The 144,179-nt window shown below is 36.2% G+C and overlaps 3 protein-coding genes and 1 pseudogene across 5 annotated transcripts; 2 read left to right on the forward strand and 2 right to left on the reverse strand.

Annotated features, from left to right (window-relative positions):
• Window positions 1-22,495: 22,495 nt before the first annotated feature.
• On the reverse strand, window positions 22,496-62,277 carry TNFSF13B (TNF superfamily member 13b). Its single transcript, XM_069466936.1, has 7 exons — window positions 62,194-62,277; window positions 61,491-61,913; window positions 61,300-61,387; window positions 46,086-46,142; window positions 25,909-26,021; window positions 25,670-25,820; window positions 22,496-22,636 (listed from the first exon to the last, which is right to left on the reverse strand). The coding sequence occupies exons 1-7, from the start codon at window positions 62,275-62,277 to the stop codon at window positions 22,524-22,526; spliced, it is 1,029 nt and encodes a 342-aa protein (XP_069323037.1). The 3' UTR covers window positions 22,496-22,523.
• Window positions 62,278-75,734: 13,457 nt separating this feature from the next.
• Window positions 75,735-93,110, reverse strand: ABHD13 (abhydrolase domain containing 13). 2 transcript variants are annotated; one of them, XM_069467033.1, is made up of 2 exons: window positions 92,839-93,110; window positions 75,735-80,772 (listed from the first exon to the last, which is right to left on the reverse strand). In XM_069467033.1, the coding sequence occupies exon 2, from the start codon at window positions 80,750-80,752 to the stop codon at window positions 79,739-79,741; it is 1,014 nt and encodes a 337-aa protein (XP_069323134.1). In that variant the 5' UTR covers window positions 80,753-80,772; window positions 92,839-93,110; the 3' UTR covers window positions 75,735-79,738. The 2 variants fall into 2 exon arrangements, with proteins under 2 accessions (XP_069323134.1, XP_069323135.1); XM_069467034.1 differs by lacking the exon at window positions 92,839-93,110 and having other exon boundaries at window positions 79,528-80,547; window positions 80,637-80,698.
• A 2,888-nt stretch (window positions 93,111-95,998) lies between these two features.
• LIG4 (DNA ligase 4) lies at window positions 95,999-103,384 on the forward strand. 2 transcript variants are annotated; one of them, XM_069467035.1, is made up of 2 exons: window positions 95,999-96,021; window positions 99,514-103,384. In XM_069467035.1, the coding sequence occupies exon 2, from the start codon at window positions 99,542-99,544 to the stop codon at window positions 102,275-102,277; it is 2,736 nt and encodes a 911-aa protein (XP_069323136.1). In that variant the 5' UTR covers window positions 95,999-96,021; window positions 99,514-99,541; the 3' UTR covers window positions 102,278-103,384. The 2 variants fall into 2 exon arrangements, with proteins under 2 accessions (XP_069323136.1, XP_069323138.1); XM_069467037.1 differs by lacking the exon at window positions 95,999-96,021 and adding an exon at window positions 96,118-96,337.
• Window positions 103,385-116,506: 13,122 nt separating this feature from the next.
• Window positions 116,507-117,066, forward strand: LOC138382577 (bcl-2-like protein 2 pseudogene; annotated as a pseudogene).
• The last annotated feature ends 27,113 nt before the right edge of the window (window positions 117,067-144,179 follow it).

Consider the following 144,179-nt stretch of genomic DNA (forward strand, 5'->3'; position numbering starts at 1 on the left):
GTCCTGGAACACGAAAAGGACAACAGGTAGAAACTAAGGAAATCTGAATAAAGTATGGAATATAGTTCATAATAATGTATCCATACTGGTTCAGTCATTGTAACACATTGTGCAGAGTTATCTCAAAACTCTGTACTCTTTTCTCATGTTTTTCTGTAAATCTAAAACTGTTCTGAAAAACAAAGTCTACTAAAACGAAAAAACAACACAATAAGTTTGAACGACTCCAGGGTAGTCCAACCTTTCATGAAGGGTTCGGATTCCAAAATGGTGTTTCCCAGTTCCCACTAAGGTATTTTTCAAGATTTGTTGCTGGCAAAGCATGCTCAGGTTATCATTTGGGGAGGAGCTTTCAGTGCACAAGAAACAAGGTTGGAGGAATATTTTGAAACATTTCCATAAGAGCAAAGCAGGTAATTCTTCACTTACTTAGAAAGTCTGGCCTCATGTGAGGTCGTGTCCTAAGTAAACATTTTCTTATTGTTGGTGTTTGCAGATTTATTATTACTGATAGCCAGGGAGTAATCTGATTTTAAAAATAACAGGATGGTAAGTCATTTTTATTGGCATTTCATACTTAATTGTGCAATCAATGGCTTTTATAGCAAAGCATTAAAATAAAGTGCCATCGATCTAACTGAACATAGAGAACACTTCAATTGACAGAATGAGGAGACACATTTTCACTGTACTGCTGCTTTTCTCTCTCCTTCTTTTCATAGACAAGCTTACTGAATGAAGAGAAATCCACGCAATGTCCCCAGTGCCTTATCTTCCACACACTTCTTGATCCACAGCAATCAGCCTTATTCTCCTGCAGGATTATACCTGTTCTCACCAAGGGCAATCATGACCTCCTAATTGCTGAAATGTATTGAGAATGTTATTTTTATCTTGTTCAATCTTGTAACATGGTAGCACATGTGACCAAACCACAAGAGCTAGTCGGGGCTCAAAGAGGATGGAAGTGACAATTGGGACATGGAATAAGGTCATTTCCACTCTAATTTATCATAGAGCCAGTAAACAGGCTATGCAGAAGATGGAAACAAGGCCAAGAATTCAGGTGGACACAACCCCCAGGTCCTCAAGGAGGCATGTGGTTAGATCCATGGCCAGGGCAGCCTGCCTGAGCCAGAAAGGCCTGGAACTGCAGACATACTACCTTCATCCAGTTGCAGGTTGGGAGAGGGAATAGCATGACCCTCACCAAGTCTATTCTCATTCTGGGAGTTACACACCTCCCCTTGCTATCAATATTTCTTTCTGAGACACTGGGCCTGCAGCACCTGACCAAGGGCTGCCATTGCTATCAGCTCTACCTTGCCATCCACTCTTCCCTTTCCTCTCCATGAATGCCAAAGTTCAGGCCCTCTTAACTAACTTTCTTGTTGCCTCTCTCACCCTGACAACCCATCTATTGCAGTGATTCCAATGTAATCTCACAAGTAAAAGTAATGATATCACTTTCTCATTCAAAATTAATCACTCATTTAATTCTCATTGCCTCCAAAATGAACATTAAATTCCTTAATGTATCATCTGAGGGTACCATGTGTAAAACCGTCCTTATCTTCTGCAGGCAGATTTAAGCCCCCCTGATACTCCACGCCTCCCCTTCCCCATCCCAACACTTAATTCCTTTTATAAAGTCTCCCAGCATTGTACTGTAAATCTCTTTGCATATAGGAATGTAAAAATGCCAGAATTTAGGTGTTCAAGAGAATGTTAGAAGTTTTAATCTCAAAATTATTGAAAGAATGGTTGGTTGAATTAATTTAAAACCTCTTGAAGACTTTTAAAATTTTAGATATCATTTGACAAGAACAACTTCAATGATAGTATTTCTCAAGTACCAACTACATGTTACATATTGTGCTATTCACTAGAGTAAGATAAAAAACATAAGACTCCTGACCTTAAAGGAGCTCACAACAGTCTTACTGGAGAGACTAATACATAAGTAACTAATTTCAACTCAAAATGATGAAGTAAGTAACAGCAATAATACAAATATATAATACTCACTGAACACTTAGGATGGAACACTGAAAGTTACTGTACATATTTTACAGCATTTAATCCTCATAATTATTTTACATATGTATAACTATACATATATAGTTATTATCCCCATTTTACAGATATGGTAACAGACTTAGCCTAAGTAAATTTCCCAAGTCATACAGTTAGGAAATGGAGGATCTAGGTTCAATCTCAAGTTTGGTTGATTACAAAGCTTGCTTTTGCAACAGAAGAATTTGCAGCATACTTTTGCAATTGACTTCATAGTTACACTTTGTGAATACTGCCAAAGGGATGCATGGTGGAAAAGGGGACACCCATTTTTTTAGTGGATATAAAATGTGTACTAAGTTTGATCCGTTTTAGTTGTAATGGAAACTGTGCTACATTTTATATTTCCGTCACAGGAATGGTATTGCCCATTTCCACATTCTCCCTTGTATTTACAGGGGCTAGAAGTCTGAAAACTACATTTCCTAGCTTGCCAGCAGGGTTTTAACTTAGAGTCTGCCGCTGAGAGGCACTCAGTCAAGTATTAGAAGCAGGAAGACAAGTAGCAACCTGTATTGTTTTATCAGTAGCAGGCAGATGTGTGAGCTCCAGCAGCCAGTGGATGGAGGGTTTGGGGAGCCAACGCTTCCAAGGGTGTTTCTGCAGTAAACTGAGTTGATCCTGCAGGCAGCTGAACTCATCAGCCATGTGTTCCTGCAATTCCTGCAATTCTTGACCTCCGAAGCTAGCAGACAGTTTCTTTTATATTCACTCTCCCAGGCGTGCTAACAGTTTTCATAATCTCAATTTACTGTATTAGATCTTTTCAACTTGAAACACTTTGAGCAATTTCTGTTTTCCTGGAAAAACTCTTCATTGATACTCAGACCTCGTATTAGTTTGCTAGGGTTGCATAACAAAGAACAGACTGGGCTGCTTAAACAACAGAATTGTGATTATCTCAAAGTTCTAGAGGCTAGAAATCCAAGACTCATGTGTCAAGGTTCCTTCTGAGGACTGTAAGAAAGGATCTGTCCCATGCCTTTCTCTGGCTTGTAGAGAGCTGCCTTCGTGTTCACGTGACATTCTCCCTGTATGTACATCTGTGTCCAAGTTCTCCCTTTTTATAAGGACAGCAGTCAAATTGTATTAGGACCCATGCCGATGATATCGTGTTAATCTTATTACTTCTGTAAAGACCCCATTCCCAAATAAGATCATGTTGTTAGGTACTGGGGTATGGACTCGATCATATCTTTTTTTGGAGGGACAAAATTCAACCCATAAAAGACCTAAAAGAGCAGTGACTTATACAAGATAGAGATTAATTCTTTCTCACGTAATCTACAGATAGTATTTCCACAGCTGGTTTACTGTTCAGCAATACTCCCTAGGAGGCAAGCTCTTGTTTTTTCTGCTGGGCATGGTTGTCCTTCCCAAATTCACCTTCTGGGCCAAAATAATTGCGACAGCACCTGCCATGACTGTATTCCAGCTACCAGCAAGTGGAAAAGAGCAAAGAAGAAAATAAAACAGAATATAAGCAAGCTAGCTCTTAAGGAAATATCCCCCAAACTGTTTACACATTTCTTATTACATTCTATTGCCCATAACTGCATCAAATAGCCAAGTCTAGCTTTTGGGTGGGATGCTGAGCAATGTAATCTCCTGAGAAGCAATTAACCTAGTGAAAACTTCTGATATGATGAACGAGGAGAACAGATATTAGAGGTTGGCTAGCAACATATGCCATTCTGAAAATACTACAAAATTATCTGCTGTAGTTTCTGCTTTTTGATTGGAAGTAATAACGAAAAGACTTGAGATGTTACTTAAATAGGTCAATGGAAAAACTGCCTAACCTGTGCATTACATCAAAATCCGATAGTTATTTCTGAAAGCAAAATTTCTTCTTTATCAAACATCTTCACATGCAGTGTATGGGTTGAAAATGTCATCAAAGAAGATTCAGAGGCAGGATCACTTAGAAAAGGAAAGAAAAGGTTTTATTCACTAAGAGCTCTAGGAGAGTCAGACTTCAGAAAGACTGCCTCAGCAAGCCTAAAACACCACAGATATTTTTTACAGTTGCAAATTACTGTGCTCAGTAAGTTGATAGTGGCCTGCTCTCTGTGGAAAAAGCAGTTTTGATTTTGCAAAGTTCGTGATGTATACTCAGACAAAAATACTTAAAAAATCAAGAATAACGTTTTTGGTTATGAAGTCCATATTTATGCAAAATAGTCAAGGTTTTATTATTTTGGGTTCAAGAGCCAGTAAGGGCAATCTGTTATTTTTTACTTACCTCAAGGTACATGATATTTTTTTCCCATAAATATTGTGATGCTTGAAGTTCTTAGTCATCTCCAAAGCCAGGCAAAGTCAGGTTTTCTTTCTACGATGTTAACCAAAACTCTAAGTTCCTTCCTATATGCTTCCATTTTTCCTTTTCTTTCCTTGGCAACAAGGACAAGATATAAAACACTGATCTTTGCTTTACAGATTTGAAAGCTCTGCCTTTTTTGGCCTTTAAGATAAAATATTAAGATACTAATATTATATGCCCTCCTGCTCTTCCTGGTTTCCAAAATTGTCAGCACTCACATGTTATCCCTGTCCTGCCATAATTCATCACTTCACACCATAGTCCTTTCCTGCTGCTCCTTAGAAGGAACAGACACATCAGGAAAGAGAAGGATCCAGGACCTAGCCGAGGGCTGTACAAAAACACAGAGGACAGATAAAACACAAGGTTAGACTTAATCGTAATTAAATTATCAACTTCTAATTTTAAAGAGAGAATTTATAAATTGTACGAGTGCTTGAGATGACAATGTTTGCAGTTCCCAAGAAGAAAACCTTTCTATTCTGGGCCATGTAGGAGGAGGAGCAGGCATTGTTGCTGTGCCCCACCTAGTGGAGATCCTTACCAAGAAATAAAACAGCCTTTTGTGTTCAAGATTAAGGATCGGGATGGGATTGAAGCCAAATTTTTTCATACCTTCAACTGATCTGTTATAAATTAAGCCATCTGGAAAAGTATATTAATTTTTAATCAATGACAATATGAGTCAGTGAACCTTAAGAGTGACGCTTAACAAAAAGTATTTTTTCTAATATCAAAACTAGTTGAGAGATAATTTTAAAAGGTCACTATAGCTCACAATTAGCTTAAATGTTATGAATAACTATGTCCCTTTTGCTGTGCCCCTTCCCTCTACTCGGAGGAAGGTAAGCTTGGTATGATTTTCTAATGCTGGAAGTTAGATTTGGGATCAGTAACATTTTATTATCACTGATGTGTGTACTAAGTGGCCCTTTGTTTGTTTAGGTGTCACCAAAGGCTTGTGCTTTTTCAACAAGCAACAAAATATGGAGGATGTCTTGCAATTTGGAAATTGTTTTTCAATCCTGAATTTTTTCCCTTAAAATCTCTGAATTAATGATTGATTTATCCCTAAAGAAAATCACTCTAATGAAAAAGAACCCTTTAAAATTATTTCAATTAATTGGTAGTAGTTACATGAAGTAACTGTGTTCAGAAATGGCATATGATCAGGCTGAAAGCAATTTAGCCAAAGCAATTTGGCTTTACTGCAATTGAAAGTAAGATGTTCAACATAAAAACCTAATTGAAAATAAATATTCTTCAAATGGCATTTTCTTTTAAGGCATGGTGGTTGTTAAAATGATTTCTTAAAATATCTAGGTGCTAGTAAAAATTTGGAGGGAGAGATTTCTACTTTATTTTTCCTTAATTTTTTAAAATACATATTCATTTATTACTACTTTGTTCTCTTTCCAATAACAAAAATGTGGAAAAACTCAGATGCCCAAATACTGGGAATTATAAATCACTGGGTGTTCTTTTGAGGGAGGAAAATTTTATTTTTCTACTTTATTAAGAATATAGTTAAATCAATTTTGTAAAGCATGAAAAAGACATTGAAGATACTGACAAAGATATGAAAATTTGATGACATTATTCAAAGAAGGAAAGAGTTTCAAACTCCAGTGATGCACCAAACGTTATTATTCAAAGCGTATATACGTGTGTTATGATTTTGACTAAATTGTCCTGGGGCCCAGTTTACACTCAGCTAAACAGTATCGATCAAACCGCCTGTGGGTTCATCGAGAGGCACTGGCAGCCCCCAGGCCCCTGCTCCAGAGACCAATTTGATCGACTGGGGATGTGAACCGTGGCTGGGAGGGTCAACTAAGTTACAATATTCAACCAGAGGTGAGAGGGTTAATTTGTTCACCTGCTATAAAATAAATTACATTTCTGTAAACAAATAAAAATTTTCTCAAAGCAAATCTTGTCAACTTCATGATAGAGTAAAAAATAACATAAAAAATCATAAAGAAGCTCCTCAAGGTTTAGGGTTTGTTGGGGAAATATAATTTCAAACCTAGTCCAACCCAGAAGTCCTCTCCACAGAGTTAACAGAGGACAAAAAAAAAAAAAAAACAAAAAACAATTTTATCTTGCACTAAGCATTAAACAAATGAGAATGTGATGTAGATGACAGGTGATCCACTAAGAGATCACAAAGAGGGAACGAAATCTCACCCTTCTGTATAGGCTTCAAAGAGATGGCTCCCAGGCCCTCCAAAGAACATCCTGGGTTGGGAAACTGCGAAGTTTAGCTTTAAAAAAAAATAATAACATACTTGTCTAAAAGACAGAGAAAGTGCTTGCAAATTTTCTAAAGAAAATGCTCTAAGAAAAATAGAGAGGGGAAGGGAGGGAGCTGTCTTCTCTTCCCTTATTTTTTAACAGAATGAAGACTTTTATTTTTACTTTGTATTTATTTGCTCTTTCACCTTCCACTTTGCCTTGTCTTCAAGGCAGGGCCACTGCTGCCCCCGAGACTATGGACTGTCTTCCTGAGCATGGACAAGGGGTCCCCCTCTGAGAGCTGGCTTCCGGGAGGGCTCCTTCAACACCACGGTATTTTTGGCTGTCTCCTCTCTCCCCTCCCTCGGTAGCTCTGGAACCAAGTGCCAGCGGGTTACAAAATAGGAAGTGTTTTAAAATCACTATTTTCAAATAATTTCACTTGATAATGCCTTTATGTTATCTGTAATTTCCTTTGTATGCTTCAGGGTAGACAGAAGGATGCATGTGTGTATAATTTACCTTCAGTTCATGACCAAGGTGTTTTGGGAAAACCCCAGGACATTATAGAAAAACTGTCCCACTCAACTGAGATGGAGCCAAGAGACCAAAGAATGACTCAGACAAGTCCACCTTGGCGAGTTAGAATTTATCAGAGGTTACTTACACAGGGCAGTCACTCACTCCTGGGAAGCACAGGAGTTCCTTCGAGAGTAAAATCTCACCACTTACCCGTGGTGCAAGCGGCACCTTAAATCTCTTCCCAGTGAGTGACTCAGAGCTCTACATTCTATCATCAAGTGTTCACATTGAAACAAATTGAGCACAGGCCTTCATGTGCCTTCAAAAAACCCATGTTATATTAACATTGATGATACAATTCTCCACTAGGCAGAGATTTTGGCATTGCAACTAGCTCAATTAGCTAAAGGGTATTATAGGTCAGTTCTAAAGTAGTCAGGGCTGGTTTGTACTGGGTGCCTCTGCCTCAAGAAAATGCTGAGGCACATCTCTGGTGCCTAGTAACTACTGTTTGGCATTTGCTTAATCCATTTTGTAACAATTTTGTTGAGCACTCCAAGCTAGCACAGCACAGTGCTCCTCTATGTGTGCTGGGGAACCTGCATTTTGCCCTCAAGGGATGGTAACTTAACATTGGACAAAATCAAGGAACAAATTCCAGGTGTGGGCAACTGAAAGACCTAGTCAGGATTTCACACTGCAGAGGGTTATGCACGTCCTTCAAATAACTCGATCTATTTCTGGACTGGAAGATTATTAATGAGCATAAGAGATATTGAAAATAGTATTGCATTGAAAAAATGAGCAGTGTTCAAGATACATGGATGCTAAAGATAGTTATGTATCTCCACTCTTATAACAGTATGCGTATCAAACCTGGTTAAGTGAGTAGGTTAACCTTCTAAAATAGTGCCAAAGGTCTAAACCTCTGGTTGACCTTGTAGCCAAAAGCTTAGACCTTAGATAATGCATAATGAGAGAGCCTCCAGCTGTTTACACACTGGTGTCACCTACAGAGAAAATTTGATACGGGGCAAGAGAATGGAAATATCACAGCTTTGTAGATTTCCTCAAGTCAGAGTTTATGAGGGGCTTCATTTCTTTAATAATTAATTTACTCAAACACGAAGCAAAAACTGATATGTTTTATGAGCAATGCCTGGTGCTCAACAACAGGGATAAAAAAGGGAATAAAATAGAAATAGCCTTTGCCCTAATCAGCACCCACATAGTGACAAAGGTGGATACTTTGTTAGGGGTAATTGCCAAACCACCTGAGCTGAACCATGTGAGTTCGTGTGTTATGAGCTCACATCAGTCCTGTTCTAGGCTAACATCCCTGCTTCACAGACCAGGAAACTGAGACGCAGGGAAGTTAAGAACTTGTTCAAGAACGCATATCTAAAATGAACACAGTTGGAATGCAAGCCAGCTTCCCTGGACTCCAGGTACCCTGTCAGGATTGGAGGCTGCTTTTCAAGGACTTGTAATAAGATACATCTAATATGTAACAGGGAAGTTCTGTGCCATTTCAGATGAAGGCTTAAGCGATTCCAATGGAGAGATCTGCAAAATTTGGATATCTTATACAAGCATAAATACTGGTATCCAATTGTAAGTAATCAAAACAAAACACAAGTGATCCTACCCCAGCTGCCATTTTCCATACAAATACATGCTCCTCCACAATTATAAATTCATAGCTTGTAAGTTCAAATGAAAGTGTGTGGGTGAAGATTTACAGGAGGCTTTTTCTAGTGAAAGAGTGAAAGTGTGTATGGTCCTTGAAATGCTAAATGTGCCCTGAATTGTCACAGTGTTTTGGTCTGGTGCATTAATTCAAAAGAAAATTGATGACTCGAAACTCCAAGATAAATAGGAATTACAGAATCATTAAAATTATAATATTTCTAGGTATTAGGAACATAATCATTAAAATTCTACTATTTCCACAGTATATTGTTATTACGACTCACAGTTTGGATGAATCCATTTACTCCTAGTCCAGTTCAAACAAAAGAAAGTGAAATTCAATGAGGCCACCTCTAGGGCTCAGGGCCTATTAAACTTAATTCATTATTAAACCCAAAAGCTAATTAGAAAGAAAAAGAAAAAGTGATGTCGGTGCATTCTCTACCATGAATTAAAGCAGTCGGTTTAGGAAACAATGTGAAGGTTATGATAATTTAAGCGTGAATGGAGCTTTGCACCCAAAAAACTTCAATGAGACTTGCAAGTATTCGATTTAAAGAAAATGTTTTGTCACCATTCAAAGGGCAGAAAATGAGACTCTGAGAGCTGCCTGCCTCCCCAGCCTGTCTGCTGGCTCACAGGCAGGGGAGGGCGGGTGCTCGGGAGCTGGGACGGGGGGCTTGGAGAAGGATGGGGAAGGACCAACCCACCATCCCACAACTTCTACCTCTCATTTTAAGGGTACTGCAAACAGCTCATTAAATCATTTATTAAGAGTAATCTCATTCACTGTTATCTTTAGTAAGCTGTTTGAAAAATAGAACGACTATGGCCTTCACCAAAGATGGCCTTTGGGGCTTGTTTCCACACTGACCTGGAGGGAAAGGAGGATGGAGGACAAGGCTAAGGAAGCCAAAGCTCCGCTCACTCGGCATAGCTTAGCTTGCACCCCGGTCTCCACGTACTATGGGCCAAAAGGGCAGTAATTGCATGCATATCCTTCACCAGTCTGAACCCGGCAACCAGAGTCGCCCTGACACACAGCAGACATTCAGTAACCGACAGGTGAGTGGGGGCTTCTCCACCGAGCCCCTGTCGGATCTCACGTTGTAGTGTAACTTACCGGTGTTTCCTGGAGGCCATGAGCCTCTCGCTTGTGACATGCAGCTTGAGGGCAGAGGATGGCTCAGGTAGGAGGTCCTGCCCGGCCCTGGCTGCCTGTGTTGCTGGAGGAAGGACGGAGAGTGAGCGAGGAGAAGGAACCCCCTGGCAGCAACAATCTGATGAGTGGTTAAAGAATTCAATGAACTGGTCCTAGGTTTTAAACTTCATTGCAAACCGTGAAACGTGGCGGAGCCACGAGGACCAAGAGTGGAGATGCCACGTGAGGACATTTACCAAAAGCTGACCTGTGGGAGCTGCTGTTTCCGTTTCCTCTCTCTGTGCCCAGTTACAATACGTGTTAGGCAAGTGTCTCTTTGCCTTCTGACCCAACACCCCCTGCCCATTGTCCAACATGAAAAGTACTTCCTATTTTAAATAAATCACAGCTGTAGCAGGACAAAACTTAGTAACGCTCCCCAACATGAGTGCCCCAGAGTGCTTTATGTGGTAGAATAGATGAAAATGGAAAGTTGAAAAGCACTTTTAGAATGAGGAGCTGTCTGCTTCATTAGAATAGGTTACATGATATTTATCTCTTATACTTCATTTATTTTGAGAACCAATATAAGAATTTACACTTGCCTAGCATTTAACAGTTTTTAAACACTCCACGGACATTGTTTTGGGATCTCTATACAGTTCTGCAAGGAAGAAGGACAGGGATTTCATGCAGATTTATTGGTGAGAAAACTGAGGTGTAAGGTCACCTAGTGTGCTCTGTGCCCGGAGGCTGGGGACAGATTCTTAGACAAGACCAGATGATTTATGTAAGGAGAGTGTAGTTTATATAGACCTTCTTTTACATGTTTGCTGATGTTCCTCCTGTGAGAGCGGTGATTAATATTCACAGTCCTCAGGATGCATAGCTGCCAGCTCAAGGCAGAATGGGGCAACCACAGGTGTTAAACTGTCTAATATATCAAATTCGTTGTATAAATGGCAGCCCTCCACATATAAAAGTGTCATTAATTATAACTGTTTCACTGGAGAATATGTGTGTGGGTGTGTGTTATATGAGTATTTTTTTTTTTTTTTTTGCCAGAATTACTGCTAGGAAGGCACAAATATTTTGGTGGGAAAAAATGTCAGTTAGTGTTGGATAGTGAGACCCAGAGGGGCCGAAATGTGGCGGAACTGCTCTGCCAAGCAGAAGGGCGGCGATCTCCGTGCTCCCTGGAGACCAGGCAGGCAACAGCAAAGAGTGAGAACGTGAGGAAAGAAGCCAGGGAGATGCGGGTCGCATGTCTGTAGATGTGGCTGTCATTTGTGATGCCAGGATTCCTCACAATCCTCCAAATTCTCAGGGGGAAAAAAAAAAAACTACAAAAAAAAAAAATCACAAAACGCTTAAGAAGAGTGGATTTGAAATAGAACTTGTGAATGGGACTAAGACCTGCACCCAGGGTGCTACGGGAGAAGGAGACGTAGCCTCATGACCAGAACAGGAGGAAAAGGAAGCCTGGTAGATAGAGGAGGTGCCGGAATGTCACAGACGAGGAGTCAGAGTCAGGAAAAGCAAGGCAATTTCTGAAAGGCAGGAAGGCTCCAGATGGCCTACAGATGGGTGGACGGATGGGTGGACAGATGGAAGGATAAGATGGATAGATGGCAGTGGGCAGATGAATAGATAAATGGTTATCACTCTATTAGTGATAGATGTAATTAAAATTAATGCATACCTAAAAATAGGAAGAAGATGCTGAACATTATTAAAGGCTTCAGAATTTAAATTAGTGGAGGCCTGAAAGAAGTCACTGGATTTGATAGTTTGATAGTTATGCTGGTAATCTCAGACAGAGCATTTTGTGGGAGATTGGCACAGCTGGTAGTGTACTCACCGCATTACCTATGCACCTTTTCTTCTGGAGATGTCCTTCCATGAAGTGCACTATAAAATACTACAGCTCACTCCTGGAACATTTCCAGGCCAAAGTGATTATGCATGAGAATAGTTGACCCTATGATCTCGCTCCTGAAGTTTCGTTTTTCTTTCCACAAAGGAAAAGGCTAAAATCTCTTTCTGTTTCAAAGTTACAACAGATGTTTTATGTGATCCTTTAAGAAACCATCCCATTATTCACTGACATGGAAAAATCACCTGCTGCTGGTCTGAATCAAACCTTTCAGAGGCTGGATTTTATCTTATGGTATTTAAAATCTACTCTTAAACATTTACTATTGCTACCTCATAGCCCTTTCTTTTCTTTCGCTTCTAAATAAGCATTAGTGCCCACAGTAGCACAAATGGGAAGCAGATCATCATCACTAGTCTCAACTGAGCACCAGTAGCCTGTGGTGTAGAGCCATTGAGTGTTTAACACAAGTGTGACAGAACAGAGAGCTTAACAAACTCAGCACACAGATTGCCAGGTTTCCCATTCCAGATGCACTACATACTAGCTTTTGACACCTTGAGCAAGATATATAACTTCTCTGTGGCGCTCTATCCTCATCTATAAAATAGAATAGCTCCTGTACCAAAGAGTTGCTGCCAAAATCAAATTAGATTTAAAAGAATAAAAAGACAAGTCACAGACAAGGAGAAAATATACACAAACTCAATCACATAAAGAACTTGTATCCAAAATATACAAAGAACTCTTAAAGCTCAACAATAAGAAAACAAATAACTCATTTAAAAAGTGGGCAGAAGATCTAAACAGACCCCTCACCAAAGAAAATATACAGATGGCAAAAAAGCATATGCAAGATGCTTGACATCATATGTCTTAGGGAATTGCAAATTAAAACAACAATAAAATACCTCTATTCACCTACTGAATGTCTGAAATCTGAAATACTAACAACACAAAATGCTGGGGTGGATGTGGAGCAACACGAACTCTCATTCATTGCTCTTGGGAATGCAAAACAGTACAGCGACTTTGGAAGACAGTTTGGCAGTTTTTTACAAAGCTAAACATAGTCTGACTATAGGATCCAGCAATTTTGATACTGTATGAGGTATTTGTCCAAATAAATAGAAAACTTAAATCCACACAAAAACCTACATATGAGTGTTTATAGCAGCTTTATTTATAATTGCTAAAAATTAGAAGCAACCAAGATGCCCTTTGATAGGTGAATAGATAAACTGTGGCTCCCCCACACCATGGAATGTTATTCGGCGATAAAAGGAAATGAGATCAAATTGTGACATGACACGGAGGAACATCAAATGTATGTTGTTAGTGAAAAGAAGTCAGTCTGAAAAGGCTACATATTGTATAATTCCAACTGTGTGACATTCTTTAAAAAGCAAAACCATAGATACAGTAAAATATCAGTGATTGCCAGGGGCTTAGGTGGGGGCAGAGGAAAGGAACGAATAGGTGCAGCTCGGTGGGTATTTAGAGAAGTGAAAATATTCTCTATTATACTGTGATGGTGGATTTTTGACTTTACACATTGGTCAACACTCAAAATTGTACAACATAGAATGAACCCTAATGCAAACCATGGACTCGAGTTAATAATAACAGACTAATGTTCATCAACGAACATCAAAAATTTCTATTAATTGTAGCAAATGTACCCCACTAAAACATGATGGTTTTAATAGGGAAAACTGTGTGGGTGCAAAATGGGAAGTGGATGGGAATTCTGTGCTTTTTCTACCAATTTTTCCATCAATTTTTCTATAAACCTAAAACTTCTCTTTAAAAAGCCTATTATTTTTTTTTAAATTAAATTAAATAACAGGTGAAATTGTTTTGGAGCAGTGCCTGATATACATATAGTTTAAAAACTTAAACAGAAGCAGGCAAATATGTGCTACGTATATGTGTCAGGATATGTAATTTAAAACATATTGTATTTGATCAAGGATATGGGATGTTTGGGGCTGAAGATAAGAAAGGGTTCATAATCTAGAAAGAGATTAGGAAGTTGAGATATTGAAGAACCAGAGAAAAGTTGGTCTGACCAAGAAAAAAAATCCCATTAACCATATTCTAGTAAATCCAGGCTGGTTTGAGAAGGAGCTATTTAAAGTCAGAGATGGGAAGAGAGTCTTAAAAAGACTGAACCAGTTTAGGGTGGAGCCTGTCCTCCAGTCTCCCTCTCTACTGCAGCTTCCTGCCAGCATTTCTCACCTTTGCTTCCAAGTTTTGGGGGCTGTAAGTGTATCAGAGTTCTCAGGTGTGTAGCTGATTTGGTATAGCTCAACAAGAACCAACGTTTCCACCAAACAAGAACGAAGGAGAAACTGTCACATCATAAACTTTCATTAGGCATGGTATATGGGTTAAAGAAACACTAAAAGTGGCTGTTTGTCTTTTAATGTTCATCCAGTTTATGGTTTTATGATTTTTAGTATTTCTCTATTTAATTGCATTTGAGAATAACCCCTACTGTACACATTAGTTGTTCAAGTGCTTCCCTCTAGTGGTCATACATGTGTACAACAAGGTAAGGGAAGGAAACCACTGCATTGCTCAACCCGGACATTTTGTGGGTTGCTTCCAAGTTAGTGTAGCATGTACAGTTACATAGTTTCACGACTAGAGAAAAAAATATGAATTTAAAAGTGATCTCTTGGGAGTTTGGAAAACACTTCTGGATTTGACAAACACTTCCCAGCCAGGTGATCACGTACCCTTATTTGAGGTGATGAGCCAGGCACTTCACCTGTAAGATATTCTTCCCCAAAAGGCCTATGACCCTGTTCTAACCAGGAGAAAAACAGCAGACAGACCCAAACTGAGGGGCTCTCTACACAACACCTAAACAACGCTCCTTAAGACTGTCAAGGTCATGTAAAACAACGAAAAACAGAAACGGCAGAGACCAGAGATGTAAAGGAGCCATGTAGACCAAAGCTGATATTTTTATATCCCTGAATTGTAAGACGTTTGTTACACTGCAGTGCTAGATTTATTAGGGAACCAAAAACAGCATTTATGAATGAAATGATTGCTTGTATTTTAGTCAGGGTTTATAAGTTTAGATGGTCAAATTTATATTGCCTAGTGATGGAAAGTTCAATTTTTTTTGATTTTTCAATATTAAAAAGGCTCTGTATGCAAAAAAAAAAAAAAAAAAAAAAACCCACACTGGATTACATTCTGGAACAGTAAAAGGATGTAAGTGGAAAAACTAATAAAATCCAAAGAAAGAGAAAATTTTAGTTAATAACAATGTGCCAGTGTTGATGTCTTAGTTGTGACAACCATAATGTAAGTAATGTGTTAACAGGGGGACTGGGTAGGGAGTTTAGAAACTCTGTACTATCCTGTAACTTTCTGTAAATATAAATCTATTCTAAAGTAAAAAAGATACTAAAAATATTTTCAAAGGGTGCATCAAGATTTTTCTCAAAAAAAAGTTTTTTTTATTTCTTTAAGTTTTTTTTTACATCTTCCTCTAAATCCTTCCTTCCCAGGCAGGATTCTAATTTCACATTCCTTATATTTTTAAGTAAATTTTGTAACTTCCTGTCCTGCACAACTTTGTAAATGTACCAAAATCATTGAATTTTACACTTAAAATAGGTAAATTTTATAGTATATATATTATAACTCCCTAAGAAAGTTTTTGAAAAAAGAAAAAGATCTGCAAGTTCTATCCATTGATTCTAATTTTACTCCCAATCATATTATAACTCTTCGAATATGGAAAATATTTCCTTCCTTTCCTTCCTTCCTCCCTCTCTTTGTTGACTTTTTATTTGAAGGGAAGGTGTCTTTCTTTCTTTTTTGTAAAGAAATTTTTAGGTCCTTTACATTTTATTATTTCACGGTTTCCAAATTTTTCACTATCAGGTAATTCTCTCTTAGACATGTTCCAGAATCTGGAACAACTTGTACAGGTGTAACCATTGTGCATGCAATGTATCAACTGGCTTTAACTCCAAAGCCTTATTTTCAGTTCCCACAATGGTTTGCATCATAAAAGAAAAACGTCGTTCCTTCTTGATAACACAATGTTAGAAACTGGAGAGGAACCTTTAGGCTCAAAGTCAAAATATTTACTTGCTACATTATTTTTTAAAGTGAGAATCTGGATCAAATTTACATTTAAAATAAATTGAGGGGGAAAAAAGTTGTTTCTAGGTTTATAAAACCATGACTTCCTGATCAGGGTTTTTATCTGTCTGTCATCCGAGACCCTTATCTCAAATATGCAATCTGTTTTTCTTCCGTGTAATCAATAAGACACTCTGTTTATTGTCTTTTTATAAACTGAAATTTACTCCCTATCTTTAAATAATATTTACAACATCATTGCCATAATTTGTAGTTCTGAAATGTGGAAAAAACTAGCATAAACTATTTAAAGTTTCTGAGCCTGGACTGCTTTCACAATTCTTTAACTTGTAAAAATAACAAGCAGGGTCTATTGTGAAAGCATACGTGGACGCGTGTGCTGAGGCGTTAGTGACAGGTGCGAGAGCCTCCAGGACAGCTTGCAGACATGGCTTAGCAAATGCGTGGTGCAGGGGAAAGGGCACGTTGACGGGGCAGCCTGCTTGAAGGTAGGAGTCTTCTCCTATTTATCGCTTCATCATCTGTGTTTACTGAAGCAAAGTGTGTGGGAAATGGAGCAGGCGCTCGGCAAGCATCTGTTGACTCTTTTTCTGCAGACGAGCCATCCACTGTAACACACTGGGAAACGGAGGGGCCCTTTCACCATATATTTGCAAAGGTAAACTATCAAGTACCTTCCTGGAGTGACCACTCAAGCAACAGCTACAATTCCAATTAGTAAGTTTCATAAATAAACATTACTGCACCTTCTCAAACTCATGAGTGGCTGAAACTTACCTCCTCATCATGCATCCACACGGTTAACGTGGGTTAAACAGAACTTCCTTTGCACTAGATTCCCTTTCCCGGAATGGAGTGAGATGGGCCTCTCAATGTACAAACCACGTCCTGGTTCTCTACGGGAGACACAGATTTCAAACGCTAATACAGCTTGTCTTCCTTGGAGGCGTCCACTTCGAAACTAGATCATAAACTCCCAGGGAGGTCGAGGGGATGCCTCATTGGGTGGTTTTTTGTTGTAGAAACGTCTTACTCACGTTGACTGTGGTTTTTTGGACCTGCCTAGAAGCCCTGTCAATTCTGAGGCTTACACTTGAGAAAAGATTAAAACAACTTATCTTGATTACCAAGAGAGTCAGATTGCCAGGTATTATGCAATAGTCTTATCTGAAATGCAAATAAAAACAAGGCTGTGTTTTCATTCCCACGCAGCTCTCCAGACCATCCCTATTTATGCAGCGCTGTCCACGCCGGTGTCCTATTCACTGGTGATCGTGAACCTGCGCCACACGCTCCCTCCCCGTGGAAAGCCCGTTAGGAGGATCAGTCAGTTTCTTAGCGTTTAGAGGGAGGCTGGGGGTGGGGCGGGGTGTCCCGGGGGTGCAGGCAGAACAGAGTCCTTCCTGCCTTACTTGTTCCCAGCCCACACCCACAGAGTGGTCTCTTGTGCACGTTCCCTGGCCTCAGAAGGAATCTCTCCCCTGGACATTTTCATCCCCATTCAACTCTCCCTTATTCTGTTTTCTTTCCACTGCCACCCAATTCCTAAATCCTGGCTCCCTTTCCCTCCTATAAGGTTAAATTTAGGGCAACCTTCTGCTCCCATGGGGAAGTCCTTGCCCCACCTGTCCAAATCTTCAGCCTGTGGGTAGGACATAGCCATAGCTGTTTGTTTTCTTTTTCATTGCACTGCTGGGCAGAGCGGGGGTGCCATTCTGGTACCTGAAGGAGGGGCCAGAGTGGTGTTCTAAGTTCCAGGATGCTGATTTCTCCTTTTCCCTCCCTCCCTCCCTTCCTTCCTTCCCTTTCTTTCTTTCTCTCTTCCATTTTCTCTCTCCTTCTTACTTTCTTTCTTTCTTTTTTTTTTTTTGGAGACAGAGTCTCACTCTGTCACCTGGGCTAGAGTGCCATGGCGTCAGCCTAGCTCACAGCAACCTAAACTCCTGGGCTCAAGCGATCCTCTTGCCTCAGCCTCCCGAGTAGCTGGGACTATAGGCATGCGCCACCGTGCCTGGCTATCTCTCTCTCTTTATTTTCTGAACTACTCACTATATCTTAAAACAAAACCAGATATTCCTCAATTTCCTGCCAATTCAGCTTTTAGATCTCTTGCTAAAATGAAACCAGACAGTGCACTTCTCTTTCCTTTCTTTGAATTCCAATTCAAATTCCTCTTATTATGTCTGTGTATGTGGGTACAGGCCTGTGTATCTTTTAAGCAGAAGTATTAACACTGTAATATGCACGGCACTATTCTAAGTGCTTTTATATGTGCATTAATTTTTCACAACTCCATAAATTTACTGCTACTGTTGTCCTCCTAGCCCCAATTATAAAACTAATAAACAACAAAGTAGGATTTGAATGCTAAGAGCTTTGGCTCAACACTTCACGTTCTTAACAATCATCCTCTACTTCTCTCCAATGTCTTCAAACAGGACCACTACCTAATATGCAGGTCCCAGCACAAAGTAGAAGTGCAGGGACCCTTGTTCAAAAATGATTAAGAATTTCAAGATAGCAATAGCAGTGCATTAAAGTGAGTACAGAGCCTTTCTGAGTGTGGGGCCCTGGGTGCAGATGGCACACCAAGAAGTCTGCTGTAGTGTGTGTGTGTGTGTGTGTGTGTGTATTTGGCTATAGTGGTAGTCAAGGAATTATGATACCTAAGACAGGATGACTTTTATTGAGCAGGTTCAGAATCTGCAGTTTGGCTCATTCATCCATCTAGGTAGGGCAGGGGGACCGGTTCCGATGAGAAGGTGTGTAGTCTGGCCAGCAAAACACTGTGCCCAAGGGTACTGGGATCAAAGCTCAGATAGCAGCCTCTGATATGCAAGACAAAGTCAAGGTTACTTGACAGGGAAGAAGAGCACAGCAATGGCCTAAGGGGAAGTGACACATGGGAATCTGCAGCCCTGGCCCTGTTTCATGGGGGTCCATGGGAGGTTGAATGGGTATGTACTGCAGAACTCTCATTCTTGAAAGGTATCTGTCAGGGTAGGTTCAATTAGGCTGCAAAAACAAACAACCCCATAAATTCAGCAGCTTTGTACAAGAAAGCTTATTTCTTGCTCATGTTACCTCTCCACCATGAATCTGCACAGGGCCCATGGCAGGGAGTGGATAAATGCTAAAATTTAGTCTAAACCCTTCAGTATAATGTAGAAACAGTGATAATTAACCAGTGATAGCTATCTTGCCTTGGTTGCTATAGTTTATTAAAGAAGTTTTCTTTATTCCCAGTTTTCTGAAAGTGTTTACTACAAATAAATATTAAATTGTACATGTTTTTCTGGATCTACTAAGGTGATACTATTATTTTCTCCTTTAATATTTAATTATGATTAATTATATCATTTGCTAACATAGATACGATCTATATTTGGATCAAATTTAACTCAGTTATCATGCATTATCTTTTTGTTATATATTGCTGGATTCAATTTGCTAATATTTTACTTAAGATGCTGTATCTAAGTTCGTAAGATTGGTTTGTAATTTTTATTGCTAGTTATGCCCTCAGGGTATTTTGGTCTCAAGATTATTGAAGGAAATATAAATTGACCTTGGGAGTATTTTCTCTTTTTTGTTCTCTAAAATAACTTATATAAGATTGAAATAGTCCCCATTTTCAGTTCTAATATTGTTTATGTTGGTCTTTTGTATTTTTGTTTGAAAGTCTTCCCAATATTTTATCATATTTATGTGTCTATAACAAATGATTTAGGGCCTTGTTGATCTTCTGGTTTTTTACCTTCATTTTCTAGTGTCTGAATTTCTGCTCCTAACCTTAGTTTCTTTCTTCTATTAATAAAACTTTGGCTTAGGGTTTTCTGTTTGTTTGCTCTGTTTTCATCTTGCTTTTATTTTTACCTTTTTTTTTTTTGCTATTAGTGCTTAGCTCAAAATTTTCAACCATTCTTCTTTTCAAATATAAGCATTTAAGTTTATAAATTCTATGTAAGTACAGATTTTACTATACCCCAAGTTTTCTTGTGAAGTATTATCTAGTTTTAAACATTTTCTAATTTCTGTATGCTTTCTCTTTGAGCCATAAATTATTTAGAAGTGATCTTTTTTCATTTTGATTTCCAAGTGCATATTTTTCTTACTTTTTAATTACTGATTTCAATTACTAGAGAATGTTAAAGAGAGACTGTAACTGATATGAAGTCAACTATTTAAAACTTGTCGACTCCTGCTTTATGATTTAGCATATGGTCAAATTTCATAAGATTTGTATACTAGTTGTTGTATCAATGCTACTGTCCTGATTTTTGACCCTTGAACTGTATGATGCTAACATTTAGGGAATGTGAGAGGTTCCCTTGTACTTTTTTCCCTATATTTTTTAAAAGTCTGAAATTATTTCAAAATGAAAAGTTTTAAAAACATGTAATGCCGCTAACTCAAAGATGAAGAATTTCCTCCCTTCTCCCATATCTATAATCCTGTTGTTTGTCTTTTCATCATATCATACAATCTGAGATCATGAGGATTAATAATAAGTGAAATTCTCCTTTGCACCTTCTAATCACATGAGAGTGAAGGGTTAGGTCCTGGATATGATAAGATATTGGTGACAACGAGATTGTGCTCAGTGATACTATTCATGATCATTACCACACACTTGTCTTAATGGAATTTTACCACCTTATAATCAGCTTTTAAGGAGAAGAATGTTTGGCCTGCTATTAGCTTTTCTCAATGATATATATACACACACACACACTTAATATTGTACCAAAAACTTCATAAATTATATTCTACTACTATAAGTAGAACTCTAAAGGTAATATTATAACCAATGTCTTCTAAATGTTATAGTTTAAAATTAGATAGATACATATGTGAACAGATCCTTTTTCAAATGTGGAAAATATTCACATTTCCAAATACTTTATTGTAACACCCTAACACCTATTTATTTACGATGTTTTACCTGATTTTTAGAGTGACATTTAATTATATACAGAGAAATCAAAAGGCGGGCGGGTGTTCATAGACACATAGATGACAATGAGGCAAAAGGCTCTGAATTCTTTTATTTGGCAATCCAAGTTAGCAGCAACAATAGAAAAATTACTAACCACCTATCCTAGTATCGAAACTCCGACTCTGCCTACCACATCTTCTTTTTAAATTATAATGTAAAACAATATAAACTGCAAAACATATTTTATTTTGAATGAATTAGTAAAAATTATAGAAACCAGGTATATTTAAACAGTTTTGTTTAGACATAAATTTTAAATCGTTTTTGTTTTGAAAAGTGTATCTTAAAAATATTTTAACGTAGATGGGAAAATGAATGTAGACTGCAGTCTATTCTTCCATCTGCTGTTTAAGGAAGTAAACTGTTGAATGATGTAAACTGCTTAATGTTTAAACTAATGACATAAGAAGACAAGCAAAACAAAGGAAACTGATGTTACAAAAGATAAGTATTATGGCATTCTCAAGTATGATTCATTATAAAGTGAAAACGAGGATGATGTCTTCTGGAATATAATCTTCATAAGGAGCATGTGACATATGACATACTTCAGGATGCCAAGAATTTTAATTAAACCTCAACTTCTATAAAGCTAATAACAGGAATATTTTTTAAAGGCCCAGATATGTGAACTATGATAGCAGCAGTTCGAAACAGAAGAACAGGAAATAAAGGGAAATTATATTACATTATCACAAATGTATTCATTAACTTGTTTTGGAGATTTTGTTTTTATATAAGAACAATTACGGTTATTTTTTCAATTAATGCTTTAAATGCATAAATGGGAATTACCCTACATTAAATAATGTTTCTGAATTGAAATTGACGCTAAAAAATACACGTAAGCATAGACAAATGAGGCAATTATTTCCTTCCTGTGAAAAATATCTGGGTAATATATAATATTAGAAATAAAAATTGCAAATTTGAAATAACCAAAAAGACTTAAGTAGTTACATGTATCCTATTTTCAGTCTAATTGTTTAATATTTGATTTTTTAATTTTTTATGTACCTAATGCAAGATTTCTAGATATTTTATTTTTTTACTTTCAGTAATGTTAACTGAAAAGGAGAAGGGTGTATTTAACGTAAAAATAGAAGATGGATTCGGAGATTTCCAATAAATGTCTTAACGTCCTACAGACGTGGGCACTGATTTCACAGTAAATGACGGAATACTATTTTTGAAGAAATCCATACTGCTTCCTCCAAGACAAGAAGCTGTCAGGAAATAGTTCAAATGGAATTATAGTGAAAAGTCTTCCTAATTCTATCTTTCCTTAAATGGGCTCTATTTCTTGTAATTCACATGACACTCTTTGGCTGTGGTGGTTGTCTGTTAAATTTCCTGTTTTGGACTAGTTTCAGCAAACCAAAACAAATAGCTCATAGAAAAGGCTATGGTTAACTACTTTTTTTTTTTTTTCTTCTTTTTGGTATTTCCAGTTAAGTGCTTTCCGCTTAGAGGTACAGAGAAAGGGAGGAAAATAGCTAAAAACATGGTGTTAAGTAGGTCACAGCAGTTTCAATGCACCAAAAAATGTGCCATCTCCATCCCGAGATATTTGTGCATTTTCCCGTGGTATTGCAAGTTGAAGTTCATCTCCTTCTTCCAGCTTTGCAATGCCTGGGAAAGAATGATTTACAAGAATTTTAAGCGGTTGTACAATGGAAAAGGAAAACAAAAAAGAACCTTAAATAAAACTATTTTGTTTTGGAAAAAATGTTGACATAAATATTCACACTTCAAAATACACCAGTGGACTTCTAACCCAGTAATGATTCTATTAGCCTAAAAAAAAAGAAGAAGAAGAAATAAGCAGGAGGAATGACAGCTGATCTAAGTGTATTTATTGCCTACTGTGTATAAAATGGAGACTCCAAAAAAACCCCAAATATCTAACTTGAAAAAAGTTAGCTGAATCATAGCATATCCCTTGATGGAATATTATATAGTTAAAGGTATATTTCACTTAATTTTATTGGCAGGGGAAAGCTTTTATAATAATGTTAAATAAAAATGTGAACAATTACACACACACACACAAATATACTGGATAGTCCTAATTATATTTTTAAATATGTATATAAAAGTATAAATACTAAAAAGCAAAAGACCACGTATTAACATAGCACATTCATTACCATAGTTTTTCTCTCAAGTCCAGACTATGGGTTTAATCAACATTTACGTTACGTTTACATTACTGTCTATATTTTATGTCCTTAGATGACCATGTCTGTCTTTATAATCAAAAGTGACAGTGTAATTATCTCTTTAAAAATGACCAATAAATCTGTGTGTGCCTGACTTACAATGATGAATACATCTGTGAATCAGGAATACAAAGTACAGTTCAGGGACTACACCCAGCATATCAGGTCATTCTTGACCCCACTTCCAAAGAAAAATATGAAGAAGACAAAAGAGGAGAAGTAAGGAAAGGAGAAGAAATAAAGAAACTAACAAATAAAATAACTCATATCTGAATTGTCAGTACAGTTAGTCAATGACTAGCAATTTAAAAAGTAGTTGCATTGTTTCATTAACATACAGGGAAAATTTACTTGCGTAGACACATCTGTGTTAATTAATGTCTGTTCTATCCTGAAGCCCAAAGCACCCGGATTTACTCAAGCAGCAGCCAGTAAGAGATTATTTATTGAACACTTACTATGTGCCAGACACCCTTCTAACAAACATAGAGGAGTGATCAAGGATGACAAAAGTTCCCATCCCCAGTGGTTTTGTTTTGTTGTAATAGGCCAAGATAGACAAAAAACAAGAGAAGTATTTTTAGGCATTGTTAAGGGTAACATGTACACTTCCTAGAATTGGCAGAGTATTTGAGGACTACATTATGCAGTTAAAGAAAAAAAAAGATGGGTATTTATTTGTTGAATAGATTTGTCATTATCATAGAGAACAAAAATGACCTCATATTTTGACAAAGGCAATAGATCACAGAGCATTAAGTAATATTAACTCCAGAAGTTAATTAAGTGTGAACAACTAAAATTTCAACACTAAGTTGTTGGCTATTTCAACTCTTCCGGATTGCAGCAATCAGCTATAACTTTTTCTACAATAAACATACTTTGTTAAAAAAATAATGAATAAGATTCAGCTTTGTGTATAAAGGCGATTCATTTACATTGTGTTGGGCTTCTTAAGTTGGCCATTTAAATATTTTTTCAGGTTATTATAGAAACACTTTCTATGTTTATACACTAACTCAGAGTTTTTAATGGCTCTAAAAAAAATTGCCCTCGAACAGATTAAAACTGCAAACCTGAAACTTCCTAGAGAACAGCTATCGTATACAACACTAAGCTATCAGTAATGAAAAATATCCTTAAAGCCAAGTTAATTATGCTTTATAAAGTAAGGCAGAGTACTCTAATAAGAGGCAAATTCTAGAGCAGATGATTAGTGAATTTTTAAAAGGATTTCATTGTAAACTTCTAAGTAAAAATGAATATAAATAAATAACAGATTGGAGTAGACTTGCCATTTATAAATATTTTGCAACACCAAATTACTAGTCAGCACTGGGTGCAGGGAAATATTTCTTTATGAAAATTAGGGAATTTCACCTTGACAAACTTCCTCATCACCCCATTAGAGCTGCCTGTGGCTGCAGATCCAGAGTGACATCATCTCTGGGATTATGAACTATCTTCCTTAGTTTCTAACTGGTTTACTGGGCACTTGTGTAAACACTTTTGAAAAATAGGACTTCAAAATGCACAGCCAGTCTCCAATCCTGTGCTTTCCACTGTCATTCATGGTAACTGTCTGGAACTGAAGACATTCCTCAGGGTTCCGAATAGATCTTACAAAATCAGCAGAGAAATATAAGTGTGTTTAAAGTGAATACGTTTTTTTTTTTTTAAAAAAAAAAAAAACCAGCCTTGATTAACTTGAAATCGCCTCCAAAAAATAAAATGAAGCAAACATTGGCAATTCAGCTGAAACAGGCCCCAGATTAACAAGGCCTGCCCTGCTCTTTCAAAGGTAGGGTTACCTTTCACCTGTCAAAGTCACCTGTCTGGTGTCCCTTCATATCAGATGTCACCTGTACTAAAGTGAGAGAGAAGCCATTGGCCTTCGAACCTGGCCAAGGGCATTTCTTCCACAGCGTGTAAGGAGGAGTTTTGGTGGCTCACACTGTGGAACAAAAGAGGCTGGTGTAAACCAAGTTCTGAAACTTAGTAGCTGGGCACCCTGAAACCAGTTATGCTACCTCTCTGTGTTTCAGATTCCAACTCTCCTAAATGGAAAGAGTAAATGAGCAAACGTGCATAAAGTGCAGAGAAGGGTGCCTGGCAAGTGGTAATCACTCTGTGGTTGTTAGATGTTGTCATTAAAGGTCAGAGAAAATACATCAGAATTGTTAGCAAGGTAGAATGCTATGAAGTTACTGCCCTTTCTAAATCTATCTGAAAATGGTAACACTATTAGTATTGATTCCTTCTGCCTCAATTAAAATAGACTAGCTTATCATTCAAGACAAAAACACAGTGTATTGAGGAATCTTTTTCTGTCTATTTATACTTTAGGGCACTGTTCTTTCTTTTTTACATTGTGCTGCTCAGGTTTTTTTTTTATCAAACTGTCTTCATTCCACAATAAGCAGGTCTGAGAACTATTATTTACCAGCTGAATAACAGGAATTATTGGGTAGTGTTTCAGGCATGTTTTGAATACATCGGAATAAAGTCACCAGACTCAATTCGTCCCCAAAGACATGAACTTTTTTCCTCTGTATTAGGTGTCCCATGGCAAAGGTGCTATCGGTGTACAAAACCTGAGAAACAAACCAAAAAACTTCATCAGACAGGAGCACAGAATGGGAGGCTTTGCACAGGGAAAGCAGAACTGGGATCTGAACCTACCTGACCATATATAAAAAAGTAACCAGTTTCTTTGACCAATATTTTATTCTCTTTTTCTTCTAGAGCTCTTCCTCTTTTAAAGCTGAGAAGCCATGGAACAAATGTGTAAGATCCTGCAATGAAGAGAATTATTTATAAGAAAAGAAACCAAAAAAAAAAAAAAAAGCAGTTTTCACATCCACTTAGCTGCTAAAATATACCTGAAACCTAGAAGAGAATTCCATCTTTTTTAAAAAAAAAAGAAAAAAAGAAGATAAATCACAATGCTACTTTGGGTTCTTTGCCACCACTCAGGTATCAACCTGGGCAACTATCCGATACAGGAACTTGAGAGCAAACATTTTATATGAACATCTGTGTTTTTTTTTTACTGTTCTGTATTTCAGCTATTTCATAAAAAAAAAAAAAAAAAAAAAAATGCTGATCTGGATGGGAGAATATGAAGCAAAGAATGGACAAAATTTCTCCGAATGGTACCCTAGTAGAGATTTTCCTTTGGTGCCCGGAGAGGAGGGAGGCAGTATGGGGAGAGTTCAGCAAAGGATTCAGGACATAGCAAGTCCCCGCCCCCAACAAACCATGTGGCAGGAACAGAGCCCGAGGAAGAGTGAGGAAGGCGACTAAGACACACCTTTGCTAGGAAATGGGCAGGGAACTCTGTAACGACAGTCTGTGACAGTCAGGCTTGAACGGTTTCTGTTCAGTTCACTGATGATTCTCCTCCATTATTTCTCAACCCTCTCTCGGGAGTAAGGGGGAAGTTATTGTGCCTAAGGGTGGGAGGAAAGGGGCAGAGAGAAAACTGCACCACAGAGTGAGTAGACAAGAGGGGGCCTAATCCTTGAGCCAGGATCACCTCTTGGAGCTTTGGGACATCAGCACCCATTAAGAAGGTATAAACACCCCTTTCCTGTGAATTCATACTTTAAGTCTCACAAGTATGCTAGGTAAATATCGGGGTAAAGGGTGAGCCCTAAGGCTAGAGACTGGGAAACTTGGGGAGTATAAATAAAATGACATAAAATAAGTGACTGGAAGATTAGGGTAATATAAGGACAGAATAATAAAAAAGCTGTGATAGTCTAAAATCATATTAAAAATCCCTGTATAATTGGTAAGGGTGGGCCACAAGTGTCTCCAAATTTCACCCTCATCATAACAAAAAGGAAAACAAAAATCAGTAATAAAATTCAGCATCCAAAAGGGTCAATATGCCAGAAGCTCAAGAAAAGAACAACTTTTCCTATAATTGAGATTAAATAAAATCTTCTCCTGTGGATTTTCATAAGGGAGCACAATAGGATGTGGTAACTGACAATGTTTCCACATTACGTAAGTACAATTGCCTAGTGTTTGTGCCTACTTTATATAGTGCTTCCAAAGCAAACCGATTATATTTGAACTTTTTCCAAATAAAATTCTTTTTTATTTTTTTAAATTGACAGATAAAATTGTGAATGTTTATTACATACAGTATGATGTTTTGGAATATATGCACATTGTGGAATAGCTAAATCAAGCTAATTATCATACATGTTACCCCACATAGTTGTCATTTTGTGGTGAAGATACTTAATACCTACTTTCTTAATATTTTTCAAGAATACAATACATTGTTATTAACTGTGGTCACCATATTGTATAAGAGAGCTCTCAAACTTATTCCTCTTATTTAACTGAAATTTTGTTACCTTTGACCAACATCTCCCCTCTCCCCTCTACCGCCACTGCCCAGGCCCTGGTAACCACCATTCTACTCTTCACTTCTACAAATTCCACTTTTTTTTAGATTCCATGTAGGGGTGAGATCATGCAGTATTTGTCTTTCTGTGCCTGGCCTACTCCACTTAACATATTATTCTCCAAGTTCATCCATGTCACCATAAATGACAGGATTTCTTTTTTATGGCTGAATAGTATTCCATTGTGTGTGTGTGTGTGTGTGTGTGTGTGGTGTGTGTGTGTGTGTGTGTACGCCCCACATTTTCCTTATCCATTCATCTGTCAATGGACCTTTAGGCTTATTCAATATCTCGGCTATTGTGAATAGTGCTGCAGTAAGCATTGGAGTACAGATATCTCATCTGGGGCCAGACCACCAAGAAAGCACCTGATCTTGACTGATTTCAGAAGTTAAGCAGGGTTGGCCCTGGTTACAACTTGGGCAGGAGATATCTCTTTGACATACTGATTTCATTTCCTTTGTATATATACCTAGTAGTGGGATTGCTGGATCATATTGTATTTTATTTTTTATTTTTTCCCTTTTTTATTTTAATAGTTACAGGGGTATAAGTTGAGTTCCATTACATGTACATACTGTATAGCAGTGACGTCTGGGCTTTTTGTGTACCCATCACCCGAAGAGTGTACCTTGTACCCAGCAGGTAATTTTTTCATCCCTCACCCCCTCTCACTTCAATTTTTTTAGGAACTTCCATACTATTTTCCATAAGGGATGTACTAATTTCAATTCCTACTCCAAATAAGGTTCTTGAGAGAAGAATAAAAAATAAGAACCATGTATTTCTGAGTATTTCTAAGAATTTAAGAGCCCTAAGTGTTAAAACAAAGCAAATCACACTGTAAATTCAAGTTGAAGTGAACAGTTCCTTAGGCAACCTTTTCAGTTCACATCACCGCAGACAGCAGTAGGGAAGATGTCATGGGGAGGAGGAAGAAAGAGGACACTGGGAGGGAAGAAGGAGGATCGAGTGATGCATAAAGGAGTCTCAGGGTCTTCTCAGCACACTCTCCTGTCTGGGTCTCCTGCTCACTCCCAGGAGCCCCCTCCTCCACTGTCTCTCACAGAGAGTGAATGCGCCCCTGATGCGGGGCGGTCTGGTCACCCCAATCTGCTTTTCCCAAGGCAGGGCTCTGAGGAACATTTTCCGTAAATGAAAACCCAGGTTCCACACTGGATAATAATAGACAATGAACAAAATATCACCTAATTACAAATTACAAAGACAAAATCATCACTTATTTTTATGTGATATAATTTCAGTAAAAAGATTATAATGAAACAGTGGAAAGATTATAATAAAATAGTTTTTAATTTGTACTCAAAGCACAGGTTTAGAGTCCTGAAAAAAATGAGGAAGAATTAATATAATGGTTTTCATTATTGTAAAATACAAACTGATGACTCTGAAGGCAATTGCTTTCATGGGTTTAATGATAATCATTTGATGCTCAGAACAAAGAGCTTTATAAAAAAATAATAATACACATCTTAGATTCTGACTTCTCTGAGTTGAAAGGCTGGTTATGTTTATGTTTATGTTCCCTGCTATTTCTCCAGGGCTTTAACATGATGACTGTCCCACAGTAGACATATGGCAAATATTTAAATTAACTAATTCAAATTTAAACATATAATAATTCAAAATGACCATGTACTATGACAATTAATCACAAGTATTCAATTGTTTTTTTAAAAAGCATTTTACTACGTAGTTACTGAAATTCTGGGAAATGAAAGGCCGTATGTACTCTTGAATTGAAGTAAAACACATATTTTCAAGATTGCTTGTTTATATTCTGGCTAGAGATATTTATTTACTAAAATTTTTTGCAATAATTCAAATTGATGTCTTCTTTATACCATGTTTATGTCTATAAAATTAATGATCCAGTTCTTACTAAATTTAACTGCTGTGCTTTTAGCACAGAAAGAAAAACAAGGGGCTTTTAGGTCTGTATTCTTACTTTCTCTTGATATTTTGTTTTGGCATTATATCAATTCTTTCTGGCAATATTCTTATTAAAGCGATAGAGTACATGTTTACTTGTTTTTATTTACTCTGTATTCCTCCCACACTCCATACCCATACCCATGCACACACATGTGCACGCACACACACACATGGATTATACTCAATTAAGCTAGAAAATTTTTTACAGTTGTAGCTGTATGCTCACATACCAAGAATAGAACCTAGCACATAGTATGCACTCAGTAAATTATGTGCTGTTGAATGAATTCTAAATCCTTTAAGAAAACAAGCCAAACAATAAATTAAAAACTAAATTATAAACTTAAGCATAAATATTATAATACATTTCTACAAACTTACCTAAATTGTTGGCATGATAGAATACAGATAAATACAAACAAGAAAATATACATTAATACCTACTCTGTAGAGTGCTTTCCTAAACTACTATCTGTCAGCCCCTATAGAAGATATTTAAGAATTTGGAAGTAAACTTCAAAATTATTAATACCTAATTGTACATCAACAGCTAAAATATAGATGTATCTTCAAATAAATTGTTTGACATTTCCAACTTCACTCAAGTTTTAAATACCTGATATATTAAATGTTAAAAATTTAACAAAATTAATGTGTACATTAATATGTGAAAATACATATAATGTCAGTATTAATATGTGAACATAATTTGCATGTATTTGCATCATCCCTCAAATAGCAGATCTTTCCTCTTCTGTGTACATGGAAGAGTTGTAGATAAATTTTACGATGACAAAGTTTTACAGAAAATCAGGTATCTTCCATTAATATTTATTTTTTGTTCTACTTTCTAAACAGGAAATTTTCTCCCAAATATTTATATATCCAGTGCTGCCTCTCTCAATAACCAAAGATAAATGCTGAAGAGAGCCATCATCATTCACAGCTCTCACTTCTACCTCTCTTGATTTTCTATTTTATTATCTTAAAACTTCTTGAAATAATTTTAAGAAAGAAGATACTGATAATACTTTTTAAAAGGTACATTAAGTAAATCAATTAAAATAGTATTTTTTGTTATATCAAACAATTATAATTTGGCATTGTAATTCACAGTAATGACATGCTGAGTCTATAGAAGTGGGAGGGTAGGGAAATCAACAGAAAACAGAACCAGGCGGGACATGTAGGCTGAGCAGTCTGAAGGCCAATGGGAGGCTGTGTGGGAGTGCGAGCAGTGGAGAGAAGTGATTATATCTGTATTTTAGAAATATCACTATGTGGCTATGAGGTCAGGAAAGGTCCAAATCCAGACAAAAGAAAATCAGTCAAGGTGAGAGATAATGATGGTTTGTACTAGTAGGATGAGATGGGAATGAAGAGAAGTAGATTAATTTGAAGTATATTTAGGAGGAATAATTGATACAGTTTTGAGATTAATGTGCTGAATTAGAGGGAGCAGTCAAAAATAACACCCAGAATTCTGGAATAAACAACTCAATCATAGTCATGGCATTTACTGAAACAGGGAACACTGGGGGATGAATAGATCCAGGAAAATGTTCTAGAATTCAGGATGAGATGTCATCAAGATATTCAAAATGAGATGTTCAATAGACAGAGGTATATGTAGACTTCGAGCTCAGGAAAGTGATTTGGGCTAAATATATACATTTAAGCCATCAGCATATTGATGGTAAATGACATCATGGTAATATTCAAGAATGCCAAGGAAATTCAAAGACTGAAAGGACAATGGGACTAAGTCAGAGGTCTGAAGAACATTGATATTTTAAGAGATACATTGAAGAGTAATTTGCAAAGACATTAAAAAGGAGTGGCCAAAAGGGCAGGAAAATGCCTTAGAGAAACAACCAAGGGAAGCATGTGTCTCAAGCAGAAGGGTGTCAACAAGTGTCAAATCCATTGAGAAATTAAAAATAAACCCCATCATAGCCTCCATGAAATAATTATTTGGAAAAGCAGAAATAAAGACGAGACTTCCACTGTCAACATGATTGTGTAAATCGTATCTCTGCTTTTCTACTTCCTGTAAATCCTATAAAAGAAAAAGATAGACGCATATTCTCCAAAATAACTGTAAGGGTTGTCAATAACTGTCAGTAACTGAGGTGACACTAAAGCTGAATGAAGAGCAGAGAAGCATAGAAAATAGTGAGAAAGCCTGGCAGTAAACCTCACAAAGGTCCAGCAAAAACCAGCTTCCTAAAGGGAGAGACACTCTCACACATGAACAGAAATCTTCTATATACAGACAATCCAGGAAGTTTTAGTGACCTGGAAGAATTAGGGAAATGAAGAGGGAAAAAAATTCATCTAATTAAAATAAAAGTAAAAGTTTCCGAAGGAAAAATAGATTTTGTACAAAATAAAATGAGATAGAAATGAAGATCTAAAGGATTTGAGAAAAAATATGGAACTAGATGACAGTAAAAAGGTAAAGGATCACCAGTGTATGTGGAATTGGAAGACAAAACAAACAACGAAAGAAAGGTGAAACTGAGCAACATCTCAGAGGTACTGCAAACTAAAAGGCACATCATGTATCAGGGAGAGTTAAGTCAGTATAGTCTTCATGGTATCTTATTACTGTTAAATATATTGCCCCATCACCTTTTCTTTTTCCACACTGAGTGTCCTGCATTTCTTCTCTGTGATTTCACAGTTTTCTTTCAGAGAAGAGTGATTCATATGTAGGCAGCTGCCTTCAATTTTCACTTTTTCCTTGGAAGTGGCATGCTGACAGGCTGCTTCTAGTCCACCATTTTTTTTTCCTCTGCATTAGCACATTTTGAGTAAACCAGTAGAGAACAAAATTCAGGCAAAGTAAATGTATAAATGAGGAAACAAAAGCTAAAGGAATTGCCATGATTATTGACTACATATCTTTGTAAAACTAAGAAAAAACACATAAAGAGAACAGTTCAACAGAAAGAATAAAACTGTTTTATCCCCTTGAAATGTAGAAATTATATACCTAACAAATATTGGAAAGTAGAGGAGAAAATATATTGATAGTAAATTCATCAGTTGCTACATTTGTAAGACCTGGAGCTCAACAAATATAATTTAAAGTTGATGGATCAAATAATATAAATATAAACATTTTAATAGTACATATATAAACATTAAGAAATACCATATTACTGTCCAAAGAATGCATGATGAAGGGCAGGAAGGATAGAGAAAGTAAAGAGGAATAACATTGGCAAAAGCAACCTTAAGCAAAAAGAAGAAATTGGGAGGCATCAGTTTACCAGACTTCAAACTGTACTACAAGGCTATAGTAACTAAAACAGCATGGTGCTGGCACAAGGACAGAGACATAGACCAATGGATCAGAACTGAGAACCCAGATAAAAAACCATCCTCACATAGCCATCTGATCTTTGACAAAGCAGACAAAAACATACACTGGGGAAAAGAATCCTTATCCAATAAATGGTGTTGGAAAAATTAGATGGCCATATGCAGAAGACTGAAACAGGAATTGCAACACTCACCTCTCACAAGAATCAACTCATGAGGAATAACAGACTTAAACCTAAGTTATGAAACTATAAGAATTCTAGAAGAAAATGTTGGAAAAACTCTTACAGATATTGGCCTAGGGAAAGAATTTATGAAGACGACCCCAAAAGCAATCATAGCAACAACAAAAATAAATAAACGGGAGCTGATCAAATTAAAAGGCTGCTCCACAGCCAAGGAAACTATCATGAAAGCAAACAGACAACCTACAGAATGGGAGAAAATATTTACATGCTACACATCCAATAAAGGGATGATAACTAGAATCTATGTAGAACTCAGGAAAATCAACAAGAAAAAAAATCTAACAACTGCATTAAAAAGTGGGCAAAAGACATGAAGAGAACTTTTCAAAAGGTCAGACTAATGGCCAACAAACATATGAAAAAATGCTTAACATTTCTAATCATCGGGGAAACGCAAATCAAAACCACAATGAGATATCACTTAACTCTAGTGAGCATGGCTTTTATCAAAAAAAAGTCCTAAAACCACAAATGTTGATGTGGATGTGGAGAGATAGGAACACTCATACACTGCTGGTGGGATTGCAAACTAGCACAACTTCTATGGGAAGTAATATGGAGATACCTCAAAGAGCTAAAAGTAGCACTACCATTTGATCCAGCAATCCCATTACTGGTCATCTACCCAGAGGAAAAAAAGACATTCTATAAAAAGACATCTGCACTTCAATGTTTATAGCAGCACAATTCACAATTGCAAAGATGTGGAAACAGCCCAAGTGCCCATCAATACATGAGTGGATTAATAAAATGTGGTATATGAACACCATGAAAACAACTACAAAAAACAGTGCTGAACTAGCACCTCTTGTATTATCCAGAATGGAGCTGGAACCCATCCTACTAAGTGAAGTATCACAAGAAAGGGAAAAAAATCACATGTACTAACCATCAAATTGGTACTAATTGATCAGCACTTATGTGCATATATGGTAGTAACATTCATCAGGTGTCAGGCAGGTGGGGAAGAGTAGGGGAATGGGTATATTCCATAATAGTAATGGTGTACAATGTCTGGGGGATGGGCATGTTAGTAGCTCTGACTTGGGTGGGGCAAAGGCAATATATGTAACCTAAACATTTGTACCCCCATAATATTCTAAAATAAAAAAACGACAACAAAAAAGAGAAATCATTAATTTTATCATAGACTGGAATAGAGAATCAACGGATATTGTCAAAAGATGTAATTGTAGATGTTAGAGTAATGTTATGGAAAATGGCAGAGTAAAAAGCTCAAAAACTTAGTCCTTTCACTGAAGCAATCATTAAGCTGGTAAAAATTGATATAATCCAACTATTTTTTTTAATGTAGGTAATCTAATAAAAAAACTTATGTCAACCAAGGGAGTGCTTAATAAAGAAAAAAAAAGCCATAAAATTTTAGTGACAAAGTATTGTGGAACTTTTTTACCCACTTATTATGCCCCATTCTTCAGCTTGATAGTAGCCATGGAGATGATGACCTGAATTTCTGGTGGCAGCTTGCTGTTCCCAGGGAATGCAATACTCACTTTGTTTACCAAACATTATGATTGTGCATTTTGACTTATCTGGAGGCTACCCTCAGATGGAAGCAGCTTCCCAGGCAGTAATCAGCCAAAAGCACTTAAGGAAATACATAGCCCATAGCCACCTGGAGCAAGGGGGTGCAAGAAGCAGACTAATCAAAAATCTCGAGGTGGAGGAAGCTAAGGGGGAAGATACTTGAAGGAAATATAGGCTTTGAAGAGCTACCATATACACTAAAAAATCTAGATGCAACATGCATGCTCAATGCCAGATACATGCTCAGAAATGACCTTAGAGTATCTTAGGCTTATACCCCTGCCTGATCTTTGGGCTCTGTTCATGCAGGAGGTAAAGACTAAAACAGAATTGCAGACTAGCTAAGGGTTGCAAGAATGCCCCAGCTCAGAGCCAATCTGCAAAGACCAGGGGAGTATTTTTATTTTATTTTTGCCTTCTAATGCTTAAGAAAAGGACTAGGATAAGAGATAAGAAAATCTCTATCAAGCTGATTTCAGATATAATAGAACAAGGGCTTCAGTGGCCACACAGGACAGTGAATACAGTGTAGGCAAAAAAATATTTTGGAAAAGTCTCTAGACAAATGGACAACTACAGCCCACAACAGTCAACAAGAGAAAATCCTGGGGATGGGGGAAATCTGATTACCACATTTGCCACATTGTAATATTCAAGTTGCCTAATCTTTAACAAAAAATTTCCAATCATAAACAGAAACAGGAAATTACAGACCAATGAATGGAACAAAAGAATGAAGACCAATAAGTGATTATTGCAACATTGAAGGATACAAGGTTAATATACAATCACTTTACTATATGCCAATAATGAACAAGTGGGATATGAAATTAAAAACATAATATCATTTACATTACCACACCCTCAAATTAAAATACTTGGGTATAATTTAACAAAATAACTAAAAAATTTATATAAGAAAACCCACAAAACTTTGATGAAAGAAATTAAAGAAGAACTAAATAAATGGAGAGATATTCTATGTTCGTGGACACGAAGATTCAGTATTGTCAAGATGTCAATTCTTCCCCACTTGATCTATAGATTCAATGCAACCCCAATCAATCAAATCACACCAAATTATTTTGCACATATCAACAAACTGAGTCTAACAAGTATATGGAGAGACAAAAACCCAGAAAAGCCAACATAGTAATAAAATTGAAAGAGAAGAACAAAGTTGGACAACTGACACTATTCTACTTCAACTTACTATAAAGCTATGATAATCAAGACACAGAGTGGTATTGGTGAAAGAACAGATAAATGAATCAACAGAACAAAATAGAGAACCCAGAAATTGACTCACATAGTTAACTGATCTTTGAAAGAGGGCAGAGAAAATACAATGAAGAAAAAACAGCCTTTTAAAAAATAGCTGGAACAACTGAACACCCACAGGAAATAGTGAATCTAGACACAGACCTTATACCCATCACAAAAATTAACTCAAAATGGATCACAAACCCAATTGTAAAGTACAAAACTATCAAAATTCAAGGTAATATAGGGGAAAATCTAGATAATTTTGGGTTTGGCTGTTCCTTTTTAGGTACAGTACCAAAGCCTCAATCAATGAAAGAAAGAATTGATAAACTGGACTTCATTAAAATGAAAAGTTTCTGCTCTGCAAAAGACACTGTCAAGAGAATGAAAAGACAAGCTAGAGACTGGGAGAAAATATTTGCAAAAGACATACCTGATACGGGACTGTTATTCAAAATATATTTTAAAAAATCTTAAGAGGCTGGGTGTGGTGGCTCACACCTGTAATACCAGCACTTTAGAAGGCCTAGGTGAGAGAATATCTTGAAGCCAGAAGTTTGAGACCAGCCTGAGCAACATAACAAGAAATTATCTTTATAAATTTTTTTTAAAAAATTAGCTGAGTGTGAAGGCATGCATTTGTAGTCTTAGCTACTCTGGAGGCTGAGGTGGAAGGATCACTTGCTTGAGTTTGAGAGTTGGAGGCTGCAGTGAGCTATGATCACACCACTGCACTCCAGCCTGGGTGGCAGAGATAAACCCTATTTCTTAAAAAAAAAAATCTTAAAACTCAAAAATAAGAAACAAAGAACTCTATTTAAAAATGGGCCAAGACCTCACCAAAGAAGATACACAGATGGCAAATAAGCATATGAAAAGATGTTCCAAATCATATGTCAGCAAGGAAATGCAAATTAAAACAATAATGAGATATCACTACACACCTATTAGAATGGTCAAAATTCAGAACACTGGCAACACCAATTCAGGTAAGGATGTGGAGCAAAGGAACTCTAATTTATTGCTGGTGGGAATGAAAAATGGTACAGCCACTTTGGAAGGCAGTTTGGTGGTTTCTTACAAAACTAAACATACTCTTACCATACAATTCAGCAATCACACTTCTTAGTATTTGCCTAAAGGACTTAAAAACATACGTCCACAGAAAAACTTGAATATGGATATTTATAGCTGCTTTAGTTATAATTGCCAAAACTTAGTATCATTCAAAATGTCCTTCAGTGGGTGAATGGATAAACTATTGTATATCGAGGCAATGGAATATTATTCAGCATTAAAAAAGAAATGAGCTACTGATCCATGAATAGGAATGGAGGAAACTTAAATGCATATTACTAAATGTAAGTAGCCAATCTGAAAAGATTACATACTGTGCAATTTCAGTTATATGACACTGTGGAAAAGTCAAACTATGGAGAAAGAAAAAAAATCACTCATTGTCAGAGGTTAAGGGGAAGAAAGGGACAAAGAGGCTGAGAACAGAGAATGTTTAGGGCTATATGATACTATAATGGTGGATACATGCCATTATACATGTGTGTCAACCCATAGAAAGTACAGCACTAAGAGTGAACTCCAATGTAAACCATAGACTCTGGGTGATAATGATGTATCAGTTTAGGTCTATCAATTATAACAAATGTACCACATTGATGGAGGATTTTGATAATAGGTGAGGCTATGTGTGTGTAGGGAGTAAGAGGCATATGGGATATCTCTGTACATTCTTCTCATTTTTCTGAGAAACTAAAACCGCTCTAAAAATAAACTTAAGATAAAAAAGTATGGAGAAAAGTGAATGTATTATAAAGAACCTCTAGGATATCATTAAGCAAGCTAATATATGCATTATGAGAATTTCAGAAAGGAAAGAGAGAGAAAATTTGGAGAAAGAATATTTGAAGAAATAACGGCCAAACTCTTCCCAATTTTGAAGAAAGTCATAAATCTGCACATCCAAAAACTCCAAGCAGGATAAACACAGAAAAATCCATACCAAGACTTGTCAAAATCAAGCTATTAAAAAAAATGACAAAAAGAGTATTTTGAAAGCAGCAAAAGAGAAGCAATACATTAAGTACAAGGTATGCTCAATAAGATTAACAGCTGATTTCTTGTCAGAAACCATGGAGGCCAGAAGGCAGTAGAATGACATATTTAAAGTGCTCATGAAAAAACTGTCAGTGAATTAAGATGTTCCCAAATAAACAAAAACTGAGGGAGTTCATCAGTAGCAGACCTATCATATAAGAAATGCTAACAGGAGTCCTTTAGATTGAAATAAAAGGATATTAAGTAGTAACTGGAATCCATATGAAGAAATAAACAACACAGGTAAAGGTAGCCACATAGGTAAGTATAAAAGCCATTGGTACTGTATTTTTAGTTTATAACCTCGTTCTTTGTCTCCTTGGTGACATAAAAGACAAATACATAAAATAATAATTATTAATCTATGTGAAGGATACACAAGGTATAAGTATATATCTTGTGAAAATGTCAATATAAAGGCAGAGGCTAAGTTGGTATCAATTCAAACCAGCTTGTTATAAATGTAGGATGTTTATTGTAATCACCAGAGTAACAACTAAGATAATAACTGAAAAATATGCAGAAATGAAAATTAAAAGGAAAATGAAATGGCATACTTATAAAAGTCTATTAAAAACAAAAGAAAGAAGTAATGAAGGACTTGAGGAGCAAAGCATATAGAAACCATATGTAAAACAAATAGCAAAATGACAGAAATAATTCTTATCAGTAATCACTTCAAAAATAAATGGGTTAAATTTGCCAATTAAAATATAGAGACACCAAAATAGATTTATAAACCCCCCGAAATTCATGATCCACCTATATTCTGCCTACAATAGACTCACTGTAGATCAAAAGACACAAATAGGTTGAAAGTAAAAGGATGGAAAGCATGCATCCTTGCAAATAGTAACCAAAGGGAACTGTAGTGGCTCTGCTGATATTGGACAAAATACATGCTAAATCAAAAATTGTTACAAGAGGCCGAGCGCGGTGGCTCACGCCTGTAATCCTAGCACTCTGCGAGGCCGAGGTGGGCGGATCATTTGAGCTCAGGAGTTCGAGACCAGCCTGAGCAAGAGCGAGACCCCATCTCTACTAAAAATAGAAAGAAATCATATGGACAGCTAAAAATATATATATCAAAAAAATTAGCCGGGCATGGTGGTGCATGCCTGTAGTCCCAACTACTCGGGAGGCTGAGACAGGAGGATCCCTTGAGCTCAGGAGTTTGAGGTTGCTGTGAGCTAGGCTGACGCCACGGCACTCACTCTAGCCTGGGCAACAAAGTGAGACTCTGTCTCAAAAAAAAAAAAAAAAAAAATTGTTACAAGAGATAAACAGGCTATTATGTATTGACAAAAGGGTTAATTTAACAAGAAGACCTCACAATTATAAACATGTACACACCACATAACAGAGTCTCAAATTATAAGCAGATATTGGCTGACATTTCTATAGTAGTAATTAGAGACTCTAATATCCCACTTTCAATCATAGTTAGGCCATCTAGGTAAGCAACCAATAAGGCAATGGAGGAGGACTTGGACAATGCTGCAAACTAACTAGACCTACCAGACACATAGAAAACACTCCACCTAAAAACAGCAGAATACACATTCTTCTCAAATGCACACAGAATATTCCTCAAAATAGACTATGTTATTCAACAAAACAATTCTCAGTACATTTTAAAATGTCTTCTTCAAACACAATAAAATGAAGCTAGAAATTAACAACATAAGGTAAAGTGGAAAATTCACAAATATATAGAAATTAAAAGACAAAATCTTAAACCACCAATAAATCTATGAATAAATCAAAGAGAGAAATAGAAAATACTTTGAAATGAATGAAAATAAAAACACAACATAGCAATATTCACAGGAAACAGAGAAAGAAGTGCTCAGGAAGAATTGTACAGTGGTAATTGCCTACATTAAAAAAGAAGATCTTAATAATCTAAATTTTCACCTTAAGGAAATGGAAGTAGAAGAACAAAGTAAGCCCAAAACTGACAGAAGGAAATAATGAAGCTTAGAGTGAAGGTAAGTGATACAAAGAATAGAAAAACAATAGAGAAAATCAGTGACACCAAAAGTTGGTTTTTTGAAAAGCTCAACACAATGACAAACATTTAGCTATACTGACAAAGCAAAAAAGAAAAGTCTCCAATTAATCACAAAATAAAGTGGAGGCATTGTTATTGGCCTACCAGAAATAAAAAGTTTATATCTTTTTTATTATTTGTAATAATTGTACTCCAACAAATTAGATAACCTAGATAAAATGGACAAATTTCTAAAAACACACAAATTACCAAAACCGACCAAGAATACAGAGAAAATTTGAACAGATCTATAACAAGTACAGAGTTTGAATTAATCAAAATCTTCCTAAAAGTCCATGACTAGATAACTTCACTGGTGAATTCTATTAAACATTTAAAGAAAAATGAAAACCAGTCCTTCTCAAACTCTTCCAAAAAAACAATAGAAGAAAAGAGAACATTTTTTAACTCATTCTATGAGAGGGAAGTTACCCTGACACCAAAGCCAAAGATACCACAAGAAAGATACAAACCAAAATGAATCACAAATGTGATAATCCTCAAGATGATCCTAAGATCAGGAACAGGACAATGTACACTTTCACCACTGCTTTTCAATATTGTACTGCAAGTTCTAGCAAGAGCAACTAGGCAAGAAAAATAGATTAAAGGCACCCAAATTGAAGGAGAGAAGTAAAACTATCTCTATTTGCAGATAACATGATCTTATATATTGGAAAAATTTCAAAGAATCCATAAAAAATCTAGTAGAACTAATCAATGAATTCAGTTCACTTTCAGAGTACATGAACAACATTCAAAAATTAGTTATGTTTCAATATACCAAGAATGAATAATCTAGAAATGAAATAAGAAAAGTAATTCCATTTACAATAGTTATCTGTTACAGACTGAATGTTTGTGTCTCTCTGAATTCATATGTTGAAATGCTGAAACAAATATTTTATGCAAATATTCAGAGGATCACTACTCACAATAGCCAAAAGATGAAAATAACCCAAATGCCCCCTAATGATATTATGGTTTACATATAATGGAATATTATGCACACATACAGAGGAAGGAAGTACTAACACATGCTACAACCATGAGTGAACCTCAAAATGTTGTTAAGTGAATGAAGCCAGATACTTAAAGTCATATATTATGTGACTACACCTTTGTGAACTGTCCAGGATAGGTGAATCCACAGAGACAGGAAGCAGATTGGTGGTTACTAGGAAGATGGAGAAATGGTGATTGACTGCTTAAGGGATAAAGGGTTCTCTTTTGGCTGATGAAAATGTTTTAAAGCTAAAGAAAGTTGGTGGTTGCAAAATATTGTGAATGTATTAAATGTCAATGAATTGTAGACTTTACTTTTATGTTACATCAATTTGATCTCAATAAAAAAGACATAAAGGTAAGTACTAGAGCTCTACACACACAGAAAGAGCAAAGCAAATAGCTTGCAATAGTGAGAAATCTGTTTAAAACTATAAAATAGAAATTTTTAAAGTATAAAACAATACATGATATTGCATAGTATGATGAATAAAACCCAAACATATTTCCGAGATAGGTAAATATAAATTAGATTATACCCCCCATAAATGAAAATTATTTTAAGATGAAATCAAAAGGTAAAGCCCAACTCTGTTCTGTATACTTGGGACATACAGAAAACAAATTATTTCAGAGAGGTTAAAAATAAAATTTTAAGCAAAGTCATATTAGGGAAATGCAAACCCAAAAAAAAGAAAGTATTTTGACCTTGATATTAAAAAGACATATCATAAAATTCAAGGCCTTCATACACAAAAGGAATAACTAACTACAAGATATAATGAAAGAAAGTATCCCCATTTATAATAGCAATTGAAAAGATAAAATTATCTTGTAGTAACATTAATAAGAAACATGGAAGACCTACTTGAAGAAAATTTCAATATATACTGAAAGAAACAAAAGACTGAACAAATATAAATATATATCATGTTCTTGGATTGGAATACCTGTCATCATAAGGACATTTTTCTTAACTTATTAATATAATAAGATCCAACAAAAATATCAGAAGGCTTTCTTTTTTCTTTATAATTAGATAAACTGATTCTACAGTTCCTATAGGAAAAATAAAGAACAAGATAATTTAAAAGTGAAAAAAAATTTGAGGAGGGAATTAGATTTACCAGATAACAATATAAGGCCCTAATAACTAAAATGGCATTTTGGGGGGGTACATAAATAGACAGAAGAATCAATATAATATAATAGAAAAGTCAAAAAAGGTGAAAAAATAGACTCAAATATAGCAATTTAATATGTTAAAGTTAACATCTTCGAGCAGTGTGGGAAAGATGACCTATTTTTTTAAAAAGTTGATGGTTCCTCTGGGGAAAAAATTGAGTTGGTTGCATACCTTACATTTCACATCAGGATAAATTTCAAATAGATAAAATATTTAAATGTAAAAAATAACCATAAAAGCTTCAGAAGGAATTTGGGAGCCTTCCTTGCTATCTTTAAGTATAGAAGGTTTTTCTAAGCACAGAATCCTTACCAAACACATGGATAATGACCGGAAAAAAAAAAAAAAAAACCTTATGCAAAATTAAAAAGACAAATGACAGCATGATGGGAAATGCTTGCAATGCATAATACAAAGGATTAATCTGATTAAGCTGTAAGGAGCTCACAGAAATCAATTTAAAAATGACCAACAGCCCAATAGAAAAATGGAAAGAATATGAACAGATGGGTCACAGATATAAAAATAGAAACAGAAAATTGGAAGAATATGAAGACAGAAATACAAATGGTTCTTAAAACATAAGAAAAGATGGCCCACTCATTTCATATTAAAATAAAGCTAATTAAGAGATACTATTTGTCACCTAATGTTCTTTCATTGCCAGTGATAGTGTAACATTGTATAACCCCTATAGTTCCTCGTTAGTATAGTGGTGAGTAAATATCTAAACAAACAAACAAACAAACAAAAATAACCCCTATAGAACCACTTGGCAATAATTTGTCAAAATTCAAAATCTATCCCACACACATGCTGACATATGAGAAATTGCGAATGTACACCACTATTTTTTGAAGCACCATCATTGTAAAAGATTGTCACCAAGAAGTCTATTGGTAGGGGACTGGTTAAATAAATTATATTCATACAATGGAATACTATGCAACTTTTTACAATAATGAGGAAATCCTGTGCAGACATCAAACTATCTGCAATATACATTGTTAAGTAAAGAAAGCAGGTCATAATCTTGTTTTCAAATAATATGTATGGCAAGTATGGTACATTAGGTTTAGTGTAAGAAAGGGGGAAATCAGAACTACATTCTAATATGTTTGTGTTTACATAAACAGAGTCTTATTATACAAGAAATGATAAATATGGTAGCTTTTGAGTAGGGGTGGGTGGGGACAGATGGGAAGGGGAACAAGAGTTTTTAATCCACACTTTTTGTGCTTTTTAATTGTATGCAACATGTAAATGTACTACAGATTCAAAAATTAAATTAAAATTAAAAAAAAAAAAAAGAAAGAAACAGGAGAGACATGAGTCTACACCCTAGCAGACCCTCTTGCCTTTTTCTATTTTGAGTAGCTGACCTTTGCCCTCCCTGCCTGGACAAAAGCACAGGGCATAGCAAGGAGAGGAATTCAAAATATCAGACAAACACAGCCCTGTGACCCTCCATCCTCTGGAATATGTAATGTGATTTCATCTTGAGACCTGACATTATACTTAATCCAATGACAATAATATATATTATAATAATATGCTAATATATTCTCATCTTTCCCCCAAAAGGCTTTTTACAGACTTGTGCAAGTAAAAATGTTTCATTGAGTACAAACTTTCTTACCAAAATGAAATCTAGCTCTATCTCCCCGCTAAAATGTCCATGAGCATTAACATTTCTATACTATTTAAGGGTTTTGCTGGCATCACAAGGCCAACTCTGACATCCAAAATGTGCAAGCACAGCAGGTCGGCATCCCTGCATCAGGAGGAAGCAGTCACCACTCCAGGAAGACTTGAACACACTGCACAATTCACACTCGTACTGGAGTATAGCAGCTGCATCCTTTGGTGTGATTTACAGCATTTTATTTTTTGCCGGATGCATAAAGTAAATCTTTTCCAAATAAATGTTAAAAATTTTATCTCTGGTTCTTAAGATCTTCTTCTAGATTTATTTATTTTTTTCTGAGGAAATAGTTTACTTCCTATAAAAAGTTGCAAACATGATTGTGGGAAATGTAGAGCAATAAATAACAATAGATTTTTAAATAGTTTGGTACTTGTGTTGCATTTAGGATAGTCTCAGAGAAAAATAGAGATGCAAATAGCACTCCAGGGAATCATTACAAAGGCATTGACATCCATCATCTGTGCTAGTTTAGTTTTTACCCATTCCTGATACCCTAGTTTAACCTCCTGACACTCTTGAACCCCCATTGTGATTCACAACCCCAATTCCCCTGTCCCCGCCTGCCCTGCTGTATTTCCCTCCACTGTATTTCCTTTCATCATGCTATATTTTGCTTGTTCATTTGTAGGTTTTTATCTGTTTCCTCCTGATCAAAAGGTAAGCTCCATCAAAGTAGGAGACCGTGCAGATGGTCCCTGACTTGTGATGGTTTGATTTACGGATTTTAGCTTTACGATGGTGTGAAAACAACACACATTCAGGAGAAACTGCACTTTAATACAGTATTCAAAACATTGCATGAGTCATTCAACACTTCATCACAAAATAAGCTTTGCATTAGATGATTTTGCCCAACTGTAAGCTAATGGAGGTGTTCTGAGCACATTTAACATATGATGTTTGGTAGGTTAGGCATATTAAATGCATTTTCAATCTAGGATGTTTTCAATTTAGGATGGGTTTATCTGGACATAGGCCCATTGTAAATTGAGGGGTACCTGTACATGTTTTATTCTCTGTGACCCCCAAAGCTCACACAGTAATTGGGATATTGCATGTTCTTAATTAATACATGTAAAAAAAAGAATAAATGAATGATTCTTTTCTAGTACATTTTTGTTCATTAGTTATCTTGTATAAACAGAAGCTGCTATAAAGCAGCATTTCCCAAAATAATATTTTGCTTTCAGGGAGATGTTGCTACATGCTAGAGTGACACAGTCACATGACTTTGTGAAAAACTAAATGAAACAAAGTTTTAAAAACTTTTTTTAAGAGTGTTTTTTTAGAGGAGGATATCTCAGCTTCAATAATTTGTTAACGTGCCTTGTGACTGTGATGCTGTGTTTCCAAACTTATTTGACAATCAAACTCTTATTTCAAGGACTATTTCTCTGGATTAATATTCTGGGTGATATATTTGGGAAATGGCATTAAAAGTTTATTCTCCATGAACGTGGTTTCAGGCCATTATTACAGAAAACCCTTATCTGTCTATAATTAAATCTACCAAAAAGCTTCAAATAATTGAAAAAGTTTAAGACACTCTACCTACGTAAGTAAATTGTAAATTATCAAGCAATAATTTGACACTGGAGATTTATTCAAAAAAATCCTTTTTTAATGATCTGTTCAGTTTCCTCTTCATCCTATTATGATTGTTACAACTGAAAAATAACAGGAGAATTAATATTTTTGTAGATAATCTTGAGTCATTATAGAAGACAAAATGATCTGTAAATAATAAAAAATTGAATTTTATTTTATTTTATTATATGCCAATTATTTAAAATTTCTAAATATTGGTGTTTCTAAGGTCATTCTGCTTATTAGATTATTACTTTAGCCTGAATATTTATTCCCTGGTTATTTTGAATAAGTTTAAGTTTATTATGTTAACATCAATGTTTTGAGGTGGGCGGTTTGGAGATGCAGTTCAAATACAGTCTTTAGACTTGGAGCTTACAAGTATTTGGAGCAGACTGAGTCCTAACTGGACAAAGTGCTTGGGCTGTTTTATTACCTTTCCGTATAGTGGGTGTGTCACCATCTGCAATCAGCTGCAAGCAGTCTTGAGTGACTGAAAAAAAAATATATGATTTTAGTTACTTGAGTAGAAATAGTAAAGGAACTAAGGTGACAGAAAACACAAAGCTAAGAATTTATTCATCCAGAAACACTAGATCAATCATAATTTTCCCATTGCTTGCATGATATCATTCTTAAATCAATTTGCTCATTGATTTTAATATATATACTTGAAGATCATGGCACTTTAGAAAAACCCACATGGTGTTGAAATACAGTAAGTGTATCATCTGCACAGTTTAATCTAATTTTCTTTGAAATATGGTTGTATAGAAAGCAAGTTTAACCATTTGTTTTTCAAGTCTACCAAATACATGAAACAGTTAAACTTAATACATTATTCTAAAACAATCTATTGTTTCTAAAAAAAACTAACATTAAATAATGACTTACTGCTACCGAAAACATTAACTCTTAACACTGCTGAAAGTGAAAATAATTGCTGACAGTTCTTGAGCAGATGTAAGTGCAGACAGTGTACTAAGGCTTAGTGTACACTGCCTCCTTTTATCCTCACAAGAATCCTAAAAATTAGCTATTGGAAACTCAGGCTTAGAAAATATAAACAGTTTGTTCTGGGCCTTAGAGACAGAATGTGACAGGACCAGATTTTAAACCCCACTTGTTTCACTCTGGAGCCAAAGTTAAGCTTTTTGGTAAAAAACTTTGGACCAACGAGAGAAAGGGAGATAGAACATCTTTTCCAAATAAAATGGAAGACACCCATGAGATTGCATAATCAGTAAAGCTTCTCAGAAACATCAATTCACATCACCTATTAAATATAGAACATCCCAAGGGAGTAAATAACAATTGCATTAACTAAAGAGAATTTTGCCTTTAGATAAAACCAAATTAAATACACTTTCTGTTGGATCCGTAGGCAGGAAAAAGCAAAGCAGTAAATATCTGTGAAAAACATGGCACTTAAATCTAAACTTGCATGTTTTAAATGAAAGAAATATTAGTTTAGATTAGTTTTTTATCTAACAAGTATTTTACTCAGAGTTGAAGTAATACTTTAAACAAACGTTTCTCAATGTATACATTTTAAGAACTTGACAGAGTGGGGAACTCCTACTGTAATTAATTGGTGATTGGCAATTAATTGGAAAATTTCTAATAAGCCATGTACCACATAATGACATAATGACATTTAGGTCAGTGGGAACACATATGCTGTGGAGGTACCATAAGATTATAAGCCCATATTTTTACTATAGCTTTTCTATGTTTAGATATATTTAGATACATAAATACTTACCATTGTGTTACAATTGCCTAAAGTATTCAATACAGATTTGTAGCCTAGGAGCAATAGCTATAACATAAAGCCTAGGCGTTCAGTAGGCTCTCCCATCTAGGTTTGTGTAATCAACTGTATGATATTTGCACAACGATGAAATCGCCTAACAATGCATTTCTCAAAATGTTTCCCCATCGGTAAGCAATTCATGACTGTATTTAAAGCTTGGGATAACATACTAGTAACTAAATAATATTCGGAGGCTGTGTAAATTTGTACTATTAAAGGGTGATCATATAAGAAAATCTGTTAAGATATTCTCCTTGATATTTAAAGGTGGAAATATACCATTAAAAACTACAATTCCTTTGTAACCATAAAGGTTTCCTAACACATTTCTTTAATGTTAATCTAATCATTTTGATAGGGGCAGAGCATGCTGGCCTACTCTGCTTATTCTTTTACTGATCTTACAAAGCAAAGGTAGCCACACCTGTGCCATGGGGAAAACATGATTCACTGGTGCAGTTACTATGGTAAACCCTCTTCCACTAAAAGTATGGAAAAGCATCATAACAGGAAGAACAGCTGTGACTGAGAACAGCCTGAAAGAAAGGAGGAGCAAAGTGTCCAAAGCAGCTAAAGCCTTAACGGTACAGTATCTACAGCAGCCATACTGAACCTATTTTAAAAGTGTTCTTATTTTTCCAACAAATCCTTCTTAATTAGTTAGTATTCACAAGGCACCATAACCTGTTCTGTAAGGAATACAAGGGTCAGTCAGAGCATGAAAAGTTTTAATCTTTCCTCCACATCAAAAGAGGGAAGGATGTTGATGAAAATCAAAGTCAAATTTCCGAACTTTCCATCCTTCTTTTTTTTGTTATATGTATATGTATATTGTAAAAATGAAATGAGGTAATGCATGAGAAACACTTAGCACGACACTTGGTACATAATAATTGCAAAATAAATCTTAGCTATTATTATTAGTAATAGCATTAGCATTATTGTACTTAATAATATTGAGTCAATATTATTAACCTAATGGAAGGCTGCAGTGGGAGCATGTGGGCTGACTGAAGCAGATAAAGGCCAAAGAAATACTGGAATACATGACTTTCTATTTCATGTAACCTTTTCCCTGACTGTTTTTGCCAATATTCCAGCAGGAAACTCTTATGGTCTGAATGTTTGGTGCCCCCAAATTCATATGTTGAAACCAAATCCGCAAGATGATGGTATAATGTGGTAGGGCTTTTGGGAGGTGATTAGGTCATGAAGATGGGATTTGTGCCTTTATAAAAGAGACCCCAGAGAGCTAGCTTGCCCCTTCTGCCATGTGAAACCACAGCAAGAAGATACCACCTACGAACCAGGAAGCAGGTCCTCACCAGATACTGAATCTGCACCACATCTTGGTCTTGGACTTCCCAGCCCCCTGAACTGTGAGAAACAAATTTTTGTTGTTTATAAACCACCAGTCTATGGTACTTTGTTATAACAGCCTGAACGGACTAAAAAAGAGACTTAGATATTCTATTTAGTTAGAAAAAGATTTACCTGATGAGTGATGACTTGACACTACCAAACTCGTAGGAAAATAACTGAATTTTAATTTTCTGCAGCCCAACTAAACCTTAGTCACAACCTACACATAGAAAAACAATGGTCTATTCTACCTTGTAGTAGCAGACATCTAACCTTTAGAAGAATATATACTTTGGAGAGAAAAGTTTATTTCAAAAACTGCTCCTCAAAAGAGAAAATGGAATATCAAATTGACAATTCAATAATAGTGTTTAAGTTACACTCACTAAAGCCAGTACTAGTCATCCATTGGCCTTGTTCCAAAGAAATTCACTGGGCTTTTCAAAGACAACTCCTTTTTTAGGAAATGTGATAACCTATGATCAACTTATCTGCAATTCAGTCTTTAAGACCTTCTTTCCCATTCAACATGGATCTGATCTAAGACTAGAGATTATTGCTCAGCTAAAGACTTGCCCCACAAACAGTGGACTAAAAAAGGTGATATTAGTTTTAATATCTCCCAATAGCATAGCTATCTAACAATAAGAGTTTTGAAAATTCATAGTCTAACGTAAGAAACACAATGTCAATAACAATTGTAATCTTAATTGGTTATTGTTTGGTTTTCAAAAGGCTTTTATATATCTTTCCCTATACTACAGTTGAAGGAAATTATACAAGAGGTTAAGAATAGTTTATCTTTTTAACTAAACAAGGCATTAGCATACATTAAAACCTTTCTGAGCTTCTGGGGAGATATTTCAGAATACATATATTTCTGAAAATGATATAATTATGTGTAAAACACTGATAATCTTATTAAAATACCTCTTTACAGCATAAAAAATTTACTCATGATAAACTTTATGTAAAATATTTCTAAAAACAAAATATTATACTGATGACAAAAATAGTTTACAAAAAGAAAATTCCTAAAATAAGAAGTTTAGGGATAAAAATAATTTGCTACTGGTCAATATTTGATATAATAAAATTCAACACTTCAAAATTAGAATAGCACTTAAGTATTTTCCATATGCAACACTTATTTCTGGTTTGAAAAGCCACCTTTTGAAGTGTAATATCTAAATACAATTTAATCATAAAAAGTGACTTGAAAGTTTAGAGAATTGCTAATATCTTGTATCTTTTTCTATACTGAAACTGAACCCTTTCAAACTGGAATCTGGTTTATTACACATTATTTTAAGAAGCTAAGTCTAATGTAGACTAACATAAATAATGCAATTATTGCAGATCATGTATGGTTCCCATGAAAAACATCACACATAGAGCTTTTCACATTACACTCTCCGTATCCATACAACCTACCCCTGCTAATTCTTCACAGGGTTCTCACCCGTCCCATTCAAGAAGCTTCTTCTAGCTCTTCAGTTTGGATGAAGTGCACTTCCTGTGCTTTCTTCATCTCTTGTCCTTGCTTCTGAAATCTTACTTATTGCACAATATGTTTTTAAAGAGGAGGATTCTTTGAAGGCAACGCCTCTCTTTCATTTCTGCATGCCTTATCATTTAGTAATTGTAAGTCATGACAAATGTAGAAGTTTGATTTTTCTTGAACTAGCTTTGAATAAATCAATGGCAGGAAAAGGTTGACTAGGGAAAACACCCAAATATTGACCTGAAGTTTGACATGGATTTATGAAAAAACTGGGAAAGCATAGTATGGAATAAACATTTCCACTGAATGGGAACACAAGAATTTAGAGGTAGAAAGCCGGCTTATAATGTTTTATCTGACCAACAACAAGCAGTTTGCCTTGTGTGGTTACTTATGAAAGCAATAACAGTTGAGAGTTTAAAAAGAATTTCTAGAGAGCTAGAGTAAGACGTATATATTTGGCCTAGAGAAAATCCTTTAAAAATATGAATTCTCAATCTCGAGAGGGGTCTGCCTGACATACGTTATGCTTGAGAAAGATCACATATTTGCCGACGTGCACAGTAAGCTGCCATGAAAGGAGAATGACAGCAAAGCTCTTAGCTGTTGACTGGTAAACAACGTAAGACGAGGATGGTTTGGTCTCAAATGCAGTTATGTAAATCGAGCATCCAAGATAAATTGTGTAGAAAAATTAAAAAGTTGTGACCAATGCTTACGTGTGTTTGAAAGAGAATTAAAATTAATAGTAAAAATAAGTTTTTAATTCTGGGACATTCAGAGAGATGGTAGCACTATAATGGCCCAGAGAAAGTAAAAAAGGGGTGTTGTTTTTATTTTTATGGAAGGTATTAGAGAGGAGTTGATTGAGTAGAAATAATAGAAGTAGAACAGAAAAAATCTATAGCTGATAGGAGTAGTGAAAAATATTTGAAATGATTTACCATGTACTTGTGTGTGAGTGCCTGTATGTAGAGAAAGAGTCTTAAGCATTCATTGGTCAGTGTCCTGTATCCACTCCTAATTTAATTATGTTATATGCTTAAAGCAATGCAGAAAATGTAAAATTGTTATCTTTTGCATTCCCTCATAGGCACTAAGAGTAAAAAAACAATCATCTTTACTTAATGTTGCTTCAATTTACTACTGGTCAAATATTTTAATTTAATAAAAACAAATTTTAATTTAAAATTGCTAATTTTATACTTGAGTCATCATGTGTCTTTTGTCATGATTTCATTGAATTATGTTAGAATATTTCAGTTTATTAATAATATATACTCAGAAATAATTTGAATGTTCTTAGCATAAAGAAAAGATAAATATTTAAGGTGATAGCTGTTCCAATTACCCTGATTTGACTATACAAATGTTATCAAATTATCACATGTACCCTGAAAATACGTATATCTAATATGTATCAATAATAATAAATAAAATAATGTAAAAACAAATAAAAATATAAAAAATAATATATACTCAGAAAGCACTAAATAGCATTAACTTGCCAGTGAAGAACAGTAGCTTCAGGATACTACATTCAAACCAACATGGTGTCAAGGAAGGTGAAGCCTACAACGGAAATACACTTGAATGACTGTGTAAAACTACCAATAAATTACACAATCAGCTTTTACACCTCCAACTTCCCCTTGGACATTTCCATTTGGATGCCATAATGTTACTTCAAATTCAACATGCCTCACATCTAATTCTACATGCACACCCACCTGCTCTTTCTTCTCTATTTTCTTTCTTAGTGGATGCATACCTATCCTCTGAGTTGCCCAAGCCAGAAATGTTATAAACATGCCTGATTCCTTCCTCCTTCATCTTGAAATTCAACCAATAATCAAGTTTGAGTGGTTTGCAATTTTTACTTTTGTTGACTTTAGATTCCACCTGGCATTGATCTCATTCAACAAATTTACTGAGCACTTAATCTATGCCAGGTGTTGTGCTAAGTGAGGATAGCAAACAAAAGCACACACAATCCCTACCCCGATGGAGTTTCCAATCCAGTGGAAGAAACAAGTGTTATTCAGTATCACACCAACAGAATTAAAGGTGCAACTGTAAGAAAGATACAGTGCCTAGGCCAGGCATTTGATCCAATCAGGATGACTTTTCTGGAGGGTAAAATTTGAATAAAAATCAGAAGGAAGAGGAATGATAGGAACATTCCACACAAAATTAACAGTACATGAATATAGACAAAGACTGAGAGGGACAGAGAGAGAGAGAAAGTGACAAGATGAGGAGCATGGTAACCTAAATTCAGATCTTTACCTTCACCATTATTGACAATTACATTAGTCTACCAAGTTGTGTCTCTCTTTTCTACAATTCCTAGTCCATCATTTGCATTTTTTCCAGAATTATCTTTCTAAACTCAAATTTGATCTTGCCTTTCTAATGTTTATAATTCCCTCAATGTGTCTCCCTGGCACACAAACCTCAGTGTGTCTCTCCTCCATGCCCTTGTCCAGCCCACCCTCACAGTCTGGTGCATGCAACCCACCCACTCCCACCCCACGTTGTACTTAAACATGCCTCAGAACAAGAAGTCATCTTTCATGCTTCCAGACTGTGTATCTGCTGTTCCCTCTGACCAAATATTCTTTACCTTTCTATCTGATGAATCTCCATACATCTGTCAAGACTCAGATCAAATAGGAACTTTCTCCAAACCTTCTAGCTAAATATTTGATTCCACTACACTTTGCATGTCACCTATTGAAACATACTTTACTGTACATATGATTGTTTCTATAACTGTTTCTCTCCTTAGACTGTGAGTCATTTGATATTAAGGACCATCATTTACAAATTTTCACAGTGTCTAATTTAAAACAGACTAAAAAAAAAAAGTCCATGGAATAATACAGGAAAGAAAATAGACATAAAAATAGTATTCAACTTTTCTGAACAATTATTGAAAACACAATCATTAAATCCAACTTTGTGATCCATGTTAAATCACATTAAATTAATGTTTTAGGGAAAAGGGGTTCCAGAAAACAAAACAATTTCTGTGATTTGTGGACCCTCCAACAATGAGGCTTCAAGCCCTCAGTTATATAGAAAACATGTTCCATAACAAAATCCTTAATAATAAATTTTTTGAATCTTTATCCATATAAGTATAAAACAGCATAATATTTTTAAAGTAAATGGTTGTACACTATTTCCCTAAAATGTCTTACTCTCTAATTTCCAGAGGAAGCTCCAGAGCAGCAGATACAAGAGGAAAAGGCCTAGCTAAATTGAGACTTCACAGTGTCTTCTAGATGCTATCAACAAGCACTTATTTCCATAGTCCAGCATCCCTACCTGTGTTACCTGTCTCAAACAGCCTGACCTAGGAGGGGAGGAGGAAAGCCTGAGCTTGCAAGAATACTTCAACAGAGCAGTACTTGCAAAACCCCCAAATTTAGAAGAGAAAAGAGATAATGTAAAGGTGTTTTTGTGGGATAGACCTTTTCTTGAATTTCTTCTATTTCCTGTTTCTTCACTGTTCCTGTAACCAGAGACTTCTGTCCTCTTGCCCAAGTCTGCTCCATTGTCAAAGTCACGTCAGCTCTCTAGACTACATGGAGACCATCTCTCAGTCTGTGCTCTCTACCACTAAGAGCATCCTATGATTCCATAACCTGATGTCTCTCTCATTGGTAATAACCATAATACCCTGGCCTGGCTGGGACTCAATGATTTTTCTCAAATCTACTGTCTTAGAAAATTAAGCATGTAACGCTTCTACCATTGAAAAACCCAGACTTTATAGTTAATAGATAATGAACTGAAACCTTAGCTTTCCTATCAATTATCATGAGTTTGACATAATTTTGAAATATTTCTTAATCTGTATAATGAGAATAATGATATCTATTTCACAGTGTTGTGAAAATCAGCTGAAGCCATAATTTAGATATGCTTTATAAATTGTAAAGAACTTTTTATTTATTTTATTGTTATTTTATTATTATTTTAAACTTTGCATCAACTTGGTTTAAGTTCTCCCCAACTAAATATTTAGCTTGCTGAGAGAAGGAATTGGCTCTCTGAATTTCAATTTTCTCATCTAAAATAAAGACAATAATGCCCAGATAATAAGGTTATTGAAAGGGTAAATGCTATAATATATCCCAGAGCCTAACACAGAGTTTGCACATGAAACATGCTCAATAACTGTTAGTTTCTCTCCCCTCTTCTCTACATATTCTGGAGTGCCTACTTCAGATATTTACACAATCAGTGAGTGATAAGTCTATCTGGAGGAAAACCTCTTTCTTCTCTTTCCCTAACTTTTTAGAAATGGGAATGTCCTTTCAGAGAAAACACCACCACAACAAAAATGCAGCCACTCAATGCAGTTCAGTAGGAGTTTGAACTATAAAGAGAACAAGTAAGCCAGGCAGTGGCCCACGCCTAGAGTTCCAGCTATTAGAGCAGCTGAGCCAGGAGCTTGAGCCTGAAAGTTCAAGACCCACCTGGGCAACATAGCAACACTCTGTCTGAAAATAAATGAATAAATAAATAAAAATAAACATTAAAACCAATATATCCACTCATATGGAACCATTAATAAAGACAACACATCCCTAAATATTATGAATATATTTTTAAATTACCTACCAATATCTGCAAAGTTAAAGAAAAGTTGAAAGTATAAAAAATTATTGAGCTTTCAAGCAGAAGGTAGAAAGGCTTAGCCCAGCCTCCCTATTTAAAGTAGAAAGACATCCTCTTTCCCCTTCCTCATCCTTCACGTTCCTCATACGCATAACCGTACCTGTAACCTTTTCAGCTTTTCAGCATATTTACCATTTTCTGGTATTATAATTTACTCATTAACTGTGTGCATTGCTTATTTTCTGTGTCTCTCCAACTCACTGTAATGTAAGAATTCATAGAAGAGACATCCTATCACATTTGGCTGCATTGATGGATTTGATTCCTGGCTCTTCTGTTTCCCAAAACTTCAAGCTTAACAAGGACAAGATTCAAAGATTTGATTGCCAGTTCACTGTTTTCCATTTTAAATAATTTTTCAGAAATTGAACAGAAGCCAGCTCTTGCAACACTGAGGGAAAAAAAAAAAAAAAAAAAAAAAAAAGCCTCACTATTGAACCAGGAGAAAAGAAAAAAAAAAAAAAAGTAACACTCAAAACACTCAAGGAAGACTCTTCCGGTAAAAGATCACCATGCCAGCAGCCAGCTGATTCTTTTCCAGGAAGGAACACGCCCTTGCTGGGCAAGAGACTCGAGTTCGCCTAATTTTGACAGGAGTCGAATGGCTGAGTTCTACATTGCACGCTTTCAACACTCATGTTACAGCCTTGTAAGTCACAGCTAAGCCAGACGTGCCAACAAGGCAAAGGCTGGACATTACAGACCTTTTGGACATCTCATCTTTCCTCTCAAAGTTGTACTATGGATTTCGAGAAAGAAGACTCAAAAATAGTATTGCTATTTCGACTTTTAACAATTAAAAAGGTTTATCCTAGAGAAATACTTAAGTTACAATATTAGGTATTAATTTATCTGCACTATATTCAAAATCATAATTTAAAAAATATTAAATGCCATGTAGTATCTTGGATGGATCCTGAAACATAAAGTAGATATTAGTAAAATTCAAACAGAGTCTGGAGTTTAGTTAATAGTTAAGTCTCTGCAATGCTTTCTTCTTTGTAATAAGACACTGTGGAAGCTAGATAGGGGTACATGACAATTCTTTATACTGTCTGCAACTTTTCTGTAATTCTAAAACAATGCCAAACTAAAAAGTTTATTTAAAAAACAAAACTTAAAGTAAATTGGCCAAAATCTTACAATTATTATTTGGAAGATGAAATATGGGCAATTTTCTTCACTCTTATTTTACATTTCTTTGAATTATTCATATTTGCACCAATATTTTACTATTACAATTGAGAAAATGATAAAAAACATTATCAATAAAAATAGTTTTGTCTTTTTACAACCTAAAACACATAAATTTCTAGTAGCTTTTGAATTTCCTACTAAAAACAAAGGAGAAAATACAGAGGTGACCTGATTTTAACAGTAAACTGTTTCAGTTCAGTATTAACCCACATGAAAGAATTCACTTTCTTGATAGGCTCTAAAGATGCTTATCTTTAGGTCCTTATTATGAACAAAATTATAGTTAGGTGAGTGTTAAAAATGTAGATCATCATGATTCCATTTGTAAAGAAATTTTATTATGTAATATTTTCAAAGCCATAGTGCTTTAGTTATTTTTTTTCATTGGGAATATTTTCAAACACACTTATGAGCTTAAAAGTGAAGTTTTGGCTAATATGAGCTATTTGGCAATTTGTTAATTCTGGATTTCCCCACATTTCTGTTTATTATACTATAATCAAAAATGATCTTATGAAATATTTTAAGTTGAATAGGATTTTAATTTGAAACACAAAATAATTAAGAAAAACAAAACTGGAGCCAAAGTGCTAAATGGTAAAATTAAGTAAAAGCAGTGTTTACCCTTGGGATGACGGGAAGGACAGGAGTATGGAGTGGGCACGTGGGCTGACGGTAACGCCGTCCCTTCGCCTGCTGTTTGTGTGAAGTGCCAATAAGAATATGTGGTTCTAAAACATATGTAGACAATTAATAAGTAAGAACATAAATTAATGCTTTGAAAGTAAAAAGGGCAACCTAAGGTTTTTGAGTCTTACTGAAAATAAATCAGAATGACTAGATTGTAAACAAAAATCAAAGAAAACTGCATAGATTTAAGCTTCATAGAACTTTCTCATTTCCAAAAAAAAGATCCTCTTAAAAAAATCATTGAGTTTCACACAACTTCCTTGGGTACATATATATTAATTTTGATTAGTGCTAAACAAAATAAATTTTCTCTCTACTAATGAATAGTGTCTAGAACAACATTCAAGATAATTTCACTGACAAGGAATAGTAGATATTACCTGCCACTAACATTCTTATCTTCAAATCTTCCATCTTGGATTTATGAATGTTATCAATATATATACTATGTTATATATTTACACACACACTATGTATAAACATATGCAACTGACTCTTAAAGAATGTAGGGATTAGGGGTACTGACCCCACACAGTCAAAAATGTATGCATAAGTTTTGACACCCCAGAAACTTAACTACTAACAGCCCACTGTTGACCAGAAGCCTCACCAGAAACAGTTGATTAACACCTATTTTGTATGTTCTATATATTATATACTGTATCCTTACAATAAAGTAGCCCAGAGAAAATAAAATGCCATTTAAAAATCATATAGAAGAGAAAATACATTGACTATTCCTTAAGTAGAAGTGGATCATCATAAAGGTCTTCCTCCTTGTCGTCTTCACATTGGCCTGGCTGATGAGGAGGAAGAACAGAAGGGGCTGGTCTTGCTGTCTCAGGAGTGGCAGAGGTGGAAGAAAATCCACATAGAAGTGGATCCACATAGTCAAAACTGTGTTGTGCAAGGGTCACCAGTAATATCATGACTTTGCTTCTTGAGCGCACTTCCAGCATCACTAGTGGCACTTCATATGGGTCTCATGGTATTGCTCAAGGTTTACGATATTGCACTAAACTCGACGAAAAATACTTGAAAATCATGAGACATCACTTTTTACTGTATTACAAAATTTACCGGATAGGCGACTCACACAAACATGATTAGCATCACACAGCTTTAAGCAGATACAACATTTGAGCTCAGTACGATAGCAACAGGGACTGTCTATAAAACTATTTCAGTAGTACAGTACGTACTACAGCAAATTTTATGCAGTTATGATTTAATACTGCATCTTTATGTTCATTTACAAGTCTCTCAACTGTGAATGGTGCCATGTGTGGTCTCTGAGTATTGTATGAGTACATTATGGAAAATTTTAACTTTTTATAATAGATTTGTGCAAATTTTATGGTAGCAAATAATAATATAGGCTAATATCTACATATATTTTATGAATTTATGACATATCTAATTTTTTCTCAAGCTTTTTATTATTTCTAAGCTATGTAGTTCAGGTTTTTTCAAATCTCAAAAAATTTTTCTATTTGTTAGAATATTAGAGAATATCAAAAGGAAAAGATTATCACTGTTCAAACTCATGTTGTTCAAGGCTCAACTATGTGCTCTCTATATATGTATGTATATGTATATGTATATGTATATATATACAGAAACACACACACACACACACACACACACTATATCAAAGATTTATTAAAAAAGTTTAAGCCAAAACATGAAAAGAATATAGTGATTACCTCTAGGCTGTGGAAATCTGGGTAAATTTTAATTCACTTTGTTAGAGTTTTCTGTTATTCTCCAAACTTTCCACAAATTGCAAAATATTTGGTGAAAGATTTTCATCGGTATACAATTTTGGGATGCCACAAAAGCACAAGTAAGTAAAAATATTAATAGAGGATATTTTGGGAAACTGTAACTCGAGACATTTTTTATTTCTTACTCTATTATTCTTCTCAAATCTGCTGTAATGCGTCTATATCCTCTTTAGAATGGTAAAGTTAAGTTTTACTTTTAAAAGTAACATTTAGAAATGAGAATACTACTGAGGAGGTTAAAAAAGATTGAGGAATCCAGACCCAACTAGATATTGAAGCCCATTATAATACAAAAATACTTAAAATAGATTTTTTAAAGCAGATAAATAGAATAATAAATTAATGGAAAAACCAGAGAGCCTCAAATAGATGCAACTATATGAGGAACTTAACATAATGTGCAGTAAGCTTCCCAAAACAAAGAAGTTAACAAGAATTATTTAATACATTTGGTTGAGATAGCAGTTTGGAAGGAAAAAAATAGAGAGGAAGGGGGAAGTTAAAGCCAATATGAGAAGATTCATCAAAACAAACACCAGAAGAATTAATGAGTTAAAAGCAAACAAAACACTAAACTATGAAAAAGCCAAAATAGTAGGGAAGAGAGTAAACTACTTAAGAGATCATGAACAAATATATTTTTAGTTTTAATTTATTAGAGAATATCAAAAGGAAAAGATTATCACAATGTATACAGATGCAAAATCTCTGCACAAGAAAAGCAGCACAACAATGAAAATATTTGCATCAAAATTTTTATAAATATGTCTAAGAAAGTTTGTTCAAAGTTATAAAAAGATTAGTGCAGAAAAATGAGGAAAGTTATATAACAAAAATTAGCATAAGATAAACATAGAAGTAATCAAACTGTGCAGAAAGAAGTTCATTCTTATTAGTAAAAACAGGCAAACCAGTAATATAAGATATTGTTTTACAACTACTTAACTGGCCAAAATAAATTTTAAAAGATAAACTGTAAGAATGTGGAGAACTGGTACACTGCATTTTTGATTGCATACATTTGTAACTCATTTTGAAAACAATATGGCAGTAGGTAGCAAGAATGTTAAAGATGTTCATTCTCTTTAGCTCAGAAAGTTCACTCTGTAGATTTTATACCGAATAAAAAATTCCTCAGAAACAAAAGAGTCCTGCACAAAAATTTAACATGCTGTATTACAGCCACACACAAAAAAGGAAAGAACCATGTTAAATAGTTGGATGGTAGCAAATTAATGCTGATATATGAGAATTACTTAGAAATAGGAAAGACGATTATGGTTTGATAAGTGAAAATAAAAAATATACCATAGTATATATGCTGTGTTATTTTCAATTATGTATAAAATGTAGATGACAAAATACAAACTACAAAAATAACTGACAGGTATTAAAATAATAAAAATGTGACTATTTCTTAACTTTAAAATGTTTAAATCCAATTGTTTCTGATAACTGGAACAAAGATATAGTAACTAGATACCAAAAATTATGGTTTTATAAAATAAGGAAGAATTGTTTTCCATGAATATGGCACATAACAAAAAAATAAGTTTATACATAGGGCCCCTCGCATGTGCACATATGTGTGTGTGAGCATGTGTGTAATGGAAGGGCACCGTGTCTGTCTCTCCCAGTGTCTCTCATGCAGGTACATAAATAATTATATGTGTTCTGTGGACTTCACAGAGTCACTGTGAAGGTTAAATGAAATAGTATGTGTGAAAATACCTATTCTTTTCTATACTCACCTGGTATGTTCCAGGTGCTCAAATAATGTTCTTTCAATAAAAAAGGAAAATAATACCAAGGATTTGTTATAATGTTAATAAATTTCATATAAGTATTGTTTTCACATCTTTGAAATGAAAGAATTAGAATAGATTATCTTGGTAGGACCTACTAACTCTACAACATTCTGTGGAACGAGCAGAGCGTGAAGAAAGGTAGAAATTGCCAAAGAACTTACAAGAAGAGTATAAACACATGCATCTCCTGGTAAAGTATCCCTTAAAGGAAAGCCTTAAAATCAGTGTGTGTGTGGAGTGTGAGTGTGTGTGTAAAATAATCTTCTTTTAAAAGAAACAAAATTAAAGCATAACATATAAGGATTTCCATCATGATCTTTACTTGGTTTCACGGCATGCAACGCCCACCCTCGGGCACTATCTGTCTTTAACTGACATGCTACAACCCAGGTAAACAAAGTCCAATTAACAGTAGCGTGGAGTGCTTTTTTGTTTTTTTTCTGGAATGATGGATAATGCTTCTCACATAGGAGTACACAGTTTGAGAAAAAACACATGCCCCTTTTTTATCTTGTGTGCTTAATGCACAAATATTTATGCACAGATAGAAACAACTTCCCACACAATCTGCTCATTGGAGGACAAAGCACACTGCGCGTCCTATTGAATTTGCCAGTGCTGGGGCTTTGCTATAAAGCCGTGTCTGGTTTAAATGACAAATTTCATAGTCTCTATTTAAGAGGTTCCTAGAGGTAATAATGCTCACCTCTAGCTGCCCCAAACCTGATGTTATTCTCTACACCTGTGAACACTGTAACCCCTGACTCCGAAAAGCTTCTGTGTTCAAAACATACCTGTTTCTTCTGGCCCCTGAAGGGCACGCTTACTCCTGCGGCTCCGGCTGGAGTTGCTGTCTCCTGGAGCTGGTGGTGCAAAGATCTCCTGTGAACAGAAAAACCCCAAGTTATTGGAAAAACAGCTGAGGATGGCGGAGGCAGTTGTGTAGACAGAATTGTGCCTGAGGCTGCAGCTGCTGCAAACTCACTTTCAGTACTGGGGTGACAGCTGGAGCTTCCCCCAGAGCAGCCTTGGGGACTCCTGCAGCTTCCTCAGGAGGGGCGGGCAGCCGCTCAGCGTGGTGGCCCTGCAGTTCCGCCCGGAGGCTCACCAGGTCCGCTTGCAGGGTGGCCACCTGGTAGAAAGACACCACCGCCAGGCAGCTGGACAGCAGTGCCAGCAGCAAGGTTGCAGCCAGCAGCTGTCCATCTCTGGAGACTCGCACAGAGGGGCTTTCCTTCTGCGGGAGGATGGCAACACACTCCTTCGGTTTCATTTCTTCTCTTTTTTTGAGGCTAGAAGAAAGGCGTGACTGCTCGCTCTCCATGGAATCACCCACTTCACTCCTTGAGCTTTGAAGGTTGGGGCCTTTAGAATCAGTGACCACAGGGAATGGATCATTTCCTGTTATCTGTGTTTGGTGGTGTCCTGCATTTACTACAGTGCAGAGCTGGGCTCAGCCCCTCAGGAGAGTCCTCCTGAATTTTCTTCTTTCTGCCTTTCTGCATCTCTGCCCTGACTGTACAGTAGGTTGACGGGTGCTTGCCCTTCTAAAGGATTGCTCAATCTGTCTTCCGCATTTCACTTTCAGTTTTTGTAAGAATTTTAGGGCCATCTCAAAACACTCATGCTCAAGTAGATTCAAGGCCCGTTAAATCTCCCGAGGAAACCTGGAGTTCAGATTGGCATACCCGAGAGGTAACTGTTAAGAGATCCACATGTTTAAGGAGCTCGCCCTTAAGCACTGTGAGAGATCTGTGTCTACTCGGGGCCATGTGGCTTTATAAGGAAGAGGAAAAAGGACGTTAAAAGTTCCTACTGGTGTAATAAAAATAATTAATGGGAAGGTCAGATAAGCTAAGTGCCTTAGCACTGAATTGTACTTATCTGGAGAGTGATTTATTAACAGTCTTCAAGTACAAAATAAAATGAAGTATCCGTAAAGGAGAAATGGAAGTCCACTGGGAATTCTTCTTGTTATCTTAACAATGTAATGAAAAGAATGTGTGAGACTAAATTTTAGAGACAGATTTAGATTAGCTATCAGAAGGGTTCTCTAAATACGGTGGCTACATTTTTAAGGAAAACATGCATAAACTTTTTCCTTCTGAGACCCACTGCCTTGGAGTCAATTATGCAGGTGGTGGGCCTGTCTCGGGGAGTCTGGTCTCACCTTTGCTGCTCTGAGTTCTGAAGCTTCAAGTCCCTGCTCACATCAATACTGTGTTGAGGACAATTGGTCTTATCTCCAGCTCCAAATGCCTCACTGCTAGCATTAACTACTTTAAAGTAGCTTATCTACAACTGCCACAGTAAGTTCACTGTGTTCCAGTCTAACAGGTATGTGTACAAAACGTCCTCTATAGACCTGGAGTCGTTTTAGTTTCTAAACTGTTGTCAGACTTGTTGGAGCTGCAGGGACTGTTCCACTCATTCCAATCCTGTCTCGTTTTGATAGCTGGTTCCTGGACATTTAGTAGTTCCTGGCATATTTGCCCCCAGCACCTCAATATTGATTCAACAAATGTCTCTGAGCACTTACCAACCCCAGGGTAGTCACTCCTCCCCTCTATGCCAGGACTGCTGAGCATTAGCTCTATCTCACGCCACATGTCTATGCTACTTAAGAAAGAAAGTTACAGAAATAATTAATATAGAGGTAAGGACTCTGAAACCAGGCTTCCAGGGTGTGAATCCTACCTCTATTCTTCGCTCTCTTTGGGCAAAGTATGTTACCTCTCTGATTCAGTTTCCTCATCTGTGCAATGGGATGATGATAGTCACTGTCCCTGAGATTTGCAGTGAGGCTTACAGGAATGTGGAAATGAACTACATTTAGGATGCTTCCAGTTTTTTCATTCACTTTTATTCATTACATTCAAAATAGAATTGAGATATCTTTCACTATTATAAACAGTGTTGCAATACACATTTTTATATAATTGTCTTTGTAACATCTGCAAGGATTTCCCAAGCAAACACCTGCTGAAGGGTAGGCACATCTTCACTTTTATCAGGTGTCACCCAGTTACCCTCTGATGAGTTCCTATTTCCTCAATTTCTCACTACGAAATGATGTCATCAGACTTATTCATTTTCCCCTTTGGGACTGTCATTTTTTTCCCTTTGCTTCTTCACGTTCCAAAGGTATTTTTAAGTGACTTACTACTATCTTGGCCCCCAAAATAAGCAATTATCTAATTTCTCAGGTGGAAGTCTTTTACAAGTAAGTTTGTAAACACAACTACAATCCTTTTGCCACAGGCCTTGCTCCAGGTCAATCGTGGTGAGGTATACTGGATAACCTTGCAATAAAAAATGGCATTTGTTTGGGGATAGTATCAAGCCCCTCTCACTGAAAGTAATTGGGATTCACTCAGATTATTTGTGTGTGTATGAGTATGACCTAAATACGTGTAGAAACCAAAGGATTCAAGGCAGTGCTAGAAACCAGCTACTCTCTACTTTCCACTCAGGACACCCTGGAGCCACTGGGTATCTCTGTGAGTTGACATTCCTCCACTTCTGTTGGATCACTGCTCTCTATCTTCTTCGGTAAAAATGCCAAAGAGAGGGAATGATTTGATGCATTAGGGAACTACCTCTGCCTTTGTTGCTCTACTGGGCAGAAACTCTCGTGCCTGACCACCTCAAGAGAAAGTTACTGACCAGCCTACGTTTAGGTCATTTTAAAACTACCCAATGCTGGTTGAAGCAATGGGCAACGCTGTGCAAATAATAAGATAGTGCTTCTTTCACAAAAGGCAGCAAAATGGCTTCCCTCTGACCCAGATGCAGGGCAAACAGGCATTGCAACTGGCATGCTCTCCACAGGGATTGGGCAATTGCATTTTCTCTAAACATAGGTAGAAAGCGAAGTGGTGTTCATGGCTCTTGAATTTCTTATTAGATGAACAAAAGGAAGTTATTACTCCATAAATCAAGAATCTGTTTCCTGCAGAGGAAATGGTTTAACAATAATTTAACTGAAATTTGGTTAAACAAAAAGCATATTCATATTCATTGAATAACACACCACACGACAAGTTTATTCAGGGAGAAAAAGTTACTGTATCTAAGCCACAGATTGTATGGTGAGCTTACAACCAATATAATATCCAGTGTCTCACATTAGTATTTCACTACTTTTACACCCTTCTCAACTCAAAAGTAAAGCATTCTTGTGTAATGTAAGTATAGCAAATTTAATATAAAAATTGAAATACCATGTCTTTGGGATTGTCCAAATTGTCCCATCCACTCAGAAGTGGACATATAGGATTGAAAAGAATATAACTTATGTGTTTCTCCAAGGGGCAGAAACACAGCAGAAAATAAACATTCACTCTTTGACTAAGTTTTTACATGGACAACCTCAAAAATATTTAAAAAGTTGAATTATCAATTTCTGGCTATATAGTACTATCAAGAATTACAGGTTTGGGGGATTTCTTCTATACTTCCTTCTTTGAGAAAAGAGTTGTCTTTCATAAGGATTTGGACCAGTCAAGCAAGGAGAAAATAGCTCTTCTAGACATGTGGATGCACCTAAAAATATGTCTAGGTAAAACTGGCATCCTAAAGCACTAGGACGTGGAAAATAGTTTGATAAAAATAATTCTTACATTTAAAAAAAAAATGTTGTTTTCTGGTAGACCGTATATACAGTCAGTTGCTATTATAGTTATAGTGCAACTTGATTTAGAAGGCTAAATGATAATAACTGTGTATAATTATTTTTAATTTTTTTAATTTTTAATTGACACATAATTTACATATTTATGGGTACAGCATGATGTTTTGATACATATACAATGATAATTAGCATATCCATCACTTCAAATATTTATCATTTCTATGTGGTGAGAACATTCAAAATCCTCTTTTATAGCTATTTTGAAATATACAATATATTATTGCTAGCTATGGTCAGCCTACTGTGTAATGCAACATCGGAACTTTTTCCTCCTAACTGTAACTTTGGGCACGTTGACCAACTTTTTCCCATCCTCCTTTCCCCCTGCCTGTACTAACCAGTATTCTGCTCTCAACTCCTATGAGATCAACTTTTTTAGATTCCACATATGAATGAGTACATGCAGTATTTGTCTTTCTGTGCCTGGCTTATTTCACTTCACATAATATCCCCCAGGATCATCCATGTGGCTGCAAATAACAGTAGCTCATTCTTTATGTGGCTGAATACTCTTCCATCCTGTTATATTACATGTCTTAATCCACTTATTTGTTGGTAGACACTTAGGTTGATTTCATGTCTTGGCTATTATGAATAGTGCTGCCATTAAAATGGGTGTGCAGATACCTCTTTGACATAGTGATTTTATTTCCTTTGGATATACATCATATACTCTGTGTAATTTAACCATGAAGTAATAACATGTTATTCAAAATAGACAATTCTGGTCTTTTCTTATACAAAATTATAATGTGGGTGAATGGACATGATTTCTATTTCCTACTAGTTATATTAAAAAGAGAATTGTGCATGTATTTATTGGAGCTTACTTTTTGTCACTGTTAGGAGAAAAAAATCTGCTTTTTTAAGAACTCAAACTCAAGAGTTATATATGTCAGATTTATTTTTTTATCTCCTCAATTTGTTGTGTAACTGCTTTCAGATTTAATGCTCTTGAATCACAGTTTTTATGTGTGTATTTTTAAGAAATTTCTGTTTATCTCAATACTACTTTCAATTAGAGTATAATTAAATTATCTCTTTTCTCAGCCAAACTGCAGGAGAGCATAGACGTAACTGGGTGTTAGTGAGAGGCCTCTGGCTCTAATTGTCCCTAGACAGAGAAATATGATATGCAGTTTTTTTCTCCAAAGTAAGAATTTACATTACTATATCTGAGACCCAAATCTCAGCGGGTCTTGGATAGGATGGGTGAGCAGAAATCTGTGGGCAGGGGCCACCATCAGCCTCACATGAATGTGCCAAGTTTCCTGGACCTCTGAGAGCCCACAAAGGAATCAGATGGTTAGGGTTAGTCCTCCCTGTCCCTGAGGCTGGGAGACCATCAAGGGATCACAGGAAACAAAGTCCTCCCTTAGATACCTCATCAGTAGACTGGAAGTTTCCTGCTAGTACAATGCTGGCTCCTAGGTTAGAGATGACTTGATTTTCTACTGCCTGGGACTAGACTGCACTAGCTGAGCCCAGAAAGAAAAACTAAGGAGATGTTTAAGACATGCTAAGCAGTCACAGGAGAGCACAGAATACTCCCAACATACACACAAAACAAGTGACAGAGATGACTAGAATTTTTAAAAATTATTATAAAAAAGCTGATCAAAGAGTTGTTTACTTGAAAATATAAACATACATTTACAGATCACTTTTGTATCAAAGAGGTATGTAAAACTGAAGTTAGAAGCTACCTCGAAAGCAATGAGAAGGAAAACAATTTATACCAAAACATACGGGCCACAGCAAAAGCTGTACTCATTAAAAAAAATTATAACTTTGAAAACAAAGCTATAATATAAACACAATGACATTCAAAAGAATTAAATAATCATCTGAAGAAGTCAGAAAGGGAAAAAAAAACCAAAATAATCCAAGTAATGAAATTTAATAAATATAAGATTGATGATTGATTTATTACTTCTGTATTGCTAGTTAAGATGTGAGCAAAGGGTCCTTTTTTGAAAATGTAAAATAATAAAGTTGTTTTAGAAACCAATCTGGCAATACTGGAAACACTGAAAATACATCTACACTTCAACTTAACAACATCACTGTTTATCTACGAAAGAAAAACAGCAGAAGAGATATACGCACACATATGTATATATATGTATATATATTTGTACATATATATGATCTCAAGTACAATTAAATTCCATTTTGTTTAGTACTCTACAATGAATCAAAGACTTCTGTGTTTTTCTGCTGCTCAAATACAAAGTTAAAGACTTGTTCTCAATTTATTACCAAGTCTGATTGCTTGAACAGAAATATAATTTTATATGAAAATTTATAAAAACTATATTAGATACTTTTACACAGTCATAAAACATGTCTAATAGATGAGTTAATAAGAATTCACAATTGTACGTTCTGTTAATTACTTCTGGATATACTAAACTTGAAACCTTCTAACTTTTTATCTCCTTTAAATATAAGCCTCCCAAAGGTGTGAGGGTGAGAGGGGGGTGAGGAATGAAAAATTACCTATTGGGTACATGGTACACTATTTGGGTAATTGGAATATTAAGGCTTAGATCTCACTGCTATACAACATATCCATGTAACAAAACTGCACTTGTACTCCCTAAATATGTTGAAAGAAAAAAAAGAAAAAGTATATATAAGCCTCTCTGTTCTACCACTAGTATAAAAAAAGAGGGGGTGATTTCCAGAATATTAACCAGAAGTATAATCTGTTATCTCCTGGCTACAGCTGTTTACATATTTTAAACTGAATAATGAGCTTTCAACAATCTCCAAATTTAAACAAAATCCAAACCCATGTTGATATTTCCACACTCAGGATAAGCAATCATGATGTAGCTTAAAATTTATGTGAAAATCTCATTATCACTTATCAACAACCAATACCAGCAATAATTAACCAAGGATAACGAGTCAAATCAAATACTGAAGTATAAATTATAATCTTCCAGTGACCACTAAAATCCTTCAACATTTCAGAATTAATTTTCAGTATATATATAAATATAAATATGCATTTATGATGTCTTTTCTAGTGCTCTTTGTTTTTCTTTATGTGTGGATTTGGATTACTATACATGCTTACTTGCTTTTAGTGTGAATAATTTATGTTAGTATTTCTTGTGAAGTGGGTCTGCTAGCAAAAAGTTCTGTGTTTTTGTTTCCAGAATTATTTTATTTCATCTTCATCCCTGAAAGAGTTTTGCTGAATATGAGAATCTTATTTGACAGTCCCCTTTCAACACTTTGAATATGTAATACCATTGTCCTCTGTCTTCAATTAATTCTGGAGATTAGTCAGTTGTTAATCTTATTGGGATTTCCTCATACATGATGAGTTGTTATTCTCATGCTGCTTTTAAAATCTTCTCTGTCTTTGTCTCTCAGCATTTTTCCTATGATCTTTCTAGGTGTGGATAACTTTGTGCTTTATCCTACTTGAATTTCTTTGACTTTGGATATGTAGATTAATGTTTTTCATCAAATTTGAGATGTTTTCAGCAATTATATCTTTGGATTTTTTATTCCTGCTCCCTTCTTGCCTCTCTTTCTGCTGCTAGCATTATGCATATGTTGGTACAATTCTCTGAGGCTCTGTTTATTTTTCTTCATTCTTTTCTCTGTGTGTTTCACATTACATAGTTTCTATCAATCTATCTTCAAGTTTTCTGATGCCTTCTTCTGCCAGTTTGAGTCTATTGTTAAGCATGTATAGTGAATTTTTCATTTCAGTTATTATACATTTAACTCCAGAATTTCTATTTAGTTCATTTTTTAAAAATAATTTCTATCTCTGTTTATATTCTCTATTTAATGAGACAAGAGCTATTTTTTAAAAAGGAAATTATCACATGCCATAGCCATCTTCCCATCCTTTTACTTTGCTCTGGAATCTGACTGTTGGGTAAGTCCAGTAGAAGCTTGCTCAGCAATACTGGAAGCAGACTTTTAATATTTTAATCTGAACAGCATAAATACTGATACTTTCCTTGAAAGATCTATATTTTCATTCTTCCATGCAATATATACACACACACTGTTGTATTGTAACTTAAGTAATAAATGTACTTATAAAATCATTTTAAAATTTTGCTGCCCAGGATTTAGACAATCTTAAGAAAAGTTATTACTATACGGTTGACTTTATTTTTAATATTTTTGCATAGTCATATCCTATGTGTGTTATTCATGTCAATAAGAAGACTTGTGCTTTAGCACTTATAACAGTGTTATTATTAAAATTGGGCCTATAAATCCAAGTTAGATGCAACATAATTGACAATACCTATATTGACATTGCAACTGGCTTGTGAACCATTTGCTAATTTTAATATTTAATTAACAAGTGAAAATAGGAGTTGTGTAGTGCTTTCATAAGTAAGGTCCCTAGCATTTAAACTGATCTAAGATATATATATTTAAACATTGCTACAAATTGTCTTTTATTGCATAGCCCTAGATAAAAAACAGTGGAAACAGAAGTTGAATTTTCACTAATCCATAGTGTTGATAAATATAATTATGAGCATTCTTATTCAAAGTAAATTCATATAATTTTAAGAAGCCTGTACTTTTGATCAATATTATGGGAGTCTAAAATGACTTTAAATTTCTATATACTCAGAATCAGAGAAAGCTGTTGCTGGAAGAGGCCATTGAAACCACTGAGCCCAATCCCCATTTTGCATATAAGGAAACCAAGGCTCTGAAAGGTAAAATACCATCCCAAGGTTACAAAACTTTTTAAATTGTAGAAGAATCACTTTCAATAGCATTTGAATCATGTTTATAAGCTGACTGAATAAAATGAGACACTTTAGGAGGAAACTGACATTTGATAGAAACAAACCACATTACCACCTTTATAGGCAAAAAAGAAACGTCTTATATAGCTTGACTTCAAATTGTTGACTGCATTATTGTATTGAAAACCCTAAAAGATGGATGAAAATACTTATAAAGGCTCTAGTATGGTTTGAATATTTGACCCTTCCAAACATCACATTAAAATTTGATCCTCAATGTTGGAAGTGGGGCCCGGTGGGAAGTGTTTGGGTCATGCTGGTGGATCTCTCATGAACAGCTTGGTACCATCCTGCTGGTAGTGAGTGAGTTTTCACTCTATTAGTTCCCTTGTGAGCTGGCTGGTAAAAGGAACCTGGCCTCTCTCTCCCCTCTCTCTTGTTTCCTGTCTTGCCATGTGATCTTGGCACACACTGGCTCCCCTTCCCCTTCTGCCACGAGTGGAAGCTCCCTGAGGCCCTCACCAGATGTGGATGCCATCACTATGCTTCCTTACAGCCTGTAGAACCGTGAGCCAAATAAACCTCTTTTCTTTATAAATTGCCATCTCGAGTATCCTTTATATCAACACAAAATGGACTAAGACAGGCTTCCTCACCAAATATCCTATTTAAATTTCTAATTTTATAAGTGAAACAACAGAGATTAGATTGCAGGCTCTTGAATTTCAGAGTCCCTTTGGTTTGTAAAGTATACTTGTCATTTTATAAGCTAATTCTAATCTAATCTAATATTCAGCTTGTCTCTTTTTTTTGTTAACCTGAGAAGCACAACACCTTTGGCAAAAGAATCCAGTGACATTCAAACTAAAGGATTCATGCAATGCTACTGGAGTATAACTATAGGCCTAGGCTCACTCCAGAGTGCTAAGATGATACAGGCTTTTCTTACTATGCTCCTTACTTCCTTCTGAGTCCTCACGAGAAGCACCTTTAATGCCCAAATTTCTACCAAAATCTCTTCAAGGCAATCTAGACTTTTTGCATTAACAGTATACTTTCCAAAATTCTTTCAGCCACTATTCTCTATCCAATTCCAAAGCTAGTTTTTGGTATTTGTGACAGTGACACCCTATTTTCCTCTACCAAATACGTATTAGTTCCCTATGGAAACTGTAATAAATTACCACAACCTTGAAAGATTAAAACAACAGAAATTTATTCTCTGACAATTCTGGAAACCACAAGTCTGAAATCCAGTGTCAGCTGGACCACACTCCTTCCAGAGGCTCTTGGAAAAGTCTTCCTTTCTTCTTCCAGTTTCTGGTGTCTGTTGGTGTTCCTTGGCATCCTTGCCTGTGGTCTCATCAATACACCTCTACCTTCATCTTCACATACGCTTCTCCTCTCTGTGTGCGCCAAATCTTCCTCTGCTAGATTAAAAACCTACCCAGATAACCCAGGATAATCTTTCCAAGTTCAGACCCTTAATTTAATCACATCTGCAAAAACCCTTTTTCTTTATAAGGTAACATGATTATCTTCTAACGTAACAGATTCCAGGGATTAGAACCTGCTAACTTTGGACCCATTATCCAGCCAACACAAAAACTAAAGAGGCTTGTCAACTAAATGCCACATGTGGTTTGAAAGTGAATCTTTTTGCTGTAAAAAAAAATTATTAGGATAATTGGCATAACTTGAAAGGGATCTGAGAACTCAATGGTAAATTATCTGTTGATTTCATTTTAATGGTTGCATTGTGGGCATGCAGAAGAATGTTTTTAGTCAATACACACTGAAATATTCCCAGGTGATGGTGCATTAGCTTAGGAACTTACTTTCAAAATGATTCAAGAAAAGTTCTTTTACTGTACTTCCAAGTTTTCTGTACGTTTTGATTGTTAAAAACAACAACAACAACATACTAAAGGGGTGGGTAGAGAATAAGGAAGGGGAGTGGAACCAGACTGAGGGAATGCTAATGTCTCTAGAGGAAGAAGTCAGAGGTTCAAGTACAAAGAGAAATTCAACAAAATGCTATAGGAGTGTTTAATCCTGAAGAAGATCAGCAGTGGGCTACCTTCTGAGCCACTTTATAATGTAAGCCTACATTTTTCTCACTTTCTAGTATTCTTACTCTGTTGCATTTCTTGTTTCCATCTCTTTGCAGGAGATTATGACACACTCTGTTAAAGCGACCTTCTTTTGAACAATTCTTCAGGTAGATTTGTCCTCAGCCTTTTATCTCTTCCAATTTTATTCACATAAATAAGAATGAAAGGGCAATGAATTATTCAATATACGTTTTCTTGAATTTAAGGCCCTAAGCAATAATTATTCTAATAAGAGAAATGAATTGTGCTATTAGTACACAAATGGTTTATATTTTAGATTAGCTACTCCCCTCAGAAAAGGAAACACAAATAATTAAGTTATGCAATGTACATATACCAAACATGAGATGAAATTAGCATATGAAAGAGTTTAAATCCTCCCCCGCCAAAAAAAAAATATAGGCTTCTACTCTGTTTTTTCTATCAAAGGAAAAACAGTTGTTTACTGTCTTACTGAACTTGGATTGCTATAACAAATACCATAGACTTAAACATACGCTTAAATGACAGAAAGCTAGAAAGTCCAAGATCAAGGTGCCAGCAGATCTGGTGTACAGTGAGGGCGCTCTTCCTGGTTTGCACAAAGCTTCTCCTTGTAGCCTCACATGGCCGGGGGGGGGGGGGGGGGGGGGTAGCTCACTTCCTTTCATAAGGGCACTGATAGCATCATGAGGATGCCACCTTCATAATCTAACTACCCCCCAAAGCCCCACCTCCTAATGCCTTCATGTTGGGGATTAGGATATCACATATGAATTTTGAGGGGACACAGACTTGTCCACATTTGCTGTCTCCAGAGACTTTGCACTTCCCTCTGCCCCATCTCTCAATCCAGACTGTCCCGTGCTTGCAGGCATGCATGCTGTCTTTGCATAGAGGAAACTTGAACGCACTTTTATCTCAAGGAATATGTCCTGGAAAGCAAGGCCAAGAAAAATGCCAATGTGTCACATTAATTCAAGTGGCTGTGACACCTCATTTAAGAGTAATACAGATGATGGTGATAAATTTTTAAAAGGAACCATGGGAACAGGGTCAGAAAAGGGAAGAAATCGAAACGGGGACAGTTACTATCACCCAGAGTAGATGTCCCATGGCAAGGGGTTCTTTGCCATCCACTGGTGGGCTCTCCTGATTTTCTGGTTTTTCTGGTCTTACCCATCAGTAACTACTGGTTACTGCGAGGCCTGTTGATCTGCACTGATCTCTGTTCCACATCTGCAATCTGTGCTCTTTGATCCTCTTTCCTGAGCTTATTTTTACCTTTGCCTCTTTCCTCTGCTCAGCTTAAGCTGGATCCCTCAAGTACCATATGGCCGGCATAATTATTGCACCTTTTAAGAGTGATGTAATTACATGGATAACTTCCAATGTTTCTACTTTAATCATTGGCTTGTGTGTTTAATATCCAGGTTTGTTGCTATTCTAGGTCTAAACCCTTAAGAAATATAAAGTATTACACTAATGGCCATTCTGGTTCTTTTTATTCTTAAAGATGGAAATGTTTGGACTAACTGTACAGTCAGTGAGCACACTCTGTATAGAAAATGTATTTAGCACTACAAGGTGGTTAGCACTGTGCTAGGTGCTATGAAAGATAGGAAAGAATCATGTGACATTCCTGTCATATCTTGGTTTGTTGCAGGAGTAAGACATACAAAAGAAAAATAAGCCAGTAGGCAATTAAGAACTGAATATAATTATCAAAATATAAAATGCTGAGTACAATGGTGTTCAAAAGGGGAGAAAACTATTGCTAGAGCTACCATGAATTTGGGTCAGGGACTCAGGGGCCTAGAGAGATGGTGGTGCTGGGGTGTATTGGATTTAGAGGTTAATGCAACAGGTATGAGGTTAGAGAGGAATGAGTTTGAGTCATGAAAGGGAAAGAACAGATACCTTTTACAACAAGGTTTAGTTTAGTTTGTGAAGGACCCTACAGACCGAGAAGTCTTACTTTGACCCATTGAGAAATGCAGCCATTGAAAACCCTTGGATAGTGAATGGCATAGAGTTTTTGACATGTTAGAACAAGGGCAATGATCAAAGAGTGGGAAGTGAAACAAGTTCCTAGACTATTTAGTTAAGAATATATGACAGACCAGGCCCAGTGGCTCATGCCTGTAATCCTAGCACTCTGGGAGGCCGAGGCGGACAGACCGTTTGAGCTCAGGAGTTCGAGACCAGCTTGAGCAAGAGTGAGACCCTGTCTCTATTTAAAAACATAAAAAAAAATATATATGACAAAAAAGGAATCAGAACACTTTGAACATAACAAGCACTCAATAAAAATGTTAACTATTATAAAGTAAATTCAAGGTAGCAGTGGAAAGGTTGGGAAAATAAATCTTACTGGAAAAAGAAACAGCAAGATCAATTTAAGAAGTATCAGGAATCACTTTATAAAGATGACTCCAAGATTTTTTGGATAAGGTTTATGAGATTAACTTCTAGATTTTCCTGCAGGAACCTACATTTAACTACTTTGAAGAAAATGGAGTTTATGGTATAATACTTCTAATGTTCAATTCAAAACCAATTTTTTGGGAGTCCTGAAGAACTCGTCCACTTGTAATTCTAATTCAACATTTCAAATCCATTACAACACAACTAAAAAATTTTCAAATTGTTTCACTGAGTAAATGAGCAAATGTATAGTTGTCCTAAATTTAGAATTGGAGACCTGGATTTAAATCTTGGTTGCATTCTGGGTAACCGTGAACATGTTACTGAACCACTGTGAACCTGTTTCTTATAAAAAGGGACTACAATTCTCAAAGTTTGTTGCAAGGACTCAATGACATTAACACATTCAACACCTGGGCTTTATACTCAGAGACAGTCAAAAAAATTTCTTCTCCTCCTCTTTCCCTTACTAAGATAGAACTATGTTCTCTAGCTAGATCTAACTGTTCATGCTTTTTAGGAAGTAACAGAATATAAAGGGAGTGCTGGAGAGTGAAATGGGAATGTGAAAAAATTTATCTTTTAAGAATAACCAATAATGATCTAAAAACTACTACACCCTGGGATTCAGGCAGGAGATCTTTCAGGGAAGTACGTAAGATGTCCTACTTGTCATCAAATCTACCCATGGGAGTTTGGGCTCCAATAAGTGAATTTTTCATCTCCACTTTCAGGGGATCATTTAAGGTTCATCACACACTTCCTGTTATCCAACTCATTCTGACACTATCCAAGCATGCAAGTTTCTTGTTAGGCAAAGTGAACTATAGACCCCTACAAGCTGATTTAATCATCCGAAACCATTAACTAAAATACAAACGAGAAAAAAAGATGACAGAACTTTTTGAAAAAGTACTTCATGAAATCTGAAGGCGACATAAATAGTTAAAATGTATTCATTCTTATACTCATTTAACTAAAGAAATGCATTGGGGCCTAGTCATTCACCAGAGGTTCATATATAAAAAAGTTTTAATATTAGCCTAAATTAAATGTATGTAGGAGGATAATACTATTGGGGAAGTAAACATAACCCTAACTTGTATTTTTTATCCACACCACTACTAAAATAAAATTCATTAATTTCAGAGAAAATTCAGGAATTTTATTTAACCATTAAGGAAACTTTAATGTCCTACCATAAAATTTAGATTAATGAAAATATTTTTTTAAAAAAAGACTGAATACAAACTATCTTAAGACATTAATCAAACTTTTAATGTACCAATTTATTGCATATGTCAGTACAGAAAAATAGAAAGTATATTTTAAAAGAAATTTATTGTAAAAAACCAAATGTAAATGTTTGCTTGCCATAGTTAGCACACAATGTACTATAACATTCAAATTTGAGTTATAAAATTTTATTACTGCTTCAAATAAAATATGGCAAATAACAAAAATATGATTTACATTATGAAACTGGATTAACTTATTTTATCCGGAACATACTTGAATATGTTGAAAACAACTTAGATTTTCTGTATATGCTGTACTGACAGAAATTGTTATAAATTATGTTAAACACACACTCACCTGTTACATATATATGGCACTTTTAGTAAAAAAGTGTCTCATACATAGTCCTACTTTTAAACTACATTTTAAAGATACAAAATATAAATGGAGGTATATTTGTGCCATTTGGCAAAAATGTGTTGACTAGTATTAGGATGACTGCATTTATTTCACCATACAAATGAATATATTATTTCTGATAAGCTAAGATGATGTGCATATATGGTAATAATAAACAGAAGTGCATTTCATTTTCTACCCTATGAATTTAAAAAATAGATGTCTGTGCTCTGTCATTTCCATCTTTACCTGAGTAATACACACGTACACAAGTTTAAGTGGATAATCGAAAACGGTCATTTATGACAAATTTTTCCTTTCACAGTTTTTAAAAATATAATTTTCAAACATAATAGGAAAAAGGGAGAATGGAAAGATCAATGGGAGATATCAGTATCTCAATCATGACACCTAAATAAAAAAGTGACTTCTGTGACATCCTTTTTAAAAGTTTACCTTATTACCCCTATCCTCAGGAGGGAAGGGTCTCCACAATATAAACTAGTCTTAAGCTGTCTGAGATTGCAAGATAATTTATATAAAATTGAATATGGCCTTCATTCTTTAATTTCCCCAAACCTATTCTCCCCAAGCTGAATCTTACAAACATAAGAACGGAATATGTAAGCATTAGACGGCATGAATTCTCAGTAAGTATTACAATATTACTCCAGTGACATATTACCAAAGCTGCAATTTGTGTAAATCAAGTGTCTGTAGTTCATCATAAATTTAAGCTGCCCTGTAACAAAATTCAGAACGCCACTTTTATGAAAACATCAATTTTACAGTCAAAAATGTAGGGTAGTTGCAATGTCAGGTGCCCCAGTTGTTAGAAATGCTTTGCCCTTCAAATGTTTTATTTTGTACTAAGTTTCCTTTTCACCAATCTCATCAGTTAATTATACCTATTTCTAAATTTAAGAACTGAGTCACATTTTCCTTTCTAGTTGTTTCTTTCCTGTTAGAATTCTTTTACCTGCCACAAATTATTTCTTCTCTTATTTTGCAGTATTCTTTTTAGGATCCTTTTTATAATTTATCAGTTCCCTTCTACTCCCCAGTAAGCCCCTTTAAGATAATGGAATTTGGATTTTATTCTAAATGAATTGTATCTGGCCATATTTAAGATCATTCTAGGATTTCCAAATTTATAGTAGCTTAACAACTTAATAAAATTCATTTATAAACTCCTATAGCTGCTATTATATAAATGAACCAAAAATTAATAAACAAGATGCATACATTGACTTCCATTCCCACAAGCAATGAGTTCAAAATGAAGTGACTCTTGAAGTCACGTTTTACTAAGGCCAAGAGCTTTGGCCACAAATTCAGAGATGTTTTAAAAAATGATGCCAAGGGCTTCATGGACCCCTGATAATAAGAGTTCGTTTTCCACCCCCTTCCCATTAAAGGAAATAGTCTCTAATACAAAAGCTAGTAAAGAAATATGTACTACAACCCTGGACAGAGCCTCTGCCCTTTGCTGCAGAAAGAAAGGCTCCTTAACCCTAAGAAGAGAGTGAAGGTAGGAGATGGTACACAAATACTCTACAGCTTTTGAAGTCCTGGCTTAAAAGAAAAAAAATTGTTTATAAACCTGGAGTATTTAAAAAAAAAAAAAAGGCAGCATAAAAGCAAAATACCGATGAAGAAAGAGCTTTTGTACTTCATCTGCATATTTACAACTAAAGTTGATAAATTCCTCCATAGCGTAGACTAATTTACATGAAAAAATAAGGTACTTTGTAAACTTTAAAGAATGATACAATATAAGGTATGCCATGTAATCTCATGTCTAAATATACATTTTTGATATTTTCTTTTTAATACATTAATATTTAGAATAGTCATTCTACATAGCAACGGGCTGACAAGATGAAAAGTAGCCTTTAATTGTGGTGAATTTACACATACAAAATACACCTTCCATGATATGCGCTACCAACTCATTTTAGAAAGCAAGACTTTTTACAATTAATAATTTATAGAAAAACATTATTCTTTAGAAATCATACTTGCTGTAATTTATTTTTTCTAAATACTGGCATAAAGTGAATGATAAGAATGCTATTTGGCAAAAGTATTTCTAGCCCTATCTCCATGGAAAGAGTTTTAAATTAAGGTCAAGATTATTGACTCATTATTTCTCTTTGCTAGTTGCTTGCAGAAATCCAATAAAGATAGCTAAAATATTCAAAATATTGTATGTTAAAGCTGACAATAATATACAAAGCTAAATTACATCTAATTTTTGAGGATTGTTTGAAACAACTTGGCATAATTATGCCTCATAGCTTATATTTTTAAGGTAAATCCTGCAGGTTTCAATGGGGCCTTTTGTTTCTAAGTAAGATTTTTCTTACTCTTATATTTCTAAATACTACTTCCCACCTACGGCCATTTAATTGTTAAATGTGGTTAACAGGTTCTGTGTTAAAAAGCTCCAGAATCCCTTCATTCCCACATTCTTACATGTAAAATTTTTAAATAAATAAGACTTCCTAAAACTGTCTTTTGATGTAGGAGTTCTATGTCACAACAACTGGAACATTAAAACCGAGACCATAGGTTTTTTTTTTTTTTTTTTGGTTTTGTAATTTTTATTGTCAAAAAGTCCAGTAAGTAGTATCTTGCCTTTGGTGGGTTAGATATAACTAGATGGGACTCAAAAATCAAATGTAAGAATTTTTGTAAAATAGTATGTACAACATGTAATGATAAGACTTCCTAATTTAATTCTTAAGCGGTTCTAATCTTCACTATGACTGTTATTAGTGGTTCAGCTGTAGACTTACAAAACTGACAGAAGCTAAAATTCTCTTTGCCACCAAAATTACAAATGTTAAAAAGTTCCAATATGCACATCAAAGCTGCAATAAAATCTTAAATTTCTATTTCTAGATGCCATGATCTAGACTGTACCTAACAAAAACTTGGTACATTTATATTGGAAACAGGATCCCATTTATTTGTAAGAAAAAGCTGGATCTCAGCATTCACCAGAGCAAAATTTGATGGCAACCTGTACATAGGCCTCAATTTCACTTCTTGCCAAAAGCAAAATAAGAGTTTACATAAAAATAGATATAACCCAGGTAATCATATACAACAGTATATGACCAGTGCTATTTACATTTAAAATGTTGCATTGCATAATTCAAGGAATAAAATACCATCATGCATTTCATTTTAACTGTAAGTTGAAAAATGCAATTACAGAACTAAGTTTGCTTACCATGATTGTCCCAATATTTACTTAAGAAATAATACCCAAAGGTTTCTTGTTTACATATCTCCCTCCACACCCAACTATTAATCTGCATAACATAGATTATACCACTTTTGCAACAAGAAACTTTTGAATAATCTCTATTATATTGAAAAAATTAAACTAAAGATATGAATACATAACCACATTGAAAGTTATGATGAAAATGTATGAAATAATTCCAAGAATTAGTTCTTCAAATGTAAAAAACTATTCGGATCATCATAAAGGACCACGGAAGTCCTTTCAAAGTTTAATGTCACTCTTCAGACAAGTACAGACACAACACACTTCTAAAAGAAACATTCTTTATCATTCTGCACAAATTAAAATAGAATGCATTAATCAAAAAGGGAAACATTATATTATCGTTACATTAGATGAAGTTTTTGCCATTTCTTCAGGAGAATGACTCTTTATTACTTCTTTGATGAACTGTTCAAGTGCAGTGAAATAGCCTTGGCACTGCCATGTATCGTTGTGAGTCCCATCTGGAAAAATGGCTAATCTCTTAGTCCGAGATGGGGAGAGTTCATAAAGTTGCTTCATCATTACTGGTGGAATTAATTGGTCAGAGAGTCCAGAGATGAAAAGAGAAGGCATTCTGCATTGAGAAATTTTTCTGTAGGACAAAAATTTATTTTTGTAGCACCATAAAGGAAGGTAACGCATTGGAAAGAATGAAAATAAAGTGCTGGCCATATGCGGTATGCTTAAAAATGTGTTCTCCACCATAATGGCTGAAATCCTATGTGAATTTTCAGAAGCCAAATGAATAGCCACTGCTCCTCCCAAGGAACGGCCAAAAAGAAAAATTTTTGTTTTATCAAGGTCAGGTCTAGTCATCACATAGTCTAACACAGCTTCAGAATCTAGGTAGAGTCCTTCTTCACTTGCTTCTCCTTCACTTTTTCCATATCCTCGATAATCAACCAGCAACAGATTAACTTTGAGGTTAACCAACATAAGCAATGCATTTGGTAACCTGTGACCTATGTTGCCTGCATTCCCATGAAAATAAATTATAGTTGGGGAATAGGGTGAATTGTCTCCAGTGTACCGTATCAAAATAAGATTCAGACGTACTCCATCTTTGGTTCTGATGAAAATGTTTTCATGTGGAATACCAGTGGGCATGGGAACATAAAGGCGTGAAGAGGATGGTTGTTCTGGAAAATAAAGCAATACATCCTGGAATTTATATAGAATACCTGCTATTGATATGAATATTAACAAAAGTAAGATAATGCCTCCATACAGATGAAAAGTCACTATTAAAGGTAAAAGAGAAATACGGCAGAGAGCCCAAGACCATGAAGCCAAGGCTATTAGCCATCTTTCAACAAAGGTCCACAACATCCAGGACTTTTCCATTGTAGCTCTCTGTAAGTACCCTAGAGAGAGAGAAAGAGAGAGGGAATATCAATAATTAATTCAACACATATCTATTATTTTAAAAGTAAAATTCATGATATGATAAACTATAACACTAAGCCACATTTAATGTTGAATGTGGTAATAGGTTCAATCCATCCACGAAACTGGTTGCTGTAACTCCCCTTGTACTTTCCATTCTCAATAGTCTCCTTTCTACTATATTTCTCCACTGCCGTATTTATGAAACACAAATACTTATCACATATTCTTCTTTTAAAAAGTGCTTATTTACTGCCAAGCACCTTCATTCATGTGTTCTCACTGATGTGAGAGAAAAATAAGTTGATGCTATATTCCCAGGTTTTTAATGAGGAAACAGAGGCTCAAGGGCGTAAGTGTACTGGCCATCACTCCAGCTCCCAGGGGAGAAGAGCCAGGAGGCAAGCAAGCCTGATTCCAGACCCCATGCTACATTTACTGTTAAGCTATATATGTCTAGGGCAAATTTTATTAAAGAAGTAGTTAACAATTCTAACCCAACAAGAACAATCTAATATAACTTACTGTCAACTTTCTTTCTTATACTATAGAAAAAAATTATAACTAAACAAACTAGGGTAAGAAATAATAATGAAAATCTTCCCCTCTACCTGGAGATTTTCACAGCTAAACTTAAATAACTTATTTAAATTAACCACTCGATTCTGTTATTGTGTTATTTTTAAGAAAAAGTTTAATGATTTGTCTTTCACATCTGATTAAATATAAATTTCAGATTTCTAGTGTCATGAGATATGCTCTTTTATATCACCCTTATTGCAGTTTCATATCATGGAGTCAACACAGATTGCTAAGAGGTACTAATATGGCAATAACTACTTGGGGAATAAGTGTGAAACAAATGCACAGAAATTCTCTGAGAAGCAGAGATAAATGACAACAAAACGACTTCCTAGAGAGAAATTTTTAGAAGATTACTGAAAAATATAACTAATAAAAAGAAAATGAAGAAAAACTACCAAAAGACAATTTTTTTCTGTTATCAAAAAGTTTATACATGTCTTAAAAAGGCAAAAAGGGCCTGTATACACTTTGCCTTAAAAAGTCAAAAGGATGTCAAGGTAGGAGGATCACTTCAGGCCAGGTGTATGAGACCAGCCTGGGCAAGATAGCAAAATCCATCTCTACAAAAAATTAGCCAAGCTGGTAGTCCTAACTACTCAGGAAGCTAAAGCAGAAGGACTGCTTGAGCCCAGGAATTTGAGGCTACAGAGAGCTATGATGGTGCCACTGCACTCCAGCCTGATGACAGAGAGAGACCTTGTCTCTTTAAAAAAAAAAAAAAAGCAAAAGAACTGAGATATGTCACAAGCGTTCTTACGCACTATTCAACTACTTACGCTTATTTACCAAATTATTTTAAATGCTAAATATCCTTTTACTTACCAAATTACTATAAAGAAGTTATCCTTAATGTTAACAAATAAATGCTAATGACTGATTTAAAAAAACTGTATTCCACATAATCAGCTAAAATATGTGGCATTTCAGTATATATCAAATTAGATTTAAATATCAAAAAGACATCATAAATTCAAGTTAAATTTGATTGGTTATAAAGACAGTAAGTTGGATGATTTAATAAATTTGATTTTCACTATTATTTCACTAAACACAGACTTTACTTGAATTCTTATTCAAATGAATTTTTTGAACATGAGCCAACATAGCATTTGTTTTGGTTTCCCAGAAATCAACACTGCCACCCAGTGGTAGCAAGTTTTATTACTGAGCACTACAAGCAATCCAGAGAGAAGCAACACACGGAAGGTAAAATAAAAATCTGAACTTAAACACCACAATATAAGCAATACCTGAACCTGTAGGTGTTAAAACTGGCTAAAAATTACATTAAAAGAAGTTACAGTATAGAAACCAAACACTAAGCCTATTATATTGAATTATTTCATTGTTTTATAATTTACCATGGTTATTTGTCAACAGCTTAAATTAGGCAGGGCTAATTTATGCTCCTCCTTTGTAGTAAGGTTAAGTCCCAACTACGTATCTGGTCACTTAAATTTCTCATCTGATGTTTAGCTAACTTTATTTTTTTAAAGTACATGTGATACATGATTGATTTTAGTTTTTGCCCAGAAACTGTTCTGGAGAAATTTGAAAAAACACTGGCATTAACTTTATATATCGAAATAAAATAATTTTACTTTTTGTGTAATAATTAGGATTAACAAGGGTTAGGATCTAGTATAAATGTGTGTATATATATTAATACATATCAGAGCACTGCAATGTTTGGTAATTAACATAGTACTTCAGATACTTAGTGAAAAATATCAAAATTTAACTGTTTTTTCATAGATAAGCCAATCATTTATGACAGACGTATCAAAGACGAATTATTCAAACATCATTTATTTGGTGAATAGGAAAGAACACTTTAAAATTCCATCACCCTTAAAATGTTTGCTGTATCACATACTTCCCGAATAACTTGTATTTATCATCTATGATTCCAGTCTGGATTTCCTTTTCAGTAGAATGAGAATTTTAAAAATACTTATTACATATAGGGTTGGTCAGTCATATCAAGTAAAATTAATAATAAAAGCATTTATAAATGCTATATATATGTTAACTTTATTTGCTTAGTGACTAGTATTTCTGGCTTTACTATGACTTTCTTAACTGTGTTCTGCTCAAATTAGTTCTTATTTAAAAAAAATATTATAATACCAGATAAAATACAAAGTTCCAAATACATGAATAAAGCATATTTTTAAATTTGAACCTTATATTGACATCTGTATAAATTTATATAATTAAGATTTTCAACTACTGAACTCTGAAAAGTTCTTTTTGTTTTAGTAGCCTCTAATTTCTAATTTCAGCAAACAATACTGAATTTAAATCTATAAGGCTAGGAACTGTGTTTCTTTTTTTCACTACAGTATGTCTAATGAATACTACAGCACTTTACATACACTCAAGACTAAAAATGTTTTTTAAATAATCTAGTAACATATCAGAATTATTACATTTCTAAGAACACAAAAGTATTCTGAGTGGTAGGCACATATGTTTAAAATTGGACATGAGAAAAACTGTTATATTTGTTTGGGTCTATTACTGGTTAGGAATAATAAGAAATAAACTTGCAGTTTTTCAGAAAACATCCCTGAGAAGTCACTATGTTTGCAAACATAATCTTACAATGGATTGTTACACTAAGGAAGTCAGAATAAAAATCAATTCATTTCTAGTAATATCAAATCAACATCAATTTTAAGAACAGCTTAATAAAAACTGTTCTGGGGCGTGTGTCTCTTCTCTTTAATATAATCTGATATATTGGTGGTTTTGAATGAGAATTCCACTCACAGACTGCCTTATTTTTACTTAACCTAACTTGCCAATAATCAATGTTCCCTGTATCATTATCTCCACCTTAAAGATGCTCTTAAACGAACTGGGACAAGTGAACAATATTGGGAAGGATTTTTTATTTACTAAATTTGCTGAAACTATCAGCAAAACACAATCACTATGAGCCATCTGCTGAGATGTAAAAACAACTTCATATAGACCCAGGTATTATGATAGTGAATGAAAATGAAGACTGCCTCCAATAAAGTCGACTGCACAGGTCCTACAGCCAGCATTATGCGAGTTTTCTATTTATTTTGTCAAAAAATTAGGGTGAGTAAAGAGTTAACAAAAACTTTCTCCTTCTCTGTATAAAAAAATGACCTCTTCTTAACCTTCTAGTACTGTTTCCCTGGAAACCTGATAAAGATGGGATATTAGCTGTTTCTAAACAACATTGTTTGTAGTAAAAATGACTTCTATTGGTGAGCTACATTTAGACTGACGGTCTGGACAGTAAGCAGGGCTATTTATGCCCAGTGGGAAGCATAAATAGGGGCTTCTCTGACTGGGACATGACTTGTAATTGGCTTGCCCTTTGCTGAGTCCTGGATGCTATGCCCATGTGCTGTTAGAAGAGACACTGTGTCCCATGGAGCATGAAGCAGCTAAGCCAGGGTGGTGCTCACTCCCACCTGTCTGTCATCTTTCCACTAGACCTGAGCTATCATCACCAGGCAACAATATACCTGACACTGACATGCTGGGTTTTCCATCTTTTTTTTCAACAAAGCAGAGAGACAGTGGTTCATGGTATGGGTATTGGGTCTTGTAGGAATGCCCAGCTGAGCGACAGACCAGAGCTGCTGGTCACGCAGAATGAGAGAGGCAATTAAGTACGTACTATGAGGCAAGACATTTATGAAATGTGTCATCAGAAGAGATGGATTGATTATTTGTCAGGTTCTTCTGCATGTAAAATGCATTTGCTCACAACATCTTAGCACCATAAAGAATCCGGAGAAATGATGAGTTTAATATACTCAATAGTTAAAGTTTATACTAATTAGAAGGGTTGCTTAGTGAGAGAGAACATAAGACCTATTCTGTGTGGAATAAAAACATAGTCAACCAATAACCTTTCATCTTCCATTCTTCTTTTACATCATTACTGCATATTTTTAACCTTATGCCTACATCTTAAATTAATACGTGACATCCCCATTTCTCAATTCTGCCTTTGCCATACTACCAGATCTGATCTCACAGGTCAAACATCTCTAAAACCCATCAATCTGTGGCTTTAACCACCTCCAGTAACTCCTTAACCACTTTCTGAGAATTTGATGAGTGAGTTCTCATAATGATCTTTCATTAAAAAATACCCTCACTTATAAATAAATCCAGTGGATCTTTCTACACACACTGCAATACTCCACCACCCCCAAGTGACATTCACCATTGAATTCCTCTTCTAGCTTACAGTATAATACTCAAAATTTCTGTTTCTCTCTGCCCTATCCCCCCAAGAGTAGGTATTTTCCAAGGTCTCATCCACTGTCTTTTAAATTACTACGTTCTTTCCCTCAGTGATTTCATTCCATTTCATGACTCCAACTATCACACCTGTGTATGAATTATTCCCTATCTACAAGTCTATTCTTCATCTATTAATACAATCTCAATTTACCTGGTCCTCAAATACCTGATGCTTCAATGACATCTCAAACTTATCCAAAACTACACTCATCCTCCTCCCCACCTAACATTTTACACGCTTTATATTAATTACGAACAAAGAAACACAGTGTGTAAACAAATACATTTTTTAAAAAGCATGGGTCTTTGAAGCCCAATATTAGTATGTAGACTAGAACTTAATTATGTGTTGCAGTATCAAAAATAGTCATTAATTATGTATTATAGTATAAAAAACATGTACCTTATTATAACATAAACTGGTCTTGTATTAATATTTAAATGAAAAACACTGACCTTAGAAATAATTTTTGTGCTTTCTTTCTAAATGAAGTGGTTTGAGGTGTCACATTGATATCAGTGAGCACGTCTCAAGAGATAATCTATTGAAAGCACCACTAATCTTTATTATAATGTACTATATAGACAAATAAGATTATGATTGTTTTCCTTTTAAAAGAATGGTTTTCAAGTATCAGCAACATCCTGATATGCTGTATAAGAACTCTGATCATATGATATAACTTAACAGATATGGTAATAATCATCTTGAGAATTTCATAGTCCTAACTTGTTATAATCACCTTTAGTGTTCTGTATGCTTCCTGTCTCTAAATTTAAGCCCATTATAGGTAAAGAATAAACAATTTAAGACTAAAAATTAAAAAAAAATTTAAATCTGTAAAGGTCTCAGATCACCTTGTTCCTAACAATATTAGCTGAATAACTCAACTGAGTGAGTGATGGCCACGCTCATCTGATCTCTACTAATCATCTCATGTGCTCCCTCATTTATGTACTTGGAAAATCACAAATAGTTCATTTTTAAGGAAAACTAATTTAAATAACTATTTTATAAACTACTGCTTTAGAAGAGATCAACATCAAAGTTACACCCACCCCCAATGATATCAGTCCTCAGAATACCACTGTAGACCCCCAGGGGGTTATCAAACCCAGTGTGGACCACTGAAGCAGTCCCATAGTTGCTTTCCCAGCCTCTTCCCAAAGAGATGGTCACCACATTCTGATGCATCCTACTATATTATTTCAAGATTAAAGACAATGCCACAAATAATATGGGTAGACACCTGCTATGTGAATCACAGTGCTTAGGCACTGTAGACAATTTTCAAATGATAAATGTACCATAACCCTTGCTCTCAAGTAGCTCATGATCTACTCAGTAGCCCTCAAGCAACTCATGAGCTACTCAGAAGACACATATGGACATAAATAACTGGACATGTCTAACATAAGTTCATTTAATTATAGAGACAAAGAAAAATCAAATATAGCCAAAGAACATTAAAACCTTAACTATGTGTCCTTTACAACATAATTTTAGTAATCTCTGGATTTCATCAAGCTTGATTACTTACAGAAACCTAGTGGAAACGTACACAAATTTTTAAAAAACAGGACGAAGCACAACTCCAGGGTTAAGAATCTCTTACTTGCCATCAAACAGCTGTCTATGCCACTTATTTTTATGCATGTAACAAAATTTTTCACAGGAACTGGAAGTATTCAGCATAATCCAAATGAATACTTGTAAGGATAGTGTAGAAGAAATCAGAGCAGTTAAACTGGATGAACTTTAAGGACCCATAGAAAGATATCAGAAAGATTCTGATATCTTACCTATGCCAGTGGTTCTCAAAAGGTTGTCACAGACTCCTGGGGGTACCCAAGACGCTCTAATGGAGTCCATGAGATCAATATTATACTCATAATAATACTAAGACATTATTTATATTTTCACCATTTGACATTTGCACTAACGATGCACAAGCAATGATGGTCAAAACTACTGACACCTTTGCAAGAATCAAGGCAGTGGCACCATGTGTTGAGGTCACCGTATTCTTTATCACCATGAACTCACAATAAAAGAGGGGGAAAAGCCAGTTTTATTTAAGACTGTCATCAAAGAAGCAGTAAAAATTATTATATTTCAAACAACGAATACACATTTTTTTAACATGTGTGACAAGGGTGTGACAAATGGGAAGTACACATAAAACACTTGTGCTGTATATTGAAACACAATTAATTGTGAGCTGAACTAGCTGCTTTCTTTAGGTGACATTTTTATTTAAAAGAACAATAGACAAACTATAGTGTTTGGCAGACATTTTCTAGAAAATGAATGAAGTTGCCAATAGCTCCCCAACAATAAGAGACTTTTCGTATGTCATTGTGTTGGTAGTAATATTAACATGTGTGATTTTTTGATAGTCTAGTAAATGAGTCACCATTTGGAAGAATGTGCACAACTCAATAAACCAATATATTCCAAATGACCAATGAATGATGCCACAAAATTAGACATGAGTAAAAAAATCCATTATAAGATAAAACAACAGATCTTAATATAACAGAGAAAAAACTTCTTTGATACAGGTTTCAGATGGCATGAAGTAAACAGACCTGTAAGGAATGACCACTGTTGAGTGCTGGAGTAATATCATGGAATATCCACAATTCTTTGAGGAGACTATTACTGTAATACTCCTCCCTTTACAACTACAAATGTGTATTAGCCTGATTTTCTTCATGTTTCACTAAAGAGCCTGAATGCAAAAATATATGGTAACTGCATATCTTCTATTAAGCATACATTAAAGATATTTACGAAATATTTACGAAACCAATGCCATACTTTTTTCTGTAACTGTGGTTATTTCACACAAAAATTTATGTTAATATGTAATGCACTTATTACTATTACTTTAAAATGAATTATTTTATAAGTTCCCAGTTTTAATTTCTAACATAACAAACATCTGTATAACCTATCTATACAAAAACTCTTTCAGGACCTCAATAATTTTTTTAAATGTAAAGAGAGCCTGGTGCAGCGGCTTCTGCCTGTAGTTTCTGCTATGTGGGAGGCTAAGGCGGGAGGATCAGTTGAGCCCAGGAGTGGGAAGCTGCAATGAGCCAGTGACCTATGACAGTACCACTGTACTCCAGCCTGAAAGACAGAGCAAGACCATGTGTCTAAAACAAACAAACAAACAAACAAACAACAAAGGGGTCTGAGACCAAAAAGTTTGAGAACTACTGTTCTATACTAACTATATAACATTACTGCATTTCTCCCCAGAGACTTGTTTCCTTCAAATTAAGAAAGCTGCATTGGCCGGGCGCGGTGGCTCACGCCTGTAATCCTAGCACTCTGGGAGGCCGAGGTGGGCGGATCGTTTGAGCTCAGGAGTTCGAGACCAGCCTGAGCAAGAGCGAGACCCCACCTCTACTAAAAATAGAAAGAAATTATATGGACAGCTAAAAATATATATAGAAAAAATTAGCCGGGCATGGTGGCGCATGCCTGTAGTCCCAGCTACTCGGGAGGCTGAGGCAGTAGGATCGCTTAAGCCCAGGAGTCTGAGGTTGCTGTGAGCTAAGCTGACGCCACGGCACTCACTCTAGCCTGGGCAACAGAGTGAGACTCTGTCTCAAAAAAAAAAAAAAAAAAAAAAAAAAGAAAGCTGCATTACATTTATTTAAATCCTTTGTACATCATATTATAAATATATTTAAGGTTCTTTACCCAGCAATATTTAATCCAAAACTTAAAAATAAAGAATAACAACTTGAATATATCAAAAATTAAAACTCAAACTATGGGAGTGGATACATTTTTACTGCCCTAATAACTAGGAGAATAAACTACACAAACTGTTATTCTATCACAGATAACATTTTAGCACAGATAAAACTACATTTGAATAAAAGTCTGAAGTGCCCCACAAATTAAATTCTGATTTTTTTTTTAATTACAAAAGTTTACATTGCATTGTACATTTGATTTACTGATTCAGTCAATAGCAAACGGTCTTTGAAAACTACAAAAAATGTTTTTACCTATAGGTGAATTGAATATGCATTTCCCCAAAACAATTTGGTAAAAGGCTAAACAATTTTAAATACAATTAAAAAGTCCTAAATCATAAATATACTATTATTTTTTTTAAAGGTCCTTAAGTTTGTCATAAATTGATAATCTTAGAAACAGCTTGTTTAAAAATAAAAACTGCTCATACATTAAAAGAAAATACCTATACGGGCAGAACAATGTGTAGGTTTGAGTGAAGACTGTAAGTAGAAAGCAAGTTCATGTGTCATTGCTGACAACCACATCACAGGAGAAAATGAGGACCCCAGGGTGCTTATTAATTACTCTGGAGCAATTCACAGCTTCCAATCACATTTCAAGTAATATAGAACTCAAGATTCAATATTCTTACATCAATATATCTCCTTTTCTGCTAAGCACTGGGAAGTTAAGAAACCATGCCAGCTGCACAGCTGAAATGGAAACACAAATAGCGGCTATCAATGTGTTGGAGACACCACAGAATGAATTATCCATTTCCCTGATGGTTACCCACATGCCATCAATAATGAAAAAGTGAGTATTAATAGTCCTCTGGGACAAATCAACAGTAACTGCCTATGGAGACGTTGAATAATAACTGAATAGTTCAGAGAGCATTTTAAACTGGGATTTAAATCCACATGAGCAAGTACCTCAAAAATTATACTAGACAGCAACTTAGTAGCATTTTTGTGCTTTCCCCTTCTTGAAGCCTGAAAGATTTGGCAAATAGAGTCAACTTTGACAGAGATTACTGTCATTATGGAAGCCAATCACAATTTGTTCTGAGATTATAAATATCCGAAATGGTTTAAAAAAAAATCCACAAGCCTAAAAATGTGACTAGTGATGTCAGAATTTAGACTGATAATGAAGTTCACCAAGTTTCCAACTTATGAACGGGCAATTTTCTAAAACTTTACCTATAAACCAGATGGATAAAACTAAGAATTTATTTTCTTGTATAAAACCAATGTCACAGAAGTAGCTAGATTTTCAGGCTAGCTCATAAATGCACGTAGCTCATGTCCTGGAAATACACTTTTTCAAGGGATTTCAGCAGAATGTACTGTTGTTAAAGGAGTTAAGATCATGTGAAACAGCAACATAAAATAATGTATTATGAAGTCTGTCATTTGAGGAAAAAAATCTTAATTAGAAGAATTACAAGAACTAGAGCCTTTTTTAGGTCTACTCAAGTAAGGGTATTTATGGGCTTTAGATTTTCCTGAGGCAACAAAACAAGAATTAAAAAGATTTCAGAAGCCTTGAGTAATAATTAAATAGATTCTAAATTAATGAAAACAGAGAAACAGAAATAGATTCCTCTGCGATAAGTAACAAGAGAGGGAAGATCATAGAAAAATGTTTGATTTAACAGTTTCCTATACCTATCACTAAGTAATATTGTTGGCTTAGGACAACTTGGTTAGTAAACTCCTATATTCAGATGGCCCTCGACGTGCCTAAGAAGACAGCAGCCAGTGTGCTGAGAGCTACCTGTAGGTCCAGAAGCAGCCTTGCTTTCATCATTCCAAATTAACTACCAATGGAAGGTGGTGTGTGTGGTACAGTGGAAAGGAGACTGTTTTGGGGAATGGTCTGTTAATAGCTAGGTAGCTTTTTCCAACTCACTTAGCCTCTCTAAATATATATTTATTCACATGTGAAAGGAGGATGAAAGACTTAATTGAAATACTGTTGAGATCAAATGTAATAATGTTAATAAATGCAGCTACTTCTATGAGACAAAATTTTACCTACTAGAGCAGAGTAAGTGAACATAAGTACAACCAAAGTCCAACTAGTCTTGGATTAAATAAATAATGGATATGATTCACTAGAAGCGACCGAATAAGGCAATGCCTACATTTCTGTCAAAACCAAGCTCAGGTAGATCTTCCAGAAATCTTTCCCTGGTTCCCTACTCCCTTCTGCCAACCATTCCATATTCTGTAATTTGTGCAAACTTATGCGGTGGCACTTACTATCACAGGGTAATTAACCTGCTTACATAGCTTGTGAGTTCCTTGATGACAGTGACTTACTTCATCCTACTCAACTCTGTATTTTCAGTATATAGCCTTAGGCTATAGTAGGCACATAAAAAGTCTCGATTAACAATTACTGAATTGAGCAGTTGATGTCTTAGGTAGGATAATCATTACACTAGCACTAAATGGACAATCAGGAATTCCTATGTAGAATAAAATTTAATATTTTAGTCAAAGATATGTGATTAACCTATCCTGCACACAAATATTAATAAACGGCAAAAAAAAAAAAACACCCAGGAGAGGATCAATGAAAATCAAACAATAAAAATTAAAGCCAATATACCCTTGTCTCTTTCTACTCAATTACTGTTACATAGCAAATACAAGTAAAACAGCTGTTAAATGAGACTTATTTTTAGTTATGATAACTTGGGCAATAATACAAATAATGAATTTTACATAAAATAAACGTTGACGAAAATCTATAGCAAACTGACTTCAATGGTATGCGGTGCTCTCTTGATGTTTCTTAAAAACCCCAGAACTTCCTGCCATGGTATTCGCAGACCTAAACCTGTTACTAGAGGTGACTAAATCAGACCACTTCATCCCTCTAATCTTAGTAGGTAAGGTTTTTCTATTTTACTTTTCATCTCTGTGTGGGAGGGTGGGGTGAGGAGGGCTCAATTTTAAGGATCACAGGTTTCTACACATTATTGGAAATACAACAGGCATATAACATTAAAAGCGTTTCAGGTTCCAGAAACAAAATGATACCAGACAAGCCATTGGTAATAACCGCATTTTAGTTTCCAAACAGGTATGTGGTTTCTGTTTGTTTTCCCTGCCAGCGAGGCGACGGAAAAGCAGGGTCAGGGCGACCGACACCGGCTGCTGCCCAGGCAGGCACAGCGCCCGGGGCCGGGTCCCGCACAGCCCCGGCGCGCGGCCCCCGCACGCCTCCCCAGGAAGCCGCTGGGGCCCCGCGGCCTCTTCCCGACCTCCCGCCAGGGCTTCGTGCCCACCGTGAGGAGCCGGCGGCTGCCCGCGACCCTCCTCGAAGGCGCGGAACCGGCGCTCGGGCTCCACGGGACTCGGCGTCTCCGGGCCGCACTTACTCAGACTTGCTGGCAGGCTGCGCAGTCGGCCGCGGGCACGAAACCGGGCGCCGCGCAGCAGCGTCCCCCCGCGCCGCCTCCGTCGCTCCTCATCGTCCTTCCCCAGCAGAGGGGCCGCTGCCGTCGCCACGGTCTAGCCGGAGCTCGTACGGCGCGACTCTCAGCTGCTCCACTTCCGGCCCCCGCTCGGGTGTCCCCGACAAATGCCCCCGCCGGCTCCCACATAACCTGTTCTCCGTCTTCCTTCCCCGAGTGGGAACCCTACCCCCACTCCCGAACATGCGCAGAAGCCACGGTCCGGGAAGTACCGCGACGGTGGCTCGGACGGAAAAGATACCTCAGCGGCCTTGGGCTCCGCTTCCAGCTCTGCAACTGGAGGATCCTGGCCTCTCACCCTCCTCCGAGCGCTGGGAGGCCCTCCGGTTCCGCACCCGAGGCCTCCGGTGCGAGGAGGAGTCGGACCCCGGGCCGACCTGGAGCCAGTGACCTCGGGGAGCTCACCAGATCTTTCTACAAGACACAGTTTTTACAGAAGAAATTGATAGGGTTGTTAGGGGTGTCGCAGTGAGTTCCAGGATTTAAAGCGATTCCACAGCTGTTTTTCTCTTTTTATCTCTGTCAGAGTGGATGTCAAGGCAAGGGCGGATGCAAGGTTTTTGAGGCCTGAACCTTGTACAATTTAAAGAGCCCTTTTAAAGAGAAAGAATTATCTTTCGCAAATTTTACAAAAGTGCACGACCATGGGAACATATTGTCAGGGCCCTTCCCAAGGCCTTGAAAGTACCCATACAAATGGGCCCTTGATCCTTGGACATTATTAGCCTCGCTGTCAACCCTCTCCTGCCCCCCCACCCCCCGCGCTCCGTGCACCAAATTGTACTGAATTGTTTGTTTACCGATGTGTGCCTCCCCCTCCCCTGGGCATTTCCTAGTCTATATACCCTATTTTATATACAAGCTATTTCATACGTTTTTGTTGTTTGTTTTTTAATATATGTATCCTGCTGTTAAGAGTAGGTAGTCAAATATGAGCAAGGGAGGAGAGAGGGGAGAAGTTAGTAATCGTGATTGGAGCCAACAGCCAAATCTGTGGTCTTCTCCAGGTAACAGCAGGAACTGCCGCAAACACCAGGATTGCCCAGCATTGGCGCATGCGCAGGTGCAGGAGCCGCGTCACCTCTAGTAACCTTTTCCTTATTAGACCGTAATTATAATTAATTAGCATTGCGGAAAACGGGGAAATTAGGGGTAGGGACCAAGAAGGCCGACAGGAAAGCGAGCAAATGAGATAAAGGCTCAACCAAGAGAAAAGGATCGAACAATACAAACACTGACCATCTCGCCTTCCCTGACCCCAGAAAATAAAAGGTAGCTAACATTCCCGACAGCTGCTCTTTTCAAGCCTGCCCGCTCTCTTAATTGGAGAGTATTTTCGTTTTAATAAACTTGCCACTATCAGTGGCTTGACTTCGTGTGCGTGTCCTTAAATTCTTTTCTGTGACGTTAGCAAGAACATTCTACGCGGGTGACAATGGTAGGAGACGGAGAGCTTCAGGTCAAAGACGGACTCTTGATTCATAGTTTCCCATTGTTGATTACCTAATAAGGACCAAGAACTAATTAGACTATTTACATAAATGAACCAATAATCACAGCAACTCTAGAAGATATTGAGTAGAAAAACCCTTGATTCTCTTTACTAAGCAGCTAAAATTACATGATAAAATGAAGCCTGGGCTTTGAATCAATTTGGAGTTTGTCTAGAATCATAATTGATGGTTCCTCTCGTATCGCTAATACAAAGTCCAGTCTCTGACACTGTAGGAGCTCAGTAAATGTTTAACAAGATACAAATGTATACAGACAAGTCCGCCCCTGTAACTTAACACTATTGAGGAGTCTCTAAACTAAGATAATTAAGTTAAACAGAAGGGAATTACTCACAAAACAGTATCATGTGACTTTACTACATTGCAGAGGATTTCAGAGAAATATTCAGGTAATTTAGGTGAATTAGACATGCAAAGAAAATAACTGAATGTTCCTAGACTAGTAGGAGGCTTTGGGTCTACCTCCAGTACAAAGTAGCACTGCAAATTAAATGTGTCAGTTTTGTAAAATGAGGTTTTTGTACATTAGACAACCTCTAAGGGCACTCACAGCTCTAAAATTTCTCAGAGCCCACTGCAGCAAAATTTCACTTTCAACTTAAATCAACAATGAAATTTTATCCTACAAGGAAATAATTCTAAATGTTATTTCTCTCATTTCATAGATAACTTATCACTTCTCCACCGTGGAAAAGGACACACCACAGCACAATTTCAGAGGAAATTAACAGCTCCTGGAGCATAAGAACCGGGTTTGTTTCCATCTCTCAGTCTTGACTATCTAGCACAGTTACTACATCATAGTAGATGCTCGATAAAGGTTTGTCAAAATAACTTTAGTTTGAATCCCTGAGAAGAGTCCATAGTTTATTTCTGGGCATATAACTTTATTTCCGTATTAAGAATTATGTTTTATGAATTATGTATTATTTACGTATTAAGAGACAAGAACTCAGATCACAGTTGCCAACATCATGAAAAAACAAATAACTTTAGATAGTTTTGCAAAAGCCTATTTTTCTATCTAAATGAAACAGCAGACGTTTTGGGTGGGCGGATGTCCTCTTCTCTCCTGGGCACTTTCACAACCAACGAGTGAAATGAGCGTAGCACTGTTTTACGTGCAGATAACGAGAACTCCGAGAGGCTGTCACTTGCTAAGGAGGGCTCAGGGTCTTGGTATTCAGCCAATGTACAAAGTGAGCTTGCTCAACGACAAAATCCACTCCTGTGTCTGGGGCAACTGCTTGCAAAGAGCACCTGCTGCTGAGGCTAAAAGGAGCTGAGTTTAGTCACAGCTGTAGCCAGGTTCCCTCCGCGGTCTCCCCTCCGCGGTCTCCCCTCCGCGGTCTCCCCTCCGCGGTCTCGCCTCCGCAGCTCCGAGGGCGGGGAGTGGGGGCCTTCCCACTGCTCAGCCCAGCGTGGCCGCGCCTGCGCGCAAATTCCCGTGACGTCACGGCCTCCGGGCCCCTCAGGTCACTACTGCGCCGGCGCGGCCAGCAGCTGGCGGAACCGGCTTCCTTTTCCTCCAGGTGCTGACGGTTTGGCTGCTAAGCCTCTGGTTTGAGGGCAGGTGGGTATTGTGTTCGGCGGCTTGTGAGGGAGATGTGCGGCGGCAGGTGGGTGTGTGTGAAGGCCGGTGGTGGGGGGCGGCGGCAGAGTTCACAGCGCTGGCGACTGCCGTTATTAGAAACCTGATTTCTTGAGTGAAGGCTTACTATCTATACCCGGACCCTGGAACGTGGGACAAGAGGACGACAGTTTCTCCCATTTTTGACTCTATGGAACTGCGTTGCCTGCTTTACTGGGGTACGTTCTGATTCTGACGACAACCTCGCAAGAAACTATCAAGATCCCATTTTACAGATGGGACCCTCAGGCTGAGAGAGGTAACAGGGTTTGCCTGAGGCTAGATATTTACTCGGACTCCGTTAAGGGGGTAGGCGTTGAGGCAGGGGATGATGTAAACCCTTCGAGATTTTGCAAGCGTGTACAGGGGCCATTGAAGTGGAAGAGACTGTAGGAAATTACTTTCTCTTCTTACAGTTTGTCTTTCATTAACTTTCAGGATTCTAGAGCCCTTCTTGCCTTTCGTACCGACGATTTTTTCCGCTGAGATTCTCTCTAAATGTCAGTAAGTGCTGTGGAAGGTAGGCAGCTGTGAACCCTCTGGGTCACAGGGAAACACAAGTTGTCAAGTGTTGCGTGAAGGAAACTTAAGTTGTACTAGACACTTTCTTTTTTTCCCTGCAATAAAATAGCACTTAATCATCTTCCATATTCACTGAATAAAACCTCCTAGTTTGTTTTGTTGTGTCACTTCAGGATAATATGGGCCGCAGCTGACTGGATGATGAGTAATTTTTGTGTACTAATTACTCCCATTCATTCCCTTGAAAGCTTTGTTTATCACTGTTTAAGAGTGTAGCAGCCTCCACTTCTTCTTTCCTTCTTATCTGCTTAGGATTTTGCAGTATTTAAATTTTAAATGTTGCTTGGATCAGTAAGCATTATAATACTAAAATTATCAAGGACTTACTACTATGTTAAGCATCTTATGTAGATTATCTGATTTTATCCTCATTGCAATTTCTACATAGTTTTTAATTCCATTTTACACTTAAGAAAACTGAAGCCTGGACATATTAAGTAATTGCCCAGTGTTACATAGCTCTGAAATGTTAGAGTCCATATTTGAACTCAGATTAGTCCTAACCACAAACCTCTTTGTTTGTCTTACTGCAAATGGAAAGCATCAGCTAAAACCTCAGAATTCAAAAAATAAAATTATGGAACATGTAAAAAGTAGCATAAGTCCTAATCTTCAACTTCTTTTACAATTGTAATGAGCAAAAATATTTATGTATATTCATTTTATAGTAATTTTGGAATATTTGCTATCTGTGTAGCCATTTAGGATATGTGGCTATCCGTACCATTACCTAAATTTTATCATTCTAAAGTAATTTGAGTTTTTGCCTGGGATTTTTTTGAGGGAAACTTTGAGACCATATAGAATCTACAGATATATCTATAGAAACTATATACCAATACATAGTTAAACATTCAAAGAAGTATTTGTTAACATACTTTATTTGCTGAGTGAATTACTGAACAGAGTTGTAAATTTATATATAACCTAATGTACCCCATGTTTTGAGGGATAGGTCAGTGAACATATATAACCAGGCGGCACGGTCAGTTATGCAAACCAGATACAGGGAGAGGAAGCAGTTACTACGTTCAAAGATGAAAGTGTTCTGTCATGGGTTTATGCTTTGATCTAACGTAGTAGAAGTTGAGTTTCCCTTGTCAGAAATTATACTGAGAAGTGCAGCTTTTTCTTTGTAGGCCACCAAATGGCTGTTGTGAACCATTGCCAGTGCAGTCAGAGCTGCTGAATATTTTTAATCAAATTGAGTCCCACCAGCCATGTCAGGGTGGGTGGCTGGGTCTGTGTATGTATGTGTGTAAACAGCCCATGGCCTTCCCTAGTGTGCTTTTCCAGGAATCAACTCTGTGTTCAGTAATTCATTCAGCAAACAAACCTACTATGTATCTGCCACTAGTGGCACAAATTAAAACACAATTTCTGGACTCTAGAGACTGACAGTTTAGTAAATGTGGTATCATATTAGCCATTTGATTTATTTTACTGGATACTAAGTGATAATGTAGCTTGTATTTGTGTGTGTGTGTGTGTCTCGTTTGCTGGGTTGGGGAATCTCATGGTCTCTGCACTATAATAGATCTCCCCACTTCCAGCTAAGCTTCCCTGACTCTACTGTCTGGGCTACCTGTTCATGTGCCAGGAGATGTCTGAAACCACAAGAGAAAACATGGTTTATATTCCTGGAGCACATGTTTTACTTAAAGTCTTTTTTGGAAAAGTTATTTTAATGTTATGTAGTTTAAACCATATCAAAATAACTCTGATATACATTCCAATAGAACTTGTATCATTATTTAAAACTTCAAAGATATTTCATACTTATAACTATTTTATTAATAGGAAATATTTTAGACCCCATCCCAGCAAGGTACCCATTATTTTCTTCTCTTACTTTAGATGATACTTCAGTGAAATGTCTCAGGACCTTTTACTTATGTTTTATTTTGTTAAAGCACTTAGCATTTTATTATAATTAGTTCCCATTACATCTTTTTTTTTTAATGGAATGTATGTTATTTTAAAGCAGAAACATACTGTATTTGCCCATAGCACAGTGCCTAGCTCATATGTTGTCACTGAGTACTTGGGAAATAACTGGCTTGGGAATATGAACAAAAAGAAGTGTACTAATAAATTTATATTTATAGAATGGTAGGTAATTGTGGTAAAATAGGTAGGTAAAGTGAGGATTTTATGAAGAAGATATTGTGAATTGGGTTTTGAATGTTGGCGTGATTTGGCCTAGCTAGCAGGAAAGAAGTGGAAGTAAACATAGACTAGGCTTTGTTTGGCTGGAAGAGGCAATTACCTGTTTTTATTTTTGTCAAGGGCCCTATCTATGATTGGGATTTCAAATTTCTAGAAAGTCAAATTTCAGTTCATTGGGCAAGTGAATTGTTAAAAACGTCTATTTTAGGAAGTTTGTTTCTGGTGCTGTGTGGTAGTTTGACAGAGAAAGAAGAGACATACAGTAAAGGAACTTTCCTTAGTAGCTCAGAAGTGAAGTGAATTGAGCCTGATTTGTTTCTCTGTCCGAATTACCAGCGATATTCTTTTGCATTATATACTAAATATAAATAGGTAAGCTATAGAATAGTTAAAGGAAAGTTGGAATTTAGGGAAAAATATAATTAAAATGATTTTTCAGTATTATAAATGTAGGAAATGGGGCTGGTGATAATTTTGATAATAAATTCTAATTAGGAATTGAAGTAAAATAGTTGTTAAATGTAGAGGTTGAAAAGATGTATCATTTATCATATTGATCTGTTTTCATTTAGGAGTATTAGTAAACATTTATTATGATCCAAGTGATCTCTATAAGGTCTTTACATTAAATATTTAGTTGAATTTTATCTTTTACTTAAAGTGATTCTTTTTTTGCTTTACCAGTTAAACGAGAGGATTCACCATCGCTTTTATGGCTGCCTCACAATCTTCGCAAACTGTTGCATCTCACGTTCCTTTTGCAGATTTATGTTCAACTTTAGAACGAATACAGAAAAGTAAAGGACGTGCAGAAAAAATCAGACCCTTCAGGGAATTTTTAGATTCTTGGAGAAAATTTCATGATGCCCTTCATAAGAACCAAAAAGATGTCACAGACTCTTTTTATCCAGCAATGAGACTAATTCTTCCTCAGCTAGAAAGAGAGAGAATGGCCTATGGAATCAAAGAAACTATGCTTGCTAAGCTTTATATTGAATTGCTTAATTTACCTAGAGAAGGAAAAGATGCCCTTAAACTTTTAAATTACAGAACACCTACTGGAACTCGTGGAGATGCTGGAGACTTTGCAATGATTGCATACTTTGTGTTGAGGCCAAGGTGTTTAAAGAAAGGAAGTTTAACTATAAAGCAGGTAAATGACCTTTTAGACTCTGTTGCCAGCAATAATTCTGCTAAAAGAAAAGACCTAATAAAGAAGAGTCTTCTTCAACTTATAACTCAAAGTTCAGCACTTGAGCAAAAGTGGCTTATACGGATGATCATAAAGGATTTAAAGCTTGGTGTTAGTCAGCAAACTATACTTTCTGTTTTCCATGATGATGCTGTTGAGTTGCATAATGTCACCACAGATCTGGAAAAAGTCTGTAGGCAACTTCATGATCCTTCTGTAGGACTCAGTGATATTTCTATCACTTTATTTTCTGCCTTTAAACCAATGCTAGCTGCTATAGCAGATATTGAGCATATCGAGAAGGACATGAAACACCAGAGTTTCTACATCGAAACCAAACTAGATGGTGAGCGGATGCAAATGCACAAAGATGGGACTGAATATAAATACTTCTCCAGAAATGGATATAATTATACTGATCAGTTTGGTGCTTCTCCGGATGAGGGTTCTCTTTCCCCATTCATTCATAATGCATTCAAAACAGATATACAAGTCTGTATTCTTGATGGTGAGATGATGGCCTATAACCCTAATACGCAAACTTTTATGCAAAAGGGGATTAAGTTTGATATTAAAAGAATGGTAGAAGATTCTGAACTACAAACATGTTATTGTGTTTTTGATGTATTGATGGTTAATAATAAAAAACTAGGACATGAGACCCTGAGAAAGAGGTATGAGATTCTTAGTAGTATTTTTATGCCAATACCAGGTAGAATTGAAATAGTTCAAAAAACACAAGCTCATACTAAGAATGAAGTAATTGATGCATTGAATGAAGCAATTGATAAAAGGGAAGAGGGCATCATGATAAAACATCCTCTGTCCATTTACAAGCCAGACAAAAGAGGTGAAGGATGGTTAAAAATTAAACCAGAGTATGTCAGTGAACTAATGGATGAATTGGACATCTTAATTGTTGGAGGCTATTGGGGTAAAGGTTCACGGGGTGGAATGATGTCTCATTTTTTGTGTGCAGTAGCAGAGAAGCCCCCTCTTGGTGAAAAGCCATCTGTGTTTCATACTCTCTCTCGTGTTGGCTCTGGTTACACCATGAAAGAACTGTATGATCTGGGTTTGAAATTGGCCAAACATTGGAAGCCTTTTCATAAAAAAGCTCCACCAAGTAGCATTTTATTTGGAACAGAGAAGCCAGAAGTGTACATCGAACCTTGTAACTCTGTCATCGTTCAGATTAAGGCAGCAGAGATTGTCCCCAGTGACATGTATAAAACTGGCTGCACATTGCGTTTTCCAAGAATTGAAAAGATAAGAGATGACAAGGAGTGGCATGAATGCATGACTCTGGATGACTTAGAGCAACTTAGAGGGAAAGCATCTGGAAAGCTGGCGTCTAAACATTTTTATGTAGGTGTAGATGATGAACCACAGGAAAAAAAGCGGAAAGCTGCCCCAAAGATGAAGAAAGTTATTGGAATTATTGAACACTTAAAAGCACCTAATCTTTCTAATATAAACAAAGTTTCTAATATATTTGAAGATGTCGAGTTTTGTGTTATGAGTGGAACAGCCAGCCATCCAAAGACTGACCTGGAGAATAGAATTGCAGAATTTGGAGGTTATATAGTACAAAATCCAGGCCCAGACACGTACTGCATAATTGCAGGGTCTGAGAACATCAGGGTGAGAAACATAATTTCTTCAGGTGAACATGATGTTGTCAAGCCTGCGTGGCTTTTAGAGTGTTTTAAGGCCAAAAGCTGTGTGCCATGGCAGCCTCGCTTTATGATTCATATGTGTCCATCAACAAAAAAACATTTTGCCCGTGAATATGATTGCTATGGTGATAGTTATTTTGTTGATACAGATTTGAACCAACTGAAGGAAGTATTCTCAGGAATTAAAAATTCTAATGAACAGACTCCTGAAGAAATGTCTTCTGTGATTGCTGATTTAGAATATCGGTATTCCTGGGACCACTCTCCCCTCAGTATGTTTCGACGCCACACCATTTATTTGGACTTGTATACTGTTATTAATGATTTGAGTACCAAAACTGAGGGAACAAGATTAGCTATTAAAGCCTTGGAGCTTCAATTTCATGGAGCAAAAGTAGTTTCTTATTTAGCTGAAGGAGTGTCTCATGTTATCATTGGGGAAGATCGTAGTCGAGTTGCAAATTTTAAAGCTTTTAGAAGAAATTTTAAGAGAAAGTTTAAAATCCTAAAAGAAGATTGGGTAACTGATTCAATAGACAAATGTGAATTACAGGAGGAAAATCAATATTTGATTTAAAGCTGGTTTTCCTAGTGAAAAAGGCCTCTGGTCTGGCAGACTCATTGCAGCAGATGGTAATGATAAAATAGTAAGCTACATTTTATTTTTGTCTCTTAAAATTTATGCTTAAAAAGTATTATTAGATATAGGAATTTTAACTTTTTAAATTATAAATAATAATTTTAACTTTGAAGATTGAAAAATAGTGAATAGCCCAAAGCCAAGAAAGAAAAAATTCTCTTAGTAGTGTAGTATTTGATGATTTTTATAATCAAGATGAAATAAACAGTTTAAAGAAGATGTGTCTGTATAATATCCATATAGAAATCTAGAATTTTGACTCAGGTATTAAATACATTTAGAAACTTCTAAACTCATTAAAGGGATTGAACTAAACAGTATCTTCTGAAGTTAAGTAAAAAATTTAATGTTTTTTATCTAATAAAAGCATTGCAAGAAAAAAGGATAGAATTGTTATAATTGGACTTGTAAGAATATATCTTTTTATGTCAAGGCTAAAATGCCTCTTTTAAATATAAAATGTAAAAAAAATTATTTTTTAAGTTTAAGGTCAAACGCATTAAAACCTTGTCAATGATGTTGTTAGCTAAATTAGGGAAGATGAATGAGACTTAATGATCTAAAAACTTAAAATTGAATTGGTTTGATTAAAAATAAATCTTGCAATTTTTAAAGTAAGCCCACATCTAATTTTTTGTCTGAAACAGAACATGTTTTAAAGAAAGTATCTTTATGTGAATTTCTACTCCAGTATAAATAGCATTCACAAAAGTGATATTGCTAGCTATAATCATTGAGTTGGTGTCCACATTGCATGCATGCTGTAACTTACACTGAAGAGAAGTAAATTGCTCTGACTTTTTAAAATGACTTTTATAATTAGGTTACTTAAAGTCAATGTGTATAGTATATGTTATGTCTGGATTTATATACCAAGCTTTGTAATACAGCTTGGTATATTTTCATCACCATATTCAAACTTGGCATGTGAGATATGTGTAGATTATTTGAAAGTAATTGGAAACTTTATCCAAACAGTGGAGCAATTGTATATGATTTTTATTATATCCCTTAATTTAAATAAAATATTAAATATAATTAAAATACTCCCTTATGTTCTACTACTTTATTTTAAAACAATTCACAGTAGTTATTTCAATAAATGATTTTATGGTGTCAATACAACTTTTGACTGGTTGGAATCAGATCTCTTTTTAAGGTCCTTTTAATTTCACATTACTGAATGAGCATTATTAAAAGTTTTAAGTGTATATTTTTATATCCATTGAGAAAAATTACAACTACAGGAAAGTGTAGTGGGGGAAAAAGTCTGTAATCTTACTACCAAAGATAATAACATTTACGATTTTAGTTTATCAATGGTAAGGAAAGTATAAAATAAATACTTTAACAAATATGCATAATGCAAACTATAATGCTTTATTTAATCAGCTGTTCTCAATGAATTGTGAAAATATTTACATGTCATTAAAATATACCTAATCATTTTTAATTACTGAACAATATTCCACTGAAATATCCTGCAATGTATTTAGCTAGCCCATTGTTCAAATTTTGAGGTTATTTCAACATGTCACCCCCACCTTTTTTTCTTTTGCTATTAAGCATTGTAGTAAATCTTTTACATTGTCTGTGTATACTAGTCCTATTAATTTCTTAGGATACATTCCTAGAAGTGAAAGTACTGGTTCAAAATTATGTATTTTTCAGTGACTTTTGATATGAGTTGATAAATCCTGGCAAAATGTTTTTTAAAAATTCTTCTCATTTTCCTCATCTCTAGATGTTGTAGAGTTCAGTTGCTCAGTGCTGGACCTATTTTCTATTTTTATTCACACTGTAGGTGTTCTCCTCCTTTTACATGGCTTTAAACTTACTGATAATTGCCACATTTATTTGGCCCTGATTTCTTTTCAGAACTACCGTTCATCGATCCATATGATGTCTCCACATGAAGGCCAAGGGGCTCTCAAACTTAATGTGTCTATAACTATTCTAAGAAGTTTTATTATAGAGAAATTAAAACATGCAAAAGGGAATAGTATAATGAACCTATATGTGCACATCACCCAATTTCAACAATTATTGATGATCAATCTTTAATATTTACATGTCTCCAGATTATTTGGAAGTAATCCTAGATCACATAATTTCATCTGCAAATTTTTCATAATAGAACCCTTGATTTCTCAAACAGACATGGTTTCTTCCAGTATTTCCCTCCTCACTAGTGCATCTATTCAGCCAGCTGCTCAAGCTAAGAACCACAGTCATCCTAGGCTCCATCTGTTCTCATACCTTCAATACATGGCAAATCTTGTTAGATAGAGCTTCCAAATGTGTTTGGAGTACGACCTTTCACAACCCTTAGCAGTAGCCATCTGTGCCGCTCTTACTGGGTTGTTTCAGTGGTCTCCTTGATGGCCTACCTCCTTGTGTTCTTACTTTACCACTCTCTGTTTTCCAAAACATTTTTACTTTTAAGGTTGCAAGTCAGATTGTGTTACTCCCTTGGTCAAAAAACTTGAACATGGTCCATTGTGCATGGCCCTGCATTACCTTTCTTTGGTTAGTATTCCAACTTCATTTCCTACCACTTACCCACTTCGCTTGCCACACTCTAGCCAACACAGGCCTGTTTGCTTTTCCTTTGAACCTCATTTAGGTCTCCCCTCATATTTACCCCACTTGCACCCCTACCACTTTCTTTTTACTCTGCTTTATTTTTTCCAAGGCACTGCATTTCCTACCTCTTTGTTTCCTATCATTAGCATGGAATAGAATACAATGAATAAACTTGGTCAACTATTATATTTATGGAATAAATATTTGGAAGCAAACTGAAAAACATACTTTGCTTTTATTCTCCAAAGCCATGGATCCTTGCCAGAATGCAAGATTTACTGAGAACTTTTCCACCTTCTGTATCTCTGATGACCTAGAACTGTCCTCAAATAGTTCATTCATTTCTTCAGGCTGAGGGCACCTTCTTTGAAAGTCAGGTAGCCAGAGTAGCTGCTTCATACTTGTGCTTTGCCTGGGACCTGAGTGAACAGGGTTGCTTTGGACCCTTGGAATCCTGACTTTTGGAGAAATATGTTGTGTTTAACTTAACGTCTAATAGAGAATTCTTTCAGCACTAGAGCTATTCTGTAAATACCTACAGTATTCACTTTCAACTGGTGTAATAAGTTCTTATTCTCTATAATAATCATTTGGGTAAAAAGGTGAATAAGACAATCCCTGCCCTCAGGGGACTCACAGTGTACTGAAAGATAAAGATAATTAGAATACAAAGATAAATGTGTCCTAGTTAAAGAATAAGAGATTGCACTGGAAAGCCATATGGTTGGTGAAGGGAAAAGAGTACAAGGTTTACAATCAAATCATCCTGGCTTAATTTCAGTTTGGCCACCAATTATCTGTGTCATTTTGAGCAATCACAACATCTTTGAATCTTAGTGCCTGAATTTTCAAAAGGAAATGACACCTGTCTCACCAGAATATTTGAGCACTAAATTGTAGCACCCAGCATAGAGTAAGGGCTCTCCAGCTTTTATCTGCTACCCTTACCCAGACCCTCTCCAACAGAGTTAATACAGAGAGGTAAGTAAGTGAGTAGATTCTGGAAAGAGAAGTAGAATTTCATCAGGCATAGAGTATGGAAGGATTTTCCTGACAGAGGGGAAAATTTGGGTGAATATTTGTGAAATATTCAGATTTAGGGGTGAGGAAGAGATATAGGTAAATAGGGTAGGGAAGATTTTGAAAGGTCTTAAGTGCCACATCACAAATTGTGGATTGTATTTGGTACTCACACTAAGTGTATTGAAGAATTTTAAGCAAGATATATTAGCCTCCTAAGGGTTTTTTTAATTCATTTTTTTTAGTTTTAATCTTAGTTATTTTTAGACCACTTTATTAAGGTATGATTGATATACAAAAAGCTGTACATACTTAATGTATACAATTTGATGAGTTTGTAGCTAAGTATACACCTGTGAGAACACCACAATCAGACCATAAACTTATCCATCACCTCCAACGGTTACCTGCTGCCCCATTATTTATTGATTGATTTTCCCCTTGCTTTTTGTTATTTAATCATTCACAAACATGAGTGCCTCCTGAATTCTAGGCTCTGTTCTAGTTTCTGGTCAAACAGCAGTAATTAAAGTAGGAAGAAATTCCTGCCTTCATTGAGTTTACATTTTAGTAGGTAAGAAGGGAAAGAGAATAAGTAATGATTCCTTCTATTTCTTTAGAGACTGTTTCCCTCAGCATTTCAACAACCCTATATTCTCTTGCTGATATTTCTTTTCACGTGCAAGCATTTCTAATAATTGTCTAAATTTCTAATTTCATTTCCTAGCTTTTCCCTCTTAAAATTATATATATATGATTTTCTAATAAAGTCTTTGAACTCTCTATCAGTACACCCCATAGATGTTAAGAGCTTGTTGGGGATTCTATTAAGGGAATGCAGATACTTAGACAGCTTTGGCCAACAACAAAAGATAACCATGTTCTGAAGTGATGTACTTGGAACATTGAAGGAAGAAGAGAATCCACACAACTAGTAATCTAGATTAACCAAATAAACCCTGGTGACTGCTGAGTAACAGATGTCATGGGGAGGTTGTCTTTGAAGGAACAGATACATCTTTTAATATTTGAAATGTTTTGGAGCATAGAAAAAACATGGACATCTTCCCAAATCTTTTATTTTATTTTATTTTATTTCAGAGTTCTACAGGGGTAAAAACGTTTTGCTTATCTAAATTGCTTTTGTACAGTTTTGGAAACAACCCAAATCATTTCTTAGGGTTTAGGAATCTTGATGTTACCACCTAACAAAAAAAGCTTAGAATTTGGAGCAACCAGAATTTTCATACATTGCTAGTGGGAACGTAAAAAGGTGGTGCCACTTTGAAAAACTGGTAATGTTTAGTTATACGTCTACTCTGTGACTCAGTAAATCTACTAGTTTTCTGCACCAGAGAGAGGAAAAGTTGTCTACAGAATGATTGGTATAAGAATATTTAAAGAAGCTTTATTCATAATAGCTCCAAACTGGAAACAATCCATTTGCCTACCAACAGAAGAATGGATAAATAAATTATGGTATATTTATACAATGGAACTCTACTCAACAAAAACAAAAGGATAACAACTGATGCAGACAATTATGTGTGTGGATTTCCACCACTTAGTGACAGAAGCCAGAAGCCAATGAGCGTACATATTGTATGATTCCATTTATAGGAGGTTCAGGAGCTGACAAAACTAATCTATGGTGATAGACATCACAACAGACTTGGCTCTGCAGAGAGGGATTAACTGGAAAGGAGCTTTCTGGAGTGATGGAAATTTATTTTGATTGGCATGTTGTTTACACAGATGTGTACCTTTGTCCAAGCTCTTAAACTTGTGAATTGCTCATTTTACTCTTTGTAAATTATATTTCAATTAATTACTTAAATAGTAAAAATAACTATTGATTACATAGTTAGATAGAGGCAAAAATCCCAATAATGTACTTGTTAATTAATATTGCAAGAAGGAAAGCAATAAAATATTTCCAAGTAATGTTTAACTTAAAAAATGGTAGGATGATCCAATATTAAAAATATATATTATGTTTTGTAACTATATTAATAGATTAAAGGCAGCAATAAGAAATTGTTATGAAATTCAACAGCATTCTTTCTAAAAGAGATAAAAACAAAACTAAGTTAAATAAAAATAGAAGACTTCTTAAATGTGATAATGCTTCAGAAAACGCCAGTAGCTTTTGGGATTTTACGATGATGGTGGCAGTGGCAGCACAGATTTGAATCTCTACAAGTTCCCACATAAAAAATATACAGAACTAAATAGCAACCAAAAACCCACAGACAACATTTACAACAGGACTAAGAGATGAGGTTTCCCCCAAAAGCCAAACATACAAATAGATGAGAACAAACGGGTGAGCTATATAAGACTTGCACGGTATTAGTATTTGTGTGAAGAAGGGAGAGATTGTGTAGGTCTCAGAGGGACCTGAGAAAAACAGAAACTCCGTATTCAGCAGGTATTTACTGGAAAGCACAGTGGGGAAGACAGCAGCAACTGAAACTGAAGCCAGCTTTGTCGATCTGGTAGCAGGTGAGGGAGAGGAGCCCCAGGTGAATCTGCAGGGGCTGGCAGAGCCTAGCACGTGTGAATTCTCAGAACCCAGGCACCATGGATACTTTCCAGGACAGGACCTCATACTGAAGATAAACTGCTAGCAGTGAAATAAAAAGTGAGCAAAATGGAGATGATAGCGACAAAGGAAATAGTAGGTTCACATAAGGGTAGGCAGAGAAATAGTCATAATTTTCAGAAAGCAAATCACCACGGTTTTGAAAAGTAATGGCAATGGGAGTTCTGTGAAATTAGAAAAGATACCGTTAACTACATTTTCTTCTAAACATTCAAAGAGGCTGAGTTCACCTAAATATGAATAACCATAAAGTATTGGGGCTAAATATACAAAAATATGAATAAAAGAAAAATTGAAGAATAACATCTCCACAGAGAATGAAATCATACAAGCAATGCCCAGTAAGCAGAATAAAACCGTAATCTATAACTGTAACCTGACATGATTTCAAAATAAGCTACAAGATTAAAAAAAACATACAAGATGTGAAAGAATAACATTTTAGAATAGAAAAAAACGCAGAAATAAGTTGACAGAACTCAGGAATTAGATATAAAGAAAAAATGCTATGTGTTGTTGGAAACCTAATCCCATAGAAGTAATTGATGTGTTTGACTACAAAACATATTAAACTACATAAAATATTAAAGGTAGCTTGGTCTGTGTATCGTTAAGTCAGTGTTGGGGGAAGAAGAGGGCTGGGATTTTTTCAGCTTCCTTCTTGCTGACATCACTCTTCTCTGACCCTTTAAAAGGCCACATAACCTCCTGGTCTTTGATCTTTAGTAGGACAAAGAGGTCCTGTGTCCTACTGAACAATCTATGTCCTGCTGAATGACCAAGAATCCCAAGTAGGACTTCTCGTTCTCTGAGTCTCTTAGGTCCTTTCCAACTTCAACATTCTGGCACATCCAAGAGTCATTTACTGGGAACCTTGATTTAATTTATTAGTGCACCTTTCATTTTCATAATGAGATTTGAACTCATATCAGTGATATAGTTGGTAGATGGGCCTGAGTGGGGAGCTAAGTGGAGACTTCCAGGGGAAGTGAAGAAATCACTACCTATGGACTACAATGGCTTTTCCAAGGCATGGCTTTTCATTTCCATTAACCTTTGCTTTGGACATAGGAGATTCTTCTACCTTCTGTAAAGAAAGCTATCTTTCATAGATTTGAGGCTTTTATTAATCACTGGCATTAATATATGTAGGAACACACTACTCCCTAAAAATGTACCTTGAAGATAAAAATCATCATGCTGTTTTCCCCACCATCCAAACATGCTTCCAATCATTGATTGCCTTCTGTAAGCCCCGTCTTGCAGAGAGAGTCTGTATGGAAATTCAGGAGCAGCATAGCATAGTGATTAAAAGTCAAACCCTAACCTAATTCTGGCAGAGGATTGTTACTTAAATAATAGTGTTTTTTTTTTTATATCAGTGTTAGTATGCTTTCTGTTATGGTATATATGAATGAGCCAAAATTCATGAATTCTTGAGAATCTAGTTGAAATCTGGTTGCTAGGTGTGAATTAATGATGATAAAATGGCCAAAGCTCCTAATAGTCCTAATGAGGAGTACTGCAGTTTTTTGGATTTTCCTACTTGCTGATTAAGGAATATATACTTGGCAGCCACTGTTAAATTTGAGGTGTACCTTTTCAAGAAATAAAAGGAAATTTAATTCAGTGAATAATACAGGTTTTCAAATTCTTTAAAAAATATGTATATCATAGTATAATATTTAAGTGCAAAAATATCATCCAGTACTATGCAGTCCCTAAATTCATGCTTTATATAATTTAAGTGAATAAGGTACATTCTTTTCCTTATGGCTCTTATTGGAGCAAGAATTTGGGGGGTTTTCTGAGACTAAAGTCCCAAAAGACAAGTTGGAGTCATTTTGCTAATGCTCTTCTGCATTCCATTCTGTAAAATATTTTCTTTTTGCTGGAACTTTGGTATTGTTAATAGTTGTAGATGCTGTGAGTCATGTAATTTAGTCTTAGGTGACAACAGGCTATTTTGAATGTGCTAGCTTTAGGGTAGAGCATCATTTTTCAACCGGTAGTTTAGGGACCTCAGGGTTTACAAAGATGTTTCCAACTAAAGTTAATAATTGTTTTAATATCTTTGGCTTCTTGTATGAATTGATAAATAAGGTAACTAATGTTTCATTTAAAATGGAGAAATTTGAAAGCCTCTGAGTGGAAATTAATTTTTTGTAATAGTTCAGTATGACAAGTGGCCTTGTGACTCATTTACTGAATCATATGATCACTGAACTGAACACCCTTTGCTAACATGGAGGCTAGGGGCCATTATTCAGTTTTGAATTGTTTTTATTCTTAGTTATATGTTACTTCATTTGTCTCATAAGATATCTGTAGTATAACAGTGAAAAACAAGGTACACTAAGTTAAAGCAAGTTCATGAATAGCATACACATAATATTATAAATATCTATCAAGATGATAGTTACCATATTAACAACTTGTATTCACCTGATCAAAATTCCCATATATCATGTTTTTTTCTAACAGTTCTAAAAACAATGTTGAACAAAAGAGAAACTATATCAACAAATTACACCCAATTTGTTTTTTATTTATTAGTGATATAATACTTGTTGTAACCCCAATGTATTTCTTTGTAGAACTGCACCTGTAAAAAACTCCAAACATTCTCTTCCTCTAACACTTAGAGAAAAATCATGACCATTTTCAAAAAATAATCCACTTGTTTTTTTGAAGTACAATTTTCAAAATTTAAAAATCAGCAAATTATTTTTAAATATATTCTTCATGATGGAACAAACAGTAAATTTTTAGCAAATATTCTAATATACAATAGGCTCCCAAAAGCATGCTATTTTAAAGTTTCTGCCAACAAATCATGGCTACTTTTATAATTTATTGAATGAGAACTAAACTGAATTTACTTATTAAGAATCAAAATTGAACTTATATATTAGGAATATAGTTACTAATTTTCCATAGCAAGTCAACTCCAAACTTAGTTGTGGTATAAAACAGCCATTTTAATTGTGGTCAGGTATCCAGACTGGACATAGCAGGAATCTCTTGATGTGGTTCCATTGTCTGGGGACTCGGCTGGGAATAGTCTCTCTCTCTCCTCATGTTGGCTTTGAAGAAGCAGGAAAAAACGGGTCTCACAGCGTCAAATGACCAAGTTCTAGCAGTAATTATGAAAATAGGGAAGTGATGGCTCTATAGTTTATCCTTCAGATGAAAAAGAAACAATAGACAACTAACACAGAGTTTTGGTTCCAGAAGTGGGGTGCTTCTTAACAAATATGTAAAAAGTGACTTGGAAATGGTTAGTGGGCAGAGTCTGGAAGAAATTTGAAGAGTATGATAGAAGAAGCTCAAATCCCAGAGCAGACTGTTAGTAGAAATCTGGATTTTAGAGCCACCACCAATGAAATCTCAGAAAAAAATGGGGACTATATTATCAGAAACTGGGGGAAAAGGCATCATTGTTATTTAGTGATAAAAAGCTTATGGAAATTGTCTCCTGTGATTATGCAAAAAGCAGCACTTATAGGTGTTGAATTTGGTTATATAGCTAAAGAGATTTCCAAGCAAAGTGTTGATGATGCCACCTGGTTTCTTGTTGCTGAAAGTAAAATGTGGAGGAAGTTAAACAAATCTGGTTTTGTCTGCTAAACAAAAAAGAACCACCAATTGATGATTTTGAAAATTCTCAGCATCTCCAGAAATCAAAACCTGCTGAAATTAAGAAATTGCTTCCAAAAAGTATAGAATGCAGAAAAAGCCTAAGATGTGATTATGCAAACTTTGCTGTAACCTCAGATATACCTAAAAGATCAGATTATTTAATTTCACAACGGGTCCTTTCAGATCCTCTCAATCAACCTATAGGGACTGTAGGAAGGTTAAGTATGTTGTCCCTATGCCATCTCAGCAGGAGGAGGAAGTAGAGGAACACTTATGTTGCAAAGATCTGTTGTGTAGCTTTTGTCTGATGGAGTGACCTCCATTGAAATCCTCAGGAATCTCACAAGGTTATTAAGAAAATCATTTCAGCTGAAACACAGCCAGCTTGGACTGACAGGGACAGGAAGAATATAAAATGAAAGGAGGCTGAGGGACTAGCAAAATTCTACTGGCAGGAAGCAGACTCAGAAAGCTACTCAGCTTCGTACACTTACTTTCTTTCCTGAAGGAAGAAGGATGACTCGGAGGGCAGAACCATGAGTCCAAAGGGTGGAGCCAAGAGCCGTAGAGAATGATTCCCAAGCTTTAAAAGTTGTCAAGGAATGCTGAACATTTGTTTGGCTATATTTCAGGACAAGAGACTTCTTTTACTTTCCAGTCCCCCTCCATTTCAAAGAGAAATGCCTACAGCTATCATCCCACGTCTGTCCTGCCATTGCATGTTGGGTACGTCGGGGCAGATAAACTCTCTTCAGTGTTAGGTCCATAGATGGACAGCTGCATTTAACAGTTTACACCAGGAACCTGAACCTGATTTAGACAATGAGTTTTGTATTTTGCTGATAGTATAATGAGAGAAGACTCTTCAGACTCTTGTGAGAGAGTATGTCCTTGGGGATCAGGAGATAGATGATGGTGGGCAGATTTTAAGGTGGTTCTCATGATCCCTACTCCTGGTGTTCACACTCTTGTAGAATCCCCTCCATTTGGTTGTGGGCAGGACCTATGTTTTTCTTCTTATCAACAGAATATAACGAGGTGATGGAACGTCACTCCCATGATTACATTACATTATATAAGTCTGAATCTTACTAGTGACTTAGCAGTCTCCCTGCCACTCTCTCCTCCCCCATCACCACCCCCTTGCATATACTCCTTGTTTAATTTTAAAGAAGCAAGTTGTCACGGATCTTATGGCTGCAAGAAACGGAAAGTTGCCAACAACCATGAGAGTAGGGAAGCAGATGCCTTCCCAGTTGAGCTTCCAGATGAGAACACAGCAATTGATAACTAACACTCTTCTCATCATACTCTCATCTTTCTGAAGCCCTTCAGTAATTAAATAAGGTAATGTTTGTCAGAGTGCTCAGCAGTGTTTAGTGCATAAGAGGCTCTAAAGGAATATATCCTTTTTCTCCTTTATTTGCTCTGTAAGGCCTACTGGAAGAAATACCAATTTATTGTAATTCATTTATAACCCGACCTCAAACTATTTTTTTGTTCTTATCTCTCTCTGTTTAGCCAACTCCAGACAAAGTGACGTACTACGCTTTACCTTTTCAAATTCTGTGAATATCCTGTTTCCTTTCTCTGAAATGTGCTCTATGAGCACATACCATGACAATCCTCAAACTTCCAAATTTTATTCACCGCTAAGTCATAGATCATATGCCATTTTTATTCACAAAACTATTCCAGCAACCTAGTCACGATACCTTAGTCCTTTTTCCTACCACCCCTGAATTAAGAATTATTTTGTGTTTCTTACAATTTTCTGCATCATAATCTATTTTTCTACTATTATATTTGGTTTAGTTCTCTGAGGTTATGAATAACTGTATGAATATTTTATGCTTCAGTGTGTCTTGTGTTTATTGACTGTTTCATAAATATCTTGGGAGTGCACCTACATAGTCTTGCCTCACCCCATTTCTTTTTGAGACTTTCCTTCCTTTTTTTTTTTATCTGTAGTACTACTGTTGGATTTTTAGAGATTTAATAGTGGCATATGATGAGGCACAGTAATCACTATAGCTCTGTGAGCCACAGTGAAGCCATCTTGTATGCAGGCTAGTGCAGCCATCTTCTGTACGGACTCACTGTTGTGTGCAGTTAAAAAAAAAAGAATACATGAATAACAGAAAAATATTTATACAGTGATTAACTTGTAAGTGATTGTTTAAAATCATTAGGTGTGTATAGTTACATTGTACTATGCTTGGCAGTTCCTTGGAAAAATGTTCCTTGGCTGTTCCTCAAAAAAATGTTCCATGATTTAACGGTTGCTATTTGCTTCTGTAAGTTTGCTTGCTTATGAATTATTGTAATCAACATGTTCTGAGCTGTATGTGTATTGTTAGTATTGTTAGTGGTAAAGGTATGTAACCCCTGCCCACTTTAAGATCGGGGCCATTCTCTGTCTCTGGACTTTTCCAGAACAGGGGGTGGTTGCTGGCCAGCTAATAAAGACTTCTAATTTGGCTGAATTCAGTCTTTAGGTGGTCATTTCTCACATCTTAGGCTATAACATTTGGAGGCCCCAGCGAGATTCTGCCCCTATACAGGGCGCTTGGTGACCACTGGTGTCTGGGACCTGGTGTGGGGTCGCATGCCTAGCCTAGGGGAGAGCTCCTGAGAGACATTCCTCAGCCCCAGGCAACAGCCAGACCACGCTCCGGCCGCCGACACCCCCAAATTAACAAATTCCCTTGGACGAGTCTTCTGGATTTACACCGGTGAGTGTCTGGTTTGTCTGTCTCTGGTGGGCCCATTCTGGTGTTCTTTGGGAAGGCTGGACGCAGCTAAAATCCCAGGAACAAGCCCCAAGGAGTGAGACGTCACTCGGGATTCTGGTCATTGTTTTTGGACTTGGAACGCTGTTTTGGCCGCGAGGCTGAATCAGCAACTATTTGGTACCGTGCCAGATAGCTTGGTTTTTCCGAAAACTTTAGGATTTTGTTTTATGTTGGTTTGTTACTTGTGGTTGATTTGTTTTATGTTACTCATCGTTTGGATACTTGTGTGTTGCTGTTATAGTGTTGTTGTCTTGTCTCCCCTCCTGACTGTCACCTGGATGAGAGATGTGAGAATGTTATAGCCCCACAGCTGATTAGCTATGGGGTTTGAGTGGGTCCTAACCTGCGGTTCTGTGGCGACGCGGTACAGCCTAACGGTGACTCGCCCTCTGGAAAGAGCGGTGACCTGCCCGGGCTTTATACGGGAGCATCGTCAGCCAAGACGCGCCTAAATCTCCGCAAGGGGAGCAGCCAGGCGGACACCTGAAAGTACACCCCACCCTATGTGAAAATCTGTCTCTGTGTCTCTGTGTCTTGTCATTGTAAAAACTTTATAGCATGAAAGAGTGTACAGCAAATTGTGCTCAAAATCTCTATGCCAGATAAGTTTAAACTGAAACCTGATAAAGTATTGCTCTTATTGTAACAAAAAGTAACTGTGAAAAACAAAAGAATTTTGCCGGTTGCCACCTCATCAGCGCCTGTTTCACCCAGCAACAACTCTCATTTTTCTCCTTCTCCTCCTGGCCAGCAAATCTACTAATTTCTCCTTCTCTCTGTTGCCGTTCCAGTCTGTTACCTATGGGTTATAAAGAATTCATTGTAGAAACTGCCCTCTATCCAAGGGGGGAACCACCTTCTGCTCCGGCGCTGAGTCACTGGTATTCTTTTAGCCCAGCTTATTGCCCAGATTGCCAGTTATATTTATTAACCACAGAACAGGGTCAAGGAGTGCCTTTGTTGGTTTCTTGACAGAAACTATTGTCCACTAAGTACGGGCGACTGTTCTTGAGGAGTTTCCGGAAGCTGCTGACACTTGCTCTGGTACCACTGTGAATTCTGTGGCTTCCTTTAGCCTTTCCTTGATTTTACTTTTTTCATCATAGGTTTAGTCTACTTGCTACCAGGCTTTTGGCCCTGGTGTTTCGTATAGGACTTTATGGCATAGCTCCTAAGAGAATGGAGCAGGTTCTGTTGATGCTGCTATACTAGACTATAATAGGCTCGGTCCTCCTTTTTAAAACTCTTTCTCGGTTACCCTGTTTAGACTTTTGCCCTCGATAGTCCTTATTTTTCAGAAACACGGGATCAGGTTCCTGGCCTCTGTAAGGTAGCCACCAGGCAACGGGATGGGACCAAGGATTCCTGAGATCTAAAGATTATTCCCTTTTTTCCTCAAAATGGGTCAATCAGGGTCATATAAGAATTGCACGCCACTTAATGTGTTTTGAAAAACTTTCAGAAACTTTCAGGGTGATCATTTGTATGCTTTTAAATTATATACATTCATTTGTACAGATGACGACCCCAGCCTCAGCCCCAGACACACGAGCTTTGGTGGCAGACTTTATAGGCTACAAGCTGAGACAGAAGGGTTATGTCTGTAAAACTGGCCCAGAGAAGGGCCCAGCAGCTGACCTGCTGCACCGAGCCATGCGGGCAGCTGGAGATGAGCTAGAGACCCGCTTCCAGCGTACCTTCTCTGGTCTGGCGGCTCAGCTGCATGTGACCCCCAGCTCAGCCCAGCAGTGCTTCACCCAGGTCGCCAATGAGCTTTTCCGGGGGTGGCCCAACTGGGGCCGCCTTGTGGCCTTCTTCGTCTTTGGGGCTGCACTATATGCTGAGAATGTCAACAGGGAGATAGAGCCACTAGTGGGACAAGTGCAGGAGTGGATGGTGGCCACCTAGAGACACGGCTGGCTGACTGGATCCACAGCAGTGGGGGCTGGGCAGAGTTCACAGCTCTCTATTGGGGACATGGCCCTGGAGGAGGCACGGTGTCAATAAAAACAATGCTGATGGGGGCCGTAGCACCGGAGACCCTGTTAACTATAGTGGCCTTCTTCACTAGCAAGTAAAACAGTTCCAGGGCCAGGTGCAGCTAGGTACGGCCCTTAAAATAGAGTAAATGTTTAGACAGGCATAAAACAGGGATAGACAAAAAAGATGATATATAAAAAACATATACACAAAAAAGCTGTTAAGACAAACCCTGGCCCTGATGGGCAACTCCATGGATCCTGGTTATATACAACATGTCTTCCCCTCCACACGCCCGAAGTGGGACCCAAACAAGGAGCAAGGTAAGTGGGCTCTCAATCAGTATCGCCAGACTCTGCTTGGGGGCATACAGGCCACAGCTAACAGGCCAACTAATTTGTCTATGGTAAGCAAAACCATACAGAGACCTAAGGAGTCTCTGGCGGTGTTCCTAGAATGCCTTTTTAAAGCTTACCGCCCGTATAGTCCCATTGACCCAGAGGCACCAGAAAATAGATGTACCATTAATATGCCTTTTCCCACTTCGTCGGCCCCTGATATTAGAGAAAGCTCCCATTAGTATTGGGGTCCGACAATGGCCCGGCGTTTATTGCCAGAGCAACTCAATTGTTGGCCCAGATGCTAAAAATTGATTGGAAATTACATTGTGTCTGTAGGCCTCAGAGTTCAGGGCAGGTAGAAAGAATGAATAGGACTTTAAAGGAAACACTAAGTAAACTAAAGTTAGAGACTGACAAAAACTGGGTGAGCCTCCTTCCTTTTGCCCTACTAAGATCTAGATGTACCCCTTATGTAAAAGGACTGACACCCTATGAAATCATATTTGGCTGGCCTCCCTCTCTCATCCCCAAATTAGGGGAGGAATGGGTCGCGGAACTAGAGGATTCAGTACTTCTTAAATCCCTACAGGCTCTCCAGTCAAGCATGAAACACAACCACGAAATGGTAAAGGCAGCCCACCCCGGGCCTTCTAACCTTCCTCCTAAGCAAACTATATTCCAGGTGCAGCCCAGAGACCTTGTGTGGATCAAGAAATTGCAACCAGCGACCTTGGAAGTGAGGTGGACCAGACCACTGCCAATAATCCTATCTACACCCACAGCCGTTAAAGTTGCCAGCAAGCATCATTGGATTCATCATTCCCAAGTCAAGAAGGCCTCACCAGAGCAGCAGTCTGAGACATGGAGCATCCAGCCATCCAGAGATCCTCTAAAGATAAGACTATCTTGTACATCTATTGGTTCCCTTGTAATTCATGGGACTGTGGGATCACCACATCAACCTCTAAACTATACCTGGGTACTCACCCTAATGGTTGATGGAACTATGGTGACTCACAATTCTACCATATCACAGCCAGTTTTTCATTTTGACCTGCATCAGCTGTTTGGGTGTAACTCTTTACAGATGGGGCGGAGAATCCGAAGCCTCCAATATTATGCTTGCCCCTCCACTGGGCCCCCAAATTGCCAAATAGAAGGCCATTACTATTATGCCAAGTGGGGCTGTGAGACACTGGCCTCTTAAAAAAATAAAGATCCAGACATCCAACTAATGCATAAGCAACCCGGATGTGACACTTTAAATTCATGTAATCCTGTGTCTATCAAGATCACCCATTGGCAAACTCAGGATTGGGCCTCAGGAAAAACTTGGGGCTTCCGGCTATATTCCACAACAAGGGGCTATCAGGACCCAGGAATCTGTTTTACTATACAAAGAGCTCGAGCTGTCAAACTTATGATCCTCCAAACTCACTGTCAACATATTTATAACTCTCTTATTGTCCTTAGCAGGACCTTTAGTTTTGTTTCCCCTAACCCTGTTAGTGGGTCCGTGTGTTCTAAATTACCTGTTGGTATACATACAAAAAAAAAAAATACAAAATGTTAAGCTCATGGTATTGCACACCCATTATCACCATATGTGTGGAAATAAATCAAAGATTTGATTTCACGGGAAAACCAGTGGGGAATGTGATGAGGCACAGTAATCACTATAGCTCTGTGAGCCACAGTGAAGTCATCTTGTATGCTGGCTAGTGCAGCCATCTTGTGTACGGACTCACTGTTATGTGAAGTTAAAAAAAAAAAAGAATACATGGGCCGGGCGCGGTGGCTCACGCCTGTAATCCTAGCACTCTGGGAGGCCGAGGTGGGCAGATCGTTTGAGCTCAGGAGTTCGAGACCAGCCTGAGCAAGAGCGAGACCCCATCTCTACTAAAAATAGAAAGAAATTATATGGACAGCTAAAAATATATATAGAAAAAATTAGCCGGGCATGGTGGCGCATGCCTGTAGTCCCAGCTACTCGGGAGGCTGAGGCAGTAGGATCGCTTGAGCTCAGGAGTTTGAGGTTGCTGTGAGCTAGGCTGACGCCACGGCACTCACTCTAGCCTGGGCAACAGAGTGAGACTCTGTCACAAAAAAAAAAATACATGAATAACAGAAAAACATTTATACAGTGATTAACTTGTAAGTAATTGTTTAAAATCATTAGGTGTGTATAGTTACATTGTACTATGCTTGGCAGTTCCTTGGAAAAATGTTCCTTGGCTGTTCCTCAAAGAAATGTTCCATGATTTAACGGTTGCTATTTGCTTCTGTAAGTTTGCTTGCTTATGAATTATTGTAATCAACATGTTCTGAGCTGTATGTGTATTGTTAGTATTGTTAGTGGTAAAGGTATATAACCCCTGCCCACTTTAAGATCGGGGCTATTCTCTGTCTCTGGACTTTCCCAGAACAGGGGGTGGTTGCTGGCCAGCTAATAAAGACTCCTAATTTGGCTCAATTCAGTCTTTAGGTGGTCATTTCTCGCATCTTAGGCTATAACATGGCACATATGAAATTAAGCATGTCCACTGCTGAAAACCTCTCTGCTTGAAAAAAAAACTTACATGACTCTGCAAACAATGAGTCTGGGTTTGAAGTCTGGCTTCTCTACTTGGGCAAGTTATGCAACTTTTCAATGCCTTAGTTTCCTCTTCTATAAAATAGGATAATAATGGTATCTGTTTTATAAAGTTGTTTGAGGATTAAATGTATATGCATGTGTGTGCATCAGAATGTTGCTTGGAATCCTATACTGTATCAGTGATTTTTGTACACAGTGTGAAAAGAAAAAATGGTAGGTGCAGAGGTGCTGTGATGTACAGTAATAATAGAAGGTGAATTGGAGAAAAAAATGTATTTATAAGAGAAAACCTTACAATAGGCATAATCTTTTTTGTACTTTCTTCTAGACAATGGTTCACAACTAGGGATGATTTTTTGCCCCCTCCAGATGTCAAAATCTGGACACTTTTTAATTGTCAAGGCTGGAGTGGTGCTGGAAGCATCTAGTGAGTGGAGATCAGGAACGCTGCTAAATATCTTACAGTAAACAGAACAACCTCCCCCCCCCCAACAATTAATTATCCAGACTAAAATGCTAATAGTACTGAGGTTGAGAAAACTTGCTCTAGAATCATCTTAAATGTAATGGGAAAAGACATTATTTCACTTGTTAGCAACCCCTTTAGACCATGTGTAATCACAGCTGTATTGCAGATCAGTGTTCCATTCATAAAACAAATGCTAATTCCTGCTCACTTCCTTTAAAAGCATTAGTATATGGGTTAATTAGTGTTTGCAAAGTCCTTTAAATATGTAAAGTCCTATGTAAATGCTACTTCTTATTAATTACCATTCTGGAAGAACTGTGCTGTGACCTTACTTGTTCACTATTACAGCCAAGCCTCAAAGACCTGAGCAATACTGAATTATTTTGATAGGTTGGAACATTTATAATGAAAAAGATAGGCATCAGGGACCTAAGCCAATTTTAGATAGTTGTGATATGACTGTATATAAATTGGCTCATTAAGGTCAAGAAAACTATAGGTTTTGCTTTGGGATATGTTTGCTATATTAGAGTAAATTTCTTCCAATTTGGCAACACTATATGTATGAGAGGGTGGTGGCAAGAATTCATAATACAGATTTAAATGATTATGAGGCAATAAAAATAATTCATAGGAATAAATTTCTATTATTTATATTTATAAACTGATTTTCTTTGGCCAATGAGTCACTGTGTTATTTGGAGTGTGTCTGATAAGATGAAGATAATAAAATGATTTATAAAAACCTTCAAAAAACAAGATTCTGTGTGTGATATGATTTCTTTATCTAGCTATGAAGTGTAAATCATGTCCTATAAATATAATTTTATACTTTGTATAAATGTCTTTATACTTCAAGATTGTGACATTTTTCTGTTAGGGCACAGTCTAACCTATAGATTTATATAGCAATTATAAAATATAAATTATATTGTGTTCTGCTAAAATTCTTGTAGTGGTTTTTCTTAACATTAATCTGGATAAAGTAAGTATTTCTTGGTGATGCATTGGGGTAAACCTAGATTGGGTGTCCTTATTAAGACATAAGTCAGAGGTATGGAATTTGACTTTTGTCAAATTCTGATGGAATGCATTTGCATGTATGAATCAACTTCACGTCGTTGCATGTATGAATCAACTTCACGTCGTTGTTGATGACATCCATTCCTGAGTATCTAATTTTGGGAGTGAAATTTAGAAATAGAGAGCAGTCATAAGAGAGTTACTAGGAAAGCCTGGAAGTTTGGCCAAGAAAATTTTTGGTGTGCATGACAGTGAAGAACTGACATCAGAAGAGGGAATGTTTTCTCTCCTAATGGCATCAGGGGGACAATACGAATAATGGGATATGAAAATGGCAGATATCTTCTCAAAAGGAGAGAACAATTACAGACTAAGTAAGGAATGAGCTACCTCCAGAGCTGAGTTTTCTGTTGCATTGGAAGCTTGCTCAAGGTGCTCAGCCCTGCTGGATTCTGCAGAGAGCATCAACAGCCCATGGGGGTTTGGGACACACAGCATCTTATATGTTCATGAGAATTTTATTGTTGTAGTCTAGTTATGGGCTTTCTTTTACTCACTCTCAGTATCTCCCTAATTAGATCAGGTTCTCTTGACATAAGAGATAAGAGTCTTACTGTAGAACCTTTTGATTTTCTAAATTCTATGGCTAGTCTCTCAAAAATTCTATATCAATTATATCACCTTGTTCTTTACATTGTTTCAGAGTTGATATGTAATCTCTCTTTTATTCATGAATTAATTCAGCATAGGTTTATTACAAACCCTCTATGTGCAAAAGCTTGGCTCAGTATGAGTTCAAATACTAGAGAATTCCTACCCATAGGGAGCTTCTAATTTAGAAGGAGAGATATTGTAGTATGAGGAAATCTACTAAACTAAGCAGAGTGTTAATAAATGTAACAAGTGTTCATATCTGGAAGATATTTTTTCTGAGGGGGATGATCTAGGGAAGGAAGTAGCATTTGAGTTGGTACTTTAAGGATCGATAGAAAGGCATTGATAAGGATGGATCAGAAAAGGTTTTTTTGTTGCAGTGTCAGATCATTTCAATATCTTTTTTCTGAGGAGGATCGAGCCTTATAGATAGGGATTTATTTTGTCTGCATGTTCTCACTGCCCCCTCTCAAAATTATTTTTGGTAATTGGAAATATTTGTTTTTGTTCCAATAGGTTAACTTCATAAACAACTAAAGGCAATACCTTTAATGGTATCTTTCTCTCTTTATCTTTTTTAAATGTACTATCTATTTAGATCTCTACTAGGGCCATATTGAAATTAGATACTACCCCACCCTTTACTATCTCCCCTGGCTTATATTTTGATATAATATTCTTTACTTTCAGTTAACACCTAACGGAAAGTATATTCTACTTTCTACATACCCTCTCCCTATTTTTATAGTTGTATTATATGTAGCATTATTTATATCTTTTTTATCTCCATGTTTTAGAATTTTTCAATGATTATTATTGTGTCAAAGCTCCTACAATAATTTCTTGGTGGATTGACACTTTTTTGCTAAAGATTCATCAGGTGATACTTTTGGAAACAGGATGTCCAAATTCTTTCATTTTTATAATAGCTTTTCTGTGACTATTGCATTTAAAGTTTAGTTAGATGGAAATCAGATCCAAGGCTCACATTTTCTTCCCTCAAGTATCTTAATATATTATTCCATTGTCATCTGACATGAAGCATTGCTGTCAAAAATCTTATGCCCAGTAGATTACCTTTTTCTTTTAAGGGACTTTGGATGCCAAGAAAAATTATTTTTAAAATGTTTCACGTTTTCCTAGAATATTTCTTGGTGTTGAGCATTCAGTATTAGTTCTTCCAGATGCACAGTATGCCTTTTTAAGTATAAGTTCAAGTTTTTATTACTGGAAATATTTTCTTTGATTGTATTCTTAAGTACTTTTTCTGACATATTGCTTTAGTCTTTTTCTTTGAGACTCCATTTACACATACATTGATCATTCTTTGTCTTATATTTCTTTTTCTTTTTTAATTTCAGAATATTATGAGGGTACAAACATTTTGGTTACATATAATGCCCTTGACTCACCCAAGCCAAAGCTACAAGTGTGCCCTGCTCCCATACAGTGTGCTCCGCACCCATTAGTTGTGAATTTGCCCACCTCCACCACCTTTCTCCCACCTGATCAGCCCAGATGAATATTACTTCCATGTGAGCACCTTAGTGTTGATCAGTTGGTACTAATTTGATGGCGAGTACATGTGGTGCTTGTTTTCCATTCTTGTGATACTTCACTTTGGAGAATGGGCTCTACCTCTATCCAGGATAATATAAGAGGTGCTAGTTCACCATTCTTTTTTGTGGTTGAGTAGTATTTCATGGTATACATATATCACATTTTATTACTCCAGTCATGTATTGATGGGCACTTGAGTTGTTTCCACATCTTTGTAATTGTGAACTGTGCTGCCATAAACATTTGAGTGCAGATGTCTTTATTATAGAATGTCTTTTTTCCTTTAGGTAGATGCCTAGTAGTGAGATTGCTGGATCAAATGGTATTCCTACTTTTAGTTCTTTAAGATATCTCCAAATTACTTTCCACAGGGGTTGTACTAATTTGCAGTCCCACCAGCAGCTTAAGAGTGTTCCCATCGCTCCACATCCATGCCAGAATTTGCTGTTTTGGGACTTTTTCATAAATGCCACTCTCACTGGAGTTATGTGATATGTCATTGTAGTTTTGATTTGCATTTCCCTGATGATTAGAGATGTTGACCACTTTTTTCTATGTTTTTTTGGCCATTATTCTGTCTTCTTTTGAAGTTTCTGTTCATGTCCTTTGCCCGCTTTTTGATGGGGTTGATTTTTTCTTGTTAATTTTCTTAAGTTCTATATACATTTTTGTTATCAGCTTTTTATCAGATGTGTAGCATACAAATATTTTCTCCCATTCTGTCGGTTGTCTATTCACTCTAATGATAGTTTACTTGGCTGTGCAGAAGCTTTTCAATTTGATCAGGTCCTTTTTTTGCTACTGTGTTTGCTTTGGGAGTCTTCTTCATAAGTTCTTTGCCTAGTCCAATGTCTATAAGAGTTTTCCAATATTTTCTTCCAGAATTTTTAAGGTTTCATATCTTAGGTTTAAGTCTGTTATCCATCATGAGTTGATTTTTGTGAGTGGTAAGAGGTGGGGATCCATTTTCAATCTTCTGCTCATAGTTATCCAGTTTTCCCAGCACCATTTATTGAATAAAGATTCTTTTCCCCAGTGTATATTTTTGTCTACTTTGTCAAAGATTAGTTGACAATATTAGGATGGTTTCATATCTGGATTCTCAGTCCTGTTCCAAAGGTCTATATCTCTGCTCTTGTGCCAGTATCATGCTGTTTTGGTTACTAAAGCCTTGTAGTAAAGCTTGAAATCTGGCAGACTGATGCCTCCCAGATTGTTCTTTTTGCTTAAGATGGTTTTGGCCATATGAGGTCTTTTCTGATTCCATAAGAAGTGTAGAATTATTTTTTTCTAGGTCTGTAAAGAATGATGATGGTATTTTGATAGGGACTGCATTAATTCTGTAGATCAGTTTAGGTAGCATGGGCATTTTAACAATATTGATTCTGCCAATCCATGAGCATGGTAGGGTTTTCCATCTGTTTACATCTTCTATAATTTCCTTTCTTAGTGTTTTGTAGTTCTCCCTACGTAGGTCTCTCTCCCCCTTCATTAAATATATTCCGAAATATTTAATATTCTTTGATGCTATTGTGAAAGGTGTTGTGTCTTTGATTTGAATTTTGGCTTGACTGTTATTAGTGTATATGAATGCCACTGATTTGTGTGCATTGATTTTGTATCCTGAGACTTTATTGAATTCATTTATTAATTCCAGGAGTCTCTTGGTTGAATCCTTGGGATTTTCTGGATATAATATCATACCACCAGCAAAGAGTGAGAGTTTGACCTCTTCTGCCCTCATTTGGACACACTTAATTCTCCTCTCTTGTCTAATTGCTCTGGTAAGGACTTCCAGCATTATGTTGAATGGAAGTGGAGATAGTGGGCGACCTTGTCTGGTTCCAGTTCTAAGTGGGAATGATTTCAATTTTTCTCTGTTCAGTATTATATTGGCTGTGGGTTTATCATATATGTCTTTAATAATTTTAAGGTATGACCCTTCTATGCCTATTTTGTTAAGAGTTTTTATCATAAAAGTGTGCTGGATTTTGTCAAATGCTTTTTCTGTGTCTATTGAGACAATCATATGGTCTTTGTTCTTGCTTTTATTTATGTGGTGTATTGCATTAATAGATTTGCATATGTTAAAACATCCTTGCATCATTGGGATGAAGCCCACCTGCTCAAGATGAATTATTTTTGATGTGCTGTTGAATTTGGTTTGCTAAGATTTTGCTGAGGATTTTTGTATCTATATTTATGAGGGATATTGGTCTGTAATTTTCTTTATTTGTTGTGTCCTTTCCTGGCTTTGATATCAAGGTGATATTGGCTTCATAGAATGGGTTGGGGAGGATACCATCCTTCTCAATGTTGTGGAATAATTTCTGCAGTATAAGTATGAGTTCTTATTTGTAAGTTTGGTAAAATTCAGGTGTGAACCTATCTGGTCCAGGACTATTTTTTGTTGGAAGATTTTTAATTGCTCCTTCAATTTCCATACTTAATATTGGTCTGTTCAGGAATTCTGTTTCCTCTGGACTGAGCCTAGGGAGGTTGTGTGTTTCTCAGAATTTGTCCATTTCCTCTATGTTTTCTTAGTTTGGGGGCATATAGATTTTTGTAGTATTCAATGATAATATTTTGTATTTCCATGATGTCTGTAGTGATCTCTCCTTTTTCATTTCTAATTGAGGTTATTAGAATCCTTGCCTTTCTAGTTCTTGTCAATCTGACAAGAGCGCTGTCAATTTTGTTTATCTTTTAAAAAAAACCAGCTTTTGCTTTTATTGATCTTCTGTTTAGTTCTTTTATTCTCAATTTCATTTAGTTCTGCTCTGCTATTAGTTATTTCTTTTCTTCTGCCGGGTTTAGAATTGATTGCTCTTCCTTTTCCACTTCCTTGAGATGGTTTACTAGCTTGTTGATTTGTGATCTTTTTGTCTTTGGATGTAGGCATTTAATGCTATTAGTTTTCCTCTTAGGAATGCTTTTACTGTATCCCACAGATTTTGATAACTTATGTCCCCATTGTCATTTAGTTGGAAGGATCTTTTGATTTCCATCTGGATCTCCTCCTTGACCCAATAGTCATTCAGTGATACATTGTTTAGTTTCCATGGCTTTGTGAAGTGGTGAGTGTTTCTGTTGGAATTGATCTCTAATTTTATTCCACTGTGTTCTGAGAAGATACATGGTATAGTTTCTCTTTTTTAAAATTTGTTGAGATCTGATTTGTGGCCTAGGATATGATTGATTTTAGAGAAAGTTCCATGACTTGGTGAGCGGAATGTATATTCAGTTTTATTTGGGTGGAATGTTCTGTTGATATCTCCTATATCCATTTGTTCTTGCGCTCTGTTTAAATCCATTGTTTCTTTTTTTTTTTTTTTTTTTAGACAGAGTCTCACTCTGTTGCCCAGGCTAGAGTGAGTGCCGTGGCGTTAGCCTAGCTCACAGCAACCTCAAACTCCTGAGCTCAAGCGATCCTCCTGTCTCAGCCTCCCGAGTAGCTGGGACTACAGGCATGCGCCACTATGCCCGGCTAATTTTTTCTATATATATTTTTAGCTGTCCATATAATTTCTTTCTATTTTTAGTAGAGATGGGGTCTCGCTCTTGCTCAGGCTGGTCTCGAACTCCTGAGCTCAAACGATCCGCCCACCTCGGCCTCCCAGAGTGCTAGGATTACAGGCGTGAGCCACCGCGCCCGGCCCCCATTGTTTCTTTTCTTATTTTCTGCTTGGAGGATCTGTCCAGTTCCGTCAATGGAGTGTTGAAATCCCCAGCTACTATGGCATTACTGTTTATCATGCTATTTATATCAAACAGGGTTTGCTGTATATATCTGGGCACTCCTGTGTTGGATGCATAAATATTAAGAATTGTTAAGTCTTCTTGTTGGATTTTTCCCTCCACCACTATACAGTGACCATCTTTCTCTTTCTTTACTTTTGCTGTTTTAAAGTTTATGTTACTGATATGATAATAGCTACCCCAGTTTTCTTTTAGTTTCCATTTGCCTAGAAGTTTGTTTCCCAATCCTTCACTTTGAGTCTGAAAGCATCTTTGTGGGTAAGATGCATTTCTTGGAGAGAGCAAATACTTGGCTTGTGTTTTTTATCCACTCAGCCAATCTATGTCTATTCAGTGGACAACTCAAGGCATTCACATTTATTGAGTGAAATGATATTTGGGGTAGAATTCTGTTCATACTGTTGGACAAATTTTTATTATTTTGTTTTTACCTCTTGAGCCATTGTGGAATCAGAGTTCTGGACTTTAATTCTTGAGTGATTTTACATTGGTGGGTGTCTATTGCATTGTTCAGTGTATAATTCAGGTCTGAATATTTCCTATAGGGCAGGTCTGGTCTTTGCAAATTCCATCAGTGATTGCTTGTCTGGGAAAGTCTTTGTTTCTCCTGCATACAAGAAGCTTAGTTTTGTTGGATAAAGAATTCTAGGTTGACCATTATTATGTTTTAGAAGATTGAGGATGAGACCCCATTCCTTCAGGCTTGTAAGGTTTCAGTTGAGAAGTCTGAAGTTAGTCTGATATGTTTTCCTTTAGGTTACCTGCTGTTTTCATCCTACTGCTCGAAGGATTGCCTCTTTTGTGTTTACTTTGGCCAGACTAATAACTATGTGATGTAGTGACTGCCTTTTCACATTGAGACTCCTGGGAGTTCTGTGTGATTCTTGTACCTGGATATCTAGACTTCTGGACAGACCAGGTAAGTTTTCCTCCATTATTCCAAGAAATAGATTTTCTAGCCCTTCTGTATTTTCTTCTTCTCTCTCAGGGATGCCTATAATTGTTATGTTTGGTTTCTTTACACAATCCCACATTTCTTGTATGTTTTGTTCTTGTCTCTTGCTTCTGTGTTCTTTTTCTTCATCTGATTTATTTGGCACATAGGCATTATCTTCAAGCTCTGAGGTTCTTTCCTCTGCATAATCAAACCTATTCTTAAGGCTTTCCACTGTGTTTTGTAGTTCCTTCAATGCTTCTTTCATTTCCAGTATTTCTGTTTGGTTCTTTTGTTTCTTTAGAGAATTATTCATTAATTTCCTATATTGTTCTTGTGGCTTCTTTGTGTTAGGTTTTCTATTTTCTCTTTAATGCCATTGAGTTTTCTTACAATCCATATTCAGAATTCTTCCTCTGTATTTTTAATCATTTCATTTAAGTTGGTATCCATTGTTGAGGGTCAAATGATTTCATTTGGGGGTGACTTTTTGCTCTGATCTTTCATGTTTCCTGTGTTCTTTCACTGATTCTTTCTCATCAGGCTTCTTGGTCAAGAACTGGGGATGCTAGGACTGATTTATGGACCTGTCTCCAAGTCCCCACGGGTTGTTCCTTGATGGTGCTAGGGAGAGGCGTGCTGGTCCTGTATTGTAGGGGTATTTTAGCAAGTTGGGTTACCATTGAACTGTTGTCTTCACCTCTTGCCAATAGAGACTAGTGAGTTTGGTTCCCCAGCTTAAGTTCCAAGCTGGTGGATGGCACTTGTGGGTATGACTCCACTGCTCTTTGATAGCTGGAGATGGAAAGCACTGTGTTAAGCTATGGTTATACTCTCTGTCATTGATTGTAGTTTGCATGGAGGAGCCAGTTATAGAGATAATCTGATGTCTCTGTGGTAGGCTCTGGTCCCCTGGATTGGGTATACAAATACCCTGATCTTTTGGAGGGGCCTTGGCATTTCCAAGGGTGGTGGGCCCTATTCCCCCTTATGGTGGGGGTAGGAGCAAGAGAGATTGCAACTTGTGTGCTTAAGCCTGGGTGTGTGTGTGTGCTTCTATGGTTGCTTAACCTGCTGCTAGAAGGAGCCACTAATAAGTTATTCAGGGCTCTTTCACCACACTTGGAGGACTGCTCCTGATGGGAGAGGTCAGTTGGTGCAATTGCTGAGGTCTCTGGAAAGGTTTTTCCTTCCCTGTCCACAAATCCCAATGCTGGCAGCCTCCTGGATCCAGAGACTAAGCTCTGGAGTTATGTTCTTATCAGATGGCTTAAGCTGTTCTGAAGGGCTGAATCAACAGGCCCTTGACTATTTCTTCAGCTCCAAGGTTCTGCAGGTTCATGCCTGCCACACAGAGAAAGCAGCTTTCCTCACTTCACTCCACCTCCAAGGGCGGGTCCGCTATGCCCAGCGCAAAAGGCTCTGGGCTGGTGGAGTGGTGGTATCCAAAACCACCACACACAGCAGCGTCTCTGTGTTGGGGACCCCAAAGATGGCAGCCATCTGCTCCTGAAGAAGTAGCATTGGCAGCAAGCACTCAAGAGTTGGCCAAAGCCAGTCCAGTGGGTTGAATAAACAGGACGCCAGCTGTTGCTTTGGCATCACAGTCCTGCAGTCTCACATGTGCCTAGCAGAGGGCCCTATTCTTTTTGTCCCACCCTGAGCCAGCCAAATCACCAGCAGTTTCTATGGGCAGATCCTCATTTTCATCATTTTCTTCTTGTTCTCTGGTCCCACTGACCACCAGAGGTGAGGTGCCTGTCTCCAAACCCCCTTCTGCTGTTCTGGTTACAGGAAGTAGCCACTCAGACCAGTCCCTCCCCTGCCCAGTGTGGTCCCAGTACAGAGCACTGAGTTCAAAATGTCTCGCACTATTGTCTCCTTTCCACAGGGCCTGCCCTCTCATGCCACAACTTTGCACCAACTTCTTGAGCATCCGTGATAAGTGGGTGTGGAGATCTGTCGGGGAGCTGGGCATCCTCCTGTGGCTCAGATTACACTGTCGCATTTTGCTGGCTGGCTGGAAGGGCGGCCCTCCGCGCTGCTCTCTCTTCCCTATTGTGTTTCTCCTACTCTCCAGTCTTTGCCAAAGTATCTCCCTTTCACTTTTTTTGTTGCGCTGCTTGTTCCAAGCTGTTTCTCTGCAGATTCACAACACTGTTCTTGGTGGGGAGTGATCCATTTCTGTGTAGCTGTCCGAGTTTTTCACCTCCTTCTCTGAGAGCAAGTGAGTCAGGAGGGCACCACTAATCCGCCATTTTTTCCCTCCTCTGTCTATTTCTCTTACTTTCTCTGGAATCCTTTTTATCTCTTTCTTCTTTTATGTCATTTATGCATGATTTATTTTTTCAAAATTTTTTTCTATACTCTATTTTTCTTACAATAATTTCTGTGCTTTTATGTTCCTTTTGGTTTAGGCTTAATGTTTGAAATGATTTTTTTTTTTAATTTCAGAATATTTTCTGAGCACACTCAGCTCTTTCTTTATGTTCTCTTGTTGTTTAGACATCTCAGTACTGATATGCTCTAATTTTGATAAAGATTGCTTTTCCTGTGTAGATTCTATTGTTTTCTTAATTTGTTATAGCATGCGTTGAGAGAACAGATTGCATATTTTTCTCTCTTTCATGGCCATATTCTTTCGCTGTGTCTTCCTTTTCTGTAGAATGTTATTCATATTTTTGACCCTATTTTTCTTACAGCATCTTTGAATGGGTTTTGGCTGCAGGCCTTTTATGTTGCTGCTAGTAAAGTAAAATTGATTTTCCCGTACTTTTAGGAAGAAGTTCTTATTGTTCAGGGGGTGCAGGTGGGCCAAGGTAACGTTGTCAGCTTCACATTTGTGGGGTTCCATTTTTTGTTGTTTCTGCAAAGTACGAAAAATATGCTCTTCTCATGTGGCCATTTCTTCAATACTTTATGCTATCAGCCTACTCTGGTCCTCTCCATTACTAATCTCTAAACTTACTCTGCTCTTTACTGCCAGCATTCCTGTCCAGATAAATGTAGGCTGCACTTCCCCACAGATCCCCCTTGGTATGGGGCTCTATCCCCAAGGAGAATTTCAGAGACCCGTAATGGCAGAGGCGTCCACAGACCAGCCCCAGTACTCCGCAGAAATTCAAGTGTCAAATCTTCCTTCCAATTCTAAACATTGTTTGCAAATATGTCACCCTGAGTGGGGACTCCTCTTTTTAGAAGTGAGAAGTTATTGATAATTTCTGAATTTCTTGCCTATGAGAATCATCAGAAGTTCCTCTTGTCTTTCTTCTCCTTCATCTGGTACAGCTCCTATTTCCATACAGTTCTTAATATAATCCCATCCATTCACACTGTGAGATTTGCAGAGATACTTTCCTCCTAGTTTAGTTGAAAATGTTGTCTTTTGTTTATTTGTTTTCTTGGTGATTCTAGTTGTTCTATCTGTTTTTTATGAATAATGTATTAATAGATAAGACTTAAAAGCTCTACCTCTTCTGTTGTTGCTTTCATCTTACATTTCCTGGAGAGACTTTTAAATTCTTGCCTTCCACAAGTTTGTTCTCTAATACTTCTACATTAAAGAAAGTTTTCTCTTAAATAGAAATTCACCCCCTTTTTTTTTTTTTTGAAAAAAATATTGGCTGTGTGTTCCCAAAGGTTTTAAGAAATAGAGTGTTTCTGTTTTTTAAAAAACGTTTACAAAGCACTAAGTTTAAATTGTCTTAGAGATACATAATTACACTGTATGAGACCAATTTGTAATATATAGGATCTTTTATTATAATTAGGGCAATACCAATGAAGTGCCATCTTAATTTTTGTTTATGATGTCTTATTTTCAGGAGTGCTGCAGCTTTCAGGAATGTCCACACAAATCTAGAGAAATGGTGGATGGACTCTGGATTCCTGCATTTTCTCTCTGTTCCTGTCAGTCTTAGTGTCTGGCATGCAGAAATAGTAAATGATGGCTTAGCATCAAGCACATGTAATTTTAGGCATTAATGATTTCTATGGATTTTTTTTCTTGTTTGGTAATTACTATATTTAAAAAAAAAACTATAAAGTTTTTCTGAGACTACCAACACTGAACAGATAGGAAAAGTAAGTTTATTTGCTCTCTAATATAAAAAATGTCTCCCAGAAACAATTGTAAATGCATTAAATCAATCACAATACTGCCAACTTATAATGTCCAACTATGGAGTAGGGAGAGTATGACTGACTCCCTTCTTCACATGAGATTATAATCTGTGGATTAAACACTGGAGAAATAGGGACACAAAGGTACAGGAGCTTCATTTTACACTGAACCTCACAGTCTCCCTCATAGAATCTTTCCTACATCTCCTCCTTTCCACATCCACCCTCTTTGGGAATGACCATTCAAATCAACCAACCATGCTAGTGTTCCTTCCTTAGATTTATCATCATGACAACTAGCTTTTGTCCGTTGTATCTCAGTCCATTAAGAACTTGAATGAATAGTATCTCATTTTTCTGGGAGATTGGTGCAATTATGTTCCCCATTTTAAGGAGTAACCTAAGATTTATTCAGCTAATAAACTGCAATGCTCTTCCTTCCAAAATCATTTTTCATACTTCTATCACATTTTAAAAAATGCTAGTGTCTTTATTGTTATAAAATTTGGTCCAAAATCTGTGGCATGACATACATGATGCTAATAAATAGCTATTGATCATTGAATGCTTATTGTGTGTCAAGAATTGCCCTAAATTCTTTGCATACACTATTACATCACTTAATCCTCATGACAAAGCAATAGTAAATACCATGATGAACTCAATTTTACCGAAGAGGGTATAGAAACACAGATAAGTTAAATAACTTGCTCAAGTTCAGATAACTGGTAATGTGTGTATCCAATATTTTAACTCAGACATCTGCTTCTCCATCCCTAAAGTTCACCACTGTGAAAACACATCCAATGTTTCACATCCAGTTTATGCCCTGTCCCATTCCTGGATTCAGCTATTTTACATGCAAAATGTCATAGCCTCATTTCCTCTAATAAAACTATTCCTAAAATATTTTAGTTAATTTTGTCACTTTTTCTTTTGCTGTTTTTGTAAACTAAAAATTAAAGATGTATCACTAACCTTGGTTATCATTAAGCCCTACCATAGTATTAATAACATAGAAACCTGTTATATAAAAATGCTATCAATGTGTATGCCCATGGTGACATAGCAATGGACTTCAGAGATAGAAAGAAATATTTGCCTCCAAAGAGATACACAATATTATCAGAAATGAAAGGAAAATAAATGTACACTATACTAAATCAGGAATTATTTCCTTAGCTATACACTAAGTGTTGCCTCCAGGTGTTTAGAGAGGAAGAGCTGGAAGTTAATTATCCCAAATCTATTGTATCATATCCTTAGAATTGTTATCTCTATATTTTTATTATTTCAATATATTGAAGTGGGTACACAGATCATATTCCAGGTTGTGCTTTTATTATCTTCATAAAGATTCATGTTATAGAAATCAATTAACTATTGTTATATATTCCTATGTCCTCTTGGTTGGTCCTTACTTGATTGTCAAAGACTAGATTATGTTGCACAGGGTAAGTTGCACAGGGTAAGCTAAGCAGCACACTTCATTGCCTGACTACGTGCTACTTTATTATTATTTATTATGTTTCCCTGGACTGCTATATGTTGTTTATAAAAATTATTATTGAGTCATCCAAATGATAGTTAAGTGGATCTGTGTTTATTTCATTAGATTGTAAATTCCTACATGGAAGAGATCATATCTTTTTTACCTCCCAACCATAATAAATAGTATAATGTCAAAAAAGGAGAGAGACTTAAAAATAATGTTAGATTTTCTTAAATCTAGAAAATAGGATTCAAAATATTACTTGACAAAATATTATGATAGAATATAAGGAAATATGAAAGGAAGAGAAATGAGGGGGAAGATTATACAGAGATTATAAAAATTGAGTTTTACTAGTGAAAAGAGTACAAGATAATACAAAGTAGCATAAAGTTTTAGTAAGAAAAACATCTGCAAAGTATGGTCCTGTTACATGACTAAACTGACAGTGCAAGGACCTAGAAACTTAAGAAATATACCTAATTAAATGTGAGCTTCAGAACATAATGAAGTCAACATTTCATGTCAGGGGGGGAAAATACAGATTGTTTAATACATAGTTCGGGGACAACTGTATATTCATATGGAAAACTGACCATACATTTAGAACCCCTTCTCATTGCTTAGACCAAAATATATTTTAGATAAACCGGATATTTATAAGTAAGAAAACAAAGCCATACAAATAATTGAATCCATATGATTAATAAATTTAGGGAAATGATGTATTAAGCATTAAAAACTAATACAAAACAAAATAGAAGCCAGAGAACAAAAGATTGCTAAATTTAATGTATAAAATGTTATCAAGTAGATAATCAATAAAAAATAGAACTGTATATAAAATGTTCAAAAACATAAAAAGATAGGTCAAAGGAAATAAATACCTATAAAGCTTATAAAAAGATACCTGATTCATCCACAAGAAAATAAGACAAGCTAAAGTTGTATTTTTTATTGTTATCAAATCTGCAAAGCAAAACTTTGATAATACTTTGTGCTGGTAAGGATGTGAGCAAATAGATACTCTCAAGCTTTTTTTTATGCATATATTATGTGTATGTTGACACTATGGGGAGGGCACATAACAATATCTATCAAAATTTAAAATGCCTTTACATTTTGACTAAGTTATTTAATTTCTAGAGATTTATCTTATAGATACAGGTACACATGTACAAAAAGATATATTTACAATTATAATTAGTATAAAATTATAATGCTGAAGAAGAGGAAATAATTTAAATGTTAATAAATAAAAGTTTGATTAAATCAGTGGTGGTACATTAGCCCATGATAACAAGAAACTACAGTCATGCACCACATAATAACATTTCAGTCAATGAAGTACTCAATCTCCAATTATGGCCTCATAAGATTATAATACCATATTTTTACTGTACCTATTCTATTAATATGTTTAGAAATGATTAAATACAGTGCTCACTTCAGCAGCACATAAATTGGAATTATATGAAAGAAGATTAACATGGCCTCCACACAAATTTGTGATGTGTTCCATAGTTTTAATTCACTAAAGAGATTGACATATTTAAAAAAATAAATAGAACTTCTGGAGATGAAAAATGTATTTATGGAAATAAAAAACATAGTGGAAAGTTTTAATAATACACTAGATCAGGCAGAAGAAGGAATCTCAGACCTCGAAGACAACTCTTTCAAATTAACTCAGTGAGTCAAAAATATAGAACAGAGAATTAAGAGGAATGAACAAAGCCTACAAGAAATATGAGATTATGTAAAATGGCCAAATATAAGAATCATAGGCATCTCTGAGGGAGAAGAAGAAAATGCACAAGGACTTGAAAACCTATTTGAAGGAATAATTGAGAAAAACTTCCCTGGTCTTGCTAAAGGTTTAGACAGAAAGGTATAGGAAACTCAACACCTGAGAGATTCACTGCAAAGAGACAATCACCAAGACACATAGTCATCATATTGGCCAAAGTCAACATGAAGGAGGAAATTCTGCAAGCTGTGAGGTGAAAATATCAAGTAACTTACAAAGGAAAACCCATCAGGCTAACTACAGACTTCTCAACTGAGACCTTATAAGCCGGAAGGGATTAGGGCCCCATCTTAAGTCTTCTTAAACATAACAACTGCCAGCCCAGAATTTTCTATCCTGCAAAACTAAATTTCACATATGAAGGAGACATAAAAACTGTTCTAGACAAGCAAACACCGAAGAAATTTGTCAAGACCAGACGTGCCCGGCAGGAAATACTCAGAATGACATTATATATGGATCAACACAATAGACACCCACCGGTGTAAAACAACAAAAAAGCTAAAGCTCAGAGCTCACATAAAACAATAGCACAAGAGATAAAACAAAGAAATAAGGTCTAGCTAACAGGATGAACAGAACAGCATGCCACATATCAATTCTATCAAACACTCAAGAGACATAGGGTGGCTGAATGGATGAAAAAATAGAGCCCAAGTATCTGTGGTCTCCAGGAAACACGTTTAACCCACAAGGACTCATACAGACTCTAGGTGAAGGATGGGAAAATTAATTCCATGCAAATGAAAACCAAAAGCTAGTATGTATTGCCATTCTAACATCAGATAAAATTGACTTTAAATCAACAATAGTAAAGAAAGGCAAAGGTGGTCATTATATAATGGCAAAGGGAGCAATTCAACAAGAAGACATAACAATCCTAAATATTTATTCACCTAACACAGGAGCAACCAGATTCATAAAGCAAATCCTACTAGATTTAAACAAAGATATAAACAACAGCATTGTAATTCTAGGGATTTCAACACTCCCACTGACAGATCTGGACAGATCATCCAAGCAGAAAAGAAATAAAGAAATACTGGACTTAAATAGGACTCTAGAACAAATGAGCCTAACTGACATTTTAACCCCAAACTACTAAATATGCATTCTTTTAATCAGTACATGGAACATTCTCCAAGATTGATCGTATCTTAGGCCACAAACGTTGCAACAAATTCAAAAAAATAAAAATCATACCATGTATTTTCTCAGACCACAGTGGATTGAAGCTAGAAATCAAATCCAAGAGATACACTCAATTCTACACAAAGTCATGGAAATTAAATAACTAACTGTTGAATGATTATTGGGTTAATAATGAAATTAAGATAAAAATCAAAAGATTCCTTGAACTGAATGACAAAGGAGAGACACAAACTATCAAAATCTATGGGATTCAGGAAAAGGAGTCCTAAGGGGAAAATTTATAGCCTTAAATGCCTACATCAAAAAGACAGAAAGACCACAAATTAACAATCTAATAACACATCTCAAGAAACTAGAAAGCCAGCAGAAGAAATTAAAGAACTAAGGTAAGAACAGTACTGAACCAAATGGAAAAAAAAAACAAACAAAAAATACAAAGGATCAATGAAACAAAAAATTGGTTCTTTGAAAATATAAATGAAACGGATAGACCTCTCTCTTAGATTAACCAGGAATAGAAGACAAAGGACCGAAATAAGCTCATTCAGAAATGAAAAAGGAGATATTATAACTGATACCATAGATATACTAAATATCATCTGTAAATACTATGAAAATCTCTACACACATAAACTCAAAGGCAGAGAGAAAATGGACAAATTCCTGAAAACACACAACCTTCCCAGACTCAATCAGGAAGAAATAGAATTCCTGAACAGAGCAATGAGGTTGAAACATTAGTAAAAAAGCTTCCAACAAAAAGATGCCCAGACCAGATATATTGACAGATAAATTTTACCATATCTACAAAGAAGAGCTGGTACACATAGTACAGAAATTATTCCAGAACAGCGAGGAGGGAATTCTCCCCAACTCATTCTGTGAAGCCAGTGTCACCTTGATACCAAATCCAGGAAAGAACACAACAACAAAAAAAGAAAACTAAAACCAATATCTCTTATGAATATAGATGCAAACATCCTCAATAAAATATTAGCAAACTGCATTCAATAGCACATTAAAAATATAATCCACTATGAACAAGTGGGCTTCATCCTAGGGATGCAAGGATAGATCAACATACACAAATCAATAAATGTGATTCTCACTACATAAACAAAAGCAAAAACAAAGACCATATAATCATCTCAATAGATGTAGAAAAAACATTCAACAAAATTCAGCACCTTTTCAGGATAAAAACCCTGAACAAACTTGGCACAGAAAGAACATATCTCAAAATTATAAAAGCCATATACCACAAACCCACATCCAACATCATACTGAATGGGGAAAAGTTGAAAGCATTCCCACTAAGAACTAGAACAAGACAAGGCTACCCACTGTCACCACTTCTATGCAACATAGTGCTGGAAGTCCTAGCCAGAGCAATTAGGCAACAGAAAGATATAAGGGTATACAAATCAGGAAAGAGAAGGTCAAACTATTGCTTTTTGCTGACAGTATGATCTTATATCTAGAAAACCCCAAAGACTCCAGCAAAAGACTCCTGTAATTGATAAATAAATTCAGCAAAGCCTCAGGATATAAAATAAATGTGCACAAATCAGTAGCATTCCTATACACCAATGACAGTTAAGCTGAGAGTGAAATCAAAGACGCAGTATCATTCACAATAGCCACAAAGAAAATAAAATACCTAAGAATATACTTAACCAAGGAGGGGAAACATCTCTACAAAGAGAACTACAAAACACTAAAGAAAGAAATCACAGATGACACGAACAAATGGAAAAAAAAATCATGCTCATGGATCAGTAGAATCAACAATATTAAAATGTCCATACTACCCAAAATGATTTACAGATTCAATGCAATCCCCATCAAAATACAATGTCATATTTCACAGATCTAGGAAAATTATTTCTAGGCTTCGTGTGAAACCAGAAAAGAGCCTAAATAGCCAAAGCAATCTTTAGCAAACAACAAATCTGGAGGTATCACATTACCAGACTTCAAATTATACTACAATGCTATATTAACCCAAACACCATGGTATTGGCACAAAAATAGAGACATAAACCAATGGAACAGAAGACAGAACCAATATATAAAACCATGCACATACAGCCCACTGATCTTTGAGAAATCAGACAACAATATGCACTGGGAAAAAGAAGCCCTGTTCAATAAATGAAGCTGGGAGAATTGGATAGCCACATGTAGAAGACTGAAACAGGATCCATATCTCTTAACACTCACAAAAATTAATTCAAGATGGGTAAAAGGCTTAAATGTAAGGCATGAAACCATAAGAATTATAGAAAAAAATGTAGGAAAAACTCTTCTAGATATAGGCATAGGTAAAGAATTTATGACTAAGACCCCAATGGCAATTATAGAAACAACAAAAATAAATAAATTGGGCTTAATTAAATTAAAAAGCTTCTGCACAGCTAAGGAAAGAATCAATAGAGCAAATAGACAACCTATGGAATGGGAGAAAATATTCGCAAGCTATACATCCAATAAAGGGCTAATAACCAGAATCTATAAAGAACTCAAGCAAATCAGCAAGAAAAAAAAAAAAAACAGCCCCATTAAAAAGTGACATGAACACAAGCTTTTCAAAAGAAGACATACAAATGGCCAATAAATATATGAAAAAATGCTCAATGTCACTAATCATCAGGGAAATGCAAGTTAAAAACACAATGAGATATCACCTTACCCCAGTTAGAATGGCTTTTATTAAAAAGTCCCAAAACAATAGATGCTAGAGTGCATGCAGAGAGAAAGAAACACTTAAAAACTGTTGTTTAAGTGTTGTGGGACTGCAATTTAGCACAATCTCTATGGAAAACAGTATGGAGAGTCCTCAAAGAACTAAAAGTAGACCTACCATTTGATCCAGAAATCCCACCACTGGGTATTTACCCAAAGGGAAAGATGTCATTTTATGAAAAAGACACCTGCGCTCAAATGTTTATTGCAGTACAATTCACAATCGCAAAGATGTGGAATCAATCCAGATGCCCATCAATTCATGAGTGGATTAACAAAATGTGGTATATGTATAGATTACCATTGAGCCATGAAGAAGGATGAATTAAGGCCTTTTGCAACAATTTGGATGGAATTGGAGACCATTATCTTGAGTGTAGTATCTAAAGAATGGATAAACAAACACCACATGTATTTGCTATTTAATTGGAACTAACCGATGAGCACACATGTGGACAGAGGGAAGTAAAACTTAGTATTATAGAAATCAAGCAGGGGCTAGGGAAAGGAGGGGATGGACGAAAACCTTCCTAATAGGTGCAATGAACACTATCTGGGTGATGAGCAACTCATAACCCTGACTCAAGCACAACAAAAGTGATCCATGATCAACCAAAAGCATTTGTACCTTTGTAATATTCTTAAATAGTAAATAAAAGGAAATGTTTAAATACATAAATACCTACCTTTGTGTGGCAGTTGCCTACAGTATTCAGTACAGTAACATGCTGTACAGGTTTGTAACCTAGGTGCAATAGATTGTACCATGTAGCCTAGGTGTGTAGAAGGGTGTACCATCTAGGTTTGTGTAAGTACACGCCATGATGTTTGTACAATGACAACATTGCCAAATAATGTGTTTCTCAGAATGTATTCCCATCATTAAGCCATGCATGACTGTATTTAAAAAGAATAAGATTTATTCTTTTTCTTTGCATACTCATTTGAACCTTCTACATTTTGTACCATGTTTATGTATTATTTATTAAAACTAGGAAGAACCAACAAATGAGAAATACCTATTTACACAAATAGCTATAGTTACCGTAGTTCTTAGAGTTCTAAAATGTATGCCACGTTGCCTGCTCAAGGATATAGGAAACATTATTGCTCTTGCCTATGTAACAGCAGTGACTATCTTTCTGGTAGAAAAATATTGCCTTTGTGTTGATTTTAGTACTGAAAAACTATATCAAATTTGTTTATTGAATATGTAGAAATTTTTTAAATTTTTTAAAAAATGAAATAAAAATGTGCTTGTTTATTAAAAATAACACAAATGAACAACAAAGCTATTTTAATCATATAGAAGTTCTGTTGGGGTTAAGGGATGTCATGTAACCAAAGCAGCCTACATTAAGATCTGTCTATATTCTTGACACATTTTTGTTATTATTTAACTGACCTGGAATTCACAACTGACATGAGAATAAGCTAAACTCAAACTATGTTTTGCCTTTGTTTTTCAAGAACAAGTAATAATTCTATGAAATCAATCATAATGGAAATTCACTGCTTCTTTCCTTGTTATTATTGCATTGATGATGAACACAATTGAATATTGATACTTGTACTGTAAATACAAATAGAAAGGTAAGATCTAGCATGTTCAAAATGGATAGTCTAGATTGATGATGAGATGGGAAATTAAAGAGCATGATACGTGCCAAATGGATTCAGTCTTCACTCTGCAATGATGTCTTTCTCTGGCCAGTGTCACCAGAGGAAATGCTTGGCTAAGATAGTTTCCCCCTCTATAAGCTGTCTTCAAATGAATGTTCTCCAACATATGTTGGTTTTCCTATAATATGAATTTATTAATTGAAGGAGTTTCCTTTTATATGTAGGAAACTCCAATGTAAAATCAGTCTGAACTTTTTTCAATACAGAAATTTAGTGATGTTTTTCTTATAATATTTTCTCCTAAGAATAAGCTCATTAGAAGATAATCAGCAAAATGCTTTTCCAGACAATCTGTTAACAGCCAGGCACAAATGCCTGCCTTGGTAGTAACAGCTGCCAGATTGTGATTCACTGAACAGCACAATAAATTTCAACCTTATTGGATTTTGTTAATTAGTGTAAATGAGATCACTGTAAAGGCAGCTGCTAATTATCAGTTACCATCAAATACCTGATGGGAGAGGTGGCGATGATATGCATAATTTTAATTATATTCTTTTATTTGAACATAGTGAGGATGAGGGAATTATAGTTTCCCTGATCTGGTTCTTGGTTAGCATCTCTCTTTAAAATGAAATTCCATAATATATGTGGAAAGTATATACAAGTATGTTTACTGTAGTAGGGAAAAATTTGGAACAATCTACATAGTTGAGTAACATGGAACACTTCATATGACATATGATATACAGCCATTAAAATACTGAGGAAGATTTAATGGCATGTGATATATGCAAAACAGGTCATACAGTATGTAATTTTTAAAAACATACTTAAATGCATGGAAAAAATATATCCTTGTAGATATCAAAATGTGAACACTGATTATATGTAAATAGAGTAATTATGAATACTTTTTTTCTTTGTGTTTTTCTGAGTTTTTCTAGTACTTTTGTACTGAGGGAAAGGGTAATAAAATAGAACTGGTATGAACTTAAAAAAGAGATTCTGGGCACTAATATTGTACACTGAAATCAGAAATCTTATTTTGCTCTCCAAGTGGCATTCAAAAGATATGACCAATTATTTTTTGGCCAATTTTAATTGTTCAGATATCTATTTCTTTCTAAAGATTCCTTCACTTACTTCACAAGTTTTTACTGATGGTAAAGTGGAAGTTATGCTTTCAATCTAAGTGTAAGTTGTCAGATATAATCTAGTTCACTGATAGTGTTACTGACACCAGGTAGAGATTGGAGTATCACAGAACTTTACTCATTACTCTCTGCTATGAAGTCTAACGTAAAAATGATGAATGGGCACTGTCTGTGGAATGGAGTTCTATGAGAATGAACCTTAACATACACATTTTTTGCTACTTTCTTTAAATAAAGCACTGATTTTATAGCATAATATATCAGAATAAATAAGAGGTAAAAATTCACCAGGTGTCCCTTGTGCAAATGACAGGAACTATGAAGTATGAATTATGAAGCCAGCAATATATGTAAAATGCATTGTAACCAAATAATATGATACTTGGTGTTCAGTCCTCTCTAAGGAACCTTTAGGGTAAACTTAAAGACTAAATACAGTTTAGCATTCCTAACCCCTCTATAAATCATAAATTTTTCTTGAAGTTGTCCCTATTAAGGGAAACAAACAAAAATCAGAAGAGAGAAAGAGAGAGAGAGATTGAGAGTGCATGAAGTTAGAAAAAAACAATAATGGCTTGGGACTGAGAAACCAGAGAACCTCACTTCCCGGTGATGAAAAATACCCTTTATTCACCAATAATCTCCATCTCCCATACGCCATTGCCTTCTCTTCAACACTTGAAGTATTTGTCAGTATCTCAATGTGATATCTTTGTTCTAGTTATCAGGCCCCCCACTGACCCAGCTTCCTCTTCAGTCTACAATAAATAGTTGGAAGTATCATGTATTGCTACTTTTACCCTTGCCTGTGTTTTCAGAGATTCAGGAGCACTCTTGCCCCAACTCTCTGCCTGCAAATTTTCTATCATATTTTACAGGGCTCATTCCTAGACTTACCTGCTCCGTTCACCCTCCTCTAATCTCTCCCTTCTCTGAACTCCAATTGTGTTTTTAGCATAACCATATGATTTGGTGCTTACTTTCTGCTTTATCTAAGCATTCTTAATAGTTGCTTCAGGGAAATTCAGTCTTTTACCTAATTTTTAGGTCCTCCCTTTAATCATAATTTATATAGTATACATTAAATATTAATACATTGATATATTGATTAGATATTGTCCTGTGAAACTTTTATGCTTTTATTTTTGTTTGTTTGTTTGTTTGTTTTTTGAGACAGAGTCTCACTCTGTTGCCCAGGCTAGAGTGAGTGCCATGGCGTCAGCCTAGCTCACAGCAACCTCAAACTCCTGGACTCAAGCAATCCTACTGCCTCAGCCTCCCGAGTAGCTGGGACTACAGGCATGTGCCACCATGCCTGGCTAATTTTTTCTATATATATTTTTAGTTGGCCAGATCATTTCTTTCTATTTTTAGTAGAGACGGGGTCTCGCTCTTGCTCAGGCTGGTCTCGAACTCCTGACCTCGAGCGATTCACCCACTTCGGCCTCCCAGAGTGCTAGGATTACAGGCGTGAGCCACTGCGCCCGGCCTATGCTTTTATTTTTTGTCTTAATAACATTTCAATAAAAATATAGACAGTAATGGTGCTGAAAAGGCAGTAATTATTGTTCCATAGAATTGCTGATGAATTTACGGAACTGATAGATTTTAACAGATATTTAGGAAAAAAGGAAGAAGCTCCAAGATAGGACAGTAATGTCTGATTTCAAAGGAAAAAGCTTCCAGGCTAACTGAGAATAGGCAGAGGGAGAAACTGAAGTTACCTTTAGAAAATATCCAAAAACTGAGTGCAGAAACTAGATGATTTAACATG

The sequence above is a fragment of the Eulemur rufifrons genome, chromosome 4 (assembly GCF_041146395.1).
Source record: "Eulemur rufifrons isolate Redbay chromosome 4, OSU_ERuf_1, whole genome shotgun sequence".
NCBI classification, from domain to species: domain Eukaryota; kingdom Metazoa; phylum Chordata; class Mammalia; order Primates; family Lemuridae; genus Eulemur; species Eulemur rufifrons.

Coding starts and splice junctions, on each gene's coding strand:
- TNFSF13B (XM_069466936.1), bottom strand. CDS start 62,277: ATGGCCCCGAGTAGACACAGATCTCTCACAGTGCTTAAGGGCGAGCTC. Junction 26,022..46,085: donor CACACCCACTATACGGAAAG/GTAATAAAACAG, acceptor TCTTCATTGCAG/GATCTTACACATTTGTTCCA. Junction 22,637..25,669: donor TAATTCCTGTTATTCAGCTG/GTAAATAATAGT, acceptor ATTCTTTCCCAG/GCATTGCAAAGCTGGAAGAA.
- ABHD13 (XM_069467033.1), bottom strand. CDS start 80,752: ATGGAAAAGTCCTGGATGTTGTGGACCTTTGTTGAAAGATGGCTAATA.
- LIG4 (XM_069467035.1), top strand. CDS start 99,542: ATGGCTGCCTCACAATCTTCGCAAACTGTTGCATCTCACGTTCCTTTT.